Source organism: Dunckerocampus dactyliophorus, chromosome 5 (assembly GCF_027744805.1).
Source record: "Dunckerocampus dactyliophorus isolate RoL2022-P2 chromosome 5, RoL_Ddac_1.1, whole genome shotgun sequence".
In the NCBI taxonomy this organism is placed as follows: Eukaryota; Metazoa; Chordata; class Actinopteri; order Syngnathiformes; family Syngnathidae; genus Dunckerocampus; species Dunckerocampus dactyliophorus.
In genome coordinates, this window is record NC_072823.1 from 32,624,819 (window position 1) to 32,768,997 (window position 144,179).

The window sequence follows — 144,179 nt, forward strand, 5'->3', positions numbered from 1 at the left end:
ATCACCTCATTACCCACTTCTTGTCATATTTTCCAAATATTCTGTTCTAGTGAAATTATTTTCAAAATAACTCTTTATTTATTATTATTGTTTATTATTCATGTTATTTTTTTTGCAGCTAAAATGTCGCATTTGTGCGACAGAATTGTCTTACACTATTGCTGGGTCCAGCGACACAGATGCGAACTCAGAAGTGGAACGTTACTTAACATCTGGTAACATTCAACGTACCGAGGACCTACTTCATTATTGGAAGAGTATGCAGTCCACTTTCCCTCATTTGTTTTTATTAGCGAACCAGTTTCTATGCAACCAGCATCTTCTGTGCCTTGCCAATGCATATTCTCCAAAGCAGGAGAAATTGTGTCAAAGAAACGAAATAAACTGAATTACAAAACACTGGAGAAACTTTTTTTTTTAATAAAAATCTTTAAACAATGAGTCCATTGTCATCGTCATTCACATCACTTTCACTGAGGTGTTGACATTATGACAGATGTTCACTTAATTGATCCACTGTGTCTCAAATATCAAAGAGGATTTTTAATTAAATGACATATATGGAACAAGAAAATGTGAATGCAAATACGTAAATGACGGTATTGTTTACAATAGGTCATCAAATCAGTGTCAGTTGAGTCTGTCAACTATGTTTCCTGCAGGGATTTTTTTAAGTCCACCAGGTGTCAGTATTCAGCAACAGTGTCAATACAGTGTGTCACTGCGTCGAAACGATACGTTGATGCCTCATCTACCCATCACTAGCTTTGACATAACTTATGTTGTACACTGGAGCAATACAGTAATTAAAACTGACCATAAAACAGTCAGTTGATATGGAAATAGATGAAAATAGATAAGCAAAACAAATGTATACATTTTAAGCGTTCTACGCATTTAGATTAAACAGTTTTATTGTCATATGCATAGTAAAACAGGTAGTTATACTATGCAATGAAATTCTTATTCTGTTCATCCATAAGAATATCCATCCATCCATCTTCTATACCACTTCTCCTCTTGAGGGTTGCGGGGGCATGCTGGAGCCTATCCCAGCTGATTTCGGGCGACAGGTGGGGTACACCCTGGACTGGTGTCCAGCCAATGGCAGGGCACACATAGACAAACACTCACATTCATACCTATGGACCATTTAGAGTCTCCAATGAAGCTAACATGCATGTTTTTGGAATGTGGGAGGAAACCGGAGTACCCAGAAACCCCCCAACACACACATACACACAGGGAAAACATGCAAACTCCACACAGAAATGCCCAAGGGAGAATCCAACCCAGATCTTCCCATCTCCAGACTGTTCCTGTGTTGGCCAACATGCTAACCACGAGACCACTGTGCGGCCCTGAACAAGAACAGAAGAAACATAAATACCAATAAATTAAGCAACAACAACAGAAGAGACATTAATACAAATAAATAATACAAAGACAGAAAGAAAGAAAGAAAGAAATAAAGTGCTATGAGTGTGTGCGTGCGGCGTGTGTGAGTGCTTCGTTGAGAAGCCTGATGGCCTGTGGGTAAAAGCTGTTTGCCAGCCTTGTGGTCCTGGACTTCAAACTCCTGTAGCGTCTGCCTGACGGTAGGAGTGTGAATAATGAGTGTTGTGGATGTGTGCTGTCCTTGATGAGGTTGTGTGTTCTTCGTAGGACTCTAGTTTTATAAATGTCTTGCAGTGAGGGGAGAGCTGCCCCAACAATGTTCTGTGAGGTCTTGATCACCCGCTGGAGTGCCTTCCTATCACGTGTTGTACAGTTACCGTGCCAAACAGTGATGGAGGCGGTAAGGACACTTTCCATAGTGCATCTGTAGAAGCAACTCAGGATTGTGGTGGACATGCCAAATTTCCTCAGTCTTCTCAGGAAGTACAGTCTCCTTTGGGACTTCTTCAGAATTTGTTGGGTGTTGTGAGACCAGGTGAGGTCCTCGCTGATGTGTGTGCCAAGGAACTTGGAAGGTTTTCACCCTCTCCACCTCAGTCTCATCAATAAACAGGGGTCTATGCGGCTCCTTTTCCCTTGTTCTTGGGTCGATGATCATCTCTTTAGTCTTATCTGTATTGAGAAGGAGATTGTTATCACGACACCAAGCTATGAGGTCCGCCACCTCTCTTCTGTATGATGTTCCAACACCACCAGTGATCAGTCCGATGACTGTAGTGTCATCCGCAAATTTAATGATGCTGGTGTTGTTCTGGGAGGCCACGCAATCGTAGGTGAAGAGCGTGTAGAGGAGTGGACTCAGCACACACCCCTGTGGGGTCCCAGTGCTCACAATTCTTGAGCTGGATGTGCGATTGTGGACTCTGACTGACTGGGGCCTGCCTGTTAGAAAGTTAAACACCCAGTTACAGAGGGAGGGAGACAGGCCAAGTGTGAGGAGCTTATCTCATCCTTGGGAAACCAAGGCACGAAAAGGAATAGCCCACACAGAATGGTATCTATTAACCAATAGCACAAATTCAAGGTCTTAGGGTATGCAACACAACTTTATTGAAACCCTTAAAGCAACATCAGTTCACAAACAAGGAAAGGGAGCTTGTTGCTGAACATAAAAACGTCTTTCTTTCCCCAAACCAAAATGACAATATCAACTGAGAAAGGGAAACAACTCCCATGAATTGGACCAGCAGTGACAGGTGCATTTTAATACAAAAAATAACTTATGAAATCTTTCAAGTTTCCAGGAATATTGTTTACACATGGCCTCTGTAAATCTCTTGATTCAATTCACAGCTTTGCGTGTGTCCAGATTAATGATTTGATTGATATTGTCCAATATCAAACATACTGAAGAGAGCAGAGTGAGCTGGGGTAAAAGTACTCTTGAATTTGGAATTTTCAGTGTGGTGCAGTTTGTCATTATTAGAGACCTTTCAGGATCTCATTGCCTGAGTGCTGCCTCTCGATGCGCCTCTGGGTCCCTGGCCAACTCCGCGCTTGTAGTTCTGTTGGTAACCATCCTTGATAATAGCAACGACAAGAAAAAGCACATATTTTGAGAAACAAAAATACTGTAGACCAGCGATTCCCAAACTTTTCACAATCCCAACCCCTTCAGCATTAGACCTGAAACCATACATCCTTTGCTCCTGCACACTTATCAGTGACTGTTTGCACAAAGTAAACCATCTTACTCTGATTTCTCACCTGTTGGATATAATTACTGTATGTAATGATTATATAATTACTATGACAAATACATCTTTACAGCTTGCAAATTGTCAAGCACTGTGTGAGTTACAATGCCTTCTACTAGATGGAGCTGTAATGACAAGCCATTCAGTCTATTATAGTGTGATAGTGAGCGAGGGTGAGGAGATCAAATCATAAAAATAAGCACCAAATCTTTCAGCAATGTCCCAAAATTGTAGCAGGCCGCCACAAATGGATGTATGGGAAACCCTGGTGTTTGATGAAGCCTTGGTCTGTATAGCTCTTTTGGCCTTAAAATATGCAGCCTGTCATGGTAGTGAGGGAAAGGCTTCTTGAGACGTCATCTGTACTTCTGTGAAGAAGGTGTCGGACGTTTCGCTCCTCATCCAAAGAGCTTCGTCAGCGAACTAACAAGTGCTGGTAGCCTAGGCCTTAAATACAGTAAGAGTGGGCGGAATTGGTGTGCCAACACCCTCCTCCTATTGGTTCCTTACACTAAGCCTGGGCGGAGTAGTGGTATAATCCTCTCCTGCTATTAACACCTCCGATAAAAGGGAAGTGTCGCTCCCTGAGTTGGGTATGAACGACTCTGATACTGGCTCGTTAGCATCTATTGTTCTGGCTCGGCCCTGGCTTCACATCTGCGCATCTGCATGAGCTGTTGAGTGACAGCCATTAACGCCACTGCCACTTTTCTGGCTGAACAACAAATGTAATTTATTTGTAACTGTGAAGAATATTGGCCTTTATTTTGTACAGTCTGTTCTCTGAAACAAGTTTTGCTAACATGCGAGCTGGGGGTGGTCGTACATTTTTTGGATGGAAAAAAGTGTAATTGGGCCCCAAGGTGGCCTAGTGGTTAGCAATCTCCATTGGGCATCTTTTTCCAAAAACATGCGTGTTAGGTTAACTGGCGACTCTAAAATGTCCATAGGTATGAATGTGAGTGTTAATGGTTGCTTATATGTGCCCTGCCATTGGCTGGCCACCAGTCCAGGGTGTACCCTGCCTCTCGCCCAAAGTCAGCTGGGATAGGCTCCAACGTGCCTGCGACCCTAGTGAGGAAAAGTGGCATCGAAAATGGATGGATGGAAAAAGTGTAATTGGGAGCAAAGGAGGAACAGGATTTTTTAAAAATACTTACGGCTTTTCTAAATGTTTCATGGAGTTGTGCGACAGAACGCCCAGGACAAAAAACTACCTATTTTCAGCTGTTACCTGCACGATAGAATGACTGACAGAGACTTTGCCACATAATGAATTTGCTCATCACTAGACGGCAGCCTTTACAAGGTAATTTGTGGTAATGCAGCAAGGCTCTATGACTGCACACTTTAATTTGGAATATAGCCGCACAGTTTTTCCATTCACTTCCATTCACTTCAGGAACCTAGGCCCTAGACCAGGGGACTCAAACTGTTGGCCTGCGCGCCATTTGCAGCCCGCCAGGACATATTTTGTGGGCCCCTGGTTGACATCAAATATTAGTGCAAGTGTGGCCCCTGAAGCCTGGGCAATTTCAGAGGCACGTCCCTGGTCAAGAGCAAGCCTGGACTCACAATCAGCTTGTCACACAGTGAACACTACCTACAATCACAGTGCCAACACAATATGTAACAGGTAAGTAAACACACAAAGGGCAGCTATCTCAAATCTAAACACATAACTTTAGCTATTTTTTACTAAACAAAGCCACAAAGCATGCTGGGAGCTGGCATCACTCGCAATACTTGATGCGGCCCAGCCTCACGCAGACTCTACCTCCAGTGGCCCCCAGGTAAATTGAGTTTCAGAGACCCGTAGATCAAATGAAATTCTCTTGAAATAATTCTTCATACCCTCTGGTAACTCCCATTTGAGTAATCGCGCGGACTGTTGAACTGAGTCTGTCCATAACCAGAATTGGGAGTGTTGGCAAAAGGAGGCCGATAACCATCGTAGGCACCTAGAAAAGAAAACATGTTTAACTTGGCATACACAAACACACAAAGTGTAAACAAGTTAGAATTTTAAGTACAACTTGCGCTTTGCTGAGGTAGACGAAGTATGCAAAAAGGGAGCAAACGAACAAACTCGTGCCTTACCTCTGAAGCCATTTGATGAGCCTCTGTAGCCATTGATCATGCCCCTGGCGTTGCGAGCTCCGCTACGTGACATCCCTCTGCTGTTATAGAAGGACTGAGTCTGTCTGCCAAAGCCTGGGCCTTGCTGTGATGGCTGTTGATGGCCTCCAGACTGGTCTTGGGAATGGAAGGCACCAACTGCTTGAAAACCAAATAAGTAAAGCATTGATGAAAAAAGTCTAGCACTGGACAGGGGTTTGGGGGGGGACATTTGCTCTACCAGGTTGCAGTTGTTCTGACTGGATTTCTGTCGGCTCCACCGGATGCTGAGTCTGACTGCCGAAGGCCTGGTTGAAGCTGTTCTGGTACTGGCTGGGCTGGTTCAAAGCGTCCGTCTCAGCAGGCGGGACTGGCGCATTGAGGTTGAATACCTGCGAGGTAAACAAGGGAAACGTATCAAACCAGTACGAGTTTAGAAACTATTATTTTCTAAAGCTGTATAACAGTGCAGCACACTAGCAAGTCGTCTTTTTCAATCATGAGCTAACTGGACGGAGTGAGGAGTATCAGGTCTTACTGTCTGCATTGATTGGAATGGTGCAGCATTGACATTGATGCCACTGCTGTGAGGAGTTTTGGGAACTGGCTGGAAAACCTGTGTCTGGGAGGCAGGTGGGAGAGATGTGGAAGGAGGAGGATGCTCTGAGGGCAACGACATGGACGTCTGTCAAAAAAGAGACAGGAAGTAATGACATCGACATGATTGTTCTTCCCTTGGCAAAAAGCAACAAATTTCATGTACCCAACAATGTAAGTTCCTAGGTTTTAGGATGTTTTCAGTCTGATGACTCAGGTGTCATGCATATTTGGTATGTTTAGTTAATTTGTCTACAGACATTAAATAAGTGTTGTGTACATGTATTGCATATTATGTGAAGTGACATATTTGGACAACAGATGTCACCAATTCAAAAGGGATGTACAAGAGCGTGGAAGAAGTAGTTAAGGAACTTTCTAGAAGAAATTATTAATCACGTGTTAAAAGGGTCAGAGACATCATTTTTCAACTTTGTTTAAATATGTTCTGTATTGTTTGTAATCATGTTCTATGTAGATCGTTTTTTTTTTTTAAAGCGAAAGTTAAATTAGTAAAAACTAAGATGTTTCCACAGTGATTACAGCAACGATTTGAGCGATGTGTCATTAGTTTTCAAGGAGAGAGAAACATCTGGAGATGAACTAGAGAACTTGCAGAACATGGAATTAAGCCGTGTTTATTCGGACCACCGACGGTGGGACTGTATTCCTGATGCTGAGGTAATGTCTAGTTTTAAAAAAAAAAAAAAAAAGGTCAAAGTTTTCTGTGTTCCAACTATGAAAATATTCATTAATATTGAATCACGACTTTGTGAACCAATTAACCACGATAAAAGGAGGGACAACTATTTATACTTAAATCTTCTGACCAAGTGAATGCTCATCAACACAGGACCTGCTGTAGAGCTGGTACATATTTACCTGAATAGGGTTGATAGGTACTGTTGGTCGAGAATCTGGTGAGTGGGAGGTCTGAAACATGGGTGATGGCGTTGGGGAGACAATAGGAACCTGCAAATAGAAATAGATTCATCGTCAAACATGCTCACTTGTTCAAAGTGGATCTCCGATCACAATGATCTGTAAAGTGACCTACATGTGTGGGTTCAGATTGGACAGGAACAGTGTTGGGATGCGATAGCCGCGAGTCTGGATGAACTGAAGGAGACACCATGCTTGATCAACTAGGCGCCTTACTAGAAGCAGCATCATCTGTATTCCGTTTATTTTTTTTCCTGGTTTACCTGGAGGACACACCAGCTGTGGCAAGTCCATGGTTTGAGAGGGTTTCATAGGCTGGGCTGATACAATGGCGGGGTCAATGGGCTGTCCATCAAACTCCAACATGGAGTCCTGAGACCAGAGCTTGTATTAGCATCTGTGCTAAAGACATTCAGGTGGTCCTCTGTTTTGGTGTTTTATGTTACAATTAGGGATGTCTGATATTGGCTTTTTTTTTTTATTGGCCAATATCTGATGTGCACACATTATCTAACTGTCAATTTCCGATTCTGCTATCAACTGATACCGATATGTGTAACATCACATATATCCTGTTGTGGAATGAACACACATCTGCTGTGAAACTAATGGATACAGCATCAGCAATTAGCTTCTCCACATGCCTGTAACATCATCTTGTGTAAGCAAACTATCGCGTCTGCATGATGCTATTGCCGCATTTATTTATTTTTATTTATTTAACATTCTCCTAACCCCACGGACAAATTAATAAACGAATTGTGCGCAGGAATTAAGGTTGGGCGATATGGTTCTTTTCACATATCACAATATTTTTGGGATGTATCTCAATATGAGGATATAATTAAAATCAGCAGAGTCCTGTATAAAAAGCTCCAAACCGTAACCCATATAAGTAAACACACTTGTCTCAAATTGTAAAGCACATTTATTGAGTTATTGGTAACAAACTGGCTAACTTTTCTAATGGGATGTCAGCCTCTGCACACATTGCTACAAAATCTTCAACAAACTGTAATGCCTGTGCTTGCGGTTAAGAGGTTACCCATGCAATTCCAACTGCATATGCAAGATATTTTTCATGACACTTCTATCTTACTGACCGACGGCAAACAGCGCTCTTCTTTTGGAGGTGTTCTGTGTGTTGAGAATGTCTGTAAGACAAACTGGGTGCAAGAATAAATGTGCTTCCCCTCTTTTTTCCCCCACTCTGAACCTGCACGTCATCATCAGGCTTTGTAAAACACTTAAAGCGGAAAAAAACACGGCGCAGGGAAAATATACTCATCCGAGTCCCGCACACACACACACACACACACACACACACACACACACACACATCTGCACTAGCATTCCAACACCGCTAGCTTCCATTCACACTCGATATGAGAAAGTTCTGACAACTTTCGCCGGTGCTCATCGCCATTTCAACATGTTTAGTTCATCAACTCTAGGTCATCACCTCCGCTTTTTGTCAGTTTTAAATGATAATTTATACCGGTATAAGTCATTTTCTTAACATAGAAGAATTTACACTGGGATATAAAAATTATCGCCCAACCCTAACAGGAATACAGTGTTTTCCACAACGTCGGCAAATGATGCTCTCAAAATGATATCATAATGACCAAATCATGCAGTCTACAAGCCAAATACTATCAAAGGTACAGTAACTGTTAAGTCTCAACAGTGAAATGTTATTCCGTGGGATTTGGTTCGCAGCACATTACATACCTGTACAGTGAGGGTCATAAGTATTTGCACCCCCTGCGATTTTGCAAGTTCTCCCACTTCAAATAGGGAGAGATCTTAAATGTTCATCATAGATGCATTTCCACTCATCAAGAGACATCATCAAAAAAAATTTTTTTTTTAAATCCGGAAATCACATTGAATGATTTTTAATGATTTGTTTGTAAATTACCCTGGTTTATAAGTATTTGCACCCTTGAGAATCAGCAATAATTTGGACTCTCAAAGAGCTCTCAGTCCACCGTAAAAAAGTCCTCCTTTACCCCACGAGTCACCACCCACCTACAACCCCTTTGAGCTCACTAATGTCACCTGTGCACCCCCCAGTCAGTCATAATCCAACTGCCACCATGGGCAAGACAAGAGAGCTTTCCAAAAGACACCAGAGACAAAATAGTAGAGCTCCACAAAGCTGGAAAAGGCTATGGAACAATTGGAAAGCAGCTTGGTGAGGATAAAATTGTTAGAAAATGGAAAAGGCTGAACATGACTGCTAATCTACCTCGGACTGGGGCTCCATGTAAGATCTCTGCTCGCGGGGCATCACTCATGATTAGAAAAGTGATAAATCAGCCCAGAATTACACGGCAGGAGCTGGTCAATGACCTGAAGAAAGTTGGAAGCACAGTTTCAAAGTCTACTGTCAGTAGAACACTACGGCGTAATGGTTTAAAATCATGCAGTGCACTGAAGGTTCCCCTGTTGAAGTCAGCACATGTGCGGGCTCGTCTAAAGTTTGCCAGGGACCATCTGAATGATCCAGAGGGGTCATGGGAGAATGTCATGTGGTCAGATGAGCTTTTGGTACAAACTCCACTCGTCGTGTGAGGAGGAAAAAGAAGGCTGAGTTGCATCCCAAGAACACCATCCCTACTGTTAAGTATGGGGGTGGAAACATCATGCTTTGGGGGTGCTTTTCAGCACAGGGGACAGGACGACTGTACTGTATTAAACAGAGGATGAATGGGGCCGTGTATCGTCACATTTTGTACAACAACCTCCTTCCCTCAGCCAGAGCATTGAAGATGAGTCGTGGCTGGATCTTCCAACATGACAATGATCCGAAGCACACAGCCAAGATGACCAAGGAGTGGCTGTGTAAGAAGCATATCAAGGTTCTGGAGTGGCCGAGCCAGTCTCCAGACCTAAATCCAATAGAAAATCTTTGGAGGGAACTGAAACTTCGTGTTGCTCAGCGGCAGCCCCGAAACCTGACAGATCTAGAGAGGATTTGTGTAGAGGAGTGGGCCTAAATCCCTGTTGCTGTATGTGCAAACCTGGTGAGGAACTCCAGGAAACGTTTGACCTCTCTAATTGCAAACAACGGCTTCTGCACTAAATATTAGCACTGATTATCTCAAGGGTGCAAATACCATAGTCATTTACAAATAAATCATTAAAAAAATCATACAATGTGATTTCCGGATTTGTTTTTTAGATGATGTCTTTAAGAGTGGAAATGCATCTATGATGAACATTTCAGATCTCTCCCTATTTTCTAAGTGGGAGAACTTGCAAAATCGCAGGGGGTGCAAATACTTATGACCCTCACTGTATACTTGTATACACACAGGATGTTTTGACAAACCACCACGTCCTGCCACCCCAAACCCAGTTAAGCAAAGCATCGGCTCAAGTATGCTGTGTGTTGACTGCTATGGTGACAGCAATGTTGCTTGTGGCGCTTCAAGAGCTACGTCGTTTTTCATGGAGGGGGCGGTTACCGATATTAACCAATATTACATTTTTATGCCTATATTGGGCCGATACTGGACATGGACGTCCCTAGTTCCGATTTTTCGGAACCATACTTTGTGGAAACGAAGCAGTGTTGCAGTTGATGTTGAGCCACAAGTAGGAAGAAATAGAGTAGAGCAGAAATGAACAAAGAAAATGGGATTTTGAATGGCAGCTTTAGCCTTAAAGCCCTGGAAGACAAGACATGGGAAACGATGGAAGCTGTAGACGGTGCTGGAGCACTGCAGGTAATTTTATTTAATTTATTTTAAATAGCAGTACCTTGACATATGCGTGTCCCAACTAACGTGTCCCTCCCACCCCGCGAGCCGTTTTTTTTTCTTAGAATTGCATACTAAAACTTGGGTTACGAGCTGCTAGTTCCCAGCAGCCAGGCCTTTTAAGTTACCGTGGTAACTATTTGCTGTTTTGTGTCATGGTAGCAGTAAAAGCTCGCAGAGAGAGTAAAACTGGCATGTTGCAGTTGTGTGTTAAAGTATGCTTTGAAGTATAAGCTAACTGCACTATATGGGCTAAGTCCTACTTCTGTAAACTACTAAATGTTCTTCAGCACTTTTTTTTTTTTTTTTGTAACACCCAGTTTTCATTCACTTAGTTGTTGAGTGTTTTTGAGAACCTTCATTTGTGATGATAGTCACAATTATATTTTGTGAGAGGATTTACGTGGAGAGAATGTTATTTGAGTGATGGACAGTTTACCTTACCAGCGTCTACATGTTGCACATTGTCTATTTTTGACACATTGAGGTCCATTTTGTGTTAGGCTTTTTAAAATTCACAGAAAGTGTAATAAATGTGTTAAAAACCAACACAAAGTCCAGTCCCATGTTGATAGGCATAGTGAAGACCAAAAAATGACCTACGGCCTAATTATTATAGATATTTAAAAAATTATCTGATTGTGATTAATCACAATTTAACTACAGTCAAATGTGATTAATAGGGATTAAATATTTTAATCGAACGACAACCCGACTTCTCACATTTCATTATGTCTCCCAAGCAGCAGTGCACCAAAAAAAGAAAAGCCATCACCATGGAAGTGAAAATGGCGGAGACACCCCTACCAATATTGGTCCCAACCACTTGACAGTCGTAACCATCATTCAGGAAAATGATTGCTGAAAGCTAATGAATGCTAGAGGGGTCATGGATTCTGTGCACTGTTACAAGGAGATCTGGGAGGAGAAGAAGCCCTTTTAGACTAGCCTGGGAGAATATTTTAAGAAGGTGGAAAAGGCTTGCATACAACCACAGAGACAGAAGTAAAGGGTTGTGCTCTTTACTACATAATTAAAATATAAATATGTATGATTGTATATAACCTCGTTATTGCTGTATTTTATCTTCATGTGTTGAGTGACTCAAGAGTTAAATTAGGTAGAATTTAGGTGTAAGTTTGTACTTACAAAACTAAAATGAATCTTATGAACGGAATGAGAGGACCACCTGTACTGTATATTGAAGTCATATCATTCACAACAGCTACCTGCATGAAGTTGTACGTTCCCTGCATTTGTGCCATTAGGTCCTGCACCACCTGCTTCCTGACCATGGCGTCAGTAGGTGGCACAGGAGCCACTAAGCTCAATGGGTGGGTCTCCAGCGGAATAGGAGGAGGGCCAGGCTGCACGGGTGGTGGTTGTTCTTGCTGCTGCATGGCAGCAACCACCTACAAAAAGAGACACAGAGGTCAGCCTCCCAAAAGGGCTACCAGAGAGGGTGCTGTCACTGAGGGGCATGTTGCACAGACTACAGTGATTTGCAACTACAGCCAAACAAAAATATACTGTAAATACTTCGAATAAATATGAAAAACATGTAGAATATTTTCTTCAGGTCTGTTGCGTGTAAAACGCAATCTGATGTCAATTTCAGCCAGTTTGCGGCCTGAATTACATTGCAGGTGCTGCGAGTTCCCAAGTATAACACCGCTGTGTGCACCAAACATACTGTATTGTGCTGCATCCAAAACATGTACTTCGTTCAAACTCTGACAAAGCATGTCACAAACATAACCGGCATAGTCCACACACAATGTAACTCAAATTGAATCGCAGAAGACTATATGGAGGTGAAGTGACCTCTGCCTTGACACACAATGTGAACGTCAGAGTAATTGTTATTTGTATTTGAGGTGGCTCAGACATCTAGTCTGGATGCCTCCTGGACGCCTCCCTGGTGAGGTGTTCCGGGCATGCCCAACCTGGAGGAGGCAGACCTTGGACAAGCTGGAGGGATTATGTCTCACAGCTGGCCTGGGAACGCCTTGGGGTCCTCCCGGTGCAACTGGAAGAGATGGCCAGGGGCCAGGCAGTCTGGGCTTCCCTACGGAGATTGCTGCCAACGCGACCCGGACCCAGATAAGCGGAAGAAAATGGTATGGAATTTATTTAGACAGTTTTACACACGTTGTGCAGTGTACCTCAGTTTCTGTGGTCCACTCATCCCCTTGCTCCTTTTCACTGCCACTGTATGTGCCATCTGGAATGAACTGTCTGTTTACAAACTAGATATATTTAAAAAAATAAATAAACACATGAGTCCCATCATTTGTAAAACATCTATTAAGAATAAAGTAATTAACTAACCTCCTTTGTTTCCACTGCAATAGGCTCTACGTACTCTTCAATTACTTCAGTTTCTGTCAAGAGAGAAACTGTTTGGTTTGTGCCCAGTTGTCACTTTGACAAAAACAGTATGGCCAGTCAGTCGTGGTGCTTAAAAATGGTGGATTACCTGTGTCAACGGCCTGCTCTTCTGCCTCAGATGATTCAGTTGCTGTTGCCTCGACTGCTGGTACTTGTACTTCCACTTCCTCCTCCTCCAGCGTCCCCTCCTCCAGCTGCTCCTCACACACTCCATTTTGGCGAGTTGGAACCTGATCAAAGTAACCACTCAGCAAAAGCTGGTCCAACCTCTCCTTGAGTGCTTTATCTGGAAGACAAAAATGATTAATTATGACTACAATCTAACATTATTACAATTGTGTCCATGAAACATTCAGCACTAGTGCTACACGGTAACGCTGTGAGAATGTCTTAGTGCTTCACTCTAGCTGGATCTGCCTAGCACCCAGCAAAATTATTCCCTGCCTGGGGGGAGGAGGTGTCTCATCCTCCATATATTCAGGTAAAATAAATAAATAAATAAATAAATAAATAAAAACTATACGATTCCGGATCCTTATTTGTCCAAAAGTAGTCGGCGGCCTGCCATGATTAGTAATAGCAAACAGACAAACAGACACACCCTTTCTATGCTGCTATTGTTGACAGAAGTAGCGTTAGGGCCTTATGTGAAATCAGTGCGCCCAGGAAAGAAGTTCCAGTTATCATGAATGTACCCGTTAATGCATGCTCACAGCATGTATATAAGATGATAAACGTTGTTAGAGGTTTTTAGAGAGCTTTATAGTCATCATAGGTGTGTCCCATGACGTGCATTGTTAGGTCCCTCATGCCAACTCGTTTTCTCTCTTTAGAACACACAGAAAAGGTAAACATGTGTCCACGTCTCCCATAACAATTGTGGATGACGGGCAAAAAAAAAAAAAAAAAAAAAAAGCAGTTTTCTTTTAGCTGAGGCAAGTGAGGCCTGCGGTTCTTTGGATGTTGTTGTGGGGTCTTTTGTGACCTCTTGGATGAGTCGTGGCTGCGCTCTTGGGGTCATTTTGGTTAGCCTGCCACTCGTGGGAAGGTTCTCATTGTTCCATGTTTTCAGTGTTTGTAGATAATGGATAATCACTGTGGCTTGCTGGAGTCCCAAAGCTTTAGTAATGGCTTTATAACCTTTTCCACACTGATAGAGCTTACTTTCTCATTTGTTCCTGAATTTCTTTAGATCTCGGCATGGTGTCGAGCTTTTGAGGATCTTTTGGGTTTACTTCACACCGTGTAGGTTTGGATTTTTTTTCTCCCTTCATAATAAAAAGCTGCATTTAAAAACTGCATTTTGTGTTCAGCTGTGTTGTCATGGACTAATAATTAATTTTGATCTGAAATATTTGGGTGTGACAAGCAAAAATCAGAAGTGGCCAAACATATTCACACCACTATTAGTTTTCATGCAGTTAGAGTGAAATCTGTCTCTCGCGGCCACTAAAGGGAAACGGCAAAAGTGGCCACCATAGGCATGTGGCCGTTATAGACAGGTTGGCGGCCATTTTGAATTTGTGCGCGCACATATTAACATGTCTGTGATTAGAAGCTTGTTGTATTTGCAGATATAATTATACTGTTACATGTTGACCAGTAGAGGGCACTGTGAGACTGCGGATAAAAGTTGTAAAGCACTACTAGGTTAATAAAGCAATTAAAGTGTGAGTCTCTCCTTCCCCACAACAAGCGGCATTACAGTATTGACCAGTGCACACCAGGAAATAAACGGTGTCACTGTCTGCAATAAGCTCCAAAGAAGACGGCTTTTTTTTATGTGGAACAACTGACAGTTTGTGTGGATCTTGTGAATGATTGTGACTGAGCTAGGACTCAGTAAAGTCTACACACGACGGCTTCATTGCTTAAAAAAAAAACAAACTTTTTCGTGTATGAAGCTTCTGCTTGAGTCGGCATTTTGGCCGCTATATGTAGTCAGATATTGACCAAGGGAGACAAAATGGGTGGCGTTGGACAGGTGACTGCTATACACAGGGTCTATAACGCGTACCTTTTCTGCGGGGGATTTCTCAGTGGCCGCTACAGGCAGGTGGCCGTTATATACAGGTGGCCGCTAAGATGTTTGACTGTAGTTCATTCAGCCATGTTTATGCTTGAAACGCTTAATTTAAGTCAAGAACAAGCACAATTTTTTAAAATATGCAAGGTTTTCTTTTTTTTGCCAACAGGCCAAAACCAACCACAAAACAGTGATCATTTATTAATTACTGAAAAACTGCAATAGAGTGAGGGCGCGATGTTTGAAGTGTGACGTAGTGTGGGACAACTGTACTCATACAAAGTGCATATCAAGCATTTATCCCAAAAAAAAAAAAAAAAAAAAGGACATGAATCAGAGCATTTTTTTAAATTGATTTAAATAGATTTCAGTGAACGATGCCGTGCTACCATGAAATACCAAAAATGATATTTTCTTGCAAGTTTTTCTTCATAAACTGAAACAGTACTTTACGTAAATATGCAAATGGGTTAGAAAAACGCTTTTTTTGCTTGCATTGTCACACTTTGGCATGCCCTATCAGGAGAATGACCCATACACAAAACACTAAGTACTGTATAAGCAACAGCTGGCCTCACCAGACTTTCACTTGACTGGAGTTGTATACTGCATTGCAACTTTGTTTTAGCAATCTAAAAAAAACAACAACAACAAAAAAAACCTCGGAGTAATAGAGTTTTGACAACCATGAAGAAAAGCCTTTCATTTGAAATAATTTTTAAAAAACACAGCAGTTTATCAAAAATGAAAATTGTATTTCCGTTGATACTTAAAAATAATAAAAAGCCGGGATCTACCACATCACGCTTGCAGCACATGATTTTCCTACAACTAAACCGAAGCAGCAGCTAATCAGACCGAGAACATTCATAAGCTACAAAACAAACACAACCAAAGCCATTATTTCAAGCTGGAGAACTTCCAATCATGACTCTACATATACTACAAGAGGTCTGCTTGAAAGAAAACAAGCCCAGGTCACCAAAGGGACTTACGGAGGTGGTAAGTGTCGACACACAACCGGGTCACCAGTGTCCTTGTGTGGGGCAGCAGATCTAACCAGTGTAACCACGAGGCCACTAGCAAAGTGCCCGGCTGCAGAGTTAGGATAAGTTCAGTGCACCCAGTCCCCAAGTAGAACATAGCAATGTGACACCTGAATCTTTTTATTTTGCGTTATATTAAATGATACAGGAAAATGGATTCGCAATCTACTGGCAGAAAATTCACCAATAAATAAAATGCTCAAATAAAACAAATAAAAGCATTTATATAGCATGCAGAAAAATTGAAGTAGGTGGGGGCAACTTTGATATTACAGACATTAAAACCAATCCCGTGTAGACTGAGTAGTCAGTAGGGCACCGCGTCCGAGTTGCCTCTACTCTGCAATACTCCAACTGTACAGTGATGTGCGGTGATAGTGATGGTTGAACCCGGTACATGTTTAACAAAATAAAGCATAGTGAAACATTTTTAGGACGTTTTAAATTGTTTTCAAACTAATTGTGGTCAATGTGTGTGTAAACAATAAGGTACCGTAAATTCTGGTGTATAAGCCCCTACTTTTCTCTTGAACTTTGAACTCTACGGCTTATACAGCAGTGCGGCTAATTTCTGGCTAAATTCTAATCTTGTGACATGTCCTTTCCTTCAGAACTACTAGTAATTGTTTTAATACTGTGCCGCTCGCCCGTCAGTGAGGAAATGGTAGCTTCCTTTAAGGCCTCCTCCTTCAGGCCCTTTTAAAAAGAAATGTTTGCTTACAATTTAAAGCTACCTATTTCAGTTGTATGTGCTCCCTGCTGCTCTCCAAAAGTATTTTTGTGGGACCGGTTTTTTGTATTTTGCCATATGCAAACTAATCCATGATCGCCGGTATGCAATAAATAGGCCCAGCACCATAGGAGAAGAAACATGCCCTTTCCATGATGCTTCCACCACCATGCTTCACTGTGTCCTGTGGCTTCAATTAAGAGTTTGGGGGTCGTCTCTCAAACTGTTTGCGGTCCTTGGACCCAAAAAGAACAATTTTACTCTCATTAGCCCACAAAATGTTCCTCCGTTTCTCTTGAGGCCAGTTGATGTGTTTTTTTGGTAAATTGTAACCTCTTCCGCACATGCCTTTGTTTTAACAGAGGGACTTTGAGGGGGATTCTTGTAAATAGATGAGCTTCACACAGACGTCTTCTAGCTGTCACAGTACTTCCAGGTAACTCCAGACTGTCTTGGATCATCCTGGAGCTGATCATTGGCTGAGCCTTTGCCATTCTGGTTATTCTTCCATGCACCTGGATGGTTGTCTTCCGTTGTCTGCCACGTGTCTCTGGTTTTGCTCTTCAATTTAAAAGGTATTAGAGATCATTTTAGCTGAACAGCCCACCATTTCTTGCACCTCTTTAGAAGTTTTCCCCCTTCCAATCAACGTTTTAAATCAAAGTATGATGTTCTTTTGAGCAATGTCTTGAACGAGCCATTTTCCTCAGGCTTTCCAAGAGAAATTCATGTTCCTCAGGCTTTCCAAGAGAAATTCATGTTCAACAGGTGCTGGCTTCATCCTTAAATAGGGACCACCTGATTCACACCCTTTTATCCACAAAATTGATGACCTAACTGATTGAATACCACACTATTTTCATTTTTTAACACACCCCTTTCAACCAATTGCACAGTCTTAAGAGTGTGTATCATGAATGCTGGGTCTTGTTGGTTTTCTGAGAATCTACTGCACCTACTGATAACTTGTTTGCCATGTAGCAATAGAAAATTATACTAAACTGTGGATTCATGTGGTTCATCACATTGACTGCTATTATTTTGAACACTACTGTATATAACAGTATAACAACGTAACAGTCTCACTAAAAGGTGTCATCTTTCTAAGAACTTACTAAGAACTAGGGCTGCAGCTATCAATTTTTTTTTAAATAGACTATTCTACCAAATATTCCTTTGATTAATCAAAAAACAGATAAAAAATATTTTTGTTTGATTAAAAACACAATTATTAATACACAAGAGAAAGACATTTAACTTAATAATGAATGACCAAATCATTTTTTTTTTTAGATAATCAACCATGTTATTTCTTAAATTGACATGAGGAAGAAAAAAAATCCAATACTTTTTGTAATCAAGGTACTCTAATTATTCCAGTAATTGTTGCACCCCTACTAAGAAAACTTACCTCATCACACAGCAACTTAACACTCAAAAGGTATACCTGAGAAATATACAATGCATTCATTGGGGCGCTCCAATGACGTCAGCCTTGCAGCGCCATTCATCCATTTTAAATGCTGCTTGTCCTCCAATTAAATGCTTTGCTTAAAAGAAATACAGTATGGGAAAACCTTTTCCCATTTTAAGCTCGTATTGGTACATGTTTGTATATTTATTAGGGATACCTCTTGAGTGATTAAGTTGCTGTGTGATGAGTTTAGTGTTTGTAAGATAACAACGTGAGTCAGACTGTTACATTGAGCAATGACCTGCTGCTAGCCAACGTCCGCTCTCTTGAAAACAAGATGGACGAACTACGAGCAAGGATTACAGCTCAACGTGAGATCAGGGAATGCTGTGTCCTCACCTTCACAGAAACCTGGCTGACGGAGGATATACCGGACTCGGCGATCCAGTTGGAATCATTTGCTGCTTACCGGGGAGATCGGACTTTAGCGTCTGGTAAACACAGAGGTGGCGGCGTCTGTGTTTACGTAAACAAACGGTGGTGCACAGACGTACAGACGATGGAAAAGCACTGCTCGCAGGACATTGAGCTGCTGATGGTGAAATGCAGACCTTTTTATTTGCCTCGTGAGTTTAGCGCTGTGTATTTAACTGCTGTTTACATCCCACCACGAGCTAACACTGCTAATGCACTAGGCCTCCTGCATGACATCATTGATAAACACGAGACCAAACACCCAGACGCTGTATTTATTATATCTGGCGATTTCAACCACTGTAACCTCAGGACTGTCCTCCCCAAATATTACCAGCATGTGAGCTTTCCCACAAGGGAAAATAACATCCTGGACCAAGTCTACTGCAACATGAAAGGTGCTTTGAAGGCTGTTCCAAGACCCCACTTTGGAAAGGCTGACCACATCTCTATATTCCTTTATCCAACATACAGACAACTTCTTAAAAAAGCTCCCCCTGTACGTACAGCAGTTAAAGTATGGAATGAAGAAACTGATCAAGTACTTCAGGACTGCTTTGGCTGCACAAACTGGGATGTGTTTAAAACTGCAGCGGGGAGGGAAGATTGTACTGTTGATTTGGATGAATATGCTTCTGCTGTTACTGGCTACATTAGCACATGTATAGAGACTGTTACCACCACCAAGTATTACAGAAAATACCCTAACCAAAAACAGTGGATGAACTGTGATGTAAGGGCTAAGCTACGTGCTCGTTCGACTGCATTTGTCATGGGCACCACTGATGACTACAAAAAGGCCAGATATGACCTGAGGAGGTCCATACGAGAGGCCAAAAGACAGTACAGACAGAAGCTGGAGGGCTACTATTCCACCTCAGACCCTCGGCGCATGTGGGCGGGGCTCCAGCACATCACAGACTATCGACAGCAGAGTAGCGTAGCCACGTCCAGCCAAACCACACTTCCTGATGAGTTGAATGAGTTCTATGCCCGCTTTGACACCCAAACTCCTGATGAGCAGAGAGGGTGGCTGAACCTGGGGAGCACACAGGACTCACCTCTCATGGTGACATCAGCTGATGTGCGCAGGGTTCTAAACAAAACAAACCCACGAAAAGCAGCAGGCCCAGACAACATCTCAGGACGTGCACTTCGGGTTTGCTCATCAGAGCTAGCTGATGTGCTTGCTGACATATTTAACCTGTCGCTTGCACAAGCATCTGTACCGACCTGCTTTAAGTCCACCACCATAGTGCCCGTACCCAAGAAGAGCAACGTGACCTGCTTGAATGACTATCGCCCTATAGCACTCACTCCTATTGTTATGAAGTGCTTTGAAAGATTAGTCATGACCCACATCAAAAAGAGCATCCCGGCGGCAACCGTGGACCCTCTACAGTTTGCATATCGCCAGAACCGGTCCACGGATGATGCAGTCAACACTGCCATCCACACAGCCCTTTCTCACCTACAGGGCCAGGACACATACGTCAGAATGCTATTTATAGACTATAGCTCTGCTTTTAATACAGTCTGCCCCCACAAACTCACAGATAAGCTCCTCACACTTGGCCTGTCTCCCTCCCTCTGTAACTGGGTGTTTAACTTTCTCACAGGCAGGCCCCAGTCAGTCAGAGTCCACAACCACACATCCAGCTCAAGAATTGTGAGCACTGGGACCCCACAGGGGTGTGTGCTGAGTCCACTCCTCTACACGCTCTTCACCTACGATTGCGTGGCCTCCCAGAACAACACCAGCATCATTAAATTTGCAGATGACACTACAGTCATCGGACTGATCACTGGTGGTGTTGAAACATCATACAGAAGAGAGGTGGCGGACCTCATAGCTTGGTGTCGTGATAACAATCTCCTTCTCAATACAGATAAGACTAAAGAGATGATCATCGACCCAAGAACAAGGGAAAAGGAGCCGCATAGACCCCTGTTTATTGATGAGACTGAGGTGGAGAGGGTGAAAACCTTCAAGTTCCTTGGCACACACATCAGCGAGGACCTCACCTGGTCTCACAACACCCAACAAATTATGAAGAAGTCCCAAAGGAGACTGTACTTCCTGAGAAGACTGAGGAAATTTGGCATGTCCACCACAATCCTGAGTTGCTTCTACAGATGCACTATGGAAAGTGTCCTTACCGCCTCCATCACTGTTTGGTACGGTAACTGTACAACACGTGATAGGAAGGCACTCCAGCGGGTGATCAAGACCTCACAGAACATTGTTGGGGCAGCCCTCCTCTCACTGCAAGACATTTATAAAACCAGAGTCCTACGAAGAACACACAACCTCATCAAGGACAGCACACATCCACAACACTCATTATTCACACTCCTACCGTCAGGCAGACGCTACAGGAGTTTGAAGTCTAGGACCACAAGGCTGGCAAACAGCTTTTACCCACAGGCCATCAGGCTTCTCAACGAAGCACTCGCACACGCCGCACGCAACACACGCACACACTCATAGCACTTTATTTATTTATTTATTTGTATTATTTACTTTTATTAATGTCTCGTCTGTTGTTGTTGCTTAATTTATTGGTATATATGTTTGTGTGTTTATGTTTCTTATGTTCTTATTCTTTCATTTGTTTTCTTTCTTTTCTTGGGAGAATGAACAGAATAAGATTTTCATTGCATGGTATAACTGCTGTTGTACTATGCACATGACAATAAAACTCTCTTGAATCTCTTGAATCTTGAATCTTGAATCTTGACTTCCCGCAATTTCCAATAAGTTGACTAGCTCGTTGTGAGTTCATCTTGACTCCTGTCAAAGAGCTGCCTGGTACTCACGGACCCATGTGCGCCACAATATACCATTTTATGAGGTGGACACATGTGGCTTACACACCGGAATTTACGGTATATACATTATCTATCTATATAGCATAGATGTCATTCATACACTATTACTTAACATTGTTTAAGAATTTTTTTAAACCCTCATTTTTAAGATGTGGCGGCTTTTATTTTGTCATGGCGAAGGTGCCGCGATCAATTACATGAAGTGGTTAATGTAGATATTTTTATGACAACCGTATTTTGTTTACACAGTTAGACGAAATGTGGCACACTGCCCTTATTCTGAAGGCCGCAAGTATGTACCGCTACTAACCCTGCTAGCTTCCATTCACGCTCTGTTTGCCAGTGTTTTAGGTCACCATTTTGACGTTTTTAGATCAGGAGGGGGCGGTTTAGTGTTTGTGGTTGAACGGTTCGCCGGGGAAATACTCCCTTCTCACGATGATAGCGTTTTATTCATATTATGTCCATTTCTGCGAGATTCTGTGTTTAACAGTAAATTCCTTTTTTATTGACCAATTGCGCAATTCCATTAACGTGGAAATCATATGGTCATATGATGTATGACTTCAGGGGCATTTGACCTCAGAGGTTTCAAGGTACGAGATGTTAGCATTAGCATCCCGGCTGCTGCAGAACAGATCAATTGAACTGTCAAGACGTTACCACCATTCAGGCATTTAAAACCTCGCCTATTAACAACACATTTGATGATGAAACAGCATCTGATTAATTAATAATCGACATGGCTAATTGTTCCCTCCAGTGAGGAGTGCTGGACTCCATTGCGTACAACAGCTATGCAGAATTTAACTTACATGTTGTTCCAACCACAGCCTTGTCCCTGCCTTCCAGAAGGTCCCACAGGTGCACGGATGCCTCCTCATACTGGTCAGCCAACCTGGGAACATAAGAACAACTTAATTACATCTTCATTCAGAACAGTAAAGAATCATGCTCGTGTTAAAAAAAATTGCACTGACCTGATATTTTGGTCCCGGTCTGGCCCCACCAATTTGTAGAAGTCATCAAACGCCATCAGGTCCACTTCCGTGAGAAGAGCTGAGCCTCCGACTCCCTGCTTCAGGTCCTGCCGCACTGACTCATCTCCCAGTCTATCCAGAAGAAACTGCAGCTCCAGAATTGTCTTCAGCCTTCTCTGCTCTGCCTCCTCCCGCTGCAGCTGCTCCCGTCGGGCAGACTTCTTCACTACCTTCTGTATCTGATGACGACCACAAACCACACGAATGGAAGTTCTACTTGTTTTCAATTTGAGAAGACCCCAGTGTCTCCCATAGACTTTGTACTACCTATTTGTCATTGCTCATAAACACATTAGAATGGGACTGTCCAAGTAGCTACACCTTGTACAAGCCTGGTCTGCTACGGAATAGATGATGTAGCAGGAGGTGTCAGTATTGCCAACTTAGTGACATTGATACTATATTTAGCAAGTAATCAGGCCACTGGAGATACTCTTTCATCTAGTGGAGAGACTAACTTTTAGAGATTTCTTGATCCAAATGACACACGTCTCCCAGAAAATTGGAGGACTACGTACAAGAGGCATTATTGTGGACTAAAAATACATACCAGCATTTATTTACATTCAAACAAAAAATGGCATATCTGAAATTATTCACATCAAATTCATAGTTCTGTCATTTTGAATAATCCTAACTGTTCTAAAGCATTCTTACAAGCCTGATTCATTGGGAACCACTGTTTTAATCAATTCAAAAGTCGCAAAACAGCAAGCAGCTGTCTGCCGTTGGCTTGTGGACAGTCATGGCTGAAACAAAGCAGCTCACAGAGGTCCTCCGGGTGTGCATTGCGGCTGCTCAGCAGTCAGGAAAGGGCTATATGGCCGTATCTACACGCTTTCAAACTCCAGTGACTATGGTGTAAAGTACTGCTAAAAAAATACAAGATGTCCCGTAGTGTGGAAAATCTCAGGATGCATTTGGAAGCCAAAAATGACACCTGTGCTGGTCAGGAGGACAATGAGAGGTGAGAAAGAATCCCAGGATCACCACCAAGACCGTCCTGGTGACTCTGGGCTCTGTTGGTGGAAACGTCTCAAGGCAGATGCACACTGCTTTCCACTGATGCAGACCAAGAAGGATAGAGGTGGTCACTTGTCCAGGCAAAAGGCATACAAAAGCGCATTTGAGCTTTGCAGAAAGAAGGACTTCTGATCTTTGTTTTACAGTCAGATTAAATAAAGAATTATTTATTTGGCCTAAAGAAGGAGAAGCCTTTAGCTTTCAGAACATCAAACATGGCGGTGAGAATCTGATGCTTTGAGGGCAAAAAATGTCAGCCAATGGACCGGGAAACCTCATCACAGTGAACGGCACCATGAAAAAAAGAATACATCAAGATTCTCAACAAGAACACGAAGCACAGTGGACATTTCAGGATATCAACAACCCAAAACACACAGCAAACGGTGTGAAGAGATTGTTAGCGGACAAAAACATCAACGCTTTGCAGTGGCCTTACTTGGCCTGCACTGGCTTGACCGGAATTCAACTGAGATCCTGAGAACAGAGCTAAAGATCGCGGCGATGCCAAGGAGAGCCTCCAGCCTGAAAGATGGAGCTCCTCACGAAAAACGGACAGACAAACATACCAGCGGAGACATACAAAAAGCTGGTCAGCATTGACAGGTGCACGAAGGTTGCTATAATTAAGACTTTCTTTTCGATTATTGAGAAAGGTATGAATCTTTTTGTTCAAATGTAAAAAAAAGCCGAGATTTTCCTTTCCTGCAACAATACCTCTTGGACGTTGTCTTATAATCTTCTGGGAGACACCTGTGTCATTTTCAATGAAGAAAAACTTTCTGGTCACATAATAGTAACACTAAGTCAAAATTTCCTAGAGCAGGGGTCGAGAACCTTTTTGGCTAAGAGGGCCATAAAAGCCACATATTTTAAAATGTATTTCCGTGAGAGCCAACATTGAATACAACTAAATGTGGGAATTTTTAAGAAAGACCTCTAAAGTTGTTATTTTTATTAACATTATTATCCTGAAGTGATCCAATAATAAATAAAATACTTCTTAGCATTAATGCGACTTCTGGTGCTGCGTGGTTTTTCACGGTACTCCGTATCTTTTTCTTTTCACCATCTTCGTCAAAGGGGTCGGCTCTACAGAATTAGCAAGCTGACTGTTTGATTAAAGGGAGGGAAGTTCACTTCTTGACATCTCAATGATACGAGTAGGCTATCGCATTTTCCAGTGATCATCAAATTTTGGTGTCTGACCTCGAAAATATCTGAAGGACAGCTGGCACTGGCTGTGGCCACCCCGCATTGTGGTAGAAAATGGATGTTAATGAGCGTTATTTTTAACAATGTGATTTCTGTATGTTATTGAGCGTTATTTTTAACAATGTGATTTCTGTAAGGTACTTCAAAAGGTCAGCGAACAAAAAAACTGAAATACATTTTTATGGTGTTAAGACATGTCTGAGAGCCAGGGGCAGGCATCAAAAGAGCCACATCTGGCTCCCGAGCCATAGGTTCCCTACCCCTGTCCTAGAGGTATGAATAATTTTGGGCTTGATTGTATGGCTCCTGGGACTGAACTGGTTCAGAGTGGCAAAGGTATAGATGTGCGTGTTGAAGTTGAAGAACGCGGCATTTGGTAGATTTATTGAGCTGTGGCAGCGTCGAAGAAAGTTAGATATATAGTCAAACTTGTCTATAACGGCCACTAGAGGGAGTCTGCAAAAGTGGCTGCTATAGACAGGTGGCCTCTATAGACAACTTGTCGTCCAGGTTGAATGTTGACCAGTCGAGGAAAAAAAGAAAAAAAAGGGAAAAAAATAATGTTGACCAGTAGAGGGCACTGCGGACTGCGAATAAAAGTTGTACAGCACTACTAGGCTTGTTATTATCATGGTTCATGGTTTGAATTCATCCTGAACATGCATATGAGTCAAACAGTAGCACATCACATAGTACAATTCACAACTTTGCATGTCCAAAAAGGAGTAGGAAGAAGCAAAGCTTATTTAATCGTATCCCTCATCAGTTTCACATCAGTTGCAATACATTTATTCACCTCTTGTTCTTCCAAGTGTACTTTGTAGGTCTACATGACAATGTAGTGCAATCATAGCCAAGGTTTTTACTTACTAAAAGGAAGCTAGAGGCTTAATAATAACTGATAGAATATATCCACGACCCACAGAACAAAGCTGTGCTAGTAATGTCTTACGCTTGTTTTTAATATTTTACTTTTTATACGGCAGAGTGTCATTACAGCTTCAGTTCATCAGGAAGTGACGGGAAGTAACGGTGGGCGTCCCGAGCAGGAGAGCTAGGCTCAGTGCTAGCTGTGAGTTTGGAGAGAGTTGGGAAGTGTGTTTATGTTGGCGTGGATGTAAAGTCCTGCAGTGTTCTCCGCTGTTAATAAAGCCATTAAAGTGCATCGGTGACGTGTGTCTCTCCTTCCCCACAACAAGCGGCATTACAGTATTGACCAGTGCACACCAGGAAATAAACGGTGTCATTTCTTACAGGCATTGGCTGGACAGCTATGTAGTGGGGCTTGTTTAACCTTTGCCTTGTGGGCAAGCAGGAAGGAGAGACGATGCTGAGAGACGATGCTGAGAGATGTGTGCGTGTTCTGAGCTAAATAAAGTTGGCAGAAGCAACAGGAGAAGTTTCCTTCTTTGCTTCGGAGCTGAATAACACTGACAAGTTAACAGACTAGTAGCGAACGGAAAAGAAGACGGCTTTGTTTGTGTCGAATACAGAAGATGAGGACTTTGATGGATTTGTGGATGAGGATTGATAAAAAAATAACGTGAGTACATTCGAAAATACTTCAATTAAGTACAACCCAACTCAGTTTTGCTCCCGCTGCCGCATGCACGCTAGCGTGTCTTTTTTTATTGTAGCGTCGCTGGGAGCACGTCCTGTTCCCAGCCTACTTTGCGGTAATGTTTTGGTGCAAATGCTCTTAAAGTTACATGTTTGACCAGGAAATAGCAAGCTCAAAAGAAGATGGCTTTTTTATGTGGAACAACTGACAGTTTGTGTGGATCTTGTGAATGATTGTGACTGAGCTAGGACTCAGTAATTAAAGTCTACACACGACGGCTTCATTGATTGAAAAACTAAACTTTTTCGTGCATGAAGCTTCTACTTGAGTCGGTAATTTGGCCGCTATATGCCGTCAGATATTGACCAAGGGAGACAAAATGGGTGGCCGCTGGCCGCGTTAGACAGGTGACTGCTATACACAGGGTCTTAACATGTACATTTGCCGCGGGGGATTTTTCCAGTGGCTGCTATAGGCAGGTGGCCGTTCTATAAAGGTGGCTGCTAAGACAGGTTTGACTGTAGTTTCACTTCTGCACACAACTGAAGTATTCAAGCATCACCGAATAAAAATAACAGATCTTAATGTTTGTCATCAAGCATTAACAATGAAACGAAGACAAGCATGCAAAAATCATGCGTTTTCAAACAGAGTGACATGAAAGCTCATATCCATCTTCTCATCGTTCCCGTGTGGATGAGAGGCTTAAATGATCAAATAATTTGCCGTTTTGACGTCAAAACTTTCCCATGTTAATAGCCCATGACTTCTTGCCTCCCACAATGTTATTCCTCTCTCCCACGTCAATTACAACTCCACGCAGACGCATCATGGCCAATGACAAAGTTTGTGCCGCAAATAGATTGCAGTGCTGTGGAAAACAAATTGCCCTCCTTACATCTTGTCCAAGAGTAATGAACGTCTTCTGCAACTCCCTGGCAAATTCCAGGTTATTCATGACTTCCTGGTATTTGGAAAGGGCCTCCTAAGAAGACAAACCAAAACATACAAAAGGAGATATTCTTGCAGTTATGTACGCAAGGATCACACTACTCGACCCTCACCAGCTGGTCCTGATTAAGACGCTCGCCTTTATCCTTTCGAACTTGATAGTCATCCAGTTTGCTCTGTGACAAAGGTTAGTGCGTTCAACATACAACAATGTTATTAACAGGTATGACATGTCATCAGGATGGATCTTGGGCATCACGATACTCCGTGTTTTTACCTTTTTCTTCTCCATGTTGCGGGCCTTCTTGTCAATAACAAGAAGCACTTGCTTCAGGACTTCAGATTGGCCGCCAAGTGCATTATAGCCCATTAAACCTGGAGAGGATCCCGCATCTGGGCTAGCTGCCTGCACTGTCCCGTTCGCATTCATCGCAGAGGGCATCTAACAATGACAGAGTACGAGATAAATACATTAAAAAAAAAAATTGCACACCATCGAGCACTATGAGGAACAACAACCCCTGAAATAATTCTATGCTAAGCTTTACTATTAAACGATGACGGAATAAACGTAACTATGTAAAAAAATAAATAAAATAACCATGAAATCATGTGGTCTTTGTCAAGCACAATGACACAGCTATGCACAAGAGCTGTGTTTTCAACCCTCTGGGATCCCGTTAAGACGCACACATGCACATGTAGGTCTGTCACGATAACAAATAATTCTATGCTAAGCTCTACTATTAAACGATGACGGAATAAACGTAACTATGTAAAAAAATAAATAAAATAACCATGAAATCATGTGGTCTTTGTCAAGCACAATGACACAGCTATGCACAAGAGCTGTTTTCTCAACCCTCTGGGATCCCGTTAAGACGCAAACATGCACATGTAGGTCTGTCACGATAACAAATTTTGCTAGGCGACAATTGTGCTACAAATTACCGTTGACAATATTAGTGACATTTTTTTGACCATTTTTTAAAATTATTGAGTCCCGTCTAGTGGTACTCAAGTATAGTGTACCTGTGTGAGCCACATTAGCTTGACACAGAAGTTGCCTGTATGTATGTTTTTGCAATGTAGCGAGCGACGCTGTCTGTGAGCGCACACCATTTTGTTTATATTTACATTGCCGTTGCCTCAGTAAGCGTTGACTGTCGGGACAAAGGCTCCGCTGCCTGAGGCACCTGCGTCGGGGACTTTTTTTCCCCAGTTGAGAAAACTGTCCGTGTCGTTGTCTATTTGATTTGTTGGATCAAATGGACATACAGAGGGTTAAATACATAATGTTTAGTTGTCATTTTTTTTCTTATTAAAACTCAAGTTGATTGAAGTATCAAAGCTGAAAAATACACACACGTACTGATGTTTCGTTTTTATAGCAGTTTTTGGGAGTAGACTTATTAGTTTTCTTGGGACCCGAAAGGATGGGAAATTTGGCCTGGGCGTCTGGTTGACCCAGGAATCAATTTTAAATTCGAATTTTTATGGGAAAAAAAACATCTAAGGAAAAATTATGCCATGGAGTAACACAAAATTTATGAGCAAAACAAACAAGCAAAATTTTACCTGCAAAGTCAAACAAAAAGTCGTTCAGGACCCCAGATGGGTAATGTAACAAACTTACCGGGCGGTCTATTCACTTATCACCGTTAATTTCACCTCTACACTGTGTAGAGCCTTGGCGTGGAAACAGTGGCTATTCTCGATGCCTTTCCCCGGTTTAACTCAAAATGTGAAATGGATTTAATCTGATCTTTGATCCACTGTGATGAGTTGGTCGATGATCTCTGGTGGTTTGCTAAAATGTCCGCACTGCCGTTAGCACAGACCATTAGCCTCACCATGCACTGCTAGTTCGCCTCGCGGTGCATGCTAGGTTTGCAGCCGGTCGGCAGCCTCATTACCCCCGGGGGACGAACCGGCATATCACCCACCTTAAAGTTTTATATCCACTGGGGAACGTTATGGCCAAATGTTCAACACAGCCAAGTTGTTGTGGTTGTTTTGTCGCTTTATTTTCTCTTTCACGATACGTGGGATCCGCCCCGCCGGCCTTACCGACAACTGAGACGTCTCGAAAGAGTGAGAAAGTCTTTATAAAGCCGATGGTCCGTTTTGTGCTTTCGAAGATATGCCTGTCCATTTGTAATATGACTGTGCATTTGAAAAATGATATAATGAAGAATTACACAATAAAACATACATTTTGTAATTGAAATACTATTTAAGTAAATTATAAATGAACACAATAACAATGCGCAATTTTCTTAATGTTATTTTCAGTCAGGCAAAATAGAGACATCTTCCAGGACGAAATCTGCACAATCATTAGCTTTGATGGGGCTCATCAACGCATGACACATATCTTCTGCAGTTGACATGCGCTGTCACGTTTTTTGTTGTTGTTGTTGTTTTTTGTTTTTTTTAACAAAATAAGTGTCTGTGCTCTCATGATTTTAGGGAATAACTAATATTGTATGACCTTTACAATTTCAATGTCCTTTCCCCCAACTATTACACTTGTATTGTCTATTGTATTAATTATTATGAAAACATGAATATTGAATTGAAGGGTCTTATCTACAGCTCTTCAGTACAACGTTATCAACGTTAATGGTGGTTGTATTGGTTTCACCAGTAGATGGCAGTCAAATTCCACCAAACGGATAACAAAATTAACTTGAACTTCGAATTTTTGTGGATTTTAGATTTATTTCTTCTTACTGTGAACACTGATTTGTGAGAAGATCCTAATGAATGCTCTTTTATGAAAGTAGTAATCCGCTTCCCCGACTTGAGCAACAAACCAAACCTGTAAGCTGTCCAAAGAATGTGCAACCAGCTTCCTTTTGCTTTGTCAAAAACAGGAAACGGTTGACATGGCGTCTCAGCCTACTGATTGCAACGTTCCACACATGATGTTTTGTTTTTACTGATTATGGGGGGATTGTGACTGCAAGTGAAGCTCCATTTCAACGAGTGACTCACTCAGGCAGCCTGTTGTATTTCAGTCAAACAAACGCAACAAACGTCACTTCATATTTTCGAAAGAGTGGTGCCTCATTTGGGCTGACTTTTTTTTTTTTTTTAATGATGAGGCTTTGAATCAGCCCTCTCAATCAAACTTACAGAACACATATTTTGACATTTACAAAACACATTTTGACTTCTCTTGAATAATTATGAAGTGGTTATTTTCTTTATTGCTCATCAACAGGAGTGTTCAACATGGTCATTTTCAAGTGCAAGTGGGTACATAGGGTGACCAAACGTCCTGTTTTCCCATTACATGTCCCGTTTTCACATCTTGCCCGGGTCTTTCTGTTTTTTTTCTTGGAAAGTGATGAAAATCTCCTGGTTTTCATTGTGCTGTTGAATTGACCGGCACCTACATATTTTTTGTTTGTAGGAATAATACCGTTGTCGTTTGCAAAACTGCACTGAAAAGTTTGTGACAATTTCAGATAACTTTTAAGAAACTATAAAAATACTAAAATACTAGTCAGACATTATACATGACTGGAGTGCTGTGCTGTTTTTAAAAAAACAACTCCAAAAACACTTGTCAAAGATGTATTTTATTACTGGAGCATTCTGCTCTTTTTTAGGACCGCCTGCAAAAATGCTTGTCAAAGATCATCTATTTGGCTGGAGGAGCTCTGCTCTTTTTAAGGACCTGCCGCAAGAACGCTTATAAAGATCTTCTATATGACTGGAGCACTCTACTATTTTTAAGGACATGCCGCAAATACGCTTGCCAAAGATCTTCTTTATGACTGTGGCATCGCTGCTTTTAAGGCTCTACTGCAAGAACGCTTGTCAAAGATCATCTATATGACTGGTGGAGCTCTGCTCTTTTTAAGGACCTACCTGTGAGGGTTTGTATGACAGTTGTCTGGATCCCAGTATGCAGAGGCGTACACGAGTTATGAGAGAAAGAGTCTTTAATACTGGTGTAAACAGCTCAGGAACAAAAAACTACGATGCCACGGAAAAGAAAAGGGCATCGCGGAAAAATGGAATAAGATATACTGTAACTGAAAAATATACCAAAGCTGGTCAGGCGGAGCTACCACAAAGCCGTGAGGAAAAACCAGGCGGGACTGGATGGCCGACGGCAGCAGCACAGATCTTGGCTTGGAGGTTCTGCCACGAGGAATCACCGAGTGCCATCCAGTCGCCACAGGTGAGCTTAAAAAAGGAGTGACCGACAATGAGGCACAGCTGTGCCTGTTCTGTAGCTCCGCCAAACTAGAGATCACCTGGGTCTGTGTGATGACACAAAAGCAGAAAATGAACAAGTGAAAGGAAATAAGCCACAAATAATAACCTGTACCCAAAATGTAAAACTAGTGTCTACGCCAGGCGTGACAGTATTCCCCCCCCTCATTCAATGGACGCCCCCTGGTGGACCACCTGGTTTGTCTGGGAACCTACGGTAAAAATCAGAAATGAGGTTATTGTCGAGAATAAGCGGCCGGGATATCCATGAACGGTCTTCGGGACCATAACCCTCCCAGTCCACCAGAAACTGCACACCCCTGCCTCGTCTCCTGGCGTCCAGGATCTCCTTGACGGTGTAGGCAAGATGACCATCCACAAGCCGGGGAGGTGGGGGGGTCGCCAATGGGGGGCTCAGAGTACTGGAGACCACTGGCTTCAGACGGGAAACATGGTGGACCGGATGAATCTTGAGAGAAGGGGGAAGTTTTAGGCGAGCCGTCACCGGATTGATCATCCGCTCTACCTCATAGGGACCAATAAATCTGGGCGCTAGCTTCTTAGTCTCTCCTGCCAGGGAGACATCCCGAGATGACAGCCATACCTTCTGGCCGGGCTTGTAGGCGGGGGCTGGTTTGCGGTGGCGGTTGGCGAGCCTCTGATTACGCTTGGCCGTACGGGATAGAGCGGCCCTGGTACTGCGCCAGACGCGATGGGCACGGCGAAGGAATGCGGCCAGCGAGGGTACAGTGCAATCGGCCTCTTGGGAGGGAAAAATGGGGGGCTGAAAGCCGTGCACCACATGAAAGGGGGAAAGGCCTGTCGCAGAACAAATGAGGGTGTTGTGGGCGTACTCTACCCATGGGAGATACGTGGACCACGAAGAAGGACGCTGCTGGCACACACACCTCAGTGCTGCCCCCAAGTCCTGGTTGGCGCGCTCCGATTGTCCGTTGGATTGGGGATGGTAGCCAGATGATAAACTTGCAGATGCACCCAGAGACTTGCAAAAGGCTTTCCATGTGGCAGAGGAAAATTGAGGGCCCCTGTCCGACACCACGTCCTGAGGGATGCCGTGAAGGCGCACCACATGCTGAATGAGTAACTTGGCTGTCTCTATGGAGGAAGGGAGCTTGCGGAGGGGTATGAAGTGTGTGAACTTGGAAAATCTATCCACAATAGTGAGTATAACAGTGAATCCTCTTGAGGAGGGCAGACCGGTGACAAAATCCAAAGAGATGTGAGACCAAGGGCGAGACGGGATAGGGAGGGGGTGGAGCAGTCCTGCTGGCGCCTGATGGGACGACTTGCCTCGTGCACAGTTGTAGCAAGCCGCCACAAAGCTCTTGGTGTCCGCATGAAGGGTTGGCCACCAAAAACATTGAGCGACAAGAAACGCCGTACGTCGGGCCCCTGGGTGACAAGCGATCTTAGAGCAATGAGCCCAGACCAGGACCTCTGAGCGAAGGGGTCTTGGGACAAAGAGGCGGCCAGGCGGACAACCACTTTGAGGAGGAGAATCCTTGGAGGCTTCTGCCACCCGTCTCTCGATCTCCCACCGCAGGGCCCCCAGAATCCGAGACTGGGGGAGGATAGTCTCTGACTTCGGCTCTTCCACTGCCGGGGAATACATCCTGGATAATGCATCAGGTTTTCCATTGAGGGAACCAGGGCGGAACGTGATGCAAAAATCAAACCTCGTGAGGAAGAGGGCCCACCGCGCTTGGCGAGGGTTAAGGCGCTGGGCAGAACGGATGTAGGAGAGGTTACGATGGTCCGTGTAAATCACAAAGGGGTGAGCCGCCCCCTCCAGCCAATGTCTCCACTCTTGGAGAGCGAGTATGACTGCCAGAAGTTCTCGGTTGCCAATGTCATAATTCCTCTCTGCTGGTGAGAGGCGTCGAGAGAAAAAGGCACAGGGGTGCAGTTTCTGATCCGCTGTGGACCGCTGGGAGAGCACGGCCCCGACTCCGGTGTCAGATGCATCTACCTCAACAAAAAAGGGGAGAGTAGGGTTAGGATGAACAAGCACCGGAGCGGAAATAAAAAAATGTTTAAGGCGCCGAAAGGCTCGGTCTGCCTCCAGCGACCAACAAAAGGGAACTTTAGATGATGTGAGCTTATTCAGAGGTTCCGCCACCTTGCTGAAATCCCGTATAAAACGCCGGTAAAAATTGGCAAAACCCAGGAACCTCTGCAACAGCTTCCTTGATGTAGGAATGGGCCAGAGGGCCACAGCCTGGATCTTGGCTGGGTCAGGTCTGAGTTGCCCTTTTTCCACAATGAAACCCAAAAACGACACCGAAGACATGTGAAAAGTACACTTCTGGGGTTTAACGTACAACTTATTCTCTAGCAGTCTTTGAAGGACTATACTGACGTGCTGCCTGTGTTGTTGCGTGGAACGAGAAAAAATAAGGATGTCGTCTAAATAAACAAACACGAACCGGCCGATCATATCACGAAGAACGTCATTGATCAGACACTGAAACACCGCAGGAGCATTAGTGAGACCGAAGGGCATGACGCAATACTCAAAATGCCCTAACGGTGTGTTGAAGGCAGTCCTCCATTCATCCCCTCTCCATACCCGCACCAAATGATAGGCGTTGCGTAGGTCGAGCTTAGTAAATATGACCGCGTCATGAAGCGGCGTAAAAGCGGAATCGATGAGGGGCAGAGGATATTTATTACGGACCGTAATTTTATTGAGGGCGCGGAAATCTATACACGGACGTAGAGTACCGTCTTTCTTTTTAACGAAGAAGAACCCAGCTGCAAGCGGAGAGGAAGAAGGACGGATATGACCCGCAGCCAGGGAGGATGAGATATATTCCTCCAGTGCATGTTGTTCAGGTTGTGAAATATTGTACAAACGGGAGGAGGGGAGAGGAGATCCCGGCAACAAATCAATGGCGCAGTCGTATGGACGATGGGGGGGAAGAGAAAATGCTTTGATCTTGCAAAAAACCTCACTAATATGATGGTATTCTCTGGGTACAGATGACATATCGGGAGGAGTACAGGTGGAAGGTTTAACAGCACTGACAGGGGAAGAGGCAGCCCGGAGACAATGACTATGACAAAAGGTGGACCAATTAGAAATTTTAAGAATAGACCAATCTATAGTAGGATTATGCCGCTGCAGCCAGGGCAACCCAAGCACCAACGGGGCTGAACGAGACGGAATAACAAAAAACTTAATTACCTCGTGGTGGTTACCCGCAAGCAGCAACGAGACCGCGTGTGTCTGGTGGGAAATACTCGCCAGGTGGCGCCCATCAAGAGAACGGACATTCTTAACATTATCCATCTTAGAAACTGGAATATTCATAGAATTAATCAGTCCACAATCAATAAAATTTTCATCAGCCCCCGAGTCAATAAGTGCCCGTACAGGACACGTTCCCCCCGGCCAAGAAAGAGTACCTTCTATTTGGAGACGTCCCACCATGGATGACGAAGCCGAGGCCTGAGTGAGAGGGAGGGGTCCTCCTCCCCTAGGCGTATCCCCAGTGGACGACGAACGACGTCTTGTGGGCCGGGCTGGGCAGGTTGCGATGTTGTGGCCCGCCTCCCCGCAGTAGAGGCATAGGTGCAACCTTCGGCGACGGCTCCTCTCCGCCGCCGACAGACGACTACCTCCGAGTTGCATGGGCACCACCCCCTCGGCGTCTTCTAGTGGCGTTCCGGCGCTGGAGGGTGGAAGCAGCGGGTTCGAACGAAGACCAAGCTGTGGAGCCGAATCAAGCCGGGGTGGTGGAAGAGGCTCCGCTTTCCGCTGTGCGCTGCGCTCCCGCAGGCGGTTGTCGAGGCGGATGGAGAGTGAGATGAGATCCTCCAAGGAGCGGGTCTCATCCCGAGCGGCCAATTCATCCTGGAGGCGAGCGTTGAGACTGGCCAGGTAGACACACCGCAGAGCCTTCTCATTCCAGCCGCTTTCTGCTGCCAAGATCCGGAAGGAGATTGAGTGATCCGCCACGGACGCGGCGCCTTGACGTATGGTAAGGAGGCGGCCGCCAGCCTCGCGTTCCCTTACGGGGTGATCAAACACACTCCGGAATTCTGCCGTGAAGAGAGGTAAGCTGGAGCACAGTTCCGGTTTGCTTTCGCACATCGCCATGGCCCAACTGGCGGCACGACCGGAGAGCAAGCTGAGCATATATGCCACTTTAGAGGAGTCCGTGCCGTACGTGTGGGGCTGTTGGGCGAAGATCAAGGAGCACTGGTGTATGAAGAGCTGACACTGGCCAAAGTCGCCGCCATACCTTGCTGGGTGTGGAATGCTGGGCTCACGGAAAGCGAAATGGGAGGATACAGCAAGTGTATCGCTTGCTGCTGCGGGCTGCGTTGGTTCAGCAGCCGCTGTCTGCGGGGCTCCCGTGATACTTGCGTGCAGCTCGCGCACCAGCGTGGTCAAGTCACTCAACGTTTGCTCGTGGGCACTAATGCGCTGGCCATGAGCCCGAAGAGCCATCTGGACCTGACTCTCCTCTGCGGGATCCATACTTATTGACTCGGTGATTCTGTGAGGGTTTGTATGACAGTTGTCTGGATCCCAGTATGCAGAGGCGTACACGAGTTATGAGAGAAAGAGTCTTTAATACTGGTGTAAACAGCTCAGGAACAAAAAACTACGATGCCACGGAAAAGAAAAGGGCATCGCGGAAAAATGGAATAAGATATACTGTAACTGAAAAATATACCAAAGCTGGTCAGGCGGAGCTACCACAAAGCCGTGAGGAAAAACCAGGCGGGACTGGATGGCCGACGGCAGCAGCACGGATCTTGGCTTGGAGGTTCTGCCACGAGGAATCACCGAGTGCCATCCAGTCGCCACAGGTGAGCTTAAAAAAGGAGTGACCGACAATGAGGCACAGCTGTGCCTGTTCTGTAGCTCCGCCAAACTAGAGATCACCTGGGTCTGTGTGATGACACAAAAGCAGAAAATGAACAAGTGAAAGGAAATAAGCCACAAATAATAACCTGTACCCAAAATGTAAAACTAGTGTCTACGCCAGGCGTGACACTACCACAAGAACGCTTGTGAAGATCTCGTATAATACTGGGGTGCGCTGCTGTCTTTTCGGACCTACTGCAAAAACGCTTCTCACAGCTGCTGCAAAAACAATCGTCAAAGATATTCTACAGGACTGGAGCACACTACTGTTTTTAAGAACCTACTGCAAAAACGCTTGTCAAAGATCTTCAAGATGATTGGAGTGCTCTGCTGTTTTCAAGGACCTACTACCGACTTATCAAAGACGATTTTTGTGATGAGAGTGCTGTGGTGTTTTAGCCATCTACAGGTACTCCAAAAATCACTCCCAAAGTTTGAACTGAACTGGTAGGCCAGTCTGAAGTCAGTTTAGGCAGGCAGGTCATGTCCCTGCCCTAGAAGTGATATAAAAAGTGCTTGACTCTCTCTGGTCATGTTTAAGAAGCCACGCTTGGCGCCAACAAGCTAGAGTTTTATTGCCAGGCTGTGGGTCGCATCTTGGTATCAAGCAGAACCATGTGGAGCTGAGCGTCTTGAAATGGGAAGACGCCATCATGCATGAGGAGGCTTGGGAGTCAACAACTAGCCCCCCTAGAAAGGCTTGACGTGCCACTTGCACATCCTGTGGCCTTTCTGGCTAAGCTTCACAGTAATAAGTAAGTAATGGATGACTCGGTTTTCCGCTTATTAATTACTCAAAATGCAGTATTGTTGAAGGTTATTGTGTGTTATGTCAGAGTCCAGTTCAAGTGTTGTCTTTTAAAAGTGTACTTTTATCTCTGTCCTCCTTTAGCCTTTCTCTGCTTGTGTCTGTCCAGTGAGCCCACATGTCGACCGTCAACTGGCAACCCCAGAGATACAGTCAGGCGACATTTTAGGGTTTGAGTCCACGCTGTCTGGCTGGGTCCCAGTCAGAGGCGCTTTATCTCGTTGTCCAGTCCAACGGCTGTCTGTGTTCCTCCCTCCTTCAGGCAGACCTGACGCTCTGGCAGCAGATAAGAGGAGCCTTATTAGCTTTAGGGGACCATCACTTTTTCACACAGGACCATGTAGCTTTGGATGTTTTTTCTTCCTTAATAAAAAAAAGTTTCATTTGAAAAGTGCATCAAGTGTTGAGTTGTGTTGTCATTGACTAATATTTACATTTGTTTGATGATCTGAAACATTTAAGTGGGACAAACATGCAAAAAAGAAAAGAAATCAGGAAGGGGGCAAACACATTTCACACCACTGTTTTACTTTTGCATCTCACAGCAACTACAGCGCCTTTTGCAGTAAGGGCCACATACTGAAAAATGAAAGGATGCAAGGGCCCCTTTGGTGTTTTGTAAGCAACACATGCATATACTGTATACTGTATCATGTGCTAAGATGGAAGTTGCACATATTTCAAGAAAAAAACTGTGATATTTGTGAAAAAGTGTATTTTTTGTAGGAACTTTGGTCTTTGCTCTGTTTTGCCCACTTTGCTGCTATTTTTTTTTTACATTTTCAAAAAATGATTTAATATGAAATATTGTTTAATACACGAAGTCCCCAACTAATGAACACAATTGGTTCCAGATGACCGTTCTTAAGTTGAATTGTTCTTAAGTAGGGTAAAAGGTAATATTACCAATGATATAGGTACTACATGTACGTGTATACATATACAGTATATGTGTATGTATGTAAATATGAGTTTGGATGCAGTAGTAATATTAAACCAGGATAATGAATGAAAAAAACAATAATAAAAGTGATATAATAATACGTAATGATAAATGTTATTTACCTTTGAAGAGGAGTGGTCCAGCATACGTCGTTGGTGGGAGTGGTCAAGCATACAGTTTTTCCATCTCTCCCATGCATTTGCCTCTCCTCTTTGTAATCATAGTGGATGCCATTGGTACAGAAGTCTTCACATGTTCCAGAATTCCAACCTTGCCTTTGTAAATTGTTCCTATTGTTGAGCGATTCACTCCATAAGCACGCGCTACATTTGCCATTTCCTCGCCACCGTCCAACTTCCTGATGATGGCCACCTTCGTTTCCATAGAAATTGCTTGACGTTTCCTGCCACTACTACTAGCACTTGGACTCGATTTATCAGCCATGATAACGGATAACAAACGTCTCTGTAAAGTATCGAATGGGGTACAAACGGCGTGCTCCGAGATGTTATCAGCGACAAGTGCAGCGGCGGAATGACGCGCAATTCAAAAATGGCGCCTACGTATTTCAAAAAAATTTAAATGACGAAATATGGCAATTTTCGAAAAAAATCATTAAAAAAAATAGACCAGTCGGCTTGTGTTCGTATCTACGAGTGTTCACAAGTCGGGTGTTCGTAAGTTGGGGATTTAGTGTAATTTTAAAATAATATTTCAATTAGCTTAGCAAATGTTCTTCTCGTGATATTGTGACTTAATTCCCATAATATTACAAATAACATTTCCCCAGCCTAATTTTCCAAAAATTACCACTTTATTTTGTTTTGTTTTTCGTCATATTATCGCTAAGAATTATTTTTATTATATTAGGGATGCTACGATCGACAGCCCACCGATCAGTAGCATCTGTTATCCACGGAAAAAAAACATAATCGGTATATGCCAAGAAACGCCTGTCAACGCCGATTACAAAACCCAATCACCTGTGGCTCGTATTATTGCAGCCTGCAGCGACTTTTTCCCCCATAATATTTTGACTTCATTCTTGTAGCTTTTTCCAACTTAATTTTCCAAAAATGACAATTTTCTTTGTTGTTTTGTTTGTTTCTCATAATATTACTGTATCGACTCATTTTAGTCGCATCTGGGTCCGAGGGAACCAGGTCATAACGTGCTCCAAATCAACAAAGTCCAGACAGATGATTAGGTATAGTCCTGTTTATTGCACAGAGATGAATGAATGAATCAGTGGTTTATACATAGAGCAGTGGTTCATGGCGAATGTGGAGGCCTGGTGCGGCAAGCGTGAGTGGAGCTGATTGTCCAGGTGAGTCTATGTCATGAGCGGTAAAAACCGTGTGACCTCCCGTCACCCCAACCAGTGCCCTGTCACTTCTGCCCTTAAATAGTGTGCCTCCATTCTGCCACCAGCGGTCAAACAAAATATAATTCCTCAAAAAAAGCTAAAGACGAACACCAAAATAAGCAGAATATAAAGTACAGCAAACTGTATCGAGTAGGGGAGATAATGAACTAGCCTGATAACTAAATGCTCTGCCTCCCATTCTACTTCTACAAATTCTAGCAGTGGCAAATACGGTAATTGTAAGTACTGGGAGTGCAGTGTTGTCCAGGGTCTATAGGTTTCTAGGAGCTCTCTAAAATATACTGGTGCCTGACTGCGTGGTGCTTTATATGCAAGAAGGTGAATTTCAAAGTCAGTTCTAACTTTGACAGGTAACCAGTGCAGTGAGGCTAACAAGGGTGAGCTATGATCCCTTCCTCTGGTTCCGCTTAAGACTAACTCAAGAGTCTTCTTAGGGAAACCTATTGACAGAGAGTTACAATCATCCAACCTGGAGGTCACGAAAGCATGAAGAAGGTTCTCTGCATCTGGTAGTGGCAGGAATTTTCTGATTTTCTTTACGTTTCGTAAATAGAAGAAGCCGTTTGTGACGCTTGTCGTACAAAATTTTGGAACTAAAAGCACCAAGGGTTCTGACTGTATTGTTGGGGGTGAGTACAAGACCATCTAGGGCCGTAATCTCATTTGCAGTCTTGTCTCGGAGGTGCTGGGAACCAAGGACTATAATTTCAGCCTTATCTGAGTTTAACAGTAAAAGATTTGAGGTCATCCAACGCTTTACGTCGTTAAGACACGCCTGGAGTTTGAACATCTGACAAGTTTGGTTAGGTTTCATTGGTTGGTACAGTTGTGTGCCATCTGCACAGCAGTGGAAGTTAATGGAGTGTTTTCTAATGATATTGCCTTAAGGGGACATGTGCAGGCTGAACAATCCAAACCCTAGCACAGAACCCTGTGGGATGCCATGACTGACCTTCACGTGTCTGGATGCTTTATTACTAATGGATACAAACTGTGGGCAATCTGACATATCGGACTGGAACCATTGTAATGCAGTTCCTTTCGTGTCGAGGGCATGCTCTAATCTCCATATAGAATTTGGTCATCAATTGTGTCGAACGCAGCTGTAAGGCCTAATAAAACTAACTAACTAACTAACTACTAACTACTAACTAACTACTGAAACGAGCCCTTTGTCTGAGTGCTGTTTCTGTACTGTGGTGCATCCTAAACCCTGACTGAAAAACCTCAAGTAGGTGGATGTTTTCAACTTCATGTTACTAAAATGAGGGTATTTTTCCTCATAATATTGAGCAGTATTTAGTTTATTAGTTATTCTCATCAAATTACGACTTTTTCTTGTTCAAGTTCTTTTTTTTCTTAAGATGTTGACTTTATTCTTGGAAAATTACTTTCTCCATTCTTTTCTGCTGTTGCTGTTTTTTTTGTTGTTGTTATAATTATATATTTTGTAATCAAGCCAATTCAAAAAATAGCCGCATGTCGCAAATGGCCCCCGGGGCTGCATTTTGGACACCCCTGCATAAAAGCATAAACGTGTAAAAACACAAATCACGCTGGAGGGATTATGTCTCACAGCTGGCCTGGGAACGCCTTGGTGTCCTCCCGGTGGAGCTGGAGGAGGTAGTTGGGGACAGGGAAGTCTGGGCTTCCCTACTAAGACTGCTGCCCCCGCGACCCGGACTCGGATAAGCGGAGGAAAATGGAATGGTGTAAAAACGGTGGGCTTTCTAGCAGTGCTACATGTACGCTGTACATGATACTAAATCAAACCAAAATCTGAACAAAAATTTAAAAAATTTGGGCCAAAAATCCACAAGGTTGAGTGCTGTACATGTGTTTTTATGAGGGTTAATCTGTTTCTTTATTACCAAAGCATTTTTAGACACTGAATTTATATAACTGAATTTTTTTGCATTTAATTTTTTTTTTTTACATAATTTTATTCTGAAAAAAACCCCCAAAACGTTGTAAGCAAAATGCGTGTTTTGAAATTGACTTTATTAAAATAGGGAGTTTAAACATTGAGTTTGCTGAAATACAGTGTTTTAAAATTGACTTTATAAAAGTACATTGCATATAAAACTGATGTTTCCAAATTGACATATACACTTCTGGGAGCCAATCAGGTATAGGTATACAGTATACTGTAAGTGCATAGTCACGTGACACAGGTATAACGGATGCCAGCCTGTGAGGCTGTGCGAGTGTACGCTGGTAAACCTGACTTAATCAGTGAACACCGATTGAACACGCGGACTGTGGTCAGCGCTCTCGCCTCCCATTGTGGAGCTTGGGCGTACGATCCCCGGTGCGGGCGGTGTGAAACAGGCCGGCTTGCACAGGTCTAACAAAAAATGTAAACGTATGTGCGAGTTTTGAAACATCAGAATTACGGACTTTTTTTTACACTGAATATAAACGTAATTTGTATTAACAGAATTTTAAAACACCATATTTTAACAAATAGATTTTTTCAACACGCATTTTCCTTATTACATGTTATTCAATTGAAGGTTTCAGCGTAAAAATAGTAATAACAATTTCCTAAAATTGAAATGCAATCAAATCAGTTACATAAAATCAGTCTGCAAAAGAAATCATTGGTGATAAAGAAACAAATTCATAAATTGCCCACAAATAAGGCGGGTGACAAAAAAACAAACAAACAAACAAAACTCCTAAAATCTGTTGTGCGTTTTATTCTGATTATAATTATCATCAGCAACTTCAAAGCAAAATCGAAAAAATAATTCAAGAATCTTCAAAGTGGCATTTGGCTTATTCATCAAGCAAGACCTTCATATTCATGTCTCATTATGAAAGTTATCAGTTAAAACGCGCACGTGTACACGTTATTATGATGATGATTATTATTATTGTTGTTGTTATTATTATTATTATTATTATTATTACATTAGTGTCTGTCACGACGCAGGAGAGAGTGTGTGCTGCGTTCAACGGCCACTTTAAGGCTCATTTCCTGCCATTGTCACGCAGAGTCGTGAGCAGGAAGAGGGAAACGAAAGCAGCACAGACTTGGGGGCGAGGGTGTAGAGGGAGGGGGGCGGTTCCGGCGTCCACGACCTATTTATCCACGATGCTCCTGCGCATGCAGCCACAGTTAGCAAGGTGATCTGAGCCGCTGACCTTGTGACATGATGACCACCGGAGGAGACGTGTTTGGTTGACGATCATTTTTCTCCAAGTCGTATAACACTGAGGAGGACAGGCCAGGTTTTCGGAGGTGCAGCCCCTTCTGGACACCACTTGACGAGGAATGTCTTCCACCATAGAGAGGAAGACGCTGGAAGCTAATGAGTGAGTGGGACACATTTCAGTGTCATCGTATCAGACAAGCAATCTTCTGGGCAGCAGTTCACATTATGAGAGCTATGAGCTACGACATTTATTTGAGTTTTACATTTAATGTGGCGCAGAAGTTGGATTCTGTCATATCCATTTTTCATGGAGAATATTAAGGCGTATACACTTGACTCTGGTAATCCACGTCAACAACGTTTTGTTTTCCCACTTTGATCAAAGCGACCTTTTTGCTGGAACGAGGCAGTGCAGTGTAATTGTGTCAAATGGCTCCCTCGTGTGGACAACATCCAAACTTGGCCGACCCGATTGTCGATGAGTTAATAAAAGGACCTATTAATGTTTCCAATATATTTTGCTGCATAAATTAAACAATATTATGTTTTGAATAGTTATCTTAATAAATAAGCAATACGTTCAGTAATATATTCTAAAAACATATACTCTAACTATTGCTGTTAAGTAATGAAAAGTTGTAATCAAATTGACCACAGTTTTCGAATGAATCAATCATGATTAATCACCACTTGTCACTATGTGTGAAACATGGCCGTTGCTGCTGTATGTCATGAAGAGAAAGACAAATGACAGGGCAGGATTGTGCATTAGGAGCAGCGCCGGAGCCAGACATTCGTCACTGGGGTGGCCAAGGTGAGACCATTACACACATGGGGGTGGCAATAAGTTGACACCTGAATCGTCTAGCACCTAGCTTCCTAAAGCGGGGTAGGCCAGTTGTCACTGGGGGTTCGTGAATAAAAATGAAAACCAATTAGCGTCTAACACTCACAATTATGAGCGCACCTGAACGCCTCACATCGCAGAGCACGCAGTCATAACAGACAGAAGGAAGGGAGCCGGCATGAAGTTCTTCATTGCTCTGTGTGAGCTCTGTGAATACCTAAGTGTTATGAAAGCTACCTTGTTCTTTCCATCCCTGTCAATGTCGTGTGTCAGGATGGGAGAGAGAGGAGATTCCCCTGAAAATGAGGTTTTAATCGCTGTTTGTATGTTCTTCTTGTACGTTTGCTGCTTTATCGCGTTTGTACAACTTTCCCTTTCTTATTGGGTATCAAATTAACATGCATGATTGCAAGTGGACCAAAGTGAAGCTCAAGTTGGGCCCATTCAAAGGGAAGGATCCCAACATCCGGCTGAAATAAAAGATGTGTAGGACCAGTACTTCCATACTTTATTCATCTCCGAGAGAAATTCACCTCTTACCTATTTAGCAGTGCTCATGTCAAATTTGACCATACACAATGCACATTTCTGAACCAGAATTACTTACTATAAAATAAATGACCCAATTCATCATGTGTAATATTTAAATTTAATAAATGTAAAAATGTTTTTTGCTTTTTAAGTGTGCAGCAGTAGGTGGTGCCTTCAAGTCAAATGTCTAAAGGCGTACGCCACTGTAAAAAGTTTGGCAACCATTTTACGTAGCACCCAAAGCACCAACTGGGGAAAAAAATACCCTTCGTCCCGACAGCCAGTGCTTAGTGAGGCGCTTGGTCAGGAAAGTAAATATAAACAATGCAACCATTCAATATGGTGGAAAAGCCAACATTTCAGAAAATGTTACTGCATTTGATACGGTCTACTCGCATTAGGCCACAAAGTCAGTGGTATTCAACATCACTTTTTTACCCCTGTCCTGTCCAGCCTTTAAAGCAGATAGAATTGTAGATCTAAATGCTGTCAAGTGCTCAACAGATTTACTCTGCCAGGGAGAAGTGTGATATACACTTCCCCTGTTATACAAAATTTATTTGACTTTGATGCTTGTTACTAAGCAAATTTGGAGCGACCGGACCGGAGCAGGAGGGGACAGAGAAGAAGGGGGGCGTGTGTGCGGGGATTAGAGGGGGACAAAAAAAGAGAGACAAGAGACAAGGACAACAGCAGCAACAACAACAATTGTGACAACAAGAACAGAACAACAGAAACATACAAACCTACATCAGCAAATAAATGTCTGTGACAACTATAAAGACGAACAAGAACATAAGGACAAAGGACAAAACAATATCAACAACCACAATGATAACGCTGTCAATGACAATCACACATAATAGTAGTAATGAAATGATGAACTATGATAGTGATCACAATGATAATACTGCATTGAAACAGTCACACATAATAGTAGTAATGAAATGATGAACTATGATAGTGATCACAATGATAATACTGCATTGAAACAGTCACACATAATAGTAGTAATGAAATGATGAACTATGATAGTGATCACAATGATAATACTGCATTGAAACAGTCACACATAATAGTAGTAATGAAATGATTATCCATGATAGTGAACAGGATGAAAATGACTGTAATGCACATCATTGTAAAAAGAAAAAAAAATATGTACTGTGAGTGTGCATATGTACAGGTATCTCTGTATGTGAGGAAGACTTCATATATATATAAAGGTGCAAGAATGTGTGGGCGTGTAATTGTCACTGAGAATGCATGAAAGGAAAGGGGCCGCCTTCCACCTCCCAGAGTACCCCGCCCCAAATAGCCAGGCCGGGCCCCGGCCGCCAGAAGGCCACCAGGCCCACAGGGGCAGGCAGCACAAAGATCAGTGCCCCAAGAGCCAGCCCAGAGAGCCCTCCCCCCCGGGAAGACCAGCAAGGGATCCCAGCCATGGACAGGGCGCCGGCGGGCCGGAGGACTGCCAACCCCTGAGACCAGCGAGAGATCACACCCCGCAAAGGCAGACTGGTAGCGGGGGCCACAAACCGGCAGGCCCAGAGACGCCTCCACAACCGGAAAGAAGCCCGCCCGCGCCGGAAGCGCCAGATCCCGCCCACCGCCACCCCCACCCCCGGGGAGCGGAGCCCGGCCCGCCCCGGGCCAACCCCCGCCCGACCCCCGATACAGGGCCGCCCCGCCAAGGGATGCAGGAGGCACACCCTCCACCCACCCGGCGGAGGCACAGGCGGCAGAGATGTATCACGCAGCACCCGACCCCACGGAGCAAACCCCTGTATGCCCCCCCCCCCCAAAAATAAATAACTAAAATAAATAAATAAATAAATAAAAGTACACACACGCACGCACATACACACTCCTACGCACCCACACGCATGCACATACACACTCCTACACACATACACACCCCTACGCGCACGCACATACACACTCCTACGCACTCAAGCGCGCACACACACGCACACGCACGCACACGCACGCACGCACGCACACACAGTGGTCGACTGCCCGACACCAGGAAGCCCCACCCTATGCCCCGTTGGTAACCCTAGGAGCAGCGGAGCCGGGGACCCTGGGGTCCCAGACATACGATCCAGGAAACAGGCGCGGAGAGCGCGGACCGCCGGGGAGCAGGAAGACACCAGGCCACACCCTCAGGGGCAAATATTTTAAAAAATTGGTCAATATTGGTATTGCTTTCCCATGATATAGTCCTGAGTTAATTTGTATGTATTCAAGAAATTTGTTATGATTTATTCCATACTGTGTAACAAGGTCGTTAAATGAGATAAAGTTGTTTCCTATAATTATATTTTTCATACAACTTATTCCTTTTTCGTGCCATGTTGGGAAATTTAATGGTTTCTTTTTAAGCAAGATGTCAGGATTATTCCAGACGGGAGTGTATTGGCAAGGAGTGAGCGAGAATTTTGTTATTTTTAGTGGTGCTTATATTTATACTTTTAAAACAATTATTTTTTCGGAGGATTTGGCTAATGAAGGGCAGGTTACAAATTGGAATTTCGTGGCTAAGTGATTGTTCTATGTCTAGCCATAAATAATCCAATGGGTTAGGGTTGATCCATTTTAAGATATACTGTAACCTGTTTGCAAGGAAGTAGTTGGGGAAGTTTGGGAGTTCTAAGCCCCCATATTCTTTAGATTTTTGTAATGTTTTGAGACTTATTCGTGCTGGCTTATTTTTCCAAAGAAATTTATTTATATATGACTCTAATGACTTGAACCAAATTATAGATGGTTTGGTGGGGATCATGGAAAACAGATAATTAACCTTTGGTAAAATCATCATTTTCACGGTGGATACTCTGCCTGTAAGTGAGATGGGCAAGGTTCTCCAACGTGCAAGATCATCCTCTATTGACTTCAATAGTGGAGTATAATTCAAGCGGATCAGGTCTGACAGGTTGGAGGAAATGTTAATACCCAAATACTTAATGTTCCCTGAACACAGTGGTATAGAGGGGGTGCTCTGGAAACCAAAGTTGATGGGCAGTACTGTGGATTTAGACCAGTTAATGGCGTAATCTGAGAAGGTGCTATAATTGTTAATGAGTGAGATAGATTCGTGAAGTGAGGAATGTGAATTATCTAGGAAGAGTAATACATCATCAGCATAAAGCAGGGGTCACCAACGTGGTGCCCGCGGGCACCAGGTAGCACCCCACGACCACATGAGGCGCCCTCCAGCCTGCTTTTCATTCAGGTTTTCAGTTAATAAAGAAAGAACAGTAGAAAGAATGCATTCTGAAATACAAAATGTGAGTTGTGGACACCAGCATTTTTTTAATGTTCTGGTAAAACAAGCAAATTCGCTTTGTTTGGGTTTAAAATAAGCCCTGAAAGGAAATGTTACAAAAATGAGTAGCTCTTGGCTATTTTCATTTTGTAAAAGTAACTATCACAAGGAAAAACGTTGGTGACCCCTGACATAAAGGCTTATCTTATGATGAACATTTGTGGTGTGGATCCCTTTAATATTTATATGTTGTCCAATTGCAGCTGCAAGAGGTTCGATAAAGATAGCAAATAGTGAGGGAGAGAGTGGACACCCTTGCCTCGTACCTCTTTGTAAAGTAAATTCTGGAGAGATGTGATTGTTGGTCCGAACAGAGGCCTTCGGGGTGTTATATAGTATTTTAATCCATGTTCTAAATGAATCTACAAAGCCAAATGTTTGTAGTGTTGCAAAGAGAAATTTCCAGTTTACTCTGTCAAATGCTTTTTCAGCATCCAATGAGACAATTGTGGTTTCTAAATTATGGATGATAGAGTAATCAATCAGATTGATTAGACGGCGTACGTTGCTAGTTGAGTTTCTCCCCTTGATAAATCCTGATTGATCAGGGTGTATTATATGAGGGGTAACTTTGTCCAGCCTTATAGCTAACGCTTTGCATATTATTTTAAGATCTGCATTAATCAGTGAAATTGGACGATAACTGGAAGGTAGTGTTGGGTCCTTATCCGGTTTCAGCAGGAGACTGATTGTAGCTGAGTTCATGTTTGGAGGCAAGCATGAACTGTCTTTAATTTCCAAAACCATTCTAAGAAATATTGGAGATAGTAATGACCAGAATGTTTTATAAAACTCGGCAGGGAAACCGTCAGGTCCTGGTGCTTTGTTATTCGGCAACCGGTGTAGAGCGTTATGGAGTTCTATTAATGAAAAGGGTACATCTAAGTTGGTCACCTGTTCGTCATTTAATTTTGGTAATTCTATGGTGTTGAGAAATGTTTCGATATCTGGGAGAGATGGTTTAATCTGAGGTGAATATAGATTTTTATAAAAGCTCCTAAGATGTAATTAATTTCCTCCGGGAGGTGAGTGATGTGACCTCCTGAGTTTCTAATGGAGGAAATAGAGCTTTTTTCTTTATTGACTTTTAGTTGGTTAGCTAAGTATTTTCCATGTTTATTGCCATGCTCAAACTTTTCCAAACGTAGTCTCTGCAGTTGGAACTGAATTTTCTTGTCAGTAATTTCTTTTAAGTCTAGTTTCAGTTTCCTTAGGTTACTTAGGATATGCTCATCCTTTGAGTCAGCATGAGCTGCTTCGAGGAGTTGGATTTTTTTCTCCAACTCTGATTCTAGTAATCTCTTTCTTTTTCTTATATGATGAATATGAAATGGTTTTTCCGCGCATTACTGCTTTTGCTGCCACCCACAGAATACTAGCCGAAACCCCGGGTTGGTCATTGAAGTCTAAAAACATTGTCCACTCTCTTTCAAAGTATTTTAGGAAGTCTGAGTCTTTTAGTAATGATGTATTTAATCTCCAGCATCTAGTAGGAGTGCTCATTGTTTGGTTAGTGAGAAAAAGAGAGACGGGGGCGTGGTCACTAATGGTGATAGGGTGTATGTGAATGTTTGAGATGTCTGATATGACTGAGTTGCTTGTCAAAAAGTAGTCAATACGAGAGTAGGTGTGGTGCACTGGTGAGAAATAAGTATATTCCCTGTGAGTAGGGTGATAAGAGCGCCAAGCATCACAAAGACCAAAATCATTCATGTATTTCTTCAATATCGATGTTGATTGAGACTCACGATGTCTCCCGGCTGGGCTAGACCTGTCCACTTCTGGGTTAAATACTAAGTTGAGGTCCCCTCCCAAGATCATACTTGTATCCAAATGTGCAGAGAGAGAAGAAAAGAAGGCATGAAAGAAGGAGGGGTGGTCAACATTCGGACCATATATGTTGGCAATGCAGAAATGTTCATTATCAACAGATATGTTCATTATTATATATCTCCCTTCTGTGTCTGGAATAGTGTTGTGGAGTGTAAAATTCACCCTCCTGTTCATTAAAATAGCTACCCCTCTCTGTTTGGAGTTGTAACTTGCTAAATATGTGTGTGGGAACTGTGGTGAGTGAAGTGTATGGACAGCTGACTTGGACATGTGAGTCTCTTGGAATAAGACAATGTCTGCTTGGGTGTTCTTCAAATGATTAAACATTTTTTGTCTTTTTTCTATCGACCCAACTCCCCTGACATTCCAAGTGACAAACTGTAGTGAGTTCATCCTAGAATAGCTTTAGTGATGTGTGTGTGAACAAGATCAAATGCAAAGTATGTGTACCTGGAAGTAAAAATTAATGGGAGTATATACAGTACATTTAAATGTATGCTTAATTTGTACATAGGCAAAGTGTAACATAGTAATCCTGAATGAACTAAGCCAACTAAAGTGAGGACGTGATGTGGGTTTATGCATAAGTGAGATGAGCGTGCTTGTGAGTAGTTGTGATATCCATATCAATAGTAGAATATGATGTGTATGTGTAGGAGAATGCGTGCACGTGTGTGTATTTGTGTGGATACCTTGAATTTGGTTGGGTTTGGACTTTGAGGGTGTATGATGTCACTGTGAGGAGATGCTGATGAAGGAGACAGCTGGCAGACAAGAGGATATGTGACAATATGAGGAGGGGAGAAAACGAGACAGAGGGGGCAATAGAAGAGGAAGAAAGAGAAGAAGAAATACAGTGGGATAGAGAGAGAAAAAAAGGGGGGGGGTAAAGTGGGAGCAGACAGTAACATGCAAATGCTACAAGTGTGTGCGCTGCGAGATAGAAAGAAAAGTTACCTGGTTGAGATAGATCATTAGTTACCATATCAATACAGCCACGGTGTTACTTCCTGGTCGCGGTAAAGTTGTCCATTGACGAAGAGTTTATCCACCGTGATGACAGCTCGGCATCCCTCGTTGATGAACTTCCTCCGAACAGGGAACAGGCGTCGGCGCCTGTCGAGGATTTCTCGGGGGAATTGATCGTTGATGCTGAAGTCCGTCCCCTTCAGCTCCCGGCCCCCGGCCCTTCACCTGTTCCTTCTGCTTGAAATGTTCGAATTTCGCCACGATGGGTCTCGGCCTACGGTTCTCTGGCTTCTTGGCTCCCAGGCGGTGAACGCGGTGAAAAGTGATGCTTTGGATGGCGTCCGCTGGGAGTTTGAGTTGTTGCGCCATGAAGGCCCTCACCGATTCTTCCGGGTCCTCCTCAGATTTTTCGGGAATTCCGCGAATTCTTGGACGAGTTGTGAAACTCCGTCGGTGAGGGACTTCACCGAGTCGCGGAGGGTGGTGTTCTCCGTGACCAAGGAGACGATCTGGTTTTGGCTGAATTCCAGAGATTCACGGATGGCCTGGAATTCTTTGTGAAGTACTTCGACGAGAGCGAGGCGGCCGTCCAAGCAAATCAGCCTCTTGTCGATGGACTCAAGGATGTCTCTGATGTCAGTGCCTGGCGGAGATATTTCTCCAGGTGAGTCCTCCGGGCGGCTCCGTTTGGGGTTTGGTGTCTTGGGTGATTTTCCCATAACTACGTGTTCGAAGCACCCGTCGATGTACTCCTCCAGATCTTCCAGTTTTTGGCTTGGTTAGGCGTCTAAGGTGTTTAATATGTTGGTTTTGCGTCGAGATTCTTTGCGGATGTTTTAGTAGTTGTTTGTCTTTTTTTTTTTCCAGAGCGCTATGTTCCGCTAGTCTGTATTCCGCACGTCACGCACACTCTCGCGAGATTACAGCGTCACGTCATGTCAATTCAACATATATATTCAACATCACTACTGGGAATGTTACGGAAAATGGAAAATTATTTTCCACCAGTGGGGGGTGCCACATAAGTTGCCCATTAATTTTCCGTTGGAAAATTGTCACAAAAAATATGAAATTGGAGTAAAAATGTTGGATTGGTTGGAATCAGTTGAGAAATGAGCTGTAAGAAGAAGTAGAGGAACAAGCAGTGAAAAATGGGGTATAAACTGTCACGAATTGACTTTCTCAATGTGGGATTAGACGGTTTAATAAAACACTGGACCTTAGCTGCCTTTGATTTGTGTTGTACCTGGATGACTTGGAACAGAGGTGTCCCAAGTGCGGCCCAGGGCCCATTTGTGGCAGAACATTCTAAAAATATAGTTTAAATAGAAAAACAAACAAACAAACGCACGGCGGCCTAGTGGTTAGCATGTTCGCAGTAGTAAGTCGAGCCTGTTTTTAGTGAACGTTGGCCTCCGCCAAGGCTGCCCTTTGTCATCCATTCTGTTCAGAATTGTCATGGATTGTCCTTCACATGGAGATGAGCCCGTTGATATGGCTCGGGCATCTAGTCCGGAAGCCTCCCTGGTGAGGTGTTCCGGGCATGCCCGGCCAGAAGAAGGCCCCGGGACAGACCTAGGCCTTGCTGGAGGGATTATGTCTCACAGCTGGCCTGGGAACACCTTGGTGTCCTCCCGGTGGAGCTGCATGAGGTGGCCGGGGACCAGGAAGTCTGGGCTTCCCTACTGAGACTGCTGCCCTCGCCACCCGGTCTCAAATAAACGGAGTAAAATGGATGGATGGGGATGGCAGAACAAGACCAAAATTCACCCTAATAATATGCTTTTTCACGTACAAAAGCTGAGATGCAGTTTTCTCTTGAAATACAGAATGTATTTTAGCATCGCCACGTGTGTTGCTTTACAAAATATAAAAGTGGCAAAGTTGCATCCTTGTATTTTTCAGCATGTGGCCCTTGCTGGAAAAAGTTTGGACACCCCTGATCTCCACAGGAGGCACCACTGCATTGTTTTCTTTGTTCAGAGAGCCAGTGGATGAGGTCCTGCAGATGCCTCCATCTTTGCTGACGTGTGCCGGCTGCCAGCAGAACATCGGCGACCGTTTCTTCCTCAAGGCCATCGAGCAGTATTGGCATGAGGACTGCCTCAGCTGTGATCTGTGTGGCTGTCGGCTCGGGGAGGTCGGCCGCCGGCTGTACTACAAACTGGGAAGGAAATTATGCCGCAGGGATTACCTCAGGTTGGTCTGCTTTCCTGACATTATTGACATTATGACCATAACATTATGTTTATTAACTCTATAATAATATAATAATCCCGACCGCCCGATCCCAACAACGTATTAAAACCTTTTCTAGGTTTTTTTTCGCAAGAGACAGAGGGGTGATGATGCAACTCTTCCCTAATGCATTACCATTTCAGAGCACTTTTAAGCCACATAAACACCCATGAGGTGGCAGAAGTGTATTTGATAAGAGCTCAGCATCAATCAGAATGCTAAAATCATCACACAGCAACTTAACACTCAAAAGGTAACAAAGACATATACAATGCAAGTACCAAAACAAGGTTAAAATAAAAAAAACAAAACAACAATTTTAACTTCTTCCCATAATGCATTTCTTCCCAGCAGAGCAGTTCATTGGCCATGGCTGCCGGGGCACTGCGATGATTCATTCAGCTGCCTGCGTCCACCAGAGGGAGCTCATGAGCTCCCAAATGAACTGCTCTGCTTGGAAGAAATGCATTATCGGAAGAAGTTAAAATAGTTTTTTATTTTATTGGTACTTGTCTTGTGTATTTCTTACCTAGCATTTGAGTGTTAAGGTGCTGTGTGATGAGTATAGCCTTCTTTGTAAATGACACTATGAGTCAGGCTGTTATGAGCAATGACCTCCTGCGATTTCCGATGGCTTGACAAGCTCGTCGCGAGTTCCCTTGCAGCTCGTGATGATTGGCTCCTGCCAAAGAAAGTGATACCGTTTCCTCACTGACTCACGAGCGGCACAGTATTTAAACAATTAGTAGCCGTTGTGAAGTCTAGGAGATTAGAACATGGGCATAAATTAGCCTCATCGTTGTATAAGACGCAGGGTTCAAAGTTTAAGAAAAAAGTAGCGGCTTGTACAGTACACCGGAAATTAGTAGTATTGGTAAGTGTGTTGCTGTGGAATGATTATGTTCAGAAGAGACAAAATCTTTAAATAGCGATGTATTCCCTTGACAGTAATACTGAATATGTCTTTCTCCACAAAGGCTTTTCGGCCAGGATGGTCTCTGCGCATCCTGTGAGAAGAGGATAAGAGCGTTTGAAATGACCATGCGTGTCAGGGACAAGGTCTATCACCTGGAATGCTTCAAGTGCGCTGCCTGCCAGAAGCACTTCTGCGTCGGTGACCGCTACTTGCTCATCAACTCAGACATTGTTTGCGAGCAGGACATCTTTGAGTGGACGAAACTCAACAATAACAGCGTGGTGTAGGAAGAACTCGACGATGTACGTACTTTTTAGTGAGGAAATCATGAATGCACAGCCTGTCTCTCGCCATGCATCTCCAATTCCCGCGGAAACATTTCAACACAAGCGAGACGTCGCGCCAAATATGGCAGGCAGCTCTTCATCTCAGGCCTTTTACTTCCAGAGACACCAAGATCCAAAAGTGCACTGGCCACCCCCAGTGGGAGCCTCAGAGTGGTTAACCATGATGAAAAGTGTCGAAAACAAGGACAGGCATTTTCCACTTTAATATCAGTTTACTACCAAAGCCAACCCCAATAGTGGCCATTGTAGAGCTACTCGGCTGGGGTCCATATCACAACCTGCAAACTATAATAACACTATATCGCTTTTTTAACTTTGCCAATGAAGCCTGGGTTTTAACCTTCTCTTAAAGGTGCTGCCCTTCTTCGGCTCCGAAACAACTTTTCAACCACTGGGTCGCAGATGTTAGTAATAATGGTTTAAAGCAGGGGTGCGCACAATTGTTCAGCCTGTGAGTTACTTTTAAAATGATTTTAAAAGTCCTAAAGATATACTCTACCTCCTACTATAAATATATACAAAAAAATAAATAGTGCATTTCTATTGATAAAAGAAAAATATGAATACTTATTTATGTCTGTTACACGGTACATGTATATCAGTTACAAAATGATCTACCCCTTTCTGTAAAACATATCAAATTTAACCAGGAAACTTTGAAATACTGTTAGAAATATTCATGATTAGTATTTCACATTCACATTTTCAAAGTTTACAGGTAATCTAGGGGTGTTCAGAGTGCAGCCCGGGGGCCATTTACGGCCCATGACTGCTTTTTTTTGGCCCTCGGCACATTCTAAAAATACAATTAAACAATAACATTTAAAAAACAACAGCAAAAAAAAAGTTGTGATATACGTTGTCAAAAAAGAAAAAAAACCAAAAAAAACCCCCAAAGAATTAATTAGACATTTTAGGAAAATTAGGTTGAGTAAATGCTATAATATTATGACAATAACATCAAAATATTATGGGAATAAGTCACATTTTCTTTTCGTATGAAAAGAAAATGTACAAGTAGAACGTTAGTATTTGTAAAATTTTTTTTAAAAAAACCCAGCCAAAAAGTAGTGTAAGGAGAAACAGTCCATAATAATAATAATAATAATAATACACTTTGTCACTGATAAAATGAATAAATATATTATATATATATACAGTATATTTATACATATACAGTACTGTATATACACACACACACACACACATATATATATATACATATATACTGTATATATATATATATTAAACACTTGGTTGGTTTAAAAAAAAAAAAGGAAACGCGCCCCCGCATGTTTTGATTTTTTCGTAAGCAGCCCTTAGTGGAAATGAGGTAAAAGTACTTGACATCATAATTACATTCAATCAAGAGCTGCGTACAGAACCTGAGTACCGGTAATAACTATGCAGCGTTCATCGAGACGCACAGTTTAAGTTACGTCCTGTTAGCATTTGCTATCAAACATGACAGATGTGACACAAACGACAATGCAGCCCAAGTCAAGACAACATATTAAAAAGGTTTCAGCAGTGGGCACATTTTCCATTTCGTCATGAAATAATAGTTTAAGAAGCGGATGTGAAGAAAAGACTGATTTACGTAGTGGAGTTCATGACGCCAAGCCAAGCCATCAAACAGTACACATTTTTTTTCTACATAGCTAACCTTCACTACAAGTGAAAGAAGAACTTTTGTTGTAGATATAAGCATCTCACCGCTGAGTTAATTTAGCCCAAATCAGAACATAGAACATAGATGACAGTTGCATGTCCGTGTGTGGCTTGAAACCCCACAAGGAAGCAAGAGTTAATCAGGAAGGGAGCTTAATGTCAGCTGACTGACGTCACAAGACATCTGCAAAGTGATCGACCCAAACTACCTTGGCCATCTACTTGTAGCTTGCGATCAAGGACGGACTGGTAATCTGCGAGTTCTGGAAAAGTCCAGAACGGCCGTCCAGTCTACGGCCGATAATTGGTCTTTTTTTTTTTTCGGTCAACCGGCCCTGTCTAACAGTCTAACACCTAGGCCTACCAGCAGATGGTGCTGTAACGATCATTTGAAGAAGAAATTAAAAGAGAAAAAACCAAAGTTATTGGCGAATGAAGCTTGAAAATGTAGGAAGCTTACAGAGCTTTTTGACCGCGGATGTTGTAACCCGCCCTGTTTCGCACCTGCCCGCACCGAACACAGTACCTGGACTGGACTATCGGCCGCATGTTCAGCACAGCTCTTGAGGCAGAGGGAGTGAGATTTGATGATCAATAATGGCTTATTGCCCTGAAAAAATACACGCCGTGTATTTGACAAATAGGCTATATTAGAAATAAGGAGACACGGTAAATGACCGCAAATTAATTTCTTTATGCGCCGCAGTTAATTAATGCGTTGGCCTGGAACCGATTTCAAAACTATATAGACCCCCCAAAAAACCCCTCCCTGCTGGTGGCCCCCGGGTGGTGGGTGGGCCTATTTGGGGAAAAGTCCAGGGCCTTTTTTTGGTCCCAGTCCGTCCCTGCTTTCGATCGATGTAATGGGCACCCCTGGTTTCAAAGAACAGATTGAACAAATCAATATCTATATTTGCCACACTTGCAACTGTAACCCATGCCATGCTAGAGCTAAACTTTGACGTCACTTCTTGTTCCGTCCCCCACTCAGCTCCCGTAAGCACTGGAACACATTTACAGCAATATGTACAAGTCTCATTTGTGTCTTATTTTCTGTTAGTATACTGTATCGACTATATTGGGTCATAGAAGTGTAAAAGTGACTAAAGGGGTGTTATCTAATGTCTAGAGGGCTCTAATTGTTACGGTGGCGCATGGTCGTGACCCCAGCATGCAGAGACAGAGTCGAAGTGAAGGTGAAGGTCTTTCATAAGCCACAAGCAGGTGCAGGTACTCACAGTTGTGTAGAAAGAATGGAGACAAAAGATGACAAAAAGGCTCTGTGGACATAAAAATAAAAGAGATAAGTACAATAGGATATGTTAACTAAGGCTGACGAGCAGCAAACAATGACAAAACAAAATGCATGTAGCACTGACAATCAACCAGCAAAGTCCTTCTTGCTGCAGGTCAACACGTGCTTTCACTTTTAAGTCCCCAAACACCAGAAAACTCTCCAACAAAAAAACCCTCCAAAAAGTATGTAGATTTGCCGCTAGTCACCTCTGAGGGTTTGAAATGTCGCCGGTTTTGGCGACAAAGTCACTGAGTTTGCAACACTTGCTGCGACCATGACTTCACGCTTCATGCATACCGCCACCTACTGTACCAGAGTATGCAACATGGGCCATGTAATCTTTTTTACATTCACTCAGATAATAGCAAGAGAAAAATCCTGATTCTGTTATATAGTCCTGTGTCATTCCTTCAATACCCTCAATCAACAAGGGATTACAGTGTATGTTGTTTAGCGTGCACATACACCACAGCAGTCTCAGAGGAGTGACCGACAAGTTGGAGTGATTGCGTGGTTATGATTACGTTAGTAGCTAAACTTTGCCAAATTGCTATAATTGGCGGACAGCAAGCATACGTTATGCACATGCGTGTGTGTTACATGCAGTGTTGGAGCTTCTATTCCATCGACATTATCCAAGCCTAGTACTCACAAAAGAAAATATAGGCTGCATATTATTTTGATAAATTAAATTGTAAATTTCGATATGGACAATGTCCAAGTAGCTCTTCCATCTTTGCGGTGGCCTCAGTAGTCCACCAATACTAAAGTGGTAAATGCCTGTAAAAACTGTGGCTGGCCATTGTTTTAGCCATTTTTTTGCAACGGTGAACCACTTTTGAGGTGCCCCCTGGTGGTGGCCAATGCAGTGGTTAACCTCTTGCCACTTTTTAGTCTCTGCGACTTCAATGCAAAAAATCCAAATCCAGGTGTCGCAAAGAAAAAACAGAAAGAGGCTGGAGCACATTTCAGCGTAGTATGCTGACAAGTGGATTCAATTATCCCAATGTTTGGACCAATGTTTGCACAAAATAGCATTGTTTTTGAAGTGTGTGCTTTTTTTAATAATGACAATAAAAGTAAGCAGATGTTTACATCGCAAATAAACTCTTCGGGATTTCTTGGTGGCTCTTTTTATAATAATTGAACATTTTTGATAGGTTGACTTGGAGTCCCCCAGAAGTCATCTTTTGGAACATCAAAGACTGCAGCGATGCACGCCCACCCTGACAACAACTTTTCAATGTATTCAATAAACTGCAATTTTAAGAAAGACTGATTTGATGTTTTTGATGTCTTGTGCTGTTGGCTGCATGCATTTTTGTAAAGCAACACGCACAGACATGTGAAGAAGTGATATACTGCAGTGCTCCCCAACCTTTTTTGACCCACGGACCGGCTTGTGTTCCCACAAATCTCCCGTGGAACGGGGTGGGGGTGGGAGGGGGGGTTGTACATTATAGCGATCTAATTTTTCTTATTCATTATGTACTGTGTAAAACTAAGACTGTGACGTTCTGTAGGACAGGAGCGAAGGTCCCCTGTCCTGCGCTAGTATTTTGGTGGGCTGTGCCTTCTCCGGGGAGGAAAAGGCAGCCGCTTCTCGCCTGGTGGCCGCGCACCTGCGGCCAATTAACATTTGTGGCGGATAAAAGGCCAGTGTGGTCGAATGTGCGGCGCTGGTTCATTATTATTGTCTTTGTTATCCATGCTTCTCGTCTCCAAGACAGTGCTGTGACTTAAACAATTTACTTACCAGGACTACTTGCACCTTTTGTCACAGAGCCTTTCCTCTGTCGCCTTTTATTTCTCCTGTTTATATTATTAAAGTACCCTTACTTTTTGCACTCCGTGGCTTTGTCTCTGCCTATTGGGGGTCAAGCATTCGACAGCTTCTACTCGCGCCTGATGTTCCGTGGAGACAAAGACATGAATAACATCAAATTAAAAGCACAAAATGAATGGTGACCCACCATCCACCAGTTCAAGTTCCAGCCAAGTGTTTCCAGAGAGATGATGACATGGCTGTTTGACGTGTGTGGTAAAAGGCAGTGTGCTAGCATTAATTACCTTGAGACAAATGTGCACATTAGCACTCAATAAGTCATCCAAACTTACCTTCATGCATTCCCACATAGTATCAGCATTTACACCACATATGAGGTGAAAATGTTGTGGAGTAATAAGAGGCACAACACAACTCGTATCTAGTTGAGGGAAAAGGGATACCCCGTTTATTCCGTTCACCCTTAAATAGACACAGTGAACAATAACAATGACGTGGATTACCAAAACCTCGTCCTTCCTTGGACCTGTTGGCAGGACATTTTGAAATCACATAACATCTGGAACACATCTTGTATAACTTCGGTCACGATGACCTCCCCCTCAGTCACGTAGGCCTGAGTTCAACTGCCTTTCACAGAACAAAAGGTACTCTGGAGTTCACAGGACAAGAATCATTTTACAATATATTCCCCCCTTTTGGGGGTCCCAAACCCCCAAAACAAATAATAATGTCTCTTAGACCCGTCATTTCACCGTCTTCATTTTCCGAAAGAAGTTCAAAGATTAAGTTCGTGGGGATTTTGATGCCTGCTTGTCCTGAAGACTGGGCACGGGGAAGTGGGGAATGTGTTATGGGCAGTGATTTGGTGTGGGGCAAGGTCGGGAGCTATGTTTCTGCTCACATCATCACCGCCCAGAGGATTATTGTGCCTCTGTAAGAATGGTGTTGGCCATCTTCAGTCCCTTCTTCGATCACCCGCCGATGATCAGCACGATGTCATCTGGAGGGACCCTTTGTGATGAGGGGCTTCTTTTGCCGAAACGAGGTGGTGACTTGGCACGTCACATATTGGAGGAGGGCGCTCATCTCACCCCTTCCTCATAGCCTGCCTCCTGGATGGATGTCCTCCCGCACGATCTGGCTCCCTCGATTATAGCCCTCAGGAATGACTCGTCTCGGCTGGCGTGGTCCTCATGGATGGCTCGTCTCAGCTGGAGGGTCCCCTTGGTTGGTATAGCTTGGTGCAGTGGTTTAAATGCTACCAAGTTGTGCTCCCTTCCACTTGGACAGCCGTCAGTGTTGCTCGCACCACCTTATAGGGTCCCTCTCGTCTTGGCTTGTGCCACTTTCGCCTGTACACCTTGATGTACACCTGATCGCCTGGCACCACCAGGCCGTCTGACACCTCCGTGGACTCAGGTGCCCTGCTTTTCTCCTGCACATAGATAGCTCTATGTATGGCAGTTAACTGTTTTATATAATCTTTCAGTTCATTTTGCAACTGCTCAAGTGGGGACCCTTTATAAGGCCCTCTCAAATGTGGTGCTGGCATGGGTCGACCCGTAAGCATTTCATGCGGTGTTAGATGTGTCATTCTGTTAGTCTGCATGCGATAACTCATTAGTGCAAGTGGTAGTGCATCCACCCAATTTAACTTTGTGCTAGCACAAATTTTATTGAGTTTGGCTTTGTCCCATTTACTCTCTCTACCATTCCCTGGGACTGAGGATGATAGACACACCCCAACCTTTGTCTTATCCGCAACTGTTGTAGGATTCCTTTGGCTACTTTTTGCACGAACGCCGGACCGTTGTCCGAACTTATTTCTGATGGTATTCCAAACCGCGGAATTACTTCTCTTAACAGGAATTTAACAACAGTTTCTGAACTCTGATCTTTAGACGGCATCGCTTCAACCCAACGACTAAATCGGTCAATAACTACTAACATGTACCTCTTTCCATGCACCGATTTAATCATGTCTACATAGTCTAGCACAAGATGTTTGAATGATCCTTCTGGAACTGGTATGTGTCCAATGGGTGGAGTTATGCCTTTTCTGACATTGTTCTGTGCACAAACTTCACATTGTCCCAAGACTTCATCTATCATTGACTGCAAATATGGTGACCAATATCCTTGCTGTTTTATCTTCCTTACAACTTCCCCCTTTGCACAGTGATCTGGACTGTGCACATCTGATATTAGCACTGTAAGTAATGAGACTGGCGCAACAAGCAGTCCTTCATGTGATCTCCACAGACCTTTTTCATCTTTTGAAGCTCCTCTCTGCTGCCACAAACTGTGCTCACTTAGCCCTGCATTTTGTTGCATCGACACAATGTCATCTGGCGTAGCAACTGGTTCTATCGACACCAATGGAGCCAAAACAGTCACCTGGCTTTTAGAAGCCAATTTTGCTGCTTCATCTGCTGCATTGTTTCCATGCACAACATCTTCATTTCCTTTCCTGTGTGCCTGACACTTGATAACAGCAAGCCTTGTTGGTTGCATCATCGCCGAAATAAGATCAACTATCTGTTTTTGGTGGTGTATTGGTGAACCATCACTTTTTTTATAACCACGTTGCTTCCACACTGCCCCAAACAAATGACACACTCCATGTGCATACGCCGAGTCCGTATACACATTTGCTGTCTTTCCTTTGGCCATTCTGCACGCTTCAGTCAAAGCCTTCAACTCAGCTAATTGTGCAGAGCATGGTTGTACACAACTCTCAGCCTTTATTGTCACAAAATCACTTCCTTCCTGTTTGATAACTGCAAACCCTGCATGGCTGCCAAGGTGATCTCTGTAACACGATCCATCCACAAAGTATGTCACTTCTGCATTTAACAAAGGTGTAGACTCCAAATCTGGTCTTAACTTCGTGTACTTCATTGCCTCTGGCACACACTCATGAGGCTCACCTTCAAAACTGAATGAAATTGTGTCTGCAGGATTTACCGTTGCGCACCTTTTAATGGTGACATCTGGATACGTCAGCAGTGGCAAGTACTGCAAACATCGAGCCTGCATTATCACAAACTTATTTTGGTGGATCAGCTCAGAAATTTTATGATGCGTATATATTGTCACTGGATGTCCCATTATGATTGTTGATGCCTTCTCATACGCATAATGAACGGCAGCCAACCCTTGACAACATGGTGGCCAACCCTGGACCACATTGTCCAGCTTCGTGCTGTAGTATGCAAGGGGTTGTTTCCTTCGACCACTACAGGTTTCTTGCATCAACACTGCAGATGCGTACATGTTATGTCTATTTGACACGTACAAAAACAACGGTTTGCCATAGTCTGGTGTTGCCAACGCCGGAGCTGTTTGCATTTCCTGTTTGATTGTTTCAAACGCAATTCTGGACTCATTGGTCCACTTCAGCGGTGACCTCAATGTCTGAGTCTCACCCTCCTTTATTATTTCTCGCAATGGTGCAGTTTTGACAGCATAGTCCACTATCCAGTTTGAGCTGAAACCAGTCATGCCTAGAAAAGTCATCATCTGTCCCACTGTAAGAGGGAGTGGCACTTTGCTCACTCCTTCCAACTGAGAGGGTCCCACTGAGATTGTTTCGTGTGATATAACTCTTCCCAGATACTCGACCTGGGGCTGGCAATATTGTAACTTTGCCCGGGAGGTCTTATGCCCCCCCTCAGCCAACTTCTGAAGTAACTTAATTGAGTCTCTGTGGCAGTCCTCGAGTGTCGGTGCGCATATTAACAGATCGTCAACGTACTGTAAAAGGGTGCTATTGAGTTGCAACCCTTCAAGGTCCTCTCTTAACACCTGATTAAACACATGTGGACTATGTTTGAACCCCTGTGGCATTCGAGTATAGCAATATTGTTTTCCTCGATATGTGAACGCAAACAAATGTTGAGAGTCTTTGTGTAACGGAACACTAAAATATGCTGAGCACAAGTCTATTACTGTGAAAAACTTAGCTTCAGGTGGAACATTTGTCAAGAGAGTATGTGGATTTGGTACTTCCACTGGACTATCCTGGACGATCTCATTCACTGCTCACAAATCATGTACCAGCCGGTACTTGGATTTGTCTGCTTTCTTCACAGGTAGTATTGGCGGGTTACAAAAACTGTGTGTCTCAATTAATACTCCCGCTTTCAGAAGCCCTTCAATAGTTTGGCTTATACCATTGTCTGCCTCTAATTTCAGAGGGTACTGTGCGCGTCTTGGAAGTTTCATGTTTGGTTTAAGCTCCACTCTAACAGGGTTTGCTGACTTCACTAACCCTACATCTGTTTCATGTTTTGACCATAGATTTTCTGGGACGTGTTCGAGCATTTCTTGTTTTAAGTCACTCTCACCTTCACGGATTTGCAGCATCTGTGGTACGTCAAATGAAGTAATGATCACTTCTTTTGGTTTTGAAACCATATGGGTACCACACAAAATTTTTTATCTTTGTCTCATTTGGCGACACAAAAATTTGTGGATTTTCAGTCGCTTTCCAAGTTATTTTGGCCGCATTTTTCATCATTGGCCCCAAATCCTTTGACGCAAATTTTTTGTTAACCAACAAGGTTATGTGTGGTGCCGAATTGGGCACGTTGTACCATTGTGCAAGGAAAGGATTTGACTCAACGTTAAACGCTGCACCCTCTTGCCCAATTATGATATACTCTGTTGTCAATGACACCGTCAGGCCTTCAGTTTGTGTTTCCCACTGTTCTTCACAGATTTTGCTACATGATGGATCAAAATAGACTGTGCAATTGTATTCAGACCGTGGTTTTGACGCTTTTGGAATTTGAGCACAGATGTACTGTACTTTTCCCACTTTTGGAAAGCCTGCAGCACTGGTTCTGATATATCTCCTAACCAGTATACTTTTGCACGCGCTGTCTGAACATTCATTTGGAAATTTTCCTTCACTCTATCTACTTTCACTCCCTCAGGCGTACAAGAAATGTTTACATTCAGCTTGCATAGAGCATCTCTTCCTAGCAAATTTACTGGTGTCTGCTCAGATACCAGAACTGGCAATGTCATTGTTTCGCCCTCCATTGTTAGCTGAACTGGAGCCGTCATAGGTATTGTTTGAAGCTTTCCCGAGAATCCTACTGTTTTGACAAATTTGTCAGACATGGGGAAGTGTGAGGCGTAACTTGGACCTACACAAGTGTAGGTTGCTCCAGTATCGACCAACATTGGTATTTGTTTTCCTTTGATTTGAACTTGAACTACTGGTTCTTTTTTAGTTATAGATGTTACTATTGGCAGCTGACCTTCCCCTGCAGGATTCTCTGGGCACCCCTAATAACAATAATTTGGACCTCCCCATGGGTTGACTGGACCCGAATATGACTGTTCTGAATTTGGACCTTGGCTCAATGGTTGTTGAGGTTGTTGATCTCCATAGCCTCCTTTGACCCAATTATGCGCCGGCCATGGATTGGTTGGACAGTTCTGTCGATTGTGTCCTTGCTGTCCACATCCCCAACAGACTTTGGGAAGTACTTGCGGACGGGTAGCTTGTTGTTGCGACCTCCTTCTTGATCCATCTTTTCAGCCCATCTGATATTGCCTTCCCCTTTGCGCCGCTTGATTTGTTCTTGGTTGAGCATATACATTGATGACAGGTGGCGCTTGCGCTGGTGGTACTGTTGTTGGCACTGGAGCTGGAGGTGGAGCTGGAAATGGCATTACGGGTGCCTCCACACTTGTCTTTGCATCCCCGACTGAGGCTTGAGCTTTCTTTTTGTTCTTGCTTGACAGTTCCCCAAGTTGCAACTGGGCAACCTTTCTTTGAACTTCTTGGTCTTGCTCTTTCAGCCGTTGTTCATCTCGTCTGTATTTTTCAATAGCATGTATCACAGAACTCCCTGTGTGACTTTGACGTCAGTCCCACAACATCCTCCAGTCTACTTTTTACTGGAGTTGGCATGGCTTCAACCACTGCTGTTCTGAATAGTGTGGTCATCAGTGGGCTATTTCCAACTTCTTCCTGAGTCTCTTGCTTCCACCGTTTGAGCTGGCGGCTGATATACTCGGCAGGGTTCTCTGTTTCCGTAAGTGGCTGTCCCTTCAGGGCCTTGGGATCAATCTTGATCGGATACTCCCTTCGCAGTGTCCCCCACAAGTCTCTGTGATAAGGATTGAACTCAATTCCATCCGCTTCAGGATTTTGCATCCATCGATGGCCACTTAGATATAGCACATTTTCCATTGTTGGTATCCCCAACACTCGTGCCCACACAGCCTTGATATCTCCAAGCGCCAGTATTTTACCCACTGTTTCTTCTTCAAACGCCCTTATCCATTTGCTGGCCCCCTCATGGATACTAGGCAGCCTGGCGATCAACCCCTCAAGATCAAGTGTTTGCCAAGGAATATACTGTCCCTGTGTTCCTTTTATTAATATTGGCAATTGATTAGCCGGATCGGTATACCTCCCTGGAGGGTGTATGCCAGGCCTGTATCTGAGATCATACTTTCTGTTTTCCTTGCCATTTGCAGCAAAGGTAAGGTTCTTCAAACACTCAGAGGGAGGGCTGTAGCCACTCCCCTTGCGTCCCCTCGCTCAACACCTCCTTCAGTTATTCACTTCACATCCGGTCACTGGCAGAACCACACAGCTTGACAAGATTCACTAAGTTCAAAGTAATACAAAACGAAGTCTCAAAAGACTTATCACACAGCAAATTGCACACAATTTTCTTCTCAATTCAACCACTGCAATTCTGTCCTTTCAACTAGTTCATAACCCCCACTACAGAGAAGACAACGTTCTGACGCACTTTGAATTTCTCTGGGACCACACCCAAGATAGCCTCACTCCAGCGCAACCCACAACAAATTAACATTGGCACAAATAACACAACTAGGCAAGATGCACTACACTCAATAATAGCCAAATGCAGCACCTCCAGCAACAGACACAAAGATGACACACAAACTGCTTTCACTTCAACTATGTGTAAGGTTGACCTTTTTGTTGTTCCAGAAGAGATCATTCAAACAAAGGATGACTCTATGAACATTTCTGACAATACGTTTTTAACCGCACTTCTCACTTGCGTGTTTGGCAATTTTCAGCTATTTACACTGGCTAACGTTACTGTCTTGCGACTAAGATGATTAATCTTATAGTTATTTCCTTCTGAGGGTTACAAAGCACAGTTTGTCCTCAGCTGGCCTTCGTTCACACACACTCACTCACTCAAGACAGTGAAAAAACACACAAAAAAACAGCTGGACGCTTTCCCTTTTTTCTTCTCACTTAGACTTGGTTTAGGGCCCATGACTACAGTAATTTTAACACAAAGAAAAGTAAACTAATTAAGAAGAGATTTCAATGCGTGCAAACTACAGTCAAACCTGTCTTAGCGGCCACCTTTATAGAACGGCCACCTGCCTATAGCGGCCACTGAAAAATCCCCCGCAGCAAATGTACATGTTATAGACCCTGTGTATAGCAGTCACCTGTCCAACGCGGCCAGCGGCCACCCATTTTGTCTCCCTTGGTCAATATCTGACCGCATATAGCGGCCAAATTACCAACTCAAGTAGAAGCTTCATGAACGGAAAAGTTTCGTTTTTCAATCAATGAAGCCGTCGTGTGTAGACTTTAATTACTGAGTCCTAGCTCAGTCACAATCATTCACAAGATCCACACAAACTGTCAGTTGTTCCACATAAAAAAGCCGTCTTCTTTTGAGCTTGCTATTTCCTGGTCAAACATGTAACTTTAAGAGCATTTGCACCAAAACATTACCGCAAAGTAGGCTGGGAACAGGACGTGCTCCCAGCGACGCTTCAATAAAAAAAAAAACATACGCTAGCATGCATGCGGCAGCGGGAGCAAAACTGAGTTGAGTTGTACTTAATTGAAGTATTTTAGAATGTACTCACGTTATTTTTCATCAATCCTCATCCACAAATCCATCAAAGTCCTCATCTTCTGTATTCAACACAAACAAAGCCGTCTTCTTTTCCGTTCGCTACTAGTCTGTTAACTTGTCAGTGTTATTCAGCTCCGAAGCAAAGAAGGAAACTTCTCCTGTTGCTTCTGCCAACTTTATTTATTGAACGCGGCCACCAGACAGCAGCTCAGAACACACACATCTCTCAGCATCGTCTCTCCTTCCTGCTTGCCCACAAGGCAAAGGTTAAACAAGCCCCACTACATAGCTGTCCAGCCAATGCCTGTAAGAAATGACACCGCTTATTTCCTGGTGTGCACTGGTCAATACTGTAATGCCGCTTGTTGTGGGGAAGGAGAGACTCACGTCGCCGATGCACTTTAATGGCTTTATTAACAGCGGAGAACACTGCAGGACTTTACATCCACGCCAACATAAACACACTTCCCAACTCTCTCCAAACTCACAGCTAGCACTGAGCCTAGCTCTCCTGCTCGGGACGCCCACCGTCACTTCCCGTCACTTCCTGATGAACTAAAGCTGTAATGACACTCTGCCGTATAAAAAGTAAAATATTAAAAACAAGCGTAAGACATTACTAGCACAGCTTTGTTTTGTGGGTGGTGGATATATTCTATCAGTTATTATTAAGCCTCTAGCTTCCTTTTAGTAAGTAAAAACCTTGGCTATGATTGCACTACATTGTCATGTAGACCTACAAAGTACACTTGGAAGAACAAGAGGTGAATAAATGTATTGCAACTGATGTGAAACTGATGAGGGGTAGGATTAAATAAGCTTTGCTTCTTCCTACTCCTTTTTGGACATGCAAAATTGTGAATTGTACAATGTGATGTGCTACTGTTTGACTCATATGCATGTTCAGGATGAATTTAAACCATGAACCATGATAATAACAAGCCTAGTAGTGCTCTACAACTTTTATCCGCAGTCCGCAGTGCCCTCTACTGGTCAACATTATTATTATTATTTTTCTCCCTTTTTTTCTTCTTTTTTTTCCTCTACTGGTCAACATTCAAACTAGACGCCAACCTGTCTATAGACGCCACCTGTGGCCGCTATAGACAAGTTTGACTGTAGTTTAAGGGCGACTATGATGAGGAAGGGAGCTCACATACAAAATGGGACGCACTGGATAAGTCAGCCAATGAGATGAGAGCGTAGGTGGTGCCTCGATAATCAGCCAATGAGATGAGAGCGTAAGCGGTGCCCCGATAATCAGCTAATGAAAGCGTGAAGCCAGAAGGCGTCACCAAGTGTACTCTGTTAGTCTCTCTGTCGCTTGCACGGACTTGACGCTTTACGTTATATGGAATTCCTTACGTAATACGATGCAAATAATTTACAGAAATTCTTTACGTTCAGTGGAATTTACGTAAAAGGAGGTTTACATTATGCGAGGTACTACTGTATACTGTTACATGTTGACCAGTAGCGGGCACTGTGGGACTGTGGATAAAAGTTGTAAAGAACAACTAGGCTTGTTATTCTACACCACACACAGAACAAAGCTGTGCTAGTAATGTCTTACGCTTGTTTTTAATATTTTACTTTTTATACGGCAGAGTGTCATTACAGCTTTAGTTCATCAGGAAGTGACGGGAAGTGACGGCGGGCGTCCCGAGCAGGAGAGCTAGGCTCAGTGCTAGCTGTGAGTTTGGAGAGAGTTGGGAAGTGTGTTTATGTTGGCGTGGATGTAAAGTCCTGCAGTGTTCTCCGCTGTTAATAAAGCCATTAAAGTGCATCGGCGACGTGAGTCTCTCCTTCCCCACAACAAGCGGCATTACAGTATTGACACACATTGTGCACATTGTCTCACACCAGGAAATAAACGGTGTCACTGTAGTAGCAAGCTCCAAAGAAGACGGCTTTTTTATGTGGAACAACTGACAGTTTGTGTGGATCTTGTGAATGATTGTGACTGAGCTAGGACTCAGTAATTAAAGTCTCCACACGACGGCTTCATTGATTGAAAAACAAACCTTTTCGTGCATGAAGCTTCTACCTGAGTTGGTATTTTGGCCGCTATATGTGGTCAGATATTGACCAAGGGAGACAAAATGGGCGGCCGCTGGCTGCGTTGGACAGGTGACTGCTATACACAGGGTCTATAACATGTACATTTGCTGCGGGGGATTTTTCAGTGGCTGCTATAGGCAGGTGGCTGTTCTATAAAGGTGGCCGCTAAGACAGGTTTGACTGTACAGTAGTAGTCTGTCTGTGCGGCATGAGATAAGAGACAGACAGATGTAACAGAGAGAATCTGGCCACGTGTCAAAATAAAACACACAAAAACTGAAATAATGGAAATAATTTTTTCTTTCTGTGAAAAAAAGTACCGTGGCCCGGTACCAAATGACCCACGGCCTACCGGGCCGCATCCCGGGAGTTGGGGACCACTGATATACTGTATATTTCAGGAAAACGCTGCATTTCAGTTTTGTGATATCGATGAAATGCTACCAAAATGACAGCAATTTTCCTCGTAAACTACAAGTTTATTCTCGTACAGTTGTGACTCTTTTCTCATTCGATTATGGGCTGTTTTTCTCTTTATATTTTGACTTTACTCTCTGAGAATGCTGCTGTTTTTTTAAATGTCCACTTGATGAGTTTTGCCAAAGAATGGTTCCATAAAGGCTTCCTGTGTTATCACAAGCACCGTGTTTGTGTACCGAAAGAAGTCTTTTTGTTCGTCGTGGCACTCTTGCGCTGATAAACCTCAGCGTCCATCTGTTTGGGAAGCGAGAGGCAGGCTGCAGTGTGAAGAAGGAACAGCAGATGGCAGTTGTGGTCCATGTAAACCCATCCGGGCCCTGGTTGTTTTAAAAATGACCAGTTGAAGGGAGAGTGGGGTCTGATGTGGCCATAGCTGGAGAAAGGATTGATTCAAGGACGACCGAAAGCAATGGGCAGACGTGACAGTGAATTTTGCGACACCTCCAAAGGAGGATGTGGTCGGACAATTCTCTAGAGCACAGTGGCGATTAATCACACGGCGGGCTGTCAATGCCAAAGCCATATGACCAAATGAGTCAAGTGCTGTTGATCACCCCCGCCTTGGGTTTCACTTGCACTCACACGTTATCAGATGCAGCTAATTGGGAACACATTCGGTCTGGGGGCCTGAGAGATGCGTCTGTCAGGAATCACATTCCTGCTCTGATTTTCTGATAGCATGTAGAGCCAGCAGTCTGGATCGAGGGGGGTAGATGTGAGAGTAAACTTTTGGCAGTTGAGGGCGGGCAGCAGCACATCAAGTGCTGGATCGGTGAGTAAAAAGTGTGCATCCTTTAACCTCACTGGGCTTGTCCTCCGACTGGATTAAATATGTGCTGAGGATTTATGAGCGTGATGACCTCTGGGGCCCCAGAGAAAGCCAGCATGGGACAGCCAGGGCCTCCGCTTTTTTTCCCGCCTGATACTTTCTCCTTGATACATCACGCAGTCTCTCTCTTACCTATTTTCCTCTACCTTCCCATTTGCTTTTTTATTTTCTCCCATTTACTGTTCTCTCAGAGGGCCCCGTGTACAGATGATGATGATGTGTGATGTGATGGATCCGCTAGTTGTTCTGCTGTGGTGTGACTATTTGTACAATCTGCAGACCACAGGCAAAAAATAACAGCCAAAAGAGAAATATACAATCTCAATTGTCTGTTGGTGATAAAGTGACAAAGAAACTGGAAAAGTAAATAACACACACCAGTCGGGGAAACCCCGGAGCAAGCGGAAATACAGTGGATCACCACAAATTTGCGAAAAAAACAAAACAAAACAGTAATCCTTCATTTCTGTTGGTGAAGTGGCTCCGGACCTGCCGTGATTTCCACAAAGTAGAACTCCTGATTTATAAATGGAATGTTTTTGTACTTAGAGCATAGAAAACCTAAATACACTTTTTAACATGATTAGAGCCCTCTAGCCATGAAATAACATCCCTATATTCACCTTTTCACTCATACTACCCAAAATAGTAGACATAAGAGAAAATAAGCCATTTAAGACAGAAATAAGACAACTAAAGTAAGTGTGTGTTGCTGTAAATATTTTTCAGTGATAGGGGAGCCGGATAGGGAAGGGGACAGGAAAGTGATGTCAGGGGTTTAGAGCCGACATTTAGCTTGCCGTGTGTTGAGGCCGCAACAGTAACCCGTGGTAGGGATTATTGTGCCTGCAATAAAAGCCTGTTGTTCCAGCGATCAAGTCTGGTGCTTGTGTGTCTCATGGTTACATGACAGTAACATTACCAGTACTACACATCATCATCTTTGGATGCGTCTTCTGAATGCCTCATATTTGTATTTGACTTCATGTAGCCCTTTTTATGCTCGAAAATGCTTCATTCAGGCAAAGCATACGTAACATTTGCTAAAACATGCGTATTCTATGACTAATAATAGGCCATATTTAACCACAAAATAGCAGGATTTATTAATTACTATTTTTGAAAAAGGTGATAGAGTGAAGCCATGAAACTCAAAGCTCGGCGTGGTGAGGAAGGACTATCCTAAAATTAGCACTGAAGCTCCTCCTCTGTTGTTTACATTTCTCCAGGTCACTGGTGTGTGTGCGCCACAGGAAGAAAAGCTCTGACTCACTTGATGTGGTTTGGTCCAACCTGTTGGTTTGCATGTACTGTGTAACGCTCCAGAGCCTGAATATAAGATTGCCTTTTCAGACTTTTTTCTTGAATAAATACAGTAATACCGCTCTGACAGACTCAAATACAAAATGGAATCACCACATTGTCTACTTACTGTCTTTGAATTTATACGCAAAAGGTTTCGCAACTATTGAAAGGGTTACGTCCTGAAACATCCATATTTCCTTGTGTAATAAATGTCATGAAATGTAAATGCTGTACCAGATGTCGCCTTCATTTCAAATGTACGACCACATCATGAACGAATGTCCTAAAGCTGTTTTCTGAGACTGCTGCGGGTGTACCCTTGCCTCTTGAAATGGGTCACTTGTTGGATCATGTGGAATAAGAAATCAGAATCACGGCAGTTATTTGCTTACCACTCAAAGTACACCGGCTTCCAGAGTTTTCAAGATGAGTCATCAAATAAAGGAGGTTTCGAATACAATTGTAAACATTATCATGCATGAGTGGTCTTTCAGGTCAAACATGGAGATATGCCCTCATAAAATGTTTAACTGTAAGATTATTTTGTGTGTCTTTTTTAGGTTGCTTTCCATATTCCACGGTGGACCCACAGTACCGCATTTTGCGGACACATTCCTGTGGGAGAAGGTGATGTCATACATGCCTCATGTATTGCTTCCAACATCGTGGAGACCTCATAAGTTGAGACTTGCTCCGTTTAAATAGGCCGGGAAAAAGCTTGTTTCATGAGAAAGATGCGGGAGTCACATTTACATCTACAGTAGATCCCGTTTCAGGAGCACTCTCACGTGGCAAAAAAATGGAGTAACCGATACGCCCATAAAAATATTTGGCAAATTTTGTGTTGTAGAATGTTGATACTCCACTCCACTTTCAAACCCTCCTATGAGCTTAACGTTGATGTTCTCCTCCAATTTCGAATTAACATTTGCAATGAAAGTGACTGGAATTACTGTATTAGCACTTATTAAACACATTTAAAATATAAAATATACAGTCATCCCTGCCGAAGCAGGAGCTTCTCTTTGGCGGCAACACTTGCTCACCCAAACACTGCACACAAACCATGCCCCCAACCCGACTGGGTGACAGATAAATAAGTAACCTATACACTAGGTCCCTAACTTACGAACACCCGACTAGCGAACACTCGCTGATACGAACACAAGCCAACTGGTTTATATTTTATTTTATTTTGCCTTGTAGTGCTTAGGAATCAGTATTTCTACTGCTACTGTACATGCTTGACCAGTAGAGGGCACTGTGACACTGCTAATGGGACCAACAGACGCTGGGCAGAGAAAGCTTCTGCTAAATAGAAAGCTAAGTGGTAGCTTTAAGATACAACCCGGACAGAGTGTGTGATTAAAGTTGATGAAGAGTTAATAGGCCTGCTTAATTCTACACCACCCACAGAACACTACCTCTTTTAGAAGAGTCTAACCACCACCACCATTTGTACTTTTTTTCAATAACTCCTCCTCCACAACGACGTATGCTGGACCACTCCTCTTCAAAGGTAAATAACATTTATCATTACGTATTATTATATCACTTTTATTATTGTTTTTTTCATTCATTATCCTGGTTTAATATTACTACTGCATCCAAACTCATATTTACATACATACACATATACTGTATATGTATACACGTACATGTAGTACCTATATCATTGCTAATATTTCCTTTTACCCTACTTAAGAACAATTCCACTTAAGAACGGTCGTCTGCAACCAATTGTGTTTGTAAGTTGGGGATTTATATGTACTGTTAAATAACACACTGCTTGCGTGTGTTGTTGTAAATGTGTTGGGATAGGCTCCAGCATACCCTGGAGTGAAAATGGATGGATGGATAAATTGCATTGGATTGTTCATCCATAACACATAAAATATACTTTCTGCCCAAAAATCCGATATACATAAGTGAAAGCCAGGTCATTAGCAGGACCAGAGCAAGACACTGCACTCAGTGAGTCGGTGTTGAAAACTGACGCTGAGGTGTGGGGGGAAAAGGTGGTTACTTGTGTGCAGATGTGCAGGTATGTGACCATAAACCTTAGCTACACAGCACCAGCTTCAGCCCAATTTCCGCCTCTAATTAGACTTCCCATGCGAAGTCTGCTCCCAATCAAGCAAGCAGCACAGACAGACTGGCATGATGCTGGACCACAGTGGGATCATGGGGAACTTCAACACATACATTTGCTGAGGCAAATTTACCAGGCAGGGAATTGAAATCATTCTGTCCTTTTTCATTTTCCGCCAAGCAATGTCAAGAAAAGACAGAAAAGTAACAAAAAGTAACCTATCACATCTAACACAACTGAGCCTTGTTGGTTCGCTACACCTGCTGATAGGAATCACCACCAAATGCCGACATCTTAGCCACACCTTCTGTTGTTATGAACGCTGCCTCACCTGGAACCAATCTGTAACACAATCAGAGCGTCCTTACATGAAAGCTCAGTTCCTATCTTTGATTGTCCATTTCTCTCCACACTTGTTCTTCTCCCCTTTCTCTGAAAAGTCCTGCTTTGAAAAGAGCCTTAGCCGCTAGCCATCACGAAGGTTTTCCTTGAAAGACAATTCTCCACAGACAGCAGTCCGAACATGAGAGACACATTGAGGAAAATAAAAGGATTCCAAATCATAGATAACTAGGGATGCTCCAATCAGGGTTTTATGCTGATGATATCAATCATCCATGAGTGACATCAGTCGATACCGATGGCATGGATTGACTGGATTAGCTTTATTTTTCAATGTATTTATGATGAGCGTTATTGCCCAAGGCCGCTGTTAGACAATTCCAAGGCCCCCTGGCAAATAGGTAAATTGAAAAAAACAACAACTTTAGGTTGGATAGGTGGGTTTTTCATTTTTGTGAAATGATTTTTGTGTTATTTGACGCAAACCTGAATTTCATTTGATACATGTTTTGGAGTAATATGAACACACTGGAAATAAATTGTTCAATCATGTATTTTTTACTCAGATAAGATAACAGAAGATAACAAAATTAACAGAACAAATTTTATAAATCACCATCTTAATTTAATAAGGTTGCAGGGGTCCAACCAGATCTCCAAACAGTGTGGCCATGGGCTTTATGTAATTTTGTGCTCATTTAGTCTGAATTCAACACTTATAATAAAAAAAACTACTGAGTTGAAGCAAATACTCTTTGAGCCTTTGGTGAGCTACTCAAAATCATCTGGTGAGCTAGGAGACCCCTGTAATGGTGTCACCTTCACAAGGCTTCACAGTGTTTGGAGTGACAAGACCTCATTAGTATCACGACAACAACAGAGCAACATTGTTCAGTGACACTTGACAGTTAGTACGTACGTCATGAACGAGATATCCACTTCCCCTTGCGACAAAAAGGAGCTCCAAACTCTTTGTTTTAAAAACAAAATGTCACTGTGGTGGCGGATAATCTAGCTAGCTGCAGAAAGCGTGTAAACAAGGACGCATGAAAAGTGGAACAGCAAAAGGTTTGATCAGGGAGTGATCGAACACGCTGGCATGGATTAGTGTAGCCTGTGGCAAGCTGTCAAACTGAAACCATTGAGGTTTCACAGATAGTCTCGATTCTCGTGGCAATACGGGACAAAGTTCGTCCCTTGTCAGCTCAATAAGCGGTGATGGCAACCCTGGCAACCCTACGTGACACAACACACGTTAGGGATGTGAAAGACAAAGCGATGAGCAGGAGACGGTTTCGATGCCTGGTGGAAACCTGTATCGTTAATAATCATAAATCTTTATATTAATCGATTGTGGAGACAAGCACCGGGTATCCTGAGAGAAGCAATCGGTTGACAGTGTCTTTCAAACAACGCGAGAAGATTGTCGCACATGCTTCATAACTTGCCATGGCTGAAGATGAGAATGCTAACCGTCAGCCAGCAAGCTAGCTAAACTAACCTGTCTGATGACGGTCTAATCCCGTTGAAGTTTCAAACGTCTTTGGAATAATTTCAAGAAGGGTGCAAACTTGACCAACATTTTTCTTTTTTATGAGAAGGAACCTGTCACATCTAATTGCAAAACTGTATATGGATGCAAGGATCCTTTCTCATCTTTCACATTGCATGACATTATGGTCACAAGCTTCCCCAACCACATTAAAACTTATCTCAATATACAAGCAGGCAATAAAAATCATGGACCGAAAACCAACGAGATGGCTTCAAGAGATGAGAGCAAGATGGCGCCCTCCGTGGCTGACGTCTCTGTTTCACTCTCCCGTTTTTTTTCTATTTTGGACGAGCTGAGAGCAAGGATTTTAGCTACGTGAGATCGGAGAGTGCTGTGCGTTCGTGGAGGCCTGGCTGGACGGAGGATTTACCGGACTCGGCGGTCCGGTTGGGGATATTTGCCGCTTGCCAGGGAGATCGGACTCCGGCGTCTTGTGGACACAGAACCTCGGGACTGTTCTCGCCGAATGTTACCAGCATGTAGGCTTTCCCACGACGGCAAATAGCATCCTGGACCAAGCCTACAACAACATGAAAGGTGCTTTGAAGGCTCTTCCAAGTCCCCATTTTGAAAAAGCTAATGTCTCTTCTGTTGTTGTTGCTTCATTTATTATTATTAATGTTTCTTCTGTTCTTATTCATTTTCTTGTGTTTTTCTTTCTTTCTTTCTGCTGGGAGAATGAACAGAACAAGAATTTCATTGCATAGCAGAACTACCTGTTCTGCTGTGCATATGACAATAAAACTCTTGAATCTTGAATCTTGAATCTTCACTGCCGCATTTTAAGAATACATAAACTATTTGCTTTTGGAAATTTTATTAATTTTAGCACTCTTAAACTGTTTTTTGGTCACACTTTACACACAAATACAGTAGTTACGGAGGAACTATTGAAGAACTAATGAAAAACTAAAGACTAAGGCACATACATTTTGACTAGATACTGAGGAACTAATGAAGAACTAATGGGGAACTAATGAGTAGAGGTTAGGGTTAGGTAGGTTCGTTCCTCATTAACTACTGTAATTTTGTGTACCTTACTGAAAAGTGTTACCCATTTTTTACATGAAATAATCACGTGTCACCACTGTTTTCTAAACTGGCCACAATGCGTCAGAGGTCTCTCAGAGCGACCGCACGAGCCAACACCAGTGGTGATTGTCTTGTACCAAGATGCAAGAGGTCATTTTGTCAGTCTACGCTCTCTGTAAAGGGGGCACAGCCTTGGAACTCTTGACCAACTTATTTAAAATTAGAGACCAACAGACTTAAACAATGGCTAAAATCCAAACAACAGTGTTCATATGAATAGTTTTTAACTGGTTGATTGCTTGACCCATGTGGCCTTTTCTTTGCTTTGCTTTTTAACTTACAAATGTATTCTTTTTGGAAAAACTGCCTCGTTTTTTATTGTTGGAATGTTTTTGAAAACTCTATTTTATTTTATTATTATTTTATGGTCACACTTTACAACAAGGTGTGCAAAAATACAATACTCACTGAGAGACTAATGAGGAACTGATGAAGAACTTATGAGGAACTAATGACTAAGGCACATACATTTAGACTAGTTGCTGAGGAATGAATGAACAACTAATGAGGAACTAATGAGTAGAGTAGTTACTGAGGAACTAAGGCACATACATTTCGAGTAGTTACTTAGGAACCAAAGAAGAACTAATGAGGAACTAATGAGTAGAGTAGCTACTGAGGAACAAAGGCACATACATTTAGAGTAGTTACTTAGGAACTAATGAAGAACTAATGAGTAGAGTAGCTACTGAGGAATCCAATCCAATCCACTTTATTTTTATAGCACATTTAATAAACACTGATTCCAAAGTGCTGCACAGACTAACAAAACCACAAATAATAAGTAAATAAGGGAATGCAAATGCAAATGTAAACAATAACTAAAAATCACTACAGTAAAAACTAAAAAATCAAATAAATAAAAACAAAAAAAACGTACAACAGTAAAATATTTAAACAGGAAGTAAAAACAATAAAAGCAAACAATTCCAAGAAGTATGTAAAAAAAAAGTACATTGAATTAAAAACTAAAATAAATAGAAGCAATAAAAACTAAAAAAAAAAAAGAATAAAAGACACAGAGGACCACACGACTCACGCCGAGTTAAAAGCCAGAGAATAAAAGTTGGTTTTAAGACGAGACTTAAAGCTTTCAATTGTGGGGGCCGTTTTTACATGAGAGTGTTCCACAGCTTTGGACCGACTACAGAAAAGGCCCGGTCTCCCCTGGTCTTAAGTCTGGTCTTAGGCACCACCAGTTGGAGCTGGCCTTCGGACCTCAAAGTGCGCGCTGGAGTGTTAATTTGGATGAGGTCTGAAATGTACTGAGGGGCCAGCCCATTCAAAGCCTTTAAAACAAACAATACAATCTTAAAATCAACCCTAAAACGCACAGGCAACCAGTGCAGGGAGGCTAAAATTGGGGTAATGTGCTCCCTCTTTTTGGTTGCTGTTAAAAGTCGTGCTGCAGAGTTCTGGACTAACTGGAAGCGAGAGAGTCATTTATGGTTTATTCCAGAGTAAAGCGCATTACAGTAGTCCAGATGTGACGAGATAAAAGTGTGCATGGCTTGTTCGAAATGTTGCAATGATAAAAATGATTTGACTTTGGATAAAAGCCGAAGAAGATAAAAACAGGATTTTACCGGCGTTGATTTGTTTATTAAGTTTAAAATCACTGTCGATCATGACGCCAAGGCTGGTGGCTGTGGGACTGACTTGATCCTTGACGGGGCCCAAGTCCAAGTGGGGGTCATTATTATTAAAGACAATGACTTCTGTTTTCCCCTCATTGAGCTTTAAAAAATGTTGAGCAAATGTTGACGTCACTAAAGCACTCAAGAAGGGGTGTCGGGGGGGCATGGTCATTTCTTGTAATTGGAAGATAGATCTGGCAGTCATCTGCATAAAAGTCATAGGAGATGCCATGCTTTCTAAAAATGGTACTAAATGGGCTAAGGTAGAGAGCAAATAGGATGGGCCCCAGGATTGATCCCTGGGGGACTCCACAGTCCTGGGGGACAGTTGACGAGGTGGAGTCACCAAGTCTGTTAGGAACGGAGTGAGCCGCAGGAGGGGATTCCAAGACGCGAGAGTCGACGTGAGGGTTGGAAATGGTTTATTCCAAGCCAAAAAAGGGATAACAAAGGCAGCCAAATACAAACAAGGATGCGGCAACAAAAGGTGACCCGAGTGCAGACGGGAAAAAGGCAGAGTAACTAAGGGAGCTACCAAAGGGGGTAGAGCTGGAACAAAAGGCGCTGCTGAGTGGTCAAGCAGGATAGTTCTACACAATGCTTACGCTGCTGAATAATCCAAGCAGGAAAAAGGAACTAGCAAAGGTCTCTAGCACAGAGGCAAATAGCATCAGAAGGTAGCAGGGAGCGCCTGGGTCGAGGATTGTGCATCAACGATCTGGCAACGGTGTCTGGAGATCTCGTGTCTTAAGACTGGTCTTGTTAATTATCTCCAGGTGTTGCCAATCCGCTCCTCATGATGGTGTGGCGAGTGCACTGCGAACATGAGCACAGGAGAGGGCAGCAACGCAGCACACAACACACCACAAAGTCACACAGTAAGGCATCTCGCTGACAAATAAGACCTGAAACACTCAAGGGCAGCCCCCCTGGCAACCACACAGTTTTCCAAACGAGATAAAAGAATAGTGTTGTCCACTGTGTCAAAGACAGCAGTCAGGTCTAAAAGCACTAAAATGGCTGAACCACCAATATCAGTCATTAAAAACAGGTCATTAAAAACCTTTCGAAGTGCAGACTCAGTGCTATGAAAGGCCCTGTAACCTGACTGGAAGGTGTCTAAAATCCCATTTTCATCTAGAAAAGGCTGCATCTGTGCAAGAACACTTCTTTCTAAAATCTTTGAGATAAAAGGTAGTTTAGAATGGACCGATAATTTGATCAAATTGAAGGATCCAGACCTGTTTTTTAAGCAAAGGTTCAACAGCAGCCTTTTTACAAAAGGAAGGGACAATGCCCGCTTTGACACCCAAACTCCTTATGAGCAGAGAGGGTGGCTGAACCTGGGGAGCACACAGGACTCACCTCTCATCGTGACATCAGCTGATGTGCGCAGGGTTCTGAACAAAACAAATCCATAAAAAGCAGCAGGCCCAGACAACATCTCAGGACGTGCACTTCGGGTTTGCTCATCAGAGCTAGCTGATGTGCTTGCTGACATATTTAACCTGTCGCTTGCACAAGCATCTGTACCGACCTGCTTTAAGTCCACCACGATAGTGCCCGTACCCAAGAAGAGCAACGTGACCTGCTTGAATGACTATCGCCCTATAGCACTCACTCCTATTGTTATGAAGTGCTTTGAAAGATTAGTCATGACCCACATCAAAAAGAGCATCCCGGCGGCAACTGTGGACCCTTTACAGTTTGCATATCGCCAGAACCGGTCCACGGATGATGCAGTCAACACTGCCTTCCACACAGCCCTTTCTCACCTACAGGGCCAGGACACATATGTCAGAATGTTATTTATAGACTATAGCTCTGCTTTTAATACAGTCAGCCCCCACAAACTCACAGATAAGCTCCTCACACTTGGCCTGTCTCCCTCCCTCTGTAACTGGGTGTTTAACTTTCTCACAGGCAGACCCCAGTCAGTCAGAGTCCACAACCGCACATCCAGCTCAAGAATTGTGAGCACTGGGACCCCACAGGGGTGTGTGCTGAGTCCGCTCCTCTACACGCTCTTCACCTACGATTGCGTGGCCTCCCAGAACAACACCAGCATCATTAAATTTGCGGATGACACTACAGTCATCGGACTGATCACTGGTGGTGTTGAAACATCATACAGAAGAGAGGTGGCGGACCTCATAGCTTGGTGTCGTGATAACAATCTCCTTCTCAATACAGATAAGACTAAAGAGATGATCATCGACCCAAGAACAAGGGAAAAGGAGCCGCATAGACCCCTGTTTATTGATGAGACTGAGGTAGAGAGGGTGAAAACCTTCAAGTTCCTTGGCACACACATCAGCGAGGACCTCACCTGGTCTCACAACACCCAACAAATTCTGAAGAAGTCCCAAAGGAGACTGTACTTCCTGAGAAGACTGAGGAAATTTGGCATGTCCACCACAATCCTGAGTTGCTTCTACAGATGCACTATCGAAAGTGTCCTTACCGCCTCCATCACTGTTTGGTACGGTAACTGTACAACACGTGACAGGAAGGCACTCCAGCGGGTGATCAAGACCTCACAGAACATTGTTGGGGCAGCCCTCCCCTCACTGCAAGACATTTATAAAACTAGAGTCCTACGAAGAACACACAACCTCATCAAGGACAGCACACATCCACAACACTCATTATTCACACTCCTACCGTCAGGCAGACGCTACAGGAGTTTGAAGTCCAGGACCACAAGGCTGGCAAACAGCTTTTACCCACAGGCCATCAGGCTTCTCAACGAAGCACTCACACACGCCGCACGCAACACACACACACTCATAGCACTTTATTTATTTATTACTTATTTATTTGTATATTTATTTGTATTAATGTCTCTTCTTTCTGTTGCTGCTTAATTTATTGGTGTATATGTTTATGTTTATGTTCTTATTCTTATTCTTTCTTGTGTTTTCTTTCTTTTCTTGGGAGAATGAACAGAATAAGATTTTCATTGCATGGTATAACTGCCTGTTTTACTATGCACATGACAATAAAACTCTCTTGAATCTTGAATCTTGAATACCAGAGGACAGGCTGCTGTTGATGATATTGCACACATTGGCTCACATCTGAGAGCTATTTTGTTTTCTCCGCCTTTGCTATGTTTTGATAACGCTTCCAAGAGGCTCTGAGGGTTTCGAAGGAACCTTGCAAACCATCTTTCTTCCACCTGCGCTCGGCTTTTCGGCATTCGCGGCGTGCTTCACGTGTGACATCGTTGAGCCACACTTCCTACTTGGCTTTAGGGCGCATGGCTTTATGCGGGGCTAGACTGTCCAGTACATCAGTACAAGTAGAAGTAAAGCGGTCCATCAGCTGCTCAGCGTCAAGAGCAGCGTCTGGAGCCATTGCAACCCGAGATGCATTGGCGAACAGAGAAGCAGAGGCCGTGTCAGGCTTGATGAAACGGCCAAGGCGAGCAGGAGCAGGCAGGCTGGGACTGCAGTGCCAATCAAAGTCAAACATGACCGGACTGTGGTCAGAGAACACTGCATCCCCTACAGAGACATTATCAACAGCCAGTCCATGAGACAATACAAGATTTAAAGTGTGTCCGTATATATGTGTAGCTCCTGAAACATTTTGTACTAAATTAAAAGCCTCCACCAACTCTAGGAATTCTTTCCCCATAGGCGTAGAAGGGCAGCAGACATGAATATTAAAATCACCCACAATTAACATTCTGTCAAACTTTACCAACATTGCAGCGATAAAGTCAGAAAAATCCCGGATAAAATCATTGTTGTGTTTGGGTGGTCTGTAAATGACAGCGCACAACAGCGGCTCAGTTTGTCGCAGTTCGAAGCAGCTCACCTCAAATGAGGAGAAAGACACCATGGACAATGGCTTATGGTGTAAGGACGTTTTTAAAATAGTAGCGATGCCTCCTCCACGGCCAGTAGTTCTTGGCGTGTTAATGAAGGTACAATCGGGAGGCAACAGCTCAGAGAAGGAAGCGGACTCATCGGCATGAATCCAGGTCTCAGTGACGAATAATAAAACCAAGGAATGCGCTTTAAAAAGGTCCTGGAGGATAAAAGTCTTATTTGAAACTGACCTCGCATTCACCAGTGCACACTACATTGAAACCTTAAGAGCCGCCGGAGCTACCCAGTTCAGCGGCCAGAGGTTGCCTGGGTTCACGTGCAGCACACAACGTTAGTCGCGCCGCCCAACGATGGGCACCAGCCAGGCCCCAACAGAGGTGGGAAAACGCCTAGAGATGAAGCGGTGAAAGTAGTTGTCAAAGTCCCTCGGAACATTACTTGGGAACCTTACCGCCTCGGGAGAAAGTGCCAGCCAAGCTTTGAGCTTCACCAGTCTTCCACCTCGTGCCCCCCGGCGTCTATGTTTCCTGGGAAGCGACGGCACTGCCCGAAGCAGAAACTCAAGTACGTCCGACAGGTACGATGGACGCGGTTTATTCAGCCCCCATTGCTCTTGTTTTGCACAAGCGGCGACAATGTCCTTTATTTCAAATAGTTCCTGACGGTTATACACCAGCAGAGAGTCGATGGTCCTCATAACAAATGAAAAAATAACAATAAAACTGATCACAGTGAGCTGAGGGAAACGGCGAGCCAGACACACCGGCGCCATCTTATGTGAGCTACAGTGCTAACAGGTTAGCACTTCCTCTAAGGCACATACATTTTGGAGTAGTTACTTAGGAACTAATGAGGAACTAATGAGTAGAATAGCTACTGAGGAACCAAGGCACATACAGTACATTTAGAGTAGTTACTTAGGAACTAATGAGGAACTAATGAGTAGAGTAGCTACTGAGGAACTAAGGCACATACATTTAGAGTAGTTACGAAGGAACAAATGAAGAACTAATGAGGAACTAAAGAGTAGAGTAGTTACTGAGGAACTAAGGCACATACATTTAGAGTAGCTACATAGGAACTAATGAAGAACTAATGAGGAACACACTGTAACAATGCCACTGTCACGAGGTGGCCAGGCCAAGTTCTGGATTCCAAGATGCAGAGTGAACACACAGCGAGTGGTATAAAAAGACTTATTACCACAAGGAGGCAATAAACCAAAAACGAACATAAAAATACAAGAAGGATAACAGACTCAGGGCATACGGCTGGGTATAAACATGAAAGAAAAACACTCCCAGCAGGGAAAAACACAAAAAGTAGAAAAACTTAGGGAGCTGCAATACAAAAATGACGCAGAACTAACCTTAGCGGTAGCAACAATAACTGTGGGAGAAGCATGCAGGAAACAACAAGACAACGGTTAGACCAGTTAGGAGCCACCGGAGGAGCGGGAATGGCAGTAGGTACACAGGTGAAGGTGAAGGAATAACTGGCGCTGGTCTGCTGTCTAGCAGCAGCTGATAAAGTGTCCCGGTAATTGGCCACAGGTGCGTGTGATCAGCTCAATCAGTGGAACAGCGTGTGTGGCACTATGCTACAGATGAGTACACTGAATGAGCTGCAAGTGCCCATATTAGTATCGAGTGACTCAGCCGTGGCCAGTGACCCTACCATTGGTTACAATGTGATCGGAGCCATTGTCAACCAGGAAGAAGTAAAGACCAAAGGTGGAAAAAGACAACTAGCACACTCTGTGAGTACAGCATTTCGCATAACCGTGCAAACTGCTCACAATGTTGAAGATTCAAGAGTTGTATTGTCATATGCACAGTAAAACAGGTAGTTATACCATGCAATGAAATTCTTGTTCTGTTCATTCTCCCAAAAAAAGAAAGAAAACACAAGAAAATGAATAAGAACATCAGAAACATAAATACCAATAAATTAAGCAACAAGAACAGAAGAGACATTAATACAAATAAATAAATAAATAATAAAGTGCCATGAGTGTGTGCGTGTGTTGCGTTTGGCGTGTGTGAGTGCTTCGTTGAGAAGCCTGATGGCCTGTGGGTAAAAGCTGTTTCAAACTCCTGTAGCGTCTGCCTGACGGTAGGAGTGTGAATAATGAGTGTTGTGGATGTGTGCTGTCCTTGATGAGGTTGTGTGTTCTTCGTAGGACTCTAGTTTTATAAATGTTTTGCAGTGAGGGGAGGGCTGCCCCAACAATGTTCTGTGAGGTCTTGATCACCCGCTGGAGTACCTTCCTATCACATGTTGTACAGTTACCGTACCAAATAGTGATGGAGGCGGTAAGGACACTTCCCATAGTGCATCTATAGAAGCAACTCAGGATTTTGGTGGACATGCCAAATTTCCTCAGTCTCCTCAGGAAGTACAGTCTCCTTTGGGACTTCTTGATAACTTGTTGGGTGTTGTGAGACCAGTTGAGGTCGTCCCTGATGTGTGTGCCAAGAAACTTGAAGGTTTTCACCCTCTCCACCTCAGTCTCATCAATAAACAGGCTTTATGCGGCTCCATTTCCTTTTTTCTTGGGTCAATGATCATCTCTTTAGTCTTATCTTTATTGAGACACCAAGCTATAAGGTCCGCCACCTCTCTTCTGTATGATGTTTCAACACCACCAGTGATCAGGCCGATGACTGTAGTGTCATTCGCAAATTTAATGATGCTGGTGTTGTGCTGGGAGGCCACGCAATCATAGGTGAAGAGCGTGTAGAGGAGTGGACTCAGCACACACCCCTGTGGGGTCCCAGTGCTCACAATTCTTGAGCTGGATGTGCGATTGTGGACTCTGACTGATCGGGGCCTGCCTGTGAGAAAGTTAAACACCCAGTTACAGAGGGAGGGTGATAGGCCAAGTGTGAAGAGCTTATCTGCTTACCTCATCCTTGGGAAACCATGGCATGAAAAGGAATAGCCCACACAGAATGGTATCAATTAACAGATAGCACAAAAAAGTGTAAGCATGGCTACGAGTACATACTGGTAGTCATGGACCACTTCACAAGGTTTGCCCAAGCTTATGCAACGAAGAACAAAGCAGCTAAAACGGTCGCTGACAAGCTCTTCAATTACTTCGCACTCAGGTTCGAGTTCCCGACCAGATTACATCACAATATGGGTAAAGAATTTGAAAACAAGTTGATGACAAGATTGAAAGACCTCTCAGGTATCCAGGGCTCTCACATGACACCTTACCACCCACAAGGCAATGGACAGGTGGAGAGATTCAACCGTACCCTGTTGTCAATGCTACGGACCCTGGAGGATAAAGAGAAGGATGATTGGAAAGAGTCGCTGGTGAAAGTTGTTTATGTGTACAACTGTACGAAGAGTGAGGCAACAGGTTACGCCCCATATTACCTCATCTTTGGACGCTCCCCGCGCCTGCCCATCGACCTGCTTTTTGATCTAAAGAAAGAGGATGCTCATGTGGACTACGACGACTGTGTTAGCTGCTGGAAGAAGAGGATGCAGGAGGCTGATACAGTGGCTTCTAAGATAGCAACCAAGGAAGCTGCTCGAGGAAAAGTTTACTATGACAAATGAGTGGAAGGCAAAGATCTTCAACAGGGAGATAGAGTCCTGCTTCGGAATCTCACTCCAAGAGGTGGACCCGCAAAGATCCAGTCCTATTTGGAGAACCAAGTCTATAGAGTGAAGGAGAGGAAAGCAGTCGACAGACCAGTGTATCAGAACAGTCCTGAAAATGGCCAAGGTAGAGAGAAGGTGGTGAAAAGGAACCTCCTGCTGCCCTGTGACTTCCTACCCCTTGACAATCTACCAGCACAGACTGCTCAGCCCCAACGAGAATCCTCATCTGTCGCAAAGCGGAAGTCACAACCTCCACGTAGACAGCAGGAGCAGCAGCTAGAGAACAGCAACACATCGGATGAGGACAACAGCGGCAGCTATCTGTGGTACCTCAGGCCTGTTCTGGGAAGATGTCAGAGGCGGACTACGCTCAACCCGTTGGAAGAGCCCTGCCTGAACCAAGTCTTCGTCACCATAAAGAGGACACGCCAGAGAAGATGCAAGACTCTGAAACCTGACCTTGAAAGGCCAAGCAATGGTGAGCCAGAGATTGACATTCCAACTGCGAACAAAGGTGAGACTGACCCTGTGAGATAGCGACCTCAAAGAGTGAGACGGACACCAACTATGCTCAGTTATGACACCTTAGGTCAGCCGACTTTGACTCAGAGAGACTGTAAGGTAACTAAGACTCATGTTATTGAGAGTAATGCCTTCTGGAGACCATGGACTAATCTCGTTTAACCCGCGGTAGTCAATACACGGGCGGAGTGACTTGTCCTTCTCTACAAAGAAGAATCCGTCACCCAGGGGAAAAGAAGAAGGATGAATGAGACTAGCGGGGAGTGACGATGAAATGTACTCTTTGAGAGCTTGATGTTCGGGTCCAGAAATGTTGTATGGCCTGGTATTGGGTAGGGTAGGATTGGGCAACAGATTAATAGCACAATCATAGGGGCGGTGAGGTGGGATGGACTAGGCTTGGTCTTGGCTAAAAATGGCGCTAAGATTGTGATAGTTAGTAGGAATTTTAGCCAAATTGATTTTTTCTGTGGGTTTAGTGCAGGGAGCTACTTCCGGAACAGCGTAACGAAGGCAATTGTTATGGCAAAAGTTGCTCCAATGATTGATTCCAATCAATCACCGGATTGTGTAGTTTGAGCCAAGTGAGGCCAAGAACCATGGGCGCGGCTAGAGAGGGGATAATAAAAAATCGAATAGTTTCATGAGGATTTCCGGACACTTGGAAAGACAACGACTAAGTTGGATGAGTGACAATAGCCAGGAGACGTCCATCCAGCGAGCGCACTTCTCTAGGGTCCAAAAGCTTAATACGTTTAATGCCATACTTGTCAGCCAACTCTGAGTCAAGAAAGCAGTTATCGGCACCGGAGTCGTTAAGTGCCGTGACAGAAAATTTCTTACCCCCTCCCGTAATAACCCCATCTATTTGCAGTCTTTGTTTATAATACTTTTGAGTCCTTCTGCTTCGCCGCATACTCACACGTCACGTCCCTCGGCATCAGATCAGTCTAGAGGAACTTGGGGCTCCTCCTTGACCTTGTTGTCTGTGCAGATGATGGAGTGTCGGGGTGGTCGAGCTGGGCACTTGGCGATGTGGTGATTAGGTTCACCACAATACAGGCAGAGATGGAAGCGGTGTTGGCGTGCTCTCTAAGCAGTAGGGAGGGATGGAGGGATTATGTCTCACAGCTGGCCTGGGAACGCCTTGGTGTTCTCCCGGTGGAGCTGGACGAGGTGGCCGGGGACCGGGAAGTCAGGGCTTCCCTACTGAGACTGCTTGCCCACGCGACCCAGACCCGGATAAGCAGCGGAAAATGGATGGATTGAGTAAAAAGATACTTATTTTACATGCATATTCAAGTACCTGATTCTCCACCAAGCACTGACTGCAGCTTCTGAAAGAGCTAATGCTTGTAGTTAATGTGCTGCATGTTCATCAGTCATCCCTTACAGAGTGTGTCCAGCATTGTGGGGTTCCTCAACTCTTAATAGCAGCCTTTTTCCAAGTCTGGGGGGATTTACTCCTGAGTCAACACGCCAGACCCCATTTCCTCCTCACTCACTGCTGCTTGTCAACACCCGACTGGCTCGAGCCACAGCAGATATCCACATGGAACTTGTGTAGATTAAGGAAACCTTGGACGTGACCCTGCAAAGTACACTGTGTTCTATTAGTAGTCAAAACATATGGAAATACAAGTGATATGTGGTCACTCGGCAGCAGTAATGACACAAAACATTGAAACATTAGCTTACATTACATTACCTTAACACTGCATGACGTCACAAAGTCAGCCATGGCATGTCCAACATGATAGAGTAAAAAGAAGTTCTCCTCCCATTCCGTGTGGAAGTGGCACGTTTTTAGCTTCTTCATTTACGAAGACATAAATCTGAGACTAACTGCAGTTAGCTCGCTGGCTAGTGGCCGTCTCGAATCCCTGCTCAATAACAGTTGGGCGATGGAGCGTAAACAATAAACAATAGAAGTTAAAGGTGACTATAGGGATGTTTGTTTAATGTGTACAGAGCTATAATAATGTTAAAAAATGTATTTAGAAAGTAATAAACAGGTTTTCTATGCTCTAATTACGAAAATATTCAATTTATTACCATTGAATCCCATATCATGGAAATTCATTTATTGCATTCGAGTCTGGACCTAATTAACCGATATAAACGAGGGACGACTGTATCTAGAATTCTGTCTCCACAAACACAACTCACTTTTGTGGTATAAATGCAAGAATATGTTATTTTAAGTGTAGGTTGCCGTTGTGTACTGAATATGTATAACATTTTTGGTTTTTGCTTTTCCCCCCACCTGGCCTTCACAGTGTCTGCTGAGAAAAATTCTGGCCCTTTTACAAGTTTTAATTAGGGCCATCAAATGATTGCATTTTATTTGATCAGGTTAATCACATTTTGTCGAATTAATTGATCATGATTAATCACCATTTGTACAACTGTATCTGAAATATGCCAGTTTTTACTGTTTGATGAAAAAAACATTATCAAGCATGAACATAAAAACATGAACAAATTTGGGGTTTTCTAAGAGTGCACATTTCACCCCTACTATCATGTACAGTATTTACAGTATAAATGATTACTACTGACTTAGAGTGAATGAGGCGTGTTTCCTTGGAAAAAAAATGGCCTACTTTCAAAGAGAAAAAACAAGTAATGACAGTTTTTGACCAAAAATCAACAAATTTGTGGCTGTGAATGCACTGCATTGTATACGGTATAGTAAAATGACTTATATGGCTATACCAGGAATGTCCAAAATGCGGCCCACGAGGCATTTGCAACTTTTTTATTGGCCTGTGGCACATTCTAAAAATAGAATTTAACAAGAAACCTAAAAAAGGAACCCAACTACAGCAAAAATCATTTTAGTAGTTGACATTAAAGAAAATATTATGAGAACCAAACAAAACAACAAATAAAGTTGTCATTTTTTGGAAAATGAGGTTGCGGAAAAGGAGAATAACATCAAAATATTATAATAATAAAGTAAAAATTAGAAAACTAAAATTTACAAGAAGAAAGCTAAAAACAGAAAACATGAAATTTTTGAGCAAATTTTACGAGAATAAAGTCAAAATATTAAGAGAAAAAAGTGGTATTCTATCGAGAAAAAAGTTGCAATTTTACGAGAATCAAATTGTAACATGAGGCATTTTATAGTAGCAGCAGAGTTGAAATAAACATGTAATTTTTTTTTCAAGCAGAAATATTATGAAAAACAAAAAAAAAAGAATAAAAATTAAGTGGGGCAAAAATTTAAAGAAAGATTATTTAAGAAGAAAGCTGAAATATTTGGAAAATTTAAAAAAGAAAAAACAACAGCAAAAATGGGAATCAAAAGAGCCAAGACTGAAGTACATACTAGTGAAATGTTTTTTTTTTTTTATCTATACTGTATCACTAAGCTGAGATGCATGTTTTTTTCTTGAAATATATGTAATTTCTTAGCATAGCTACATTCAAGATTCAAGATTCAAGAGTTTTATTGTCATATGCACAGTAAAACTGGTGGCCCTGCTAAAATATCAAAGTGGCTCTGGCATACTTTAATTTTTCACTATGTAGAAAAAGTTTGGACACCCCTGGGCTATATGAACACATTTTATATTCATTTCAGAACTTTTTTGTCAGTATCATCATGGCTGACTCCAGAAAATTCTTCATATGAATAAAGTGTACAATTAAAGAAGGCTCGTTAATCCTACCTAATGATTGGTATTTTCCAACTGTCATGAAACCAAACTGTGACACTGTTGCGACTGAGATGCTTGACGCGTTTCGGACTTCTTGTTTTGATACGTCCCATGAGCAGCGACACTGCAGCCGTTATTCGGCGTCCAGTAGTATGGTTGAGAAAACGGATGATGCGTCTCCATGTGACTTTAATTCAGTGATTAGGCGTAATTCAATAAGCAATCGAAGGGCCATGCGCGTGAGTTTGAGGTGTAAAGCAAAAGAGGGCTGGTGAGTGGATTCTTTGTCCTTGACCCTCCATCATTGCTGCTACCTTACAGCCTGTGCACGCGCTATGGTAGCCCTCGGCCCAGCACCCCTGAGCGGAGAGCAACATCCTAATTGTCCAGGCCTGCCACTTTGTGGAATGACACGCATTTAGCTGTTTTAATGATCAGCCTCGCTGTGCCTTGTGTTTGCCATGTGACTCACGATACTATTTCGAGTGGCATCAAGCACACAAACATGCATGGATTGTTATATTTTGTGGGCAGACAAATCCCAACCTTCGGAAAACGTGTAGGTATTTGCTAATGCCCGTAAGATGTTCCTCTTACTTAAAGAAAGCTGCGGCTTCATTGTCGCTGACAGAGAATCAAATTAGTGAAATTAGTTGACAGTCTGACATTACAGCTGATGTAGTAAAAAGGTTCAGCATTCACAGCCCTGCAAATTTGCGGCTTTTCGGTCCAAAAAATTCTATTTTTTATTTCTTTTCTCCAAAAATAGGCCAATCTCCCTACCCCAGCTCCCCAAGGCCAGAACACATTTACGGCAACACACACAATCACACGTCTTATTTACTTCTATTATGTCTACTATATATGTTGCTTAATTTATTAATTTATTGGTATTTATGTTTCTTATGTTCTTATTCATTTTCAAGATTCAAGATTCAAGATTCAAGAGTTTTATTGTCATATGCATAGTAAAACAGGCAGTTATACTATGCAATTAAATTCTTATTCTGTTCATTCTCCCAAGAAAAGAAAGAAAACACAAGAAAGAATAAGAACATAAGAAACATGAATACCAATAAATTAAGCAACAACAACAGAAGAGACATTAATACAAAAAAATAATACAAATAAATAAATAAATAAATAAATAAATAAATAAATAAATAAAGGGAAAGGCTTTGTTAGCATCCATTATAGATGCTAACGAGCCAGTATCAGAGTCGTTCATACCCAACTACAGGGAGCGACACTTCACTTTGATCGGAGGTGCTAATGGCAGGTGAGGATTAGACCACAACTCTGCCCAGTCTTAGTGTAAGGAACCAATAGGAGGAGGGTGTTGGCACACCAATTCCGCCCACTCTTACTGTATTTAAGGCCTAGGCTACCAGCACTTGTTAGTTCGCTGACGAAGCTCTTCGGATGAGGAGTGAAACGTCCGACACCTTCTTCACAGAAGTACAGATGACGTCTCAAGAAGGCTTTCCCTCAATGGACAACTCCTGTACGACTGAGAGCCTACACAGACGTAAATAAATAAAGTGCTATGAGTGTGTGTTTCGTGTGGCGTGTGTGAGTGCTTCGTTGAGAAGCCTGATAACCTGTGGGTAAAAGCTGTTCGCCAGCCTTGTGGTCCTGGACTTCAAACTCCTGTAGCGTCTGCCTGACGGTAGGAGTGTGAATAATGAGTGTTGTGGATGTGTGCTGTCCTTGATGAGGTTGTGTGTTCTTCGTAGGACTCTAGTTTTATAAATGTCTTGCAGTGAGGGGAGGGCTGCCCCAACAATGTTCTGTGAGGTCTTGATCACCCGCTGGAGTGCCTTCCTGTCACGTGTTGTACAGTTACCGTACCAAACAGTGATGGAGGCGGTAAGGACACTTTCCATAGTGCATCTGTAGAAGCAACTCAGGATTGTGGTGGACATGCCAAATTCCCTCAGTCTTCTCAGGAAGTACAGTCTCCTTTGGGACTTCTTCATAATTTGTTGGGTGTTGTGAGACCAGGTGAGGTCCTCGCTGATGTGTGTGCCAAGGAACTTGAAGGTTTTCACCCTCTCCACCTCAGTCTCATCAATAAACAGGGGTCTATGCGGCTCCTTTTCCCTTGTTCTTGGGTCGATGATCATCTCTTTAGTCTTATCTGTATTGAGAAGGAGATTGTTATCACGACACCAAGCTATGAGGTCCGCCACCTCTCTTCTGTATGATGTTTCAACACCACCAGTGATCAGGCCGATGACTGTAGTGTCAACCGCAAATTTAATGATGCTGGTGTTGTTCTGGGAGGCCACGCAATCGTAGGTGAAGAGCGTGTAGAGGAGCGGACTCAGCACACACCCCTGTGGGGTCCCAGTGCTCACAATTCTTGAGCTGGATGTGCGATTGTGGACTCTGACTGACTGGGGCCTGCCTGTGAGAAAGTTAAACACCCAGTTACAGAGGGGGGGTGACAGGCCAAGTGTGAGGAGCTTATTTGTGAATTTGTGGGGGCTGACTGTGTTAAAAGCAGAGCTATAGTCTATAAATAGCATTCTGACATATGTGTCCTGGCCCTGTAGGTGACAAAGGGCTGTGTGGATGGCAGTGTTGACTGCATCATCCGTGGACCGGTTCTGGCGATATGCAAACTGTAGAGGGTCCACAGTGGCCGGGATGCTCTTTTTGATGTGGGTCATGACTATTCTTTCACAGCACTTCATAACAATAGGAGTGAGTGCTACAGGGCGATAGTCATTCAAGCAGGTCACGTTGCTCTTCTTGGGTACGGGCACTATGGTGGTGGACTTAAAGCAGGTCGGTACAGATGCTTGTGCAAGCGACAGGTTAAATATGTCAGCAAGCACATCAGCTAGCTCTGATGAGCAAACCCGAAGTGCACGTCCTGAGATGTTGTCTGGGCCTGCTGCTGTTCGTGGGTTTGTTTTGTTTAGAACCCTGCGCACATCAGCTGATGTCACCATGAGAGGTGAGTCCTGTGTGCTCCCCAAGTCCAGCCACCCTCTCTGCTCATCAGGGGTTTGGGTGTCAAAGAGGGCATAGAACTCGTTCAGCTCATCTGGAAGTGTGGTTTGGCTGGACGTGGCTACGCTACTCCGCTGTCGATAGTCTGTGATGTGCTGGAGCCCCGCCCACATGCGCCGAGGGTCTGAGGTGGAATAGTAGCCCTCCAGCTTCTGTCTGTACTGTCTTTTGGCCTCTCGTATGGACCTCCTCAGGTCATATCTGGCCTTTTTGTAGTCCTCAGCGGTGCCCATGACAAATGCAGTCGAACGAGCACGTAGCTTAGCCCTTACATCACAGTTCATCCACTGTTTTTGGTTATGGTATTTTTTGTAATACTTGGTGGTGGTAACAGTCTCTGTGCATGTGCTAATGTAGCCAGTAACAGCAGAAGCATATTCATCCAAATCAACAGTGCAATCTTTCCTCCCCGCTGCAGTTTTAAACACATCCCAGTTTGTGCAGCCAAAGCAGTCCTGAAGTACTTGATCAGTTTCTTCATTCCACTCTTTAACTGCTGTACTTACAGGGGGAGCTTGTTTAAGAAGTTGTCTGTATGTTGGATAAAGGAATATAGAGATGTGGTCAGCCTTTCCAAAGTGGGGTCTTGGAACAGCCTTCAAAGCACCTTTCATGTTGCTGTAGACTTGGTCCAGGATGTTATTTTCCCTTGTGGGAAAGCTCACATGCTGGTAATATTTGGGGAGGACAGTCCTGAGGTTACAGTGGTTGAAATCGCCAGATATAATGAATACAGCGTCCGGGTGTTTGGTCTCGTGTTTATCAATGATGTCATGCAGGAGGCCTAGTGCGTTAGCGGTGTTAGCTCATGGTGGAATGTAAACAGCAGTTAAATACACAGCGCTAAACTCACGAGGCAAATAAAAAGGTCTGCATTTCACCATCAGCAGCTCAATGTCCTGCGAGCAGTGCTTTTCCATCGTCTGTACGTCTGTGCACCACCATTTGTTTACGTAAACACAGACGCCGCCACCTCTGTGTTTACCAGACGCTAAAGTCCAATCTCCCCGCAAATGCAGCAGCAAATGTTTCCAACTGGATCGCCGAGTCCGGTATATCCTCCGTCAGCCAGGTTTCTGTGAAGGTGAGGACACAGCATTTTCTTGTGTTTTCTTTCTTTTCTTGGGAGAATGAACAGAATAAGAATTTCATTGCATAGTATAACTGCCTGTATTACTGTGCATATGACAATAAAACTCTTCAATCTTGAATATTGGGTAATAGGAGATGTAAAGGTGTTAATTTCATGTCTAGAGGTCTCTAATCATGTTAATAAACAAAGATCGTAAAAAATGTTCTATGCCCTAATTACAAAAATATTACAATTATAAATAATGAATCCTACTTTGCGGGAATTCACTGATTACGGTTGGGTATCAAACCAATTAATTGTGATAAACAAGAGATTGCTGTACTGTATTGTTTGGTGTCCTGCCTGTGACATTATTTTTCTGACCTGAAATTTCTCACACAGCTCAATGCCCTCTACAAAAACATATTTAGCCAAATCTCCACAAAATTTGGTACACACTTCTAAGCAGGATGACAAGCCCCTATGTCAGGGTGGCCTTTAACAGACAGACCAGTTAAGTTGCCCGACTTTTGTCAACACAACCCACGCCCGTGTTTTTGACACATCAAAGCCCAGTTCCGACTGCAAGGAATAACACAAGTATCTCCCCGTCGTGGCTGCACTGGATGCCTCGGCGACGGCCAGTACGGAAGTCCATAGGCCTATAAACAGCATTTTTTTAAACCCGATATTACATTTTTAATGTCAATTTCGGACTGATATTATCGGACATCTCTAATATTTATGTATATATTATTTTATTTTTACATTTTGAGCAAGACTGGTAGGAAAGCATGGCCACTGTCAACCAAAACGTCTTTGCAGGGCCTCAGGCAGGACTAAGTCATACCAGTCAACACTCGCATTATAAATTGGTGATGTTGCCCGAGTGTCGCTGCTCCAGCATAAACAACTAAAATATGGAAAAAACCAAGGAAACTATTAAAACGGCAGGGTGGCGGGAATGATGGGCAAAATACGTTAGTTTCTCGGGCAAAACGGGAGGTATGGACTGAGCAACAAATTGCCCATAAGTCATTTGTCTAATGATTCTAAAACTTCAGAGCGGCGTCATTTTTATTTTTTCTCAACCCAATGGGGACGCCACAAAATCAGAGCGCAACGGAAGCCAGAGAAAATCTCGTTCATTGTAAAATAAAAGAACCCAGTGAGATGGGAGCATCAAGGCATGTTATTAAATGTACAAGACAAAATGCACACGTCCGAACATTTCCCATTTCCTAACCCTAACCCAAACCCTAACCCTTTTAAATCCACGGTTCAAAAAACGTCAGGGAATTGTCACCACCATTTGAAGAGCTCCCTTGTGGAAGCAATCACAAGCGATTATTATCCAACATGTGTCTTCAATGCTTGGGTGGCCTACTTGCCAACAGTCATATTCTACTACTTTTGGCTTGTGCCAGCAAGACCCAGAGACTTATAGTAATACCATGCAGCACAACAGAGAGAGTAGAAGTTCGCATGGCAGCCACTGGCCCCCAGTTGTATTACTACTGGAATTGCTTTAGACTTCTATGTAGTGATGAGGAATGCAACTGACTAAGCAAATATCGGTAACAGAGAAATGAATTGATGGTCAGTTACTAACGACTTCTCTTTGAATAACAGAAAAAGTCAAAAGTACATATGATAGTCAGGGGAGCTGCTTGCCCCCGGGCAAGGCAGGCAACAGCTTTGGGCCCGTGCCCAGTTGGAGGCCACAGAGGGCTGACAAACTTTGAACTTCTACAGCAGTGACTATGCTTGATGCTGATGACCGCTGCTTTTAGGGACCCCCTGTGAAATTTTGCCTACGGCCCCAAAAGACTCTAGTATCGCCTCTGATGATAGTAGTTTGTGATGTCAAACACGTCAGCTCATGGCTCTACCCTGCAACTGTAACTTGCAGTTGGGGTCCAGCCGGAAACTTATTCTGATATATTTGGAACTTTTGCGTTGAATGCTCTCACATATTGTCAAACCTTGAACAAATAAAAACAATACGGTAGAAATGTCATGGAGACACTGACAAGGCTGTGAACTGTGGTGGTCTGGTAGGACTGAGTGGGACACAGAGCCTCTGCGGACAGCTGAGGGGGGACAAGGCAGTTGTTCAACAATTGTCCTCCTGAATTAAGTGTAAGCTGCATGACTCTGATTAGGGAGCATGTGAAAGGATTTCTTTCTTGTCTCAACAAGGACATTCCTGACAATTAGGAGGATGAGTATGGCTCTGTTTGGCTCTCCGAAGAAACCTTGTCCCTGGGGTCAGTGACTACCTGGGAGCCTGAGATGCACAGCAGCCATGTGATCCACGGAAGAAAAGCTCTGCGGAGCTCTGAGTTTAACCAATGCTTCATTGTACAGACAGACTGTGTGAGGACCAAACACACTATTAAGTTGTTGCAGTGTAACAGTACACCATACCATACAAACGTTCCATTTTCCTTGGGATACTCCCGCCCGTTTTCCTAGTTTCTCTTATTTTTCCCATATTATTACTTTAAATGAAAAAAATCCTCGATGGTTCTGGTTGGAGCAGCACAGCGTCCAGTCAGCTTGGCAACACTCGAGTGACATTGGCATAATACACCCCGTGGCTGGTCAGGTAAAGTCAGGCCTTCAAAATAAAAAAAGCCTGCCAGTAAAATAAGTAGGCAGTCTGGTCTTTCCACAAGCACCCTTTTTGTATTTTTTCTTGCAAACCAACAAACCTCAGGTCACTGTTAGGGCCAGTGTTGGCACCTTTGTCGCTAAATCTAGTGACATTCTATATATATATATTTTTTTTTTTGCAGGAGGGGACAGAGAAAAAGAGAAAAGGAAACGGGGGGGGGGGACAAAAAAAAGAGAAACAAGAGACAAGGACAACAGCAGCAACAACAATTGTGACAACAAGAACAGAACAACAGAAACATACAGAACGACATCAGCAAATAAATGTCTGTGACAACTATAAAGACGAACAAGGACATAAGGACAAAGGACAAAACAATATCAACAACCACAATGATAACGCTGTCAATGACAATCACACATAATCAAAGTAATCAAAGATGGCGCCCTGCGTGGCAGACGTCTCTGTGACACTCTCCCGTGTTTTTCTATTTTTTGCTATTTTATTGTTCATTTTGGACATTCAACACACTCACGCAGTACATTAAAACAGAGAGACACTCTTGAACATCGGCAGGGTTCACCATGAACTTTCATTTAGCTTCTCTGACTTTGCCTTTCTTCTGCGCCGGGAGAACACAGCAGCCTGCGGGCCTGGTGAGCTGAATACCCGGCGAGCAAAGCATCCGAGGCGTAAACGAGGCAAGCGGGCCGGCCTGCATGCGAGGCTAAAAGCTAGAGCGACTAGGCCATCGCTACCAAGCCTGCTGCTAGCCAACGTCCGCTCTCTTGAAAACAAGATGGACGAACTAAGAGCAAGGATTACAGCTCAACGTGAGATCAGGGAATGCTGTGTCCTCACCTTCACAGAAACCTGGCTGACGGAGGATATACCGGACTCGGCGATCCAGTTGAAAACATTTGCTGCTTACTGGGGAGATTGGACTTTAGCGTCTGGTAAACACAGAGGTGGCGGCGTCTGTGTTTACGTAAACAAACGGTGGTGCACAGACGTACAGATGATGGAAAAGCACTGCACGCAGGACATTGAGCTGCTGATGGTGAAATGCAGACCTTTTTATTTACCTCGTGAGTTTAGCGCTGTGTATTTAACTGCTGTGTAAATCCCACCACGAGCTAACACCGCTAACGCACTAGGCCTCCTGCATGACATCATTGATAAACACGAGACCAAACACCCAGACGCTGTATTCATTATATCTGGCGATTTCAACCACTGTAACCTCAGGACTGTCCTCCCCAAATATTACCAGCATGTGAGCTTTCCCACAAGGGAAAATAACATCCTGGACCAAGTCTACAGCAACATGAAAGGTGCTTTGAAGGCTGTTCCAAGACCCCACTTTGAAAAGGCTGACCACATCTCGATATTCCTGTATCCAACATACAGACAAGTTCTTAAAAAAGCTCCCCCTGTAAGTACAGCAGTTAAAGTGTGGAATGAAGAAACTGATCAAGTACTTCAGGACTGCTTTGGCTGCACAAACTGGGATGTGTTTAAAACTGCAGCGGGGAGGGAAGCTTGTACTGTTGATTTGGATGAATATGCTTCTGCTGTTACTGGCTACATTAGCACATGCATAGAGACTGTTACCACCACCTAGTACTACAGAAAATACCCTAACCAAAAACAGTGGATGAACTGGGATGTAAGGGCTAAGCTACGTGCTCGTTCAACTGCATTTGTCATGGGCACCGATGATGACTACAAATACCCCAGATATGACCTGAGGAGGTCCATACGAGAGGCCAAAAGACAGTACAGACAGAAGCTGGAGGGCTACTATTCCACCTCAGACCCTCGGCGCATGTGGGCGGGGCTCCAGCACATCACAGACTATCGACAGCGGAGTAGGGTAGCCACGTCCAGCCATACCACAATTCCTGATGAGCTGAACGAGTTCTATGCCCGCTTTGACACCCAAACTCCTGATGAGCAGAGAGGGTGGCTGGACTTGGGAAGCACACAGGACTCACCTCTCATGGTTACATCAGCTGATGTGCGCAGGGTTCTAAACAAAGCAAACCCACGAAAAGCAGCAGGCCCAGACAACATCTCAGGACGTGCACTTTGGGTTTGCTCATCAGAGCTAGCTGATGTGCTTGCTGACATATTTAACCTGTCGCTTGCACAAGCATCTGTACCGACCTGCTTTAGGTCCACCACCATAGTGCCCGTACCCAAGAAGAGCAACGTGACCTGCTTGAATGACTATCGCCCTATAGCACTCACTTCTATTGTTATGAAGTGCTTTGAAAGATTAGTCATGACCCACATCAAAAAGAGCATCCCGGCGGCAACTGTGGACCCTCTACAGTTTGCATATCGCCAGAACCGGTCCACTGATGATGCAGTCAACACTGCCATCCACACAGCACTTTCTCACCTACAGGGCCAGGACACATACGTTAGAATGCTATTTATAGACTATAGCTCTGCTTTTAATACAGTCAGCCCCCACCAACTCACAAATAAGCTCCTCACACTTGGCCTGTTTCCCTCCCTCTGTAACTGGGTGTTTAACTTTCTCACAGGCAGACCCCAGTCAGTCAGCATCCACAATCGCAAATCCAGCTCAAGAATTGTGAGCACTGGGACCCCAAAGGGGTGTGTGCTGAGTCCGCTCCTCTACACACTCTTCACCTACGATTGCGTGGCCTCCCAGAACAACACCAGCATCATTAAATTTGCGGATGACACTACAGTCATCGGCCTGATCACTGGTGGTGTTGAAACATCATACAGAAGAGAGGTGGCGGACCTCATAGTTTGGTGTCGTGATAACAATCTCATCCTCAATACAGATTAGACTAAAGAGATGATCATCGACCCAAGAACAAGGGAAAAGGAGCCGCATAGACCCCTGTTTATTGATGAGACTGAGGTGGAGAGGGAGAAAACCTTCAAGTTCCTTGGCACACACATCAGCGAGGACCTCACCTGGTCTCACAACACCCAACAAATTCTGAAGAAGTCCCAAAGGAGACTGTACTTCCTGAGAAGACTGAGGAAATTTGGCATGTCCACCACAATCCTGAGTTGCTTCTACAGATGCACTATCGAAAGTGTCCTTACAGCCTCCATCACTGTTTGGTACGGTAACTGTACAACACGTGATAGGAAGGCACTCCAGCGGGTGATCAAGACCTCACAGAACATTGTTGGGGCAGCCCTCCCCTCACTGCAATACATTTATAAATCTAGAGTCCTACGCAGAACACACAACCTCATCAAGGACAGCACACATCCACAACACTCATTATTCACACTCCTACCGTCAGGCAGACGCTACAGGAGTTTGAAGTCCAGGACCACAAGGTTGGCAAACAGCTTTTACCCACAGGCCATCAGGCTTCTCAACGAAGCACTCACACTCGCCACACGCAACACAAGCACACACTCATAGCACTTTATTTATTTATTTATTTATTTGTATTATTTATTTGTATTAATGTCTCTTCTGTTTTTGTTGCTAAATTTATTGGTATATATGTTTATGTGTTTATGTTTCTTATGTTCTTATTCTCTCCTCCCTGAGCTACCACCTTATCGTGGTGGAGGAGTTTGCGTGTCCCGATGATCCTAGGAGCTAAGTTGTCAGGGGTTTCTACGCCCCTGGTAGGGTCACCCACGACAAACAGGTCCTAGGTGAGGGACCAGACAAAGAGTAGCTCAATAGACCTCTATGATGACAAAAAACAGTGGACCACGTTTTCCCTTGCCCGGACGCGGGTCACCGGGGCCCCCCTCTGGAGCCAGGCCTGGAGGAGGGGCACGATGGCGAGCGTCTCGTGGCCGGGCCTACGCCCATGGGGCCCGGCCGGGCACAGCCCGAAGAGACAACATGGGTCCCCCCTCCAATGAGCTCACCACTCATGGGAGGGGCCAAAGGGGTCGGGTGCAGAGTGAGCTGGGTGACAGCCGAAGGCGGGGACCTTGGCGGTCCAATCCTCAGCTACAGAAACTAGCTCTAGGGACATGGAATGTCACCTCTCTGGTAGGGAAAGAGCCTGAGATGGTGCATGAGGTTGAGAAGTTCCGGCTAGATGTAGTCGGACTCACCTCAACGCACCACAAGGGCTCTGGAACCAGTCCTCTTGAGAGGGGTTGGACCTTGTTCCACTCTGGCGTTGCCAGCAGTGAGAGGCGATGGGCAGGGGTGGCAATTCTTGTTGCGCCCCGGCTTGTGGCCGGCATGTTGGAGTTTAACCCGGTGAACGAGAGGGTAGTTTCCCTCCGCCTCCGAGTGGGGGGACGGGTCCTGACTGTTGTTTGTGCTTATGTGCCAAACAGCAGTTCAGAATACCCACCTTTTTTGGAGTCTCTAGAGGAAGTACTGGAGAGTGCTCCCTCAGGCGATTCCCTTGTTCTGCTGGGGGACTTCAATGCTCACGTTGGCAGCGATAGTGAGACCTGGAGAGGCGTGATTGGGAGGAACGGTCCCCCTGATCTGAACCCGAGCGGTGCTTTGTTATTGGACTTCTGTGCTCGTCACAGATTGTCGATAACAAACACAATGTTCAAGCATAAGGGTGTCCACATGTGCACTTGATACCAGGACACCCTAGGCCGCACTTCCATGATTGACTTTGTGGTCGTATCATCGGACTTGCGGCCATATGTTTTGGACACTCGGGTGAAGAGAGGGGCGGAGCTGTCAACTGATCACCACCCGGTGGTCAGTTGGCTCCGATGGTGGGGGAGGATGCCGGTCAGACCTGGCAGGCCCAAACGTATTGTGAGGGTCTGCTGGGAACGGCAGAGTCCCCTGTCAGAAGGAGTTTCAACTCCCACCTCCGGGAGAGCTTCGACCATGTTCCGAGGGAGGTGGCGGACATTGAGTCTGAATGGGCCATGTTCCGTGCCTCTATTGTCGAGGCAGCTAGTCGAAGCTGTGGCCGTAAGGTGGTTGGTGCCTGTCGTGGCGGTAATCCCAGAACCCGTTGGTGGACACCAGTGGTGAGGGATGCCGTCAAGATGAAGAAGGAGTCCTATCGGGCCTTTTTGGCTCATGGGACTCCAGAAGCAGCTGACAGGTATCGGCAGGCCAAGCGGTCTGCGGCTCTGGCAGTTGCTGAGGCAAAAACTCGGACATGGGAGGAGTTCGGAGAAGCCATGGAGAACGACTTCCGGACGGCTTCGAAGAGATTCTGGACCACCATTCGGCGTCTCAGGAGGGGGAAGCAGTGCACAGTCAACACCGTGTATGGTGGGGATGGTGTGCTGCTGACCTCAACTCGGGATGTTGTGGATCGGTGGAAAGAATACTTCGAAGACCTCCTCAATCCCACCGACACGTCTTCCTATGAGGAAGCAGAGCCTGGGGACTCCACGGTGGGCTCTCCTATCTCTGGGGCTGAGGTTGCTGAGGTTGTCAAAAAGCTCCTCGGTGGCAGGGCCCCGGGGGTGGATGAGATCCGCCCGGAGTTCCTTAAGGCCATGGATGCTGTAGGCATGTCTTGGTTGGCACGACTCTGCAGCATCGCGTGGACACCGGGGGCAGTGCCTCTGGATTGGTAGACCGGGGTGGTGGTTCCCCTTTTTAAGAAGGGGGACCGGAGGGTGTGTTCCAACTATCGTGGAATCACACTCCTCAGCCTCCCTGGTAAGGTCTATTCAGGCGTTCTGCAGAGGAGGATCCGCCGGATAGTTGAATCTCGGATTCAGGAGGAGCAGTGTGGTTTTCGTCCTGGTCGTGGAACTGTGGACCAGCTCTACACTCTCAGCAGGGTCCTTGAGGGTGCATGGGAGTTTGCCCAACCAGTCTACATGTGTTTTGTGGACATTGAAGGCATTCGACCGTGTTCCTCGAGGAATTTTGTGGGGAGTACTCCAGGAGTATGGGGTATCGGACCAGCTAATTCAGGCTGTTCGTTCCCTGTATGACCGGTGTCAGAGTTTGGTTCGCATTGCCGGCAGTAAGTCGGACCTGTTTCCAGTGAAGGTTGGACTCTGCCAGGGCTGCCCTTTGTCACCAATTCTGTTCATTATTTTTATGGACAGAATTTCTAGGCGCAGCCAGGGCGTTGAGGGGTTCCGGTTTGGTGGTTGCAGGATTGAGTCTCTGCTTTTTGCAGATGATGTGGTCCTCCTGGCTTCATCAAGCCGTGAACTTCAACTTTCACTGGATCAGTTCGCAGCCGAGTGCGAAGCGGCCAGGATGAGAATCAGCACCTCCAAGTCCGAGTCCATGGTTCTCGCTCAGAAAAGGGTGGGGATGAGATCCTGCCCCAAGTGGAGGAGTTTAGGTACCTTGGGGTCTTATTCACGAGTGAGGGAAGGATGGAACGCGAGATCGATAAGCGAATTGGTGCGGCGTCTGCAGTGATGCAGACTCTACATCGGTCTGTTGTGGTGAAGAGAGAGCTAAGCCAAAAGGCAAAGCTCTCAATTTACTGGTCGATCTACGTTCCTACCCTCACCTATGGTCATGAGCTTTGGGTAATGACCGAAAGGACAAGATCGCGGGTACAAGCGGCCGAAATGATTTTTATCCTTAGGGTGGCTGGGCTCTCCCTTAGAGATAGGTTAAGAAGCACTGTCATCCGGGAGAGACTCGGAGTAGAACCGCTGTTCCTCCGCATTGAGAGGAGCCAGATGAGGTGGCTTGGGCATCTGGTCAGGATGCCTCCCGGACGTCTCCCTGGGGAGGTGTTCAGGGCAAGTCCGACCGGTAAAACGCCTCGGGGAAGACCCAAGACACGTTGGAGAGACTATGTTTCCCAACTGGCCTGGGAACGCCTCGGGATCCTCCGGGAGGAGCTGGACGAAATGGCCGGGGAGAGGAAAATCTGGGCCTCCCTGCTTAGGCTGTTGCCCCCGCGACCCGATCTCGGATAAGCGGTAGAAGATGGATGGATGTTCTTATTCTTTCTTGTGTTTTATTTCTTTTCTTGGGAGAATGAACAGAATAAGATTTCCATTGCATGGTATAACTTCTGTTTTACCATGCACATGACAATAAAACTCTCTTGAATCTTGAATAATAGCAGTCATGAAATGATGAACTATGATAGTGATCACAATGATAATACTGCATTGAAACAGTCACACATAATAGTAGTAATGATAGTGATCACAATGAAAATACTGCATTGAAACAGTCAGACATAATAGTAGTAATGATAGTGATCACAATGATAATACTGCATTGAAACAATCACACATAATAGTAGTAATGAAATGATGAACTATGATAGTGATCACAATGACAATACCGCATTGAATCAGTCACACATAATTGTAGTAATGAAATGATTATCCATGATAGTGAACAGAATGATAATTACTGTAATGTACATCACTGGAAAAAAAACTATAGTCATACTGCTGATATCACCGTTGCTGTAATAAAACCAACAACATAATAACACCCTGGTTAACTGAGTGAGTAATGTGGGGAAGTACGTATGTACTGTGAGTGTGCATATGTACAGGTATCTCTGTATATGGGGAAGACTTCATATATATAAAGGTGCAAGAATGTGTGGGTGTGTAATTGTCACTGAGAATGCATGAAAGGAAAGGGGCTGCCTTCCACCTCCCAGAGAGCCCCACCCCAAATAGCCAGGCCGAGTCCCCGTCGCCAGAAGGCCACCAGGCCCACAGGGGCAGGCAGCACAAAGATCAGTGCCCCAAAAGCCAGCCCAGAGAGCCCTCCCCCCCCTGGGAAGACCAGCAAGGGGCCGAAGAGAGGTAATCCCAGCCAAGGACAGGGTGCCGGCGGGCCGGAGCACTGCCAACCCCTGAGACCAGCGAGAGATCACACCCCACAAAGGCAGACGAGTACCGGAGGCCACAAACCGACAGGCCCACAGATGCCTCGACAACCGGAAAGAAGCCCGCCCACGCCGGAAGCGCCAATTCCCGCCCACCGCCACCCCCACCCCCAGGGAGCGGAGCCCGGCCCTCCCCGGGCCAACCCCCACCCGACCCCCGACACAGGGCCGCCCCGCCCAGGGATGCAGGAGGCATATCCTCCACACACCCGGTGGAGGCACGGGCGGCAGAGATGTATCACCCAGCACCCGAACCCAAGGAGCAAACCCCTCTATGCCGCCCCCCCCCCCCAAAATAAATAACTAAAATAAATAAATAAATAAATAAAAGTACACACACGCACGCACATACACACCCCTACGCCCCCACGCGCACGCACACACTCCTCCGCACTCAAGCGCACACACACGCGCGTGCACACACACACACGCACGCACACACACAGTGGTCGACTGCCCGACACCCGGAAGTCTCACTTTATCCCCCGTTGGTAACCCAAGGAGCAGCAGAGCCGGGGACCCCGGGGTCCTAGACAGACAATCCAGAACCCAGGCGCGGAGAGCGCGGACCGCCGGGGAGCAGGAAGACACCAGGCCACACCCTCCCAACGGTAGGACGCTGCCAGCAAGGCAGACAGGGGAGCCAGCGAGGAGGAAAGCGGGAAACTGAGCAGGCGGGCGGGAAAACGGGCGAGCAGCCAGGCGAACCACCACACAGCGCCAACCGACACCCGCGGGCCAGCAAACCCCGAAGAGGGAGCGGGAGCACCGCACCCCAAGCCGCAGGGAGGCCAAGCACCAGAGCCGAGAAGGCGAGACCAGCAGCAGACTAGCCGACGGACCCCACAAACCACCAGAAGCCAGACCAGCCACATGCCACCAGAGCCGACAGCGCACCACCCGTGCACCGGAGCCCCACCCCCGACAAGCCCGCAGACAGACCGGGGGATGCGAGGACACAGACAGCGGCCCGGCAGAGCACAAAGCGCAACGGCAACAAACGCCCAAGCGCCCGGCAGAGCACAACCCCCCAGCGGGCCCGGCCCCAGGGCAACCACCCCGCCACCCAGGCCCACAGTACCCGCAAGCATGACCAAGCCCCAACCCACCAGCTGGCCCGGCGCCCCAGCAGCCGCCACAGTGCAGCAACCACCAGCCCCCGCGGCGGCAAACGGGCCACCTGCAACACTGGCACCGCCCCCCGTAGACCGCCGAACCCGCCCCAAGAGCGCAGAGGCACCCGCAGCACGTGTCAGTCCAGAGGAAGCACCACAGGCCGCCCCCCCCGGCGCAAGCCCCGGCATCAACAGGCCCCAGAGGGCCACCCCGGGGAATAGCAGGTGAACCAGACAAAGGCACCCCACAGGCCAGGCCGCCCCGGGCGAGCCACCGCGATGGCCAGGCCCCCGGCCACACCGCCAACCCTGGCGGGCAGGCGCCGCGGTGCACGAGGCACCCCAATCCAGCTCGCCCCACCCGTGTATGTGATAAGGTGTGATTGTGTCTATAATGCAATTAAAAAAATAATAAATAAATAAATGCCCACACAACCCCCCAGAGGCGATACCCCCAGCGCCCCCCAACACTGGAGCCCCACCGGAGGTAGCGTCCACAGCGCCACCCCCAAACCGCCAAACACCACGGACCAGCCAAACAACCCAAGGCAGATCCGACCACCACCAGGACAGCGGGAACCGCGCCCACGCGCCCCCCGCATACCACCACAGCCGGCAAGGGAGCAACACCACGACGACCACAAGAGCACCGGACCCCACATAGAGCGGAGCACGGCGACACCCACGAAGCGCGCAAGCTAGAGGCGTCAGGAAGGGACAGAGAAGCAAGCACCGCACGACAGGGCCCACGAGAGGAGCGGCCCCCAGCCCAGCGCCGAAGCAGATGCCCCCACCCGCCCCACCCGCCGCAGACCGGCCACCACCCCACCCCCCGCCCATCCACCAACACGCCAAGGGAGAAACCCTGGAGGGAGGGAGACAACTGCCGGCCAGGAAGCAGAGACCAGCCAGACACCAGCAGGCAGCAGGGACCGCCCGCCAGCCCCCCGCCATCCCCACCCCAAGCCCCCGGCCAAAGCCACCCCCCGACCGCCCCACCCCGGAGCAAGCATCCCCCCCACCGATCCCGGCCAGCGCCACGCAGAAGGACACCACGCCACCCGCCCCCACGCGCACCCACAAAGCGTTTTCACACCTACATGACATGTTTATGACATGGCAATAAAACAATAAAAGTTTATGACAGGCCAATAAAACAATAAAACATCAAAGCGTTTTCACACCTACGTGACATGTTTATGACATGGCAATAAAACAATAAAAGTTTATGACGGGCCAATAAAACAATAAAACATCAAATCGTTTTCACACCTACATGACATGTTTATGACATGGCAATAAAACAATAAAAGTTTATGACGGGCCAATGAAACAATAAAACATCAAAGCGTTTTCACACCTACGTGACATGTTTATGACATGGCAATAAAACAATAAAAGTTTATGACGGGCCAATAAAACAATAAAACATCAAAGCGTTTTCACACCTATGTGTCAGGGATCAAAGCATCAGCAAGCGGACATGCGGAAGTCAAAAAACAAACAATCATAAAATCATTCCCATGGGACTGTGTTTTCTTCCGGCTGCGTGTGGGGGAAGCCCCCATTCCCATAACCCTCCTTTCCTAACGACCCCCCTCCAACCTCACCACCCCCAAGACATCCTCCAGCCTTATCTGGGTGTGTCTTAGCATGTGTGACTGGGTCCCCCAATACCGCCCCCTCCGGCCTGTCTGTGTGTCTCAAACATGGAGTTTTCACATATACACAATATAAATAATACTAATACAGTCAAAACATTGCATCCTTAGCTCACACGTCCCCATTCAAACCATTTAAATCAGCCAATTGCAAAGACAGTCAAAACACTAAAAAGTCTTTTTTACCACATTCCCATTGAAACAATATAAATAATATTACTAAAACAGTCAAAACATTACAACCTTAGATACCAGTCTTTCTACTACAGCTATTTTGTTAAAAATTATATTTTCTTAAAAAATATCATGATTACCTGTCAGCGTCCATCCACCAGCCTTGTTTCTTCAAGAGCAATGTACAAATGATACATCTAGGCCACTCCCTCCTGCATCTAGACCACTCCGATATATATGTACTGTATGATATAGATTTCCTTTTCATCTCTGACATTATCTTAAAATATGCTTGATACTACTGTGTTGCCGGGCAAATTCGTAAGACTACTGGTAAACAACAGATGCATCACCCATAGCAAAACATACTTTCTCATCAATACAGTTCATCTTGTTGTTTTATTTCTAATCTTATTATTTTCTTTATAATCATACAGGAATCATCAAGGATCCACACAATAAGACGGCTGAATGCACCAACCTCGACAATGTCCCTACAACTTGGGGTTATGCCCACAATGAATCGACCTACGTGCCCGTTTATTGGCACGACGACGTAACCCCGTCTGAAGACGTTGGAAGGTCGACAAGATTCACTGCAAACATCATCACCCTCTTCCAAACCTTGCTGAACAAATGTTTTAATCAGGTAGCGTGGGAAATAGCACGATCTGAATGCAACGGCTGCATCATAGAACATCCAAGCCAGTTGCAGCATTCCTGTCTCAATGAACGAGAAAGTGTCTTTTACATCAACCACTACAGCAGGGTAGTTGACAGCGTTTTCCAGGATACGTTGTTATAAGTACAGAGAGACTTCTTGGTGCTGCCAAGAACGCTTTGATGTTTTATTGTTTCATTGTTTTATTGGCCCGTCATAAACTTTTATTGTTTTATTGCCATGTCATAAACATGTCACGTAGGTGTGAAAACGTTTTGTTGTTGGGGAGTGGGGGTGGGGGGAGGGGCATGTCATAAACTTTTATGACAAGGGGTCATAAATCAATCAAAACATGTCATTAATACCTTTTTGACACAAAGTGGACTATACTGTATACCTCTCTCCCACCTCCGCGCCCCCTGTCACCCGGGGGACAGCCACAGGCGCCGGAGGATAACAAGCAGCTCCCACCTGTCACACTTACACCACACACATAAATCGGTAAAATAAAATAAATAAATAAAATTAAATAAAAATAAATAAATAAATAAAAAGGGGCAACCCAAACCACCCTCCCACCCAGGGGAGATAGCTCCACGGGGGCAGCTGGGCTCAGGCACCCGCGCCCCCACCAGGGGGAGAGGCCGGCCCCCAAATCCTACACCGGACAACCCCACGCGGCAGCCGAGCAGAAGGGCCAGGGCAGACCCCGCCCCACCCCCAGAGGCAAAGGAGGCGAGGGAGAGCCAGCACCACCAGCCGCACACGGGCCCCCCCAGCAGCAGTAGGCGCCCGACACCCGCAGGATGCAGCACCCCACCTACCCACCACCCCGGAGGTCAACCAACGCCGCCCCCTGGACGGCCCCCCCGACCCCGCCCCATCCCCCGACCCGGACTCCTCCCCACCCCCACCCACCAGCCCCCCCAGGCAGGCAGCCCAGCAAAGAAGACCCGGGACACCAAGCCCGCCTGCCCACCCCCGAGGTACCAGGGCCACCCAGCGACCAGGACCACACCCCATGCCAGATGAACGAGACCCCCAGGGGCAGAGACAGACGCCTTCACCCCCCCGAGAGTCAGGTCAGGGAATTAATTATTGGTGCCCATATAGACTGAAATTCTGACATTTGTTCTTTAGATTCAGCAGACATTCTCTCCATAGCTATATGATCTAACAAAAGATTTTTGTAAAGAGCTATGTTCACTTTCTTCCTTGATTTCCAATTGATGAGAATGGTTTTCTTGGCGATGCTTAATGCAGTGATGAGAAGCTGTGTTTGGTATGTTTCTACATCAATTGTGGAGAGATCGCCCAGCAGGCATAGTAAAGGAGAGGTAGGAATGGAGAACCCAAGTGCCAAAGATAGGTACTCACACACTCCGTGCCAAAAATTTTTAATGGGAGCACAGGTCCACATGGAGTGTAAGTAGTCATCTATTCTATGGTCTGAGCAGTGTGTACAGATGTTAGAGTCAGTTAAGCCCATTCTAAACATTCTATGTCCTGTGTAGTGTACTCTATGAAGGATTTTAAACTGAATCAGCTGTAGGTTGGGATTATTGATTAACCGGGAAGCATTGAGACATATTTGCTTCCAGAATTCAGGGTCACAGCTTGTAGATAAATCTGAGTTCCATTTGGAGATTGGTACTTTGATTGTGTTGTCATTTTTTGAAAATAGAACATATAATTTAGATCATGTTTTAGGGGCAGATATTTTTAAAAATTGGTCAATAGTGGTATTGCTTTCCCATGATATGGTCCTGAAACTTGCTTTAATTATGGATTTAATTTGTATGTATTCAAGAAATTTGTTTATTCCATACTGTGTAACAAGGTCGTTAAATGAGATAAAGTTGTTTCCTATAATTATATTTTTCATCCAACTTATTCCTTTTTCGTGCCATGTTGGGAAATTTAATGGTTTCTTTTTAAGCAAGATGTCAGGATTATTCCAGACGGGAGTGTATTGGCAAGGAGTGAGCGAGAATTTTGTTATTTTTAAAAATTCCCACCAAGCTGTCAGAGTGTTGCTTATATTTATACTTTTAAAACAATTATTTTTCCGGAGGATTTGGCTAATGAAGGGCAGGTTACAAATTGGGATTTCGTGGCTAAGTGATTGTTCTATGTCTAGCCATAAATAATCCAATGGGTTAGGGTTGATCCATTTTAAGATATACTGTAACCTGTTTGCAAGGAAGTAGTTGGAGAAGTTTGGGAGTTATTCAGTTTTGAGACTTATTCATGGTGGCTTATTTTTCCAAAGAAATTTATTTATATATGAGTCTAATGACTTGAACCAAATTATAGATGGTTTGGTGGGGATCATGGAAAACAGATAATTAACCTTTGGTAAAATCATCATTTTCACGGTGGATACTCTGCCTGTAAGTGAGATGGGCAAGGTTCTCCAACGTGCAGGATAATCCTCTATTGACTTCAATATTGGAGTATAATTCAAGCGGATCAGGTCTGACAGGTTGGAGGAAATGTTAATACCCAAATACTTAATGTTCCCTGAACACAGTGGTATAGAGGGGGTGCTCTGGAAACCAAAGTTGATGGGCAGTACTGTGGATTTAGACCAGTTAATGGAGTAATCTGAGAAGGTGCTATAATTGTTCATGAGTGAGATAGATTGGTGAAGTGAAGAATGTGAATTATCTAGGAAGAGTAATACATCATCAGCATAAAGGCTTATCTTATGATGAACATTTGTGGTGTGGATCCCTTTAATATTTATATGTTGTCGAATTGCAGCTGCAAGAGGTTCGATAAAGATAGCAAATAGTGAGGGAGAGAGTGGACACCCTTGCCTCGTACCTCTTTGTAAAGTAAATTCTGGAGAGATGTGATTGTTGGTCCGAACAGAGGCCTTCGGGGTGTTATATAGTATTTTAATCCATGTTCTAAATGAATCTCCAAAGCCAAATTTTTGTAGTGTTGCAAAGAGAAATTTCCAGTTTACTCTGTCAAATGCTTTTTCAGCATCCAATGAGACAATTGTGGTTTCTAAATTATGGATGATAGAGTAATCAATCAGATTGATTAGACGGCGTACGTTGCTAGTTGAGTTTCTCCCCTTGATAAATCCTGATTGATCAGGGTGTATTATGAGGGGTAACTTTGTCCAGCTTTATAGCTAACGCTTTGCATATTATTTTAAGATCTGCATTAATCAGTGAAATTGGACGATAACTGGAAGGTAGTGTTGGGTCCTTATCCGGTTTCAGCAGGAGACTGATTGTAGCTGAGTTCATGTTTGGAGGCAAGCATGAACTGTCTTTAATTTCCAAAACCATTCTAAGAAATATTGGAGATAGTAATGACCAGAATGTTTTATAAAACTCGGCAGGGAAACCGTCAGGTCCTGGTGCTTTATTACTCGGCAACCAGAGCGTTATGGAGTTCTATGAATGAAAGCTCCTGCGACACACTGACAGCATAGTGGAGCACCACTCATCCATGAATCACCGTTTTACAGAGCGGGATTTAAAACCTAACTGTTTCTCAATCTTCATGAAATAACTAATCATTACACTCAAGCCTCATCGGAACTCGGTCACTTCACTGTCAGTGTGTCCGAACGTGTGATTGAAGAATGAAACAAGTAGTCCTAACTCCAAGATAAAAGGTGGAGGCTGGAGGCGAGTCCAGATGGACTTCAAGAGGCGCTGATCAAGGTAAAAATATTTAAATTATTTCATTTTGATAAAGTGACGGCCAATTTTAGATGACCAAACCAAGAATCAAGTTTATTTGTAGTTCTAAACATAGTTTTTACTCACTTTTTTTGTCTCTCCTATGAGGTTATGCTTTTTTTCCTACAGCATCTCTTACAACATGATATGCAAATAATATGCAGATTAGCCAATGACGTCATCTAGCGACTTCAAGAACAGCTATTACGGTAACTACTTTTTGTACTGAGGCGTTGGCAACTCCTGGGAAAATAAATAATGGACACCTTGTTGGCAGGGCAAACCAAGCCAACTGTTATTATTAGTGATGTCCGATATTGGCTTTTTTGCCGATATTGTCGAACTCTAAATTTCCGATTCCGATATCAACTGATACCGATGTGTGTAACATCACATACTGTATCTCCTGTGACCCACAATATTGTTTTAGACATTCACCAAGTGTATGAGGTTGTTGTAGCCACTTAGCTGTTGCTAACTCGCACACGCCGCACGCATTGGTATTAATGTCTCTTCTGTTGTTGTTGCTTAATTTATTGGTATTAATGTTTCTTTTATTCTTATTCATTTTGTTGTGTTTTCTTTCTTTTCTAGGGAGAATGAACAGAATAAGAATTTCATTGCTTAGTATAACTGCCTGTTTTACCATGCAAATGACAATAAAACTCTTGAATCTTGAATCTAAAGAGTGGTTGCCTGCTGTTGTGTTGACTGCAGAGTAGTGAACTGATTGGTGCTGCCTACCTCGACTACTGTCTCGTTTTGAATCGCATATCTATATTTGGTGACCCTCGATGTGGGTAAAAATGTCTACTGACAACAGTGACAACAACAAGGCCGTACCGGCGCCGCTGCAAGCTATCGAGTTGGCTAACATCAGTGCTATCTGTGTCGGCAACACAACCCACGCCCATGTTTTCGGCACATCAAAGCCAGTTCCGACTGCGAGGGATAACACAGGACACGACCAAGTATTTCCACGTAGTGGCCGCACTGGATGCCTCGACGACAGCCAGTACAGGAGGCCATTGGCCTGTAGTAATGCCCCCGGTTGTGGTGAAGGAGAAACGCACGTTGCCGATGCACTTCAATCACTTTATTAACAGTGGAAAACAAACAGTGAACATTCACACAAGGGCTGTTGTTGGCCACAGGCCACACCCACAGACTCTCAACTCCCTCTGTAGCTCGTGACATCGCACACGTCACCTTGCAGGCGTCACCCCTTAAAAGCCAGACACACAAGTCACAGATATTACACTACGTACAGCAGGTTTTAAAATCAGGTTTTCATTATGGAGAAAAACCCAATAAGGATATCTACCAATATTACATTTTTATGCCAATATTGGGCCGATAATTATTGGGGGGCCGATATTATCGCCCGTCCCTAGTTATTATTTTTTGACGTTGTGTGAAAGACATGTTGTACTATTTGTCTCAAACCTAAATGTAGTTTAATGTGATTCAAATTTGATGTAATCCAAATGCACAAAAAATGAATTGTTTAATCATTTCTTTTTTAGATCAATTCAAGCAACTGGGAACAACTGGCTATGGACCACTCTGTATGGCGGCAAATGCTTTATAAAGGAATGGAAGCTATTGAAACAACCAGGGAGACAAGCTATCAGCAAGCCTCTGCAAGAAGGCGTCAGCAGGTGTCTCCAGCCGCAGGTTCTAGCTGAACCTCCTCATGTGTCTCCGTCCAATATGACGGACAGTCTGTATAACCTAATTTTACTAGCATAAAATGTAAATATTAAAGGAAAAAAAAAAATTAAAGTTGTAATATTATGAGAAACAAGCAAAACAAAAAATAAAGTTGCATTTTTTGGAAAATTAGGTTACAGAAAAAGTTATCATGTTACAAGAATAAAGTCAAAATATTTTATGGCAATAAAGGCATAATTATGAGAAGACAATTTACAAGAACGTTGAAATAGTCGGGAAAAAAAAGAAATGAAAAAACAGCTGTAATTTCAGTCAAAATATTAAGAAAACAAATTCTAGCGAGAAAAAAGTTGCAATTTTACAAGAATAAACTTGTAATACAGTATTATGAGGAAAAATAATGTATTTATAGGAGCACAAAGTTGAAATATTAAAGAAAAAGGATTCTTTTTTTAAAATGTTGTATATTACAAGAAACAAACAAAATACAGCAGTAATTACTGTAAAATTAGGTTGAGGAAAAAGTTATAATATACTCAACAAAAATATAAATGCAACACTTTTGTTTTTGCTCCCCTTTTTCATGAGCTGAAATCAAAGATTTAAAACTTTTTCTGTGAACAGAAAAAGGCCTAGTGCTCTCAAATATTGTTCAAAAATCTGTGTTGGTGAGCATCCATCATTCATGATTCATAATCTCTCCACCTCACAGGTGTGGCATATCACGGTGTGGCTGATGACACGGCATGATGATTTCACAGGTGTGCCTCAGGTTCGCCACAATAAAAGGCCACTCTAAAATGTGAAGTTTACTGTATTGGGTGGCGGGCCGGACGGGTCCGAAAACCAGTCAGTATCTGGTGTGACCACCGCTTGCCTCCACTGCTACCTCCATTGATAGCATTTTGAATGCACAGACGTCACATACTGTGACGAGAGCCTGAGGCCTATTGTTGTGTCATTCATCCACAAGCACCACCACATGTTGCAGCATGATCATGCACGGCCCCATGTTCAAGGATCTGTACACAATTCCTGGAAAGTGAACACATCCGATTGCTTGCAGCCGACATGTCACCCACTGAGTATGTTTGGGATGCTCTGGATTGGCGTGCACGGTATTAGAGACAAATGGTGGTCATAGCTGACTGGTTTTCGGACTATCCCCAATACAGTTAAACTGCACATTTTGGAGTGACCTTTTATTGTGGCCAACCTAAGGTAGACATGTGCAATAATAATGCTGTCTCATCAGCACCCTGATATGCCGCACCTATGACATGGATAGATTATCAATCATGAATGCTTACTAACACTGATTTGTGTACAATATTTCAGACAGGCAGGCCTTTTGTGTACATTAGAAGAAGTTTTACGTCTTTGAGTTCAGCTCATGAAAAATGACAGCAAAAACAAAAGTGTTGCGTTTGTATTTTTGTTGAAGGTATTTTGCAAATAAATTCAAAATATTAAGGGAATAAAGTCCTAATATTACCAGAAGAAGAGATTATTTAGGAAGAATTTTGACATTTTAAGAATTTAATTTTAAAAAATAACACCAAAAAGGGGGTCATAATTGTCATTTTATTATGGGTTCATAATAAATGTTTCACAAAGGTGAGATGCAGTTTTTTCCTTGAAAATATCAAAGTGGTGGAAAAAGTTTGGACCCCTGAAATAGGAGGTTGGGTCGGTCAGTAGTCACCCAGTGTCTTCCTGGCAAACCTCCTGAAAAGCGAGATTCTTAGATTGGGTTAAAGTTAGCCTGAGGGCATGAGTAGGTAGCGGTAACCTGAACAGAGGGGAAAATGGGGTCAGCCAACTGTTTCAAGTCAAAGTAGAATTTGGGGCAGCTGCGTTTGTTTGTAATTGGCTGTGTTTGGGGCCCACTCTGACATCCTGCAAAGCCAAAGGATGACGGCAAAGGTTAGCATTAAAATGCATTTAGCGCAAGTAAAAAAAAACAAAAAAAAAACACTTTTACCAATACAAACTCTAAAATGTGCATTCATTTCGGGACAATTGTGAATTTGCATCACGGCCCTTAAGCCTGTTGGAAGTGATGATGCCAACAGCCCCGAGGATGAAAGGAGCAAACAGGTTTCCCGACTACAGCTTCTCTCGTCACTTCCATGCAGAAATACGATTATCGTATTATTTAAACCACAGACTGACCAATGATTTGCAGCCAATATCAGAATGTCAAACTGTGCTTTTGATGAAAAAAAACACATCTCATGCATTGGAAGTGGAGTTATGAAATGCTAAGAACCTCCTGTGGGCCACCTCTGAATCTCCCGGGGTGAAAGGTTGCTGCTGCGAGAGTGACGGCTCATCTGAGGGTCTTGTTGTACCCCAGTAGCAAAACACCAGAGCGAAGGATGGTGGGCTTGGACTGGCCACCCTGACCCGACTCCCCAGGTTCCTGGCAGGGAAGCACAGAGCCCAGGATCAGGGCTTTCCCCCTTGCACAAATACAGACGGCGTTGTGGGTCATCTGGGGAGTTCACACAAGGCTTTCATCCCAGAGAAGCTCATTTCAAGGGAATGTGGCTCTTTCCCCATTTACTGTAGATACGAGTCCTCCTTGAGCCCTTCGTGGATGAGCTCAACCCTGGATCGACAGACATGTTCCCTCGGACGTGTTTGTTTTGCTTTGTTCCCGCATCTCTGTGCACATCGCCAGGCTGAGTCCAGATGCTGTGATGGGAAGATCAGGTTGGGTCAACACACATGGTGCTCTGTTACAATCCAAACACGCGCTAACACTGTATCAAACAGGCAGATAAAGGAAACTTGGGTAAAACAATAATAAGATTGCAGTGTTTTTGGCCTGTACCTTGAAAGGTCTTGAGGCAACTGCATTGGGTGGGTGATATTCATAGTCTCACATAATTCAAGATTCAAGATTCAAGAGATTCAAGATTCAAGAGAGTTTTATTGTCATGTGCATAGTAAAACAGCAGTTATACCATGCAATGAAAATCTTATTCTGTTCATTCTCCCAAGAAAAGAAAGAAAACACAAGAAAGAATAAGAACATAAGAAACATAAACACATAAACATAAATACCAATAAATTAAGCAACAACAACAGAAGAGACATTAATACGAGTAAATAATACAAATAAATAAATAAATAAAGTGCTATGAGTGTGTGTGCGTGCGGCGTGTGTGAGTGCTTCGTTGAGAAGCCTGATGGCCTGTGGGTAAAAGCTGTTTGCCAGCCTTGTGGTCCTGGACTTCAAACTCCTGTAGCGTCTGCCTGACGGTAGGAGTGTGAATAATGAGTGTTGTGGATGTGTACTGTCCTTCATGAGGTTGTTATTAACATAACTATAAGATTGTGGACAGGTGATATTTGGATTGGGGCTGTTAATTGATTCAAATATTTAGTCACAATGAATCACATTTTGTCCACAGTTAATTGTATTGTGTGTATTGTATGTACTTTATTGATCCCACAGCGGGGAAATTTACTTGTTACAGCAGCAAGCAAGCAAGACAAGTAAAGAGAACAGTAAAGTAAAGCACTACAACATGGTTCAGGTGGTGCAGGTGTTGTAGAGCCTTACAGCGGTCGGTATAAAGGACCTGCGGAACCTCTCCTTCTTACACCGTGGGTGTAACAGTCTACTGCTGAAGGAGCTGCTAAGGGAACCCACAGTGTCATGTAGCGGGTGAGAGGTGTTGTTCATGATGGATGTCAGCTTAGCCAACATCCTTCTCTCCCCCACTTCCTCCACGGAGTCCAGAGGACCGTCCAGGACAGAGCTCGCTCTCCTGATCAGCCTATTGATCCTGCTCCTGTCCCTGTCCGTGCTGCCCCCTCTCCAGCAGCCCACAGCATAGAAGATGGCTGAGGCCACCACAGAGTCATAAAAGGTCCGTAAAAGAGTCCTGCACACACCAAAGGACCTCAGTCTCCTCAGCAGGTGGAGGCGACTCTGGCCCTTCTTGTAGAGGGCGTGGGTGTTGACGGACCAGTCCAGCTTGTTGTTAAGGTGAACACCCAGGAATTTGTAGCTGTCTACCAACACTATGTCCGCTCCCTGGTAACTCATAATTAATTTAATTTAATTGCAGATGAAAGAAGTTTTATCGACTGTATATATAATAAGTAGGGATGTAAATCTCTTTGTGCTAAAATTAGATTAGATTTGCAAATACAGCGATGACTACCTCTTCTTTTATGTCAAATCATGTCAATTTTGGAATTTTCATTTAAAAAATAATATACAATTAGAAATCCCACATTTTTTGCAAGCGGCGTTTTGTCCCTCTTTGACAGTCCTTGAATGGACCTTCTAACTTTGTCCCGGTGCACAGTACTACTACTACTATACTGTATTTTTACCTTTTTCTTCACCTCACATTTGCGTCCAAATGCTGATACTATGTGGGAAGGCATAATGGTGAGATCTGATGACCTTATTGAGTGCTAATGTGCCTATTTGTTCGATGCGGAGCCTCTCTATAAAGCAAAGTCCAGGCTCGCACTGGTGGATGGGGGGTTCAAAAATAATATACTGTACAGTTACAAATCCCCCAGTTTTTGGATGCTTAATGCGAGCAACGATTTGTCCCACACTGTTTGATTGTCCTTGAACGCACCTTCACATGTTGTCACACACTGCACAAATAATGTATTCATCTACAACAGAAATTCCCACAGATGTGCTACTATACTGTTTTTTTACTTTTCTGCTTTCACTTCATATTTACTCCCAAACACTGATACTATGTGGAAATGCATAAAGGTCAGACTTGATGACCTTATTGAGTGCTAATGTACATATTTGTGGCACACAACCTCTTTGAAAAGCAAACAGGACTTGCGCATGTTAATCGCACGTAAATAAAAATAGCACTGTAAAAGGAAAAATCTGTTAACGTGTTAAACTTTGACAGCCCTAATTTTGATCTTCAGTCAAATGGTTGAATTAATTAAATTGTCCCCTTTGTTTGTGTCGGAGCAGGCACTTTGCTACATGTGCTGGCCAGGCGCTGTTCACATGATGATGCGTTCACTGATGTGGAATAAGGCTTAACGTGGAAGCACAATTTTCTACAGATACACTCAAAACATGTCCATTCCGCTTCAATGACATGATGTCTTTGATCCCAACCCCTCAGTGCTCATGAGAACATGGTTAACTCATTCAATCCCAGCAAGACATCCCTCTCAGTAGCAACCATTTTTGATGAGTCTGACAAATTTTTCAAGGTGACAGTTCAAGGTGACAGGATTTTTTGCCATGAAGTTGTGTGACATCCCCATCAGCAGGGTAGTGCACCAACAGTGACTTAAACCCCACCCAATTGGCCCTGTGAGTCCAGTTCTGGTCGGAGATCTGTGACGAGGAATGGAGTTCTGCTGGGGTCGTTTAAGTAAAGAGCTTGGCTTCTCAAAACAACGTGCGTTCCAAAGAGTCATATGTTTGATTGATTTTTGATTTTTCTTCATGCCGCACAGAATTCCTGGCGACACCCCTGCATGGATGTCCACTGTCAGTCTTCCATGTAAAGTAGTGTAACATGTATTGTGTTCGAGGTGGAGTAAACAATGAGAAAAGTACATTTGACTTGCATTAGCTTGTCCTTGAATGTGAGTCTTGTGTGAAGCTGTTGGGGCCGTGCACGCATCTATGTGTTGTGCTCCAAGCCACTTTTGAGGTTCAAAGATGAGGAATATTGGAAAATAAAAACTGAAAAGAAATGAGTTGCAAAATGACACCCTTCTAAGTGTTTTTTCCACGACAATCTGGGAACAAAGCCCTTCTGGCTTGGGGCCGTCGTTGTGAAGTTAATGGCAAAATTGCAGGGCGTCGCTGATATTTTCAGAATGTTTGGCACAAGGCGCCATTTTTGTCTGCAATCACTTTACAAAGCACCGCAGGAAAAAAAAGAAAAAAAAGAGAGAGATTCATTGTTGTCATCATCCCGTGTCCATTTGCAGCAGCTGTTGCTTTAACAAGCTCAAATTCACCTCAATATCGCAACATTTAACACCATCACAGACCTTTCTACTTTTACCGTGTGTGTGTGTGTGTGTGTGTGTGTGTGTGTGTGAGGGAGCTGGTGTGATATTTGCAGCATGTGTCTGTAACTGCTCGTCCTCTGAAGTCTGCCATATGTCCCCTGTTAAAACAATTATGAGTGCTGTTTTACTTTTGAGGTTATTACTGCAAGACGCTTCCATGAATATGTTAACACTGCCGGGTGATAAATTTATTCCACATTTTAACCAACCAATGTCAAATGTTTGACCCACTTTTAAGTCTACTGTTATAGCTGTGTATCTCTAGGTGAGTACCAGTGTCTCTACTTGAACCCAGTTTTGTGTTATTTCACATAATACTATGAATTGAATGTTTTTCTTTCATATTTCAACTCTGTGTTACTAAAATGAAATTATTTTTCCTCATAATATTACGAGTTTATTCTTTTGCAACTTTGTTACTCATGACAATATGACGTTTTCTTTTGAATATTGACTTACATTTTTCAAATACTTCAATTTTGATGACTTTATTCTTGTAACATTAGAACCACAGCCTAATATTCCAAAATTACACCTTTATACTTTATTTGTTGTTTTGGTCCTTATAATATTACAACTTATTTTTAAAAATGTTTTTATTTATTTATTTATTTTTTTGCAGACGCAGTAGCGGCACGCCATGCAGCCCACCACCACAGCCTAAAAAAAACTGTGCTGTGTTATTAGGTATTTGTAAATTACATTACTTCTGGTAAATGAGATGTGTTTTCAATGGCCTCTTTTTCTGGAGAAAAAAAATAATCATTTTTGGACCAAAAATAAGCAAATTTGCTGGCATCCACTGTATTCCCAGTATTAGTTGAGGGTCGTTTCTTTTGTGGCGACATTGGGACCCAAAAAGGCCTCTAGGACCCCCGAATGAACTAACTGTTTTGGCGCCATATACAGCCCTGCTCAAAAATGTAAGCCCAGTTGAAAAATCATCCATTTTACACTGTTAGTAGAGCTTCAAAATGCAAAAAGATGAAATGGGAGTGAGACAAAAAAATGTTTTGATTAGGTAATTTATTGCAAACAAGCATTAAAGTGAAACTTTAAGATCACAGCTCAAAACCCCTGAAACCACCCCAAAATTGAAATAACATTTTCAAAGAAGGACTCGGTAAAGAGCAGCTGCGCCATCCTTGTTCATTATCTCAAAAATTGGTTTGGGCATGCTGCATGTGTTTCCAGGAGGCCAGTGGGAATATGCCATTCGACACCCCTGCACAACCTGAAGCTCCATCAGTCCAATGAGGTTCGTTTGGTCTCACATTCATACAATCTCAACAGTTCTTTTCACAGACCAGAGTTAGCTATTTTTTTCTTACCTGACAGTTTCGACTGCCCACCTGCAGTCTTCCTCAGACTGATCATGTGATGTTCCTGTGACAGGTCATGTCAGCGGAGTTATACAACATCTGTACAAAAGAACTCTTTAGAACCGAAGCTCCATTGTTCCATTGAAGGATCGTGATGGCGCCCCCTCCACTGTCCACCAAACATCTCAGACTTTTTTTTTGTTCTTTAGTGCGTCCAACCTCAGCAGCAATGGCGCACTGACAGAGGCCTTGCTTATGCAGCTCAACAATCCCACCACCGCGTTCAAAAAGAGGAAAGCTTCTTTGCCTTCTTGTCTTTTTTACAAGACATCCTGACAGTGTGAATACCTGACAGAAAATGACACTAAATCAGCATTTTTGCCAAGATTTTGGCTTTTAAAGGCTGTGGTCTTAAACATTTGATCAGCTGATGAACAGCCTATTTCACTTTAATACTTCTTTGCAATAAATTGCCAACTTCATCTGTTTTTCTTACTCCCATTTCCTCTTTTTGGACTTTGAAGCTCGATTCAGAACCTACTTAAGGTCCAACAGTGCAAAATGTAAATTCTTGCAATTAGCATTTGGATCAGGAGTGTATAATACAAACAGGATCCAACTATCTACTGTATCTACCATCTATCACTGTTTTATGGATCGATGCGGAGCCAAAACATTGTACAAGTGGTAGTTAAATAAAGTGGCGAGATGGCAGCACGGCATCTGCTACGTCTGCCCTCGTTTGGTACACCCACTGCTCTTTTTCCCCCTCCCCTCTCATCTCAATTGAATTTGATCAGAGAATCTGCTGCTGCAGTGTGCATCCGACTCATGTGATAGCAATTTCAAACTAACGCACACAAACCTAGTGTGCCTGTCCCTGACACACGCACACGCACGCATGACCCCCAGAAACAACTATTAATATCAAATATAACAAAATACTAATGTTTGATCAACAACTTGATTTAGTATGACTAGACTAATGTAGAGAGACGCGCGGCTTGTACCATTTGGAATTCAACCAATATTTGGGGGGAAAATGTCCCTCTAATGTCACACTTTGCAGACCTCACCTTTGCGAGAAATTAAGGATGAACTCTGCATCAATGTGTTTTGCCTTTTCAAATTTTTTTTTTGCTGATATCCAATATGCTGATATTGTCCAACTCTCAATTTCCGATTCCGATATCAGCCAATACCAATACAGTGGTACCTCGCATAACGTATACCTCCTTTTACGTAAATTCCACTGAACGTAAAGAATGTATGTAAAGTTTTTGCATCGTATTACGTAAGAAATTCCATATAACGTAAAGCGACAAGTCGGTGCAAGTTCAGAAATTCTATTTGTTTAGCACTTGGTGACGCCTTCTGACGCTTCACGCTCTCATTGGCTGATTATCGGGGCACCGCCTACGCTCTCATCTCACTAGCTGATTATCGGGGCACCGCCTACGCTCTCCTCTCATTGGCTGATTATTGGGGCACCGCCTACGCTCTCCTCTCATTGGCTGATTATCGGGGCACCGCCTACACTCTCATCTCACTAGCTGATTATCGGGGCACCGCCTACGCTCTCCTCTCATTGGCTGATTATCGGGGCACCGCCTACGCTCTCATCTCACTAGCTGATTATCGGGGCACCGCCTACGCTCTCCTCTCATTGGCTGATTATCAGGGAACCGCCTACGCTCTTATCTCATTGGCTGACTTATCCAGCACGTCCATGTTTGTGTGAGACATGCTGCTCCCTTCAACTCCCTTCCTCATCATAGTCGCCCTTAAACTAGTTTGCACACATTGAAAACTCTTAATGTTTTTGCTTCTATTTGTGTTAAAATTACCTTAATCATGGGCCCTAAACCAAGTGGAAGTGATAAGAAAAAAAGGGAAAAGTTGTCGATAGAAACCAAACAGGAAATGATCCAGAAATTCTGACGCTTCACGCTCTTATTGGCTGGTTATCAGGGCACCGCCTCGGCTCTCATCTCATTGGCTGATTATCAGGGCACCGGAGTACCCAGAAAACCCACACACACAGGGAGAACATGCAAACTCCACACAGAAATGCCCAACGGAGAATCCAACCCAGGTCTTCCCATCTCCAGGCTGTGTGGTTGACTTGGTAACCACGAGGCCACCGTGAGGCCACAGTTACAAATATAAATTAAAAAAAAGTAAACAATTTCTCCAGTTTTTGTCCCACCTGTTACTCTGATCAGTATCCTCTTAAATGCACCCAGTGACCATTCCTCACCAGATCTTCAGCAATTAAGTAAATATATTTGGCCAAGAAAACCATTCTCATCAATTGGAAATCAAGGAAGAAAGTGAACATAGCTCTTTACAAAAATCTTTTGTTAGATCATATAGCTATGGAGAGAATGTCTGCTGAATCTAAGGAACAAATGTCAGAATTTCAGTCTATATGGGCACCAATAATTAATTCCCTGACCTGATTAATTCCCTGGGGTCCGGGTCGGGTGATGGGGCGGGGTTGGGGGGGCCGTCCGGCGGGCGGCGTTGGTTGGCCTCCGGGGTAGGTGGGTGGGCGGGGTGCTGCATCCTGCGGGTGCCAGGCGCCTACTGCTGCTGGGAGGGCCCGTGTGTGGCTGGTGGCGCTGGCTCTCCCTCGCCTCCTTTGCCTCTGGGGGTGGGGCGGGGTCTGCCCTGGGCCCTCCCGCTTGGCTGCCGCTCGGGGTCGTCCGGTGTGGGGTGTGGGGGCCGGCCTCTTCCCCTGGTGGGGGCGCAGGTGCCCGAGCCCAGCTGCACCCGCAGAGCTCTCTCCCCTGGGTGGGAGGGTGGTTTGGGTTTCCCCTTTTTATTTATTTATTTTATATTTTATTTTTTTTATTTAATTTAATTAATTTATTTTATTTTATCTTACCGATTTATGTGTGTGGTGTATGTGTGACAGGTGGGAGCTGCTTGTTGTCCTCCGGCACCTGTGGCTGTCCCCCGGGGGACTGGGGGCGCGGAGGTGGGGGTCGTGGATGTGCGGTTTGGGCTCGGGGTGCGGGGTGCGTGGTGCTGGGGTTGGGGGCATCCCTTGCTTTCTCCCTTCAGGGACGGGGCCGCTGTGGCTTGGTGGACGGGGGGTGTGGGGTCCGTGAGCGGGTGGGTGTGCATGGGGCGGGTGGCGTGGTGTTCTTCTGCGTGGCGCTGGCTGGGATCGGCGGGGGGATGCTTGCTCCGGGGTAGGGCGGTCGGGGGGTGGCTTTGGCCGGGGGCTAGGGGGTGGGCGGGGGGCTGGCAGGCGGTCCCTGCTACCTGCTGGTGTCTGGCTGGTCTCTGCTTCCTAGCCGGCGGTTGTCTCTCTCCCTCCAGGGTTTCTCCCTTGGCGTGTTAGTGGATGGGCGGGGGGTGGAGTGGTGGCCGGTCTGCGGTGTGGCGGGGGCGGGGCGGGCGGGGGCATCTGCTTGGGCACCGGGCGGGGGGCCGCTCCTTTCGTGGGCCCTGTCGTGCGGTGCTTGCTTCTCTGTCCCTCCCTGGCGCCTCTGGCTTGCATGCTTCATGGGTGTGGCCGTGCTCCGCTCCGTGTGGGGTCCGGTGCTCTTGTGGTCGTCGTGGTGTTGCTCCCTTGCCGGCCGTGGTGGTATGCGGGGGGCGCGTGGGCGCGGTTCCCGCTGTCCTGGTGGCGGTCGGATCTGCCTTGGGGCGTGTGGCTGGTCCGTGGTGTTTGGCGGTTTGGGGGTGGCGCTGTGGACGCTACCTCCGGTAGGGCTCCGGTGTTGGGGGGCGCTGGGGGTATTGCCTCTGGGGGGGATGGGTGGGCCGGACTGGGCGTCCTGGCAGGTCGGTTAGGGCCTGTGGTGTGTCCTGCGGCCTTTGGCTCGCCCGAGCCTGGGCTGTGGTGGGTGGCCGATCGGTCATGTGTCCTTGGGCCCCCCCATACTCGGTTTGGGCGGCGTTGGGGTGTGGGGCCCCTGTCCTTCCTGTGCCACTGCACCACCTCACATATATATAGGACTTTGGGGGGTGGCCTACGGTTGGGCGTGGTTGGGGAGGGGAGCTGCCTTGGGGGCTCCTCTGCTCCTGCCGTGCCACTGACCTGTTGCCCCCAATTTTAATCGCAGAGGAGACATTTAGGGTTTGGGGGGGCTGGTCAGGTGAGGGACCCTCTGAGCGGCAGCTGTCCCCCGATTTTAATTGCATTATTAGCAATCATCCACATACACCCCATATACATGCACACAGATACACCCATCAGGGACACAGAGGCCAGCTTTTTGTAGCTGTCGTCTTTTATTTTATTTTATTTATTTATTTTTTAATTGCATTATAGACAAAATCATACCTTATTACATACACGGGTGGGGCGGGCTGGATTGGGGTGCCTCGTGCACCTGGCCGTCGCGGTGGCTTGCCCGGGGTGGCCTGGCCTGTGGGATGCCTATGTCTGGTTCGCCTACCCTCCCCTGGGGTGGCCTTCTGGGGCCTGTTGATGCCGGGGCTTGCGCCGGGGGGGGCTTGCGGTGCTTCCCCTGGACTGACACGCGCTGCAGGCGCCTCTGCGCTCTTGGGGCGGGTTCGGCGGTCTCCGGGGGGCGGTGCTGGTGCTGCGGGTGGCCCGTGTGGCGCCGTGGGGGCTGGTGGTTGCTGCGCTGTGGCGGCGGCTGGGGGGCCGGGCCGGCTGGTGGGTTAGGGCTTGGTCATGCTTGCGGGTACTGTGGGCCTGGGTTGGGATGGGGGGGCGGGTGCCCTGGGACTGGGCCCGCTGGGGGGGGTTGTGCTCTGCCGGACGCTTGGGCGTTTGTCGCCGTTGCGCTTTGTGCTCTGCTGGGCCGCTCTCTGTGTCCTCGCCTCCCCCGGTCTGTCTGCGGGCTTGTCGGGGGTGGGGCTCCGGTGCGCGGGTGGTGCGCTGTCGGCTCTGGTGACATGTGGCTGGTCTGGCTTCTGGTGGTTTGTGGGGTCCGTCGGCTGGTCTGCTGCTGGTCTCGTCTTCTCGGCTCTGGTGCTTGGCCTCCCTGCGGCTTGGGGTGTGGTGCTCCCGCTCCCTCTTCTGGGTTTGCTGGCCCGCGGGTGTCGGTTGCCGCTGTGTGGTGGTTCGCCTGGCTGCTCGCCCGTTTTCCCGCCCACCTGCTCGGTTTCCCGCTTTCCCTCCTCGCTGGCTCCCCTGTCTGCTTTGCTGGCGGCGTCCTTCCGTTGGGAGGGTGTGGCCTGGTGTCTTCCTGCTCCCCGGCGGTCCGCGCTCTCCGCGCCTGGGCTCTGGATTGTATGTCTGGGACCCCGGGGTCCCCGGCTCCGCTGTTCCTTGGGTTACCAACGGGGGATAGGGTGAGGCTTCCGGGTGTCGGACTGTCGACCACTGTGTGTGTGTGCGTGCGTGCGTGTGTGTGCATGCGTGGGTGTGCGTGCTTGAGGGCGTTGGAGTGTGTATGTGCGTGCGGGGGCGTAGGGGTGTGTATATGTGCGTGCGTGTGGGTGCGTAGGAGTGTGTATGTGCGTGCGTGTGTGTACTTTTATTTATTTATTTATTTATTTTAGTTATTTATTGGGGGGGTGGGGGGGGCATACAGGGGTCTGCTCCGTGGGGTCGAGTGCTGGGTGATACATCTCTGCCGCCCGTGCCTCCGCTGGGTGGGTGGAGGGTGTGCCTCCTGCATCCCTGGGCGGGGTGGCCCTGTGTCAGGGGTCGGGCGGGGGTTGGCCTGGGGCGGGCCGGGCTCCGCTCCCTGGGCGTGGGGGTGGCGGAGGGCGGGGATTGGCGCTTCCGGCGCGGGCGGGCTTCTTTCCGGTTGTGGGGGCGTCTCTGGGCCTGCCAGTTTGTGGCGCCGGGTACTCGTCTGCCTTTGTGGGGTGTGATCTTTCGCTGGTCTCGGGGGTTGGCAGTCTTCCGGCCCGCCGGCGCCCTGTCCTTGGCTGGGATTACCTCTCTTCGGCCCCTTGCTGGTCTTCCCGGGGGGGAGGGCTCTCTGGGCTGGCTCTTGGGGCGCTGATCTTTGTGCTGCCTGCCCCTGTGGGCCTGGTGGCCTTCTGGCGGCGGGGGCTCGGCCTGGCTATTTGGGGCAGGGCTCTCTGGGAGGTGGAAGGCGGCCCCTTTCCTTTCATGCATTCTCAGTGAGAATTACACGCCCACACATTCTTGCACCTTTATATATATGAAGTCTTCCTCACTTACAGAGATACCTGTACACACGTACATATGTACTTCCCCACATTACTCACTGAGTTTATTATGAGTGTTATTATGTTGTTGGTTTTATTACAGCAACGGTGATATCAGCAGTATGACTGTGGGTTTTGTTTTTTTTTTTTTACAATGGTGTGCATTACAGTAATTATTATTCTGTTCACTATCATGGATAATCATTTTCATTACTACTATTATGCATGACTGTTTCAATGCAGTATTGTCATTGTGATCACTATCATAATTCATCATTTCATTACTACTATTATGTGTGTCTGTGTAGGCTCTCAGTCGTACAGGAGTTGTCCATCGAGGAAAAGGCTTCTTGAGACGTCATCTGTACTTCTGTGAAGAAGGTGTCGGACGTTTCGCTCCTCATCCGAAGAGCTTCGTCAGCGAACTAATAAGTGCTGGTAGCTTAGGCCTTAAATACAGTAAGAGTGGGCGGAATTGGTGTGCCAACACCCTCCTCCTATTGGTTCGTTACACTAAGCCTGGGCGGAGTAGTGGTATAATCCTATCCTGTTATTAACACCTCCGATAAAAGGGAAGTGTCGCTCCCTGAATAGGGTATGAACGACTCTGATACTGGCTAGTTAGCATCTATTGTTCTGGCTCGGCCCTGCCTTCACCTCATTTGCAAGACTAAGAGCTGTGGGTTTTGGTCTCAGTAACCTGCTGAACACAGGGTCCAAATTAAACCTCAAACCACCATTCCGATTCAATGATGGGTTCTGTTGTTTGACAAAAATAGCTTCCTTTACTCCTCTTTCAAACCATCTGTTTTCTTTGGCCAAAATCTTTACCTCGCTGTCCTGAAAAGAGTGATTGGTAGCTTTCAGGTGTAGATGTACTGCTGATTGAGGACCACTAGCATTGTCCCTGCGATGTTGATAAAGCCTTTTTTGGAGCATTTGCTTAGTTTCCCCAATGTAGTGCTCTTTGCATTCCTCATCTTTACAGTGGATGGAATAGACCACATTGCTCTGTTTCTGGTTTGGAGCCTTGTCTTTAGGATGCACAAATTTTTGTCTCAGGGTATTTACTGGTTTGAAATAGGTAGGAATTTTGTGTTGCCATAAGATCCTCTGGAGTTTTTCGGAGACCCCTGTTACATAAGGGACTACCACTCCTCTCCTTTTTGCTTCTGTGGGCTTTTGGGTTTCTTTCCCTACTCTCTTCTTTTGGCAAGGAGAGAAAAAGGAGACACAACATGTTCAGAGAGCGCTCTCAACCTGTGGGTACCCACGGTGGGCTTTTAACAAATGCCAAAAGAAGAGAGTTTAGGTAGTTTAGGTTTTGGGATTAGGTACAGAACAAATAGGATGGGCCCCAGGATTGATCCCAGTGGGACTCCACATTCAAGGGGGGCAGTAGATGAGGTGGAGTCACCAAGTCCCACAGTAAGGCATCTCCCTGACAGGTAAGACCTGAACCAATCAAGGGCAGTCCCCCTGACACCCACACATTTTTCCAAGCGAGATAAAAGAATAGTGTGGTCCACTGTGTCAAAGGCAGCAGTCAGGTCTAAAAGCACTAAAATGGCTGAACCACCATTATCAGTCATTAAAAACCTTTCAAAGTGCAGACTCAGTGCTATGAAAGGCCCTGTAACCTGACTGGAAGGTGTCTAAAATCCCATTTTCATCTAGAAAAGGCTGCATCTGTGCAAGAACACTTCTTTCTAAAATGTTTGAGATAAAAGGTAGTTTAGAAATGGGCCGATAATTTGATAAAATCGAAGGATCAAGACCTGTTTTGTTAAGCAAAGGTTCAACAGCAGTCAATTTACAAAAGGAAGGAACAATACCAGAGGACACGCTGCTGTTGATGATATTGCACACATAGGGGCCAATAGTTGCCCACACCTCCCTAAAAAAGCGAGGGGGGACTGGGTCAATGGGAAAGGAAGAAGGCTTAAGACCATCAACTACCTTGGTAATGAAGGCCAGCGACACAGGTTCAAACTGATTAAAAACTTTAGAGCACTGTGTCACTGTAGACAAATTAAAAGAGGGGGGTGATATATTGGCTCGTATAGACGCAACTTTATTATTAAAAAAGTGCAGGAAATGTTCACAAGTGTCAGATGAGACTTCCAGTGTCGTGGATGGACTGGGGTTTAAAACAGAGTCAGTAGTTTTAAAAAGAACACGTGGGTTCATATTTTTTGATATCACATCTGAGAGGTATTTTGTTTTCTCAGCCTTCACTATGTTTTGATAACTCTTCCAAGAGGCTTTGAGGGTTTCAAAGGAACCTTGCAGACCATCTTTCTTCCACCTGCGCTCGGCCTTTCGGCATTCGCGGCGTGCTTCTCGTGTGACATCGTTGAGCCACACATCCTGTTTAGTTTTAGGGCGCATGGTTTTACGCTGGGCTAGACTGTCCAGGACATCAGCACAGGTGGAAGTAAAACAGTTCATTAGCTGCTCAGTATCAAGAGCAGCGTCTGGAGCCATTGCAACCCGAGATGCAGTGGCGAACAGAGAAGCAAAGGCAGAGGCCGTGTCAGGCTTGATGAAACGGCCAAGGCGAGCAGGAGCAGGCAGGGTGGCACTGCAGTGCAAATCAAAGTCAAACATGACCGGACTGTGGTCAGACAACACTGCATCCCCTACAGAGACATTATCAACAGCCAGTCCATGAGACAATATAAGGTCCAAAGTGTGTCCATATATGTGTAGCTCCTGTAACATTTTGTACTAAATTAAAAGCCTCCACCAAGTCTTTTGCCATAGGCGTAGAAGGGCAGCAGACATGAAAATTAAAATCACCCACAATTAGCATTCTGTCAAACTTTACCAACATTGCAGCGATAAAGTCAGAAAAATCCCAGATAAAGTCATTGTTGTGTTTGGGTGGTCTGTAAATGACCGCGCACAACAGCGGCTCAGACTGTCGCAGTTCGAAGCAGCTCACCTCAAATGAGGAGAAAGACACCATGGACAATGGCTTATGGTGTAAGGACGTTTTTAAAATAGTAGCGATGCCTCCTCCACGGCCATTAGTTCTTGGCATGTTAATGAAGGTACAATCGGGAGGCAACAGCTCAGAGAAGGAAGCGGACTCACCGGCATGAATCCAGGTCTCAGTGACGAATAATAAATCCAAAGAATGCTCCTTAAAGAGGTCCTGGAGGATAAAAGTCTTATTTGAAACTGACCTCGCATTCACCAGTGCACACTTCGTTGAAACCCGAAGAGCTGCTGAAGCTGCCCGGTTCAGCAGCCGGAGGTTGCCGGGGTTCACGCCGCCAGAAGCAACAGGAGAGCGGCGAGGGCGCAGCGCACAGCGCTCGTCGCGCCGCCCAACGATGGGCACCAGCCAGGCCCCAACGGAGGTGACAAAACGCCGAGAGATGAAGCGGTGAAAACAATCCTCAAAGTCCCTCGAAACATTACGTGGGAGCCTTGCCGCCTCGGGAGAAAGCGCCAGCCAAGTTTTGAGCTTTACCAGTCTTCCACCTCGTGCGCCCTGGCGTCTACGTTTCCTGGGAAGCGACGGCTCCGCCCGAAGCAGAAAGTCTGGTACGTCAGACAGGTACGACGGACGTGGTTTATTTGGCCCCCATTGCTCTTGTCTCGCACCAGCGGCTACAGTGTCTAGGATTTCAAATAGTTCCTGACGGTCATACACTAACAGAGAGTCGATGGTCCTCATGACAAATGCTAAAATAACAATAAAACCGATCACAGTAAACTGAGGGAAGCGGCGAGCCAGACACACCGGCGCCATCTTGGTTTTCTAAGTCTGATGTAGTAAAGAAAAACCTTCAATTTTATTGTTAAATTTGACACATTTTCGGCCAATTTTAAAATGTGGTTAATGTGTTGTAAACCTGACTAAACACAACTACAGAATCATTGATTGCAGTGCACATTTGAAGACGTTGTGATGACACTGGTCACTAGGTGTCAGTCATGGTACTGTAGTGTTCTGTGAGACACACAAGCACCAGCACCTTGAATGCCGGAAAAACAGGCTTTTATTGCGGGTTTAAATTATTTCACAACAGGCCACAATAATCCTTAACAAAGGCTACTGTTGCGGCCGTAACCCACGCCAGTCCAAAACTCAACTGATGTCACTTCCTGTCCGCCTCCCCGTCAAGCTCCCCTAGCCCCACAACACATTAAAGGCAACCCACATGAGCCCTATTTATGTTGTGGTGGACACTAGGGGGCATATGTCTCACCCAGTGAGTTGTGAAGGTGAATACAGTGTTCCCTTGCAACATCACGGTTCACCTTTCGTGGATTCGCCTTTTCTGGTTTTTTTTAACGTGCAATTGTGCATATGTTTTTTAACATCGCATGAAAAGAGACAGAGAGAGATCATGGAGACAGGCAGGAGAGTACTTGGTGTGTCATCTGGAAGGAAAGTAGACAGGAACTACAACACCTGCACCACCTGAACCATGTTGTAGTCACTATGTATTCTTTACTAGCGTATCTTGCTTGCTGCTATAACAAGTGAATTTCCCTGTTGTGGGATTAATAAAGTACAATACAATACAAGGAGACTTGGTGGAATGAGGAGGTACAGGAGTGTATACAGAGAAAGAGGTTAGCTAAGAAGAAGTGGGACACTGAGAGGACAGAGGAGAGTAGACAGGAGTACAGGGAGATACAGCGTAAGGTGAAAGTAGAGGTAGCAAAGGCCAAACAAGGGGCTTATGATGACTTGTGTGCTAGGTTGGATAGTAAGGAGGGAGAGACTGATCTATACAGGTTGGCGAGACAGAGAGACAGAGATGGGAAGGACGTGCAGCAGGTTAGGGTGATTGAGGATAGAGATGGAAGTCTATTGACCAGTGCCAGTAGTGTGATGGAAGATGGAAAGAGTACTTTGAAGAGCTGATGAACGTGGAAAATGAGAGAGAACAAAGACTAGAGGAGGTGACTTTTGTGGGCCAGGAAGTAGCAAAGATTAGTCAGGATGAAGTGAGGAGGGCATTGAAGAGGATGAAGAGTGGAAAGGCCGTCGGTCCTGATGATATACCTGTAGAGGTTTGGAAGTGTCTAGGAGAGGTGGCAGTAGAGTTCCTGACTGGATTGTTCAACAGGATCTTAGATCATGAAAAGATCCCTGAGGAATGGAGGAGAAGTGTGCTGGTGGCCATTTTGAAGAACAAGGGAGATGTGCAGAGCTGTGGCAACTACAGAGGAATAAAGCTGATGAGCCATACAATGAAGTTATGGGAAAGAGTAGTTGAAGCTAGACTAAGGGCACAAGTGAGCATTTGTGAGCAGCAGTATGGTTTCATGCCAAAAAAGAGAACTACAGACGCAGTATTTGCTTTGAGGATGTTGATAGAGAAGTACACAGAAGGCCAGACGTAGCTGCATTGTGTTTTTGTAGATGTGGAGAAAGCTTATGACAGGGTGCCCAGAGAGGAACTGTGCTATTGTATGAGGAAGTCTGGAGTGGCAGAGAAGTATGTTAGAGCGGTGCAGGACATGTATGAGGACTGGAAGACAGTGGTGAGGTGTGCTGTAGGTGTGACAGAGGAGTTCAAGGTGGAGGTGGGACTGCATCAGGGATCAGCTCTGAGCCCCTTCTTGTTGGCTATGGTGATGGACAGACTGACAGACGAGGTTAGACAGGAATCTCCATGGACTCTGATGTTTGCAGATGACATTGTGATCTGCAGTGAGAGCAGGGAACAGGTGGAGGAGAAGCTAGAGAGGTGGAGGTTTGCCCTGGAAAGGAGAGGAATGAAGGTTAGCCGCAGTAAGACAGAGTACATGTGTGTGAATGAGAGGGACCCAACTGGAAGAGTGAGGTTACAGTGAGAAAAGATCAAGAAGGTGGAGGATTTGAAGTACTTAGGGTCAACAGTCCAGAGCAATGGAGAGTGTGGAAAAGAGGTGAAGAAGCGTGTACAGGCAGGATGGCAGGGCTGGAGAAAGGTGTCAGGTGTGATGTGTGATAGAAGAGTTTCAGCTAAAATGAAAGGAAAGGTGTACAAAACTGTGGTGGTGTTTGGTCTAGAGCAGGGGTTTCAAACTCAATTTGCCTGGGGGCCGCTGGAGGCAGAGTCTGGGCCGCATCCAGATTTCAACAAGAAAAGCTCTGCTAAAAACATCCCAATGTTTTGAAATATCTTTATATTTTATATATTATTTCATGGGCGGAACTAGGTTTTTTGAAAAGGGGGGGTGTGGCCGCGGCCGAGGCACTGGAAATGGAGGGGGGGTCTGGAGGTCCTCCCCCAGAAAAAGTTTTAAAATTAGACCTCATTTCCTGCAGTCTGGTGATATCTGAGGCCAATTTTATGTCCTTAATTTCAAGAGTTTGTTGTTATTTTTATCCTTGGAATACATCGTTTAAGCCAAAACATTCTATTTATAAAATGACCGGTACTAGGAGAAACCCATTTTAGCTCAATTTCCTGAAATATTTTCCAATTTGAAGCAGCTGTAAATTCAGAGGATTTGAGTATAATTTGATGTCACTGGGGATCGCTTTTCTGGTTCATTTTCATTGAGAATAGACAACAGTTTTCCTTACAGTCATGATGCCAGAACATTTACTTTGCACCTCCACCTGAATAGCCATGTACAGCACACGTTCAATGTCCAATGTCAATGATCAGCCTGATAGTGGCTTCAGGAATAGCATGCGTCTCGGTTGCATTCTGGCATATGCGTCCACCACGCGCCCAGAATTCAGATGCATGTCCATAGGGACATACATCAGAATCAGGCAAAAATTTTAAATATTTATATATAACATATATATATATTTTATATACTATACAAAATAAGATGAAACAAATTAATTAAGAATAAGAAAATATATCAACCAATCAATTACTTTATTTTCTTATTCTTAATTAATTATAATGAATTATAATTAGCTATAACTTTGTACATTACAATTATAATGAATTATAATTAACTACAACTTTGTACATTACAATTATAATGAATTATAATTAACTATAACTTTGTACATGATTTCATTATTTCACCCTTTTTTCACTGTATTGTGATAAAAGGGTTCAAAAAATGAAATCATGTCCAAAGTTGTAGTGATAAAGGGATGGATGACAGTATGTAAAGGAGATGAATGATAGATTATGAAAAGTGGAAGATGGAGAAAGCATACCTTCTTCCCCAGGGTACAGAAACAGGGAAGAAGGAATATGAATATGAAACATGAATGAAGAAAAGCGGAAACACTAGAGGGGGATAGGAGGAGGGGGCAGGAAGCGCCAAAGACATCCATGAAGTGTACTGTAAGATGTACTGTACAGGTGTGTCAAAATAAAAGCCATCTTTGTGTAATCATACATAAAAGGAGAAATGAAAAGTGCACTGTTACGTAGGTCGGAGTTTGGGAGAAGAACAAACACACAGCAGCTCTCTGATGGAGATGTCACGGTGCGGTCAGGCGCCGGTCTGGGAACCCCAAATGCAGAGGCTGGAGGCAGGTAGGTGAGCACAGAATTTATTCTGTTCCAAAATTCACAACGTCAAGCGATGGTGACAAAACAGGTTCACCATGAAAAAATAGAACACAAATAATGCCGGTTGGAGGCAGGGTCTGCTGAGCGCTATCAAGAGACTGGAAACAGTATGAGGCTGAGGGACACACACGGCTGGAACGTGGTGTAGCGAAGGAATAATCCGGCGTTCTCCAGCTGTCCGTAGTCAGCCTAAGTAGTGGCGTAGGCACTCAATTACAGGTGCGTTCAGCAGCTCCGCCTCCAGCCAGGAACTAAGGATCTGGACAGAAACACAGAAAAGGCACGGGAGACGGGGGCAACCAGAAAGAGCCCGTGGAACGTGATAGGAGATCGCTCAGTAAGACGTAGGCTGGATCACAGATCATAAGCGTCTCCTTCTTTTCTGATCTAAGATCGGCTGTGAAGCAGCGGCGCCGAGTGGAGTCTGCGGAGAGAGCAATTTACCTAAGCGTGATTGGTTCGTTCAGCCGAGGTCCCGCCCTCGAGAGTTATAAACCTCACTGTGATTGGTTTGTTCAGCTCCGCACACGACAAGTGTCATTCATATCAAACTTGTGGGCCACACGAATATTAATCTTTCATATTAAGAGGGGGGCCGCAAACTATCGTCCCAGGGGCCGCAGTTGGCCCAGGGGCCGCGAGTCTGAGACCCCTGCTCTAGAGACAGTGTCCATGAGGAAAAGACAGGAGACAGAGCTGGAGGTAGCAGAGATGAAGATGCTGAGGTTCTCTCTGGGAGTGACCAGGAAGGATAGGATCAGGAATGAGTACATCAGAGGGACAGCACATGTTAGATGTTTTGGAGATAAAGTCAGAGAGGCCAGACTGAGATGGTTTGGACATGTCCAGAGGAGAGATAGGGAATATATAGGTAGAAGGATGCTGAGTTTGGAACTGCCAGGCAGGAGGCCTAAAGGAAGACGAAAGAGGAGGTTTATGGATGTAGTGACAGAGGACATGAAGGTCGTTGGTGTGAGAAAAGAGGATGCAGAAGACAGGCTTAGATGGAGGCAATTGATTCGCTGTGGTGACCCCTGAAGGGAAAAGCCCAAAGGAAAAGAAGAAAAAGAAGATGAACGCACACCGTGTTCTGCGTCCTTGTGGTGTATTAGAGTGATCTATCAGTGCTCTGTTGTGTGTGTCTGTTATTGTATTTACTACTGCTATCAGTAGAGGGGGTTGTATACTTATGTGAGAGTTCAAGATGTGTGCAGCGCCACCTCATCTCAGTATGTGTTACGTGCCCGTAGGAGCATATTAAGAACCCACAGTAGACAATAGCAGTCAAATTATAGAGCCACAACAGTCTTGATTGGCTGAGGGAGAACCTGCCTGTTGTGTTCTGCGTCTTAATTCACTGTGGACCATTGTCCTGTTGTGGTCAATAGTCGCCCCTTGCAAACTAGCAAAGTGTGTGAGCTGCTTGCTAACCACCAATAAACAACAGAAAAAGAAGCAGCTAACTGGCTAAATGAATCTTCGGTTCAAGGAGTAGGAGGAGGACGGCAGGAACAATATGTTTTAACAAGGATACAGAAACGCTACAGCCCAACGGTCAAAGGACAAAGTGGCACGGTCAGAGGAGTGAAATATGTGTGAGTCACTTAATAATTTCTTGTGTCCAATCTAGTAGGTTGATCATTAAAATTCAAACGAAGGTTTGACCTTTGAGAGTGTTTAAACAAGAGAGAAATGTGAGAAAATGTTCATTCCTGTGTGAGGAAAGTGTAAGGTGAAGGGTTTTAAAGCCTTAAAACATATAGAATCATTGGAAACAAAGAAAGTTGGCTACTTCGTGGATTTCACTTATTGCGGGATATTTTGGGAATCCCTGGTGGTGAACGAAGGAACACTTTTTAGTGATGTTATTTCATGTCTAGAGAGCTCTAATAATGTTTAGAAGGTCGGAAACACCTTTTCTCTGCTCCAAGTACATACACTAGGTCCCCAACTTACGAACACCCGACTAGCGAACACTCGCTGATACGAACACAAGCCGACTGGTTTATATTTTATTTTATTTTGCCTTGTAGTGCTTAGGAATCAGTATTTCTACTGCTACTGTACATGCTTGACCAGTAGAGGGCACTGTGACACTGCTAATGGGACCAACAGACGCTGGGCAGAGAAAGCTTCTGCTAAATAGAAAGCTAAGTGTTAGCTTTATGATACAACCCTGACAGAGCGTGTGATTAAAGTTGATGAAGAGTTAATAGGCCTGCTTAATTCTACACCACCCACAGAACACTACCTCTTTTAGAAGAGTCTAACCACCACCACCATTTGTACTTTTTTTCAATATCTCCTCCTCCTCCTCCTCCACAACGACGTATGCTCGACCACTCCTCTTCAAAGGTAAATAACATTTATCATTACGTTGTCATGTTCTGCATTCTGCTCTGCTGCCCTCTGTCGTTTATTTGTTGCAGCACATCCCTGAACATGACCCAGACCTAATTACACACACCTGCAGCTCATTACCACCGGCCTACTTAAGCTCCAGCCAAACTCCAGACCGGTGCCAGATTGTACTCCTTGACTCCTAGACAACCTGCTCCCTGTACCGCTTTGTCCGGCTCCCTGCTCCTTACCCTGCTCTCTGGCTCCCCGCTTACCTGAACCTACCTGCTAGTCTTTTTGTGATCTTCTCCTGTAAGGTTTGCCTGCAGTGTTTTTTTGTTATTTCTAGTTTTTGTCCTAACAGCCTTTTGCTGTTAGTGTTTTTTGTTATTGACTCTTCCCTTGCTGGATTTTCCTCATTTGTACTTTGTATTTTTGTTTTTGGACTCTTTTGTACATTAAATTGTTCTTTTTGTATTTTCTGCCTCCCTTGTCTGCATTTGGGATCCTAAAATACTCGCCGTGTTCCACGGCCGCGCATGACAGAACAATCTGGCAAGAACATGGATCCCGCGGACATGGAACAATTCCGAAAAGCCCTGTTACACCAAGGACACATGGTTGGGAGCCATGAGAAGTCGCTCCAAGGGATCCTGGAAGCCATTTCTGTTCTCTCCGCTAACATGGAAGCATTAACTCAACGACTGGGAGGTTCCGCTCCGATTCCGCCACCAGAGGTCGGTACAACCACTACCATGAGTGATTCCGCTGCTGCCACAGCTGCAAGCACACCTGCGGCTCATCAATCTCGTGAGCCCCTTATCCCTCACCCTCCTCGCTTCTCTGGTGACTCTGATTCCTGTAACCAGTTTTTACATCAATGCTCGTTAGTTTTTGATCAACAATCTACATCTTACTCCTCTGATCAAGCTAAAATAGCCTTCATAATGAGCTTGCTTGCGGGAAGAGCTGCCACTTGGGCCCTGGCCATAAGTACTTCTATGCCCGCCATCCGTACCTCTTTACCATTATTTTTAGAGGAGATAACAAGGGTGTTTCATCACCCTATCCGGGGTTTAGAAGCCACCAATCGCCTGTTGGACTTAAAACAAAGAGGGCAATCTGTGGCTGATTTTTCCATTGACTTCCGTGTGCTCGCGGCAGCAAGCGGATATCCCGATACCGTGCTCCGTGGTATCTTCCGGAGGGCTCTTAATGCCCGCATTAAGGATGAGCTAATAGCCAAGGATAATACTACATCGCTTGATGACTTGATAAATTTAGCGATTTGTTTGGACAACCGAGTAAAGGAGAGAATCAGGGACTATGCAGAGGAGGGATACCAGGTTCATACACCGATACCACACCCGGCCACGGAGCAGAGGATTACTCACCCCATCAAAGTAGATGGTGATACGGCGATTCCAATGCAGCTGGGAGGACGACGACTAGCCGCCGAGGAGAGAGCCCGTCGCCGTCGCCTGGACCTGTGCCTGTATTGTGGTAACCCAGGTCATCGGCTTCTTCAATGCCCCATCCGTCCAGTTCGTCGCCAAGGGTCGACTCCAGGAGCACTATCGGCACAACTATCGCTATCCAGTATCGATCCTCCCGTCACCAGCAGCCAGTCCTCAGCTGGGATTTGCGAGTACCCCCAGGAAGTGATCGACACAAGCAATGAGTCCCTGAGACGACTCCAGGTCAAGGGGATTATTACCGGAGGGGGCAGAAATGTGACTGTAACCGCGCTAGTTGACTCCGGTGCAGATGACTGCTTTTTGGACACGTCATTCGTTGAGAGGCATAATATCCCGGTGATTAAGCCAACCTCTCCGAAGGAGGTTCTGTCTTTAGATGGACGTTGTCTAGCAGTAGTCACGTATCAGACCGAACCTCTTTCTCTGCAATTGTCGGGTAATCACTCAGAGAAGATTAGCTTCTTTATTATGCCTTTCCAAGCAGCTCCACTAGTGTTAGGGCTACCGTGGCTCAAACTCCACAATCCTGCCGTGGACTGGACTAAGATGAACATAGTCAACTGGAGTACGTTCTGCCACGCTAATTGCCTTAGGTCAGCCATCTCCAAGGTTTCCGTTAACCCACTTCCTGTAGAGGAGATTAACCTCACCAATGTGCCTGAAGAATATCATTATTTGAAACAAGTGTTTAGTAAGGATCGTGCACAGACACGTCCACCTCATAGACCGTATGATTGCTCGATAGAATTACTAGCCAACACCACATTACCCAGCGCTAAGCTCTATTTCTGGGCCGGAACAAAAGGCTCTTAAGGACTATATCTCTGCTTCGCTAGCTTCCGGTCTCATCCGACCTTCTTCCTCTCCTCTCGGAGCCGGTTTCTTTTTTGTTGCCAAGAAGGACAAGTCCTTGCGCCCCTGTATCGACTATCGGGGTTTGAACAGTATCACGGTGCGTAATAGTTATTCGCTCCCTCTCATGGACTCTGCCTTTTCCGCTCTCCATTCGGCACGGATCTTTTCTAAACTTGACCTCCGTAATGCTTACCACTTAGTGCGCATTAAGGATGGAGACGAGTGGAAGACCGCGTTTAACACTCCGCTGGGGCACTTTGAGTACCTTGTCATGCCTTTCGGTCTTACTAACGCCCCAGCGGTGTTCCAGAATCTGATTAACGACGTTCTAAGCGATATGATTAATCTGTTTTGCTTCGTGTATCTTGATGATATTCTGATTTTCTCTAGGAATCTACAAGAACACACTACGCATGTCAAACTCGTTCTTCAACGCCTCCTTGAAAATAGGTTGTATGTTAAAGCTGAGAAATGTGATTTCCACGCCACATCAGTGCCGTTCCTGGGGTACATCGTGGAGAAGGGTCAATTACGTGCCGGTCCCGCCAAGATTCAGGCGGTGGTCGAATGGCCAACTCCTAAATCAAGGAAGCACTTACAGAGGTTCCTAGGGTTTGCCAACTTCTACAGGCGATTTATCCGCAATTTCAGCAGTAAGGCAGGACCTCTGACTAGGCTTACATCTCTTAAGGTTCCGTTTGTTTGGACCCCAGAGGCAGAGACGGCTTTCTGTAATCTTAAATCGTTATTCACATCAGCACCAGTGCTCGTTCATCCTGACCCTAACCTGCAATTTTTTGTAGAGGTCGACGCATCGGATACGGCGATCCTCGGTCGACCAGAGGCTGCACCCCTGCGCCTTCTTCTCGCGTCGCCTCACACAGGCTGAGAGTAACTATGATGTGGGTAACAGGGAGCTGCTGGCCATCGTTCTGGCGCTGCGGGAGTGGCGTCATTGGCTGGAGGGTGCTGCACTCCCGTTCATAGTCATCACTGACCATAAGAATCTGTCCTACATCCGCACCGCCCAAAGACTCAATTCTCGACAAGCCCGCTGGTCATTATTTCTCACTCGCTTCAATTTCTCAATCACTTACAGACCCGGGTCACGCAATGTCAAGCCCGATGCCCTATCAAGAGTCTTCAGCTCCACGGAGGAGGGAAAAGCACCAGAGACTATCATACCTGTGGCTCAAGTGTTGGGTGCGCTCCAGTGGGAGGTGGAGAGGAGGGTGTCGGAGGCTACAGATGGGAGGAGACCACCTGAGGGTTGCCCCCAGGAAGACTGTTCGTCCCAGAGGATCTCAGGTCAGAGGTACTACAATGGGGTCACACGTCTAAGGTGACCTGCCACCCGGGACTTAAACGTACATTATGGGCACTGGCGCAAAGGTTCTGGTGGCCATCTATGGCGGCGGACGTCAAGGAGTTTGTCGCGGCCTGCTCTGTCTGTGCCAGGAGTAAGTCTTCAAACCGACCACCAGCCGGCCTGCTCCAACCATTACCCATCCTTGCCCGGCCCTGGTCACACATATCTTTGGATTTCATTACTGGTTTACCTGCCTCAAGAGGGAACACTACAATATTGAACATTGTGGACCGGTTTTCCAAAATGGCTCATTTCATTGCACTACCTGGACTACCCACATCCCTGGACACAGCTCGTCTACTGGTGAGACACATCTTTCGTATTCACGGCATTCCTATGAACATTGTTTCAGACAGAGGTCCCCAGTTCACGTCCAAGGTCTGGAAGGCGTTCTGCAAGATGCTGGGGGCCTCGGTCAATCTCTCTTCCGGTCATCATCCCCAGACCAACGGCCAGACAGAGCGGGCCAATCAGGACCTAGAGGCTGCCCTACGTTGTGTTTGTCACCGGCACCCATCATCCTGGTCTCCCCACCTCCCCTGGGTGGAATACGCACATAACACGCTTATCAGTTCAGCCACAGGTATGTCCCCTTTCAAGGTCGTAAATGGCTATCAACCTCCACTGTTCCCTTCGCAGGAGGCGGAAGGTGCCGTACCATCTGTACAGATGCATCTGCGCAGAGCTCGAAGGATATGGAGGGAGACAGTGGCCGCAACTAAACCGCACAGCAGCAAGGAATCGGCACAGGATCCCTGCACCCGCGTACCAAGTGGGCGACGAGGTTTGGTTATCATCCAGAGACTTACCTCTAGCAGGGACCAACAGAAAATTGGCACCCAGATTTGTGGGTCCTTACACTGTGGACGCTATCATCAGCCCCTCCTCCGTGAGACTCAAACTGCCAGCTGCTCTCAAGGTTCATTCAGTGTTCCACGTTTCCTGTCTCAAGCCTGTAGTCACCAGCCACCTGTGTCCTCCAGTCGAGGCTCCGCCCCCGCCGCGCTTGATCGATGGTCACCCAGCATATACAGTGAAGGCTATCTTAGACTCCCGAAGGAGGGGCAGGGGGTTTCAGTATCTGGTGGACTGGGAAGGTTATGGTCCTGAGGAGCGTTCCTGGATCTCCCGCTCCCTTATCCTGGATCCGTCCCTCGTTAGCGACTTCCACCGTCTCCATCCTGACAAGCCAGGTAAGCCGCCAGGCAGCGCCTTATAAGGGGGGGGGCATACTGTCATGTTCTGCATTCTGCTCTGCTGCCCTCTGTCGTTTATTTGTTGCAGCACATCCCTGAACATGACCCAGACCTAATTACACACACCTGCAGCTCATTACCACCAGCCTACTTAAGCTCCAGCCAAACTCCAGACCGGTGCCAGATTGTACTCCTTGACTCCTAGACAACCTGCTCCCTGTACCGCTTTGTCCGGCTCCCTATTTCCTTACCTTGCTCTCTGGCTCCCCGCTTACCTGAACCTACCTGCTAGTCTTTTTGTGATCTTCTCCTGTAAGGTTTGCCTGCAGTGTATTTTTGTTATTTCTAGTTTTTGTCCTAACAGCCTTTTGCTGTTAGTGTTTTTTGTTATTGACTATTCCCTTGCTGGATTTTCCTCATTTGTACTTTGTATTTTTGTTTTTGGACTCTTTTGTACATTAAATTGTTCTTTTTGTATTTTCTGCCTCCCTTGTCTGCATTTGGGATCCTAAAATACTCGCCGTGTTCCACGGCCGCGCATGACATACGTATTATTATATCACTTTTATTATTGTTTTTTTCATTCATTATCCTGGTTTAATATTACTACTGCATCCAAACTCATATTTACATACAGTACACATATACTGTATATGTATACACGTACATGTAGTACCTACTGTATATCATTGCTAATATTACCTTTTACCCTACTTAAGAACAATTCCACTTAAGAACGGTTGTCTGGAACCAATTGTGTTTGTTCGTTGGGGACTTAGTGTAATGTACATATTCCATTCATAAATAAGGAACCCTGTGGCGGAGTCTGGAACTAATTCAACGCAACATTACTGGATATATACCATTCACAAGGTCTGCTGAACAACACTTGCTGAAAAAGTATAAGAAAAAGACCAGTGAAGTATAAAAACTAGGGCTGTCAAACCGATTAAAAATTGTGATCAGATTCATCACAGCTTTGAAATGAAGTAAAAATGATTAATCACCATTAGCAACTATGTCTGAAATGTGCCTGTTTTTACTGTATACCAAGGGATAGTTTGGATTTTCTGACATGAAGTTGTATGACATCAACGGTGAGTTACACCACCTGAATGCATCTTGTGTTTGTTCGTAATGAAAATGAACAAATGTGGTTCCCAGGATGAAGGAAGTGGAGATGTGTGTGAGTTGGAGATACAGGCAGTATATGGTGTTGGCATGGTGCCGCTGGTGATGTCCTCAGTTCAGAATGAAGTTCAGAGCGCTCCGCTGCACTTGCGTCTGCCGTCAAAAGACTGAGGCGTGCTTGCTCTGGTGCGCATGTGTTCATTTCACTCAAATAAGTGAAACCTAATGAATGAATACATTTGTTACCGCTGATAATGTGTTAGGTTTGACAACATGTAAAAACTGTGGGCCTTTTACGTTTTATTATGTATTATCATGTATTCATAAATTATTACCGACTTACAGTGAGTGAGTAAACGTGGGTAAAAAAAAATGGCTGTTTTTAAAGAAAAAAAACGTCTGGGGTTCAGAAATGTGCAAATATGTGGGACTGTGAATGCTGAATTGCGACTGTTCAATACAAGTTGCTGTGCTGCCTTTGCTATTTAGGTGCAAATTGCAGTCACAAACCTCTCCTTTTAACATTTCAAACGGAATACAGCATTGCAAGTGACGGGACTCAAACATGCATCATCGTAAGAAATGGGTCGCCATGGCGCCTGCTGCTCAGACATGAGGCCCATGCCTGCGTAAGCCCCCAGGCTGTGAGGCCCTGCGCTATACCATGCGCACGGTCTCCTTGAGGTGGCAGATAGCTGCACATGCTTACTGCTGGAAGTTAAACAGGCAAGTTACCGCTTGGCCAAAACCTTTTAGAGAGAATGCCAAGCAGAGGTGATGTATATCTGTGACAGCTGAGCTGCTAGCCTGCAGCACAAGAATGGTTTATATTAACCCTGTCACGGGCACGTACAGGGGGGAAAAAGTTAAGACAATTCCAAGGCCCTCTGACACACAGGGGGCCCCCTAAACTAGGTACAAAGTAAAATATTATTTTGTTATCTGGGTTGAGATATTTCTTTCAAGTGTAGTTATAAAATGATCTCTTTGTTTTGACTTGTTTTTGACGTAAACATGAAATTCCAGTTGACCAAAAAGTAAACATCCATATTGACCCTTTATATGTGCAGAAAATGTCTTGGTCCCGCCTCCTAGCTTCCATGGCGCAAACGCTGCCAAGAATGAAAATAAAATGTTCAAAAAGGAAAGCGAGAAAGAAGGAGATTGGATAGTACTACTCGGGCTGCGTCGAAAAACGGAATTGTCCAGCATTTGCAAAAAGAAGTACGTGTCCTGTTTTGAGTTCAACGGGGAAGCAATTTGTCTTTTATTACCGGGGCGAGTTAAAGAATTAACTACATGAAACTTAACACCAAACTTCTTTTCTGCGCTGGCTCTGATGATAATGTGTTAATATCATGGATTAATTTACACAATTAAGGTTAGCTTCATTGGAGACTCTAAATGGTCCATAGGTATGAATGTGAGTGTTTGTCTATATGTGCCCTGCCATTGGCTGGACACCAGTCCAGGGTGTACCCCACCTGTCGCCTGAAGTCAGCTGGGATAGGTTCCAGCATGCCCCCGCGACCCTAATGAGGAGAAGTGGCATAGAAAAGGGTGGATGGAACTTAGACACCTGTAAACCCATGTTGGCATCGACCTACCGGGCAAAGGACGACTAGCGTGCCCGTGGCGCTTGCAATGCCTCAGACCACTACCAAAAGGTAAGCGACAAATTCAAAATTCCGCTGCTGCTGCTGCTGCTGCTGTGTTTTTATTTGTTTTATTTTATTTGGGTTTGGAAAAGTTAACTCTAGGTGTCAAACTCAATCGCACTGGGGGCCAAATCTCAAAGCCTGCTTTAGGCTGGGGGTCGAACTGGATATTTACTTTGTATTTTTCTTAGGATTTATCCTGAAATTTGTATATTCCTGCATATTGAAAGTATTAAAAACCTTAAGCAACGTAATTGTT

The 144,179-nt window shown here is 44.8% G+C and overlaps 2 protein-coding genes across 11 annotated transcripts; one reads left to right on the forward strand and one right to left on the reverse strand.

Moving 5' to 3' along the window:
• Positions 1 to 487: 487 nt before the first annotated feature.
• Positions 488 to 29,378, reverse strand: caprin1b (cell cycle associated protein 1b). Of its 5 annotated transcripts, XM_054776635.1 has the most exons (19): positions 29,232 to 29,378; positions 27,563 to 27,727; positions 27,399 to 27,461; positions 27,233 to 27,319; positions 22,476 to 22,714; positions 22,311 to 22,393; positions 13,062 to 13,259; positions 12,914 to 12,966; positions 12,748 to 12,831; positions 11,812 to 11,994; positions 7,076 to 7,184; positions 6,928 to 6,989; positions 6,753 to 6,842; positions 5,812 to 5,958; positions 5,515 to 5,665; positions 5,256 to 5,435; positions 5,010 to 5,116; positions 2,889 to 2,978; positions 488 to 1,361 (listed from the first exon to the last, which is right to left on the reverse strand). In XM_054776635.1, exons 2-18 carry the CDS (start codon positions 27,725 to 27,727, stop codon positions 2,892 to 2,894), a joined length of 2,088 nt encoding a protein of 695 aa, XP_054632610.1. In that variant the 5' UTR covers positions 29,232 to 29,378; the 3' UTR covers positions 488 to 1,361; positions 2,889 to 2,891. The 5 variants fall into 5 exon arrangements, with proteins under 5 accessions (XP_054632610.1, XP_054632611.1, XP_054632608.1 ...); XM_054776636.1 differs by lacking the exon at positions 488 to 1,361 and having other exon boundaries at positions 1,975 to 2,978; positions 5,256 to 5,432; XM_054776633.1 differs by lacking the exon at positions 488 to 1,361 and having other exon boundaries at positions 1,975 to 2,978.
• A 13,201-nt stretch (positions 29,379 to 42,579) lies between these two features.
• On the forward strand, positions 42,580 to 65,996 carry lmo2 (LIM domain only 2 (rhombotin-like 1)). 6 transcript variants are annotated; one of them, XM_054776488.1, is made up of 3 exons: positions 42,580 to 43,531; positions 52,131 to 52,424; positions 53,441 to 65,996. In XM_054776488.1, the coding sequence occupies exons 1-3, from the start codon at positions 43,416 to 43,418 to the stop codon at positions 53,664 to 53,666; spliced, it is 636 nt and encodes a 211-aa protein (XP_054632463.1). In that variant the 5' UTR covers positions 42,580 to 43,415; the 3' UTR covers positions 53,667 to 65,996. The 6 variants fall into 6 exon arrangements, with proteins under 6 accessions (XP_054632463.1, XP_054632465.1, XP_054632464.1 ...); XM_054776490.1 differs by having other exon boundaries at positions 42,580 to 42,877; positions 50,630 to 52,424; XM_054776489.1 differs by having other exon boundaries at positions 42,580 to 42,877.
• Positions 65,997 to 144,179: the final 78,183 nt, after the last annotated feature.

What these genes read in the sequence shown, in the direction of transcription:
- lmo2 (XM_054776488.1), top strand. Translation starts at nt 43,416, where the DNA reads ATGTGTGAAACATGGCCGTTGCTGCTGTATGTCATGAAGAGAAAGACA. An exon ending in TCGTCACTGGGGTGGCCAAG is followed by an intron (nt 43,532 to 52,130) that starts GTGAGACCATTA and finishes TGTATTTTTCAG; the next exon opens with CATGTGGCCCTTGCTGGAAA. An exon ending in TGCCGCAGGGATTACCTCAG is followed by an intron (nt 52,425 to 53,440) that starts GTTGGTCTGCTT and finishes TTCTCCACAAAG; the next exon opens with GCTTTTCGGCCAGGATGGTC.
- caprin1b (XM_054776635.1), bottom strand. Translation starts at nt 27,727, where the DNA reads ATGCCCTCTGCGATGAATGCGAACGGGACAGTGCAGGCAGCTAGCCCA. An exon ending in TCATTACTCTTGGACAAGAT is followed by an intron (nt 22,715 to 27,232) that starts GTAAGGAGGGCA and finishes GGTCGTCATCAG; the next exon opens with ATACAGAAGGTAGTGAAGAA. An exon ending in TACCTATCAACCCTATTCAG is followed by an intron (nt 5,959 to 6,752) that starts GTAAATATGTAC and finishes CTTTTTTGACAG; the next exon opens with ACGTCCATGTCGTTGCCCTC.